The 105,882-nt window shown below is 33.0% G+C and overlaps 5 protein-coding genes across 5 annotated transcripts; 3 read left to right on the forward strand and 2 right to left on the reverse strand.

Moving 5' to 3' along the window:
* Window positions 1-3,074: 3,074 nt before the first annotated feature.
* LOC123717405 (wee1-like protein kinase) lies at window positions 3,075-19,861 on the forward strand. Its single transcript, XM_045673388.1, has 12 exons — window positions 3,075-3,418; window positions 7,069-7,178; window positions 7,799-7,954; window positions 8,171-8,256; window positions 8,527-8,744; window positions 9,259-9,405; window positions 9,685-9,836; window positions 10,710-10,835; window positions 13,032-13,159; window positions 13,374-13,540; window positions 14,501-14,671; window positions 15,081-19,861. The coding sequence occupies exons 1-12, from the start codon at window positions 3,180-3,182 to the stop codon at window positions 15,241-15,243; spliced, it is 1,863 nt and encodes a 620-aa protein (XP_045529344.1). The 5' UTR covers window positions 3,075-3,179; the 3' UTR covers window positions 15,244-19,861.
* A 1,331-nt stretch (window positions 19,862-21,192) lies between these two features.
* On the reverse strand, window positions 21,193-61,768 carry LOC123717404 (scavenger receptor class B member 1-like). The gene is made up of 10 exons (XM_045673387.1): window positions 61,266-61,768; window positions 34,112-34,203; window positions 33,029-33,192; window positions 29,584-29,728; window positions 27,053-27,253; window positions 26,569-26,796; window positions 24,756-24,870; window positions 23,556-23,706; window positions 23,103-23,244; window positions 21,193-22,849 (listed from the first exon to the last, which is right to left on the reverse strand). Exons 1-10 carry the CDS (start codon window positions 61,513-61,515, stop codon window positions 22,277-22,279), a joined length of 2,061 nt encoding a protein of 686 aa, XP_045529343.1. The 5' UTR covers window positions 61,516-61,768; the 3' UTR covers window positions 21,193-22,276.
* LOC123717407 (carcinine transporter-like) lies at window positions 39,164-41,611 on the forward strand. The gene has a single exon (XM_045673389.1). The coding sequence runs from the start codon at window positions 39,229-39,231 to the stop codon at window positions 40,906-40,908; it is 1,680 nt and encodes a 559-aa protein (XP_045529345.1). The 5' UTR covers window positions 39,164-39,228; the 3' UTR covers window positions 40,909-41,611.
* Window positions 61,769-78,084: 16,316 nt separating the features above from the next.
* Window positions 78,085-79,700, forward strand: LOC123717433. The gene is made up of 4 exons (XM_045673420.1): window positions 78,085-78,160; window positions 78,407-78,431; window positions 78,599-78,678; window positions 79,666-79,700. The coding sequence occupies exons 1-4, from the start codon at window positions 78,085-78,087 to the stop codon at window positions 79,698-79,700; spliced, it is 216 nt and encodes a 71-aa protein (XP_045529376.1).
* Window positions 79,701-94,433: 14,733 nt separating this feature from the next.
* On the reverse strand, window positions 94,434-100,480 carry LOC123717313 (trypsin-like). Its single transcript, XM_045673235.1, has 6 exons — window positions 100,219-100,480; window positions 98,694-98,801; window positions 98,063-98,183; window positions 96,535-96,687; window positions 95,685-95,816; window positions 94,434-95,356 (listed from the first exon to the last, which is right to left on the reverse strand). Exons 1-6 carry the CDS (start codon window positions 100,411-100,413, stop codon window positions 95,151-95,153), a joined length of 915 nt encoding a protein of 304 aa, XP_045529191.1. The 5' UTR covers window positions 100,414-100,480; the 3' UTR covers window positions 94,434-95,150.
* Between the last annotated feature and the right edge of the window lie 5,402 nt (window positions 100,481-105,882).

Here is a 105,882-nt window from a genome sequence, read left to right on the forward strand (position 1 = left end):
CGTTATTGTATGCAAAATAAAAAGGGTTGGAAGGACCATAAAAATGCGTTTAGGGGGCGTTTTGGTAGAATGGAAAAATACGAAAAAGGCTAATATGACCTTAGATGCGCAGGATTCCGTTGTTTATGTTTGACCCTACTGATCAGCGCAATCAGGATTCCCGTATGACGGAAATGTATTAGATCTTGACAGCGTGGCCGGGGTAACAAAGTCGTAAAGCACTATTACGACTGTTTTAATGTTTTCTCATTTTTGACTTCCTTGGGTGATGGACTATAACTGTATTTTTATTTAAAAAAAACACAAGTTTTTGGGCACAATGTTGGTAATACAATGAGTATTAGTAGTACCAAATGTTACTTTCCTGAAAAAGATCGCAGCAACCATAAAGAGTTTTAGTTTAGATTGTAATTCCACGAAATAGTTATAAAAGTTAATAAAATTTATATATATATATCTCTGTTTCACCAACGTAATAATTCTACCGCGAAAAGACTAAAGATGATAAATTATTATGTTCTAGACATTTGTTTACCGTCGCGCGATTACTGTGACGCCCGTAATTGTGTTTAAAAGCGAAACGATCGAGAAACACCCTTTGCCCTTCGGTCCAATTAAATTATGTATATTTAGTTATTTTTTAACTATATACACTAAATACATAACAACAGTGTTTAAATGGTCGAATAGGAAAAAAGGATTTCGTTTGATATATACATTTGTATATGTATTGTACCTAGTTGTAATAGTTTTCTTTTATTTTTCCTGTAAAAAGTAGATTTTGCTTTTACGACTTTATTCCCCGGGGCAAGCGATCGATATAAGTGGCAGTTAGTTGGGTAAGATTCAGCAACGGAACTGAGCGCGAACTGACCCCTCTCTTCACTTCCCCTACTCCTGTATGTCAAGATACAATTTGTTCTTAACTTCCAGAAGTCACTAGCCAATAATCGTAAAACACGTTAAGATCTATGAATCTGCGAAATGTCTGTAGTCTATTCTGATAGGGCAAATAATTGTTTCTTTTTTTAAGGGCAGACAGGCCGGAGTTTGAGGTCTGAAGGCCTCGGTCTAACAAATAAATTATATAAGGCCCCAAATTATTTTCCAAATACAAGTATCAGTTGAGTGTTTCAATAAATAGTTAATTTGTTATGAAACCAAGTAAATATTCAAATATTATTTTCGAAGTCGATTGTGTAGGCCCCGGGGCTATAGCCCCGGTTGCTCTCACCTAAATCTGGCCCTGGGGGTAGACACATACCTATCTACTACTATGTGATACACAAAAAAGCATATAAAAAAATTGCAAACAAAAACCGTGACGAAACTAATAGATACCAACCTACCCAAGTTATGAAAATCTGTACGTAGAGATAACGCTATGCACTTTAGAATTTAGGTACCTAATTCCTAGGACACCTAGGTGCCACGTACCTAACCTAACCTAACCTGACCTCAAACTCAAAATAACTATTCAGATAGGTAACCAAGTAGTACTTAAATTAAGTCTAAATTTGTATTTACTACCAGTTCGCAAGTCAAGGTCAAGGAGAGCAGCCAAAAATAAGCAAGAAACTCTTTTTAATTGCTAAATTTGATTCATACAATTTGTCTGAACTGGCGCAAATAAATCGAATAATAGGATCATTTATATAATCGTCAGGGATAATTCTCTAATTTCGCTTGGGAGTTTGTTGTAAAAACGAATACAATTTCCATATAATGAGTGGTTTATCTTATGGAGCCTGTTTGGTCTAGGTATAAGAGAAATAATTATTGGATCAGGTTAGTACGATACGATACGCAGAAATATAACTAGCTGCAACCTAAAAAGTATATGAAAAATAATTTATCATGTGCAATATTTTTTATAAAACATGGTTACATTCAACATAACTTTGCCGTACCCATGCTAGATGCGACACTATTTAATTAGGCGACCACGCTTTGATGCGCGAATGCTATAAACGCGCAAATCGACCCCAGAAGACTCTAAATAAACACAATTTACGGTAAAGTAGCGGAAATTAATTTTAATGTAGTACTTTTAGATACCTACTTATATTTTAGGCAACAATTGTCTATGATATTAATTCTTCACATGTGAAATAGTGTGGTTAGCTTTTAAAACGAATTTATTGTCATCCATTTAAATGGTTTAGTTACCGCATTTTAAACCATAACGCATTTGAATAACAAATTAAAACGAGCATGAAATCCTAAATGACAATTTATTTTCATTTAAGATAAAACGTTTGACAAAAATTAATCTAATCTGCGTATCTAATTATGGAATGAAAGCGCAACGAATTAACAAAAGATGGCGGCACGTGCGGTTCCCGCGTTAATGTGTGTCAACTGTCAACCTCATTCGACCATAGATAATACAATTTATTCTTATTTTATTACGAAAGTGCTGCAAATACTGTTAATTTTTTACATCAAATTATTTAATATAACCTATTTCTAAGATATATTTAAGATTTAATGTCGCATAAGACGTTGCTCCTGGGTTTGAACCCGGATAAAACAATAATAATTGTACGGTCTACCTTTGGTAATCTACAAAGGCCTGTCTACGAGCCTTAAATATTGGAATTACAAACATCAAGCACGCTGTGCTCTGTAAAGAGTCATCTTGTAACGGATAGAATTAAATTTGATTCAAAAAAAAATTCAAGTGACATCTAACGAGGAATAGCAAATGGTGGCATCAACTAATAGATTTAATAAATATTAATAAAAGTGACATCTATGTGTGCAATTTAAAGACGATATAAAACGTGATGTTTACTATTATATATATTTACTAGTATCTATATTTCTATTACAATTTGATTACATATAGTTGTAATCACTTCTTTTAAATAATTAAAGGTTAGATTTTGTTACTATTCATTCACATTACCATAGACAACTATAGGTTATAGAATCAAAGCATGAAAGCTGTTTATTCAAAAAACGACCTGGAGCCAATAGGATTCAAATATTTTTTTTACCGGTCGAATACTTCACTGGTATTGGTCGGCCAATCAAACAGGTGCTATGCGTCATCCGCCATAACGTTTGAGAAAAGAGATTTGTGAATTGTGAAAGTGAGCTTTTGTTTGACTGTGAAAATAACGTAATTTTTATATGATTGTAACTAGAAAAGTGTATTTACCAAGTGTTTAAAAATGAGTGAGAGTTACAGAATGAAGACTGGATATAATCATTCAGAACTATCAGTGGAAACATCTAGTGACATGTCAGATTCTTTCAATATGTTTTCGAGCAATTTAAGTCCTATACCACCAACGTTATTATTGCCTAGGAAATTGGATTTTAACAGTTTGGACGATGATGATTGTGGCAGGAAAGCTTCAACAGCACCAATGTCTTTCAGCCCACCTTATAAGCGAGTTGGTGCCTTGACGTAAGTGGAATATGTCTCGTTTTGTTTTCCTCCTATAGAATACCATATTCCGGGGGACCAATTTCTCTTGTAGATGTGTCTTACATAAAAATCATGAACTTATTACTGCGATCTTGAGCTGGCCGAATATTATTACCTTAATAAATAACTATATCTTAAATCAGTGCTATAGCAATAGGTATATATAGGTATTTAAATCAAGATTGATTGATTTGATTATTGATTATTTGCCATTGTGATTTCACTGGCGTAACTTAAAACTCCTTATTTTGACATAAATATGCCATTTCTTGGTTTGTGAGGTTGATTAGAATATACTATACCTATGTGCCATTCACAATAATCTTGCTAAGTTGTGTAGGTGTTAGGGTTAGCTAGGGTTATATGATAGAAACCTAGATTCCAGAAAATGATTCTTTATTCTTTCATTTCAGACAATAATATAGCATGAATTATTATTTTTTGTTTTTTATTTTTGTCATGTTAAGATATACAATGTTTTTAAAAGTAAGAACTTTCTAGAATTGATATATCAATAGTATAAATCAAATATATGTTCAAACAAAATAGCCCATTAATAGGATTTAAGTAGGTCCTATAATTTTTTCAATGGCAGTTTTGTACAATAAAATCTTACTTAGTAGTACTGTAGTCATTCCAAAGTCTGCAAGGAGTGAGTAGAACTCAAAAATTTCTTATCAAAACATGCTACATTTAATCATGTCAGTGCATGTCCAAAAACCTGATTGATTGTTAACCTCTATTTCTGGCTTTTAAATTTGTTGTCTACTGCTCTATTTATTACTATTGTTCCAGTTTCTTTTAGAATTATTAACATAAAACTAGCAGTCTTCTTTTATAAACATATAAAAGATATTCATTAGCTAGACTCTTAGCTAATGTAATGAATATTTTGTCTAATAGTTTTGTCCTGAACAGAAATTACCATAAAAATACATTCCATAGCTATTGCTGGCCATAAATAATATAATAAATGTGTCACAAATATGCAAATTATATACAAGACTTTCTCTTATTATGTGGTAAGTATCTATAAACTGTATCAGACAGCTAAGCTTATTATTATATTTATTGTAAATTGGGACCTCACATTCTTGTTTACTAGTGATATGTTTTTTCTAGAATGTTCTTAATTTTAAAAACAACATGACAAAAATAACAATAGATAATTCTGATTGCTATTTTTGTCTTAATCATGTAAACAACAGAGAGTTACTTATTATTTTCTTAATTCATGGCACACTGAGTGCACAATGGTTTAAAGCAATCTTTATAACTTGGCAGGATTATGATCTATAGTACTTGTAATGTTATCAACTTTACAAACCTTTATTGAAGAATTTTCTAAAATAAGGAGTTTATGTACTATTAGTTGTTTCTTTGTTTATGCCTATAAAATTATAGATTTCTTTACAATTGGTAAAGCACATATCACAAATTATAACCAAAGCTAACATAAAAATATCTATGACAGTTTTTTTAAATAATACATTTGGTCCAAAATTTATTTGCTGTATTAGATGAGAATTCCCTATAAAGGCTATGTTTAAAATTCTGTAAAAGGTTTGCCAGGATGTTTTTTTTATAATTTGATTGTAATTTTACATATTTACTTTTAAAACTTGTAACTGGACTAAAATATACATCTATGTACATTATGGCTAAGATTCAGTAATTAAACTTAATATTGAGTCTAATTACTGTATATGGATAGGAATTTCACATGCAAGAGCCAAAGATTGCATCTTAATAATTCATTTTAATATTTTTTCTATGATAAGTTATTAATCAGCCTTTTTTGAATGCATCTCTTGAATTTGAGGATCTTATAGGCAGGTAAGCTGCAAAATAAGCTGGATTTAAATGCATTTGTTAGAGTTCATGATTACCACTAGGCTAACACTGGTAAAGAATCACCATCTTAACTATCTGCATAACTCAAGTATTTGACCAGTATGACTAATATAGACCAGTAGGTTTGTATGAGTTCAATCATTCAATAATCAACTAATTTGTTAAGCTAACAGGAAATATGTTGTCATTATCCATGTATGTGAGATACCACCCTATCTAGGCCATACCTACAGTTCCCAAAACCTGGGTGCAAAGACCCCCTTGAAATATTAATATCCCTTATAGTCTTACCAACTTGGTAAGCATTTGCCACCTTTAGTAAATTTTTCTAAGAAAGCATTTACAAAACTTGATTTATTTGTTCTGGCCTTAATTGGCAATTGTCTACAGCTTGTCTCAATTTGTCTGATGGCTTGAAAATGCTTTATAAATGTAAAATATTATCCATTTATATAGAAACACCATTAATCCAAAAATTATTGATGTAAGGATGTGAGACTTTTTTACTTTATTTAGACACCCAGTTTTTGAATCATAGACATAATCCCACGGCTTTGCTCTAGCGATTATGTCTTATAAGAAATAGGATTTGTCCAAATTGATCACAATTATGCAGTTGTTTGAACACCACTATTATATTTATTTCAGTTAAATTAATTTTGAATTGGAAGGATATTGTATAACAAAAACATGACAAATATTATCTACCCCATGCTCTATTGTTAGATTATAATCACATTTTTATTAATGTATGACCTTATCTTTCCCAATATGACCTACTAGGGTAGAAGCATTCCTTTCGTGCAATACAAATCTTCTGGCAATGTTTTGTTTATGGCTGATTGAAATTTGAATTAACTTTCGTCCTAGATGTAAGGAAAATCGTACACGTAAATTTTTCCCACGAACAAAATGTCGTTGGAAATCGGTTAAATAACAGTTATAATGAAACATATGATGAAACAGCTGACATCTGCCCGTACTCCTACGATTTTGGCACAAAAAATACTATATAATGGTAGCACCTTTAAAAAAACCTGTACAGAATCTGCACCTTGACACAAGGTGCATACGATTTCTTTTCGCCTAAATATACAAAAAAATTGAGCGCTATTATTGTTACTACAACGGATTTTATAAATCATTCAAACGAACATATTCTCTATGTGTATCTTTGTATGGACTATTTCTCGTTTTTGTATTATTTTTACCTGTTTAGAACGTTTATTATTGTGATCAGATTTTTTCAACCTCAGGTGTTTCCTAGGTTTAATTTGCATTTTATTACCTAATTTATGATGACTAACAATTTGTTATCGATAAAAAAAATAGAAAACTCGCTTTTTTTAACTTAGATAACTTTCTACCCTATTTCGAATGCTACGCTTAGTTTTAAGGACTGAAGTTACTAAATAAATATTATGTATACTTTAACTTGCATAAGGTAATACTTTTAATACACAGCTTCTCAGAAACCTCTTCAAATGCCAGACAACTGTATAATTGTGATCAATTTGGACAAATCCATTAAAAGAAGAAATTGTTTTTCTCAAAGACTTTTATTACTAGAGCAAAGCCGTAGGGATCTATGTCTACGATTCAGAAACGGTACTGGTCCGTACGTCAATAATTACTGGGTTTTCACATACGCGATTCATTTTTAGTCTCGTTTCTGAACCTCTCCCTGAGGTGGTGCATCCTCAGGGTCGACAACTTCGGCTACTGGATAACAATGGCTACAATAAATACTAAAAGTATATTTTTTAATGTTTCAGTCTATTCGACAGTCCGCGTACACCGAAGACCTTACTTGAGAAATGTTCAACACCATCTATCAATCGCTCTAGGATTCGTTTGTTCCCACCGAAACTTGAGATTCCGGCGGGTAAGTTCTAGAAATTTCGTGTGACGACGTTGTTATTCTCCCTTAATAATAAAAATATATAGTGTATGATTATAAGTATATTCAAAGGCTGTCCAAGCTTTGTATTCATTGGCTCAATAACTATTATGGGAAGCTATGAGTTTATAGTGAGTCAGATCACTGAGTTTTATACAGAAATGCTTCGTATGAATATCTTATATATTCTTATCCAGTGATATCTCGAAAAAGAGTTGCCAACATGCAAAACAATTTTTTTTTTCCTTTGATATATTGCTTATGTTCGAATGCAATTGATGTGTATATGTATGTCTGTTAAATTGAAGAAATATTTTCTTGTATTCTTTAAGCATACACATTGTTTTAGAATGTATATATAAAAAAATGAAAAACCAGACTAGCGCACTTTTAAATCGATTTCCATTGAGATTAAAAAAAATGTTGTTTTATCTTTTCATGTTTGTTACGTTTTCCTATAAGAGCTTGTCACATTAAATACTATATTTTGCTTGTACCAATGTATCAGTGTGCCGAGTGTGGGCAAGGTTTTATACATTAATAAATTAATTACCTTCATTCTGTGATGTACAGTATAAACATTAATCTATGTATTATGTTTGCAGGCATGCCGTCTGGCTCCAGCCATCACCTTCATCCACCATCTAATCAACCAACTATGGATGAAGACAGTGCCTTTATAAGCATAGCCCCTGAGGATATTGAGGAACCGAAGCCTCGGAAACAACCTTTGGTCAACATCAATCCTTTTACACCTGATGGTAAGGATAATTATTAGTGGTATACAAATCTAGTGGTTATGTGAGTGAGTCTGGAGGTTTCATCTAAATCTCTAAAGTTGTCTTATTCAGACCAAAAATTAAATGAATTAAAAAACATATTATTACAGAAATCTGAAAGTATTGCTACTGAATACTATTTACAGAACTTTATTTATAGCTAGGAAACAATAATATGTATGAGATAATTATTTTCAGGTCAAGCTATGAACAAGAAGAAACGAGCCTTGTCTAAAACTCCTAATGCTGATTCAACACCTGAGAATCCAGCGAAAAGACTAAGGGTATGTATTACCAATAATAAGTACACTCAAATCATGTTTTAGGTTCGACATACAAAGATGTGTATGTTTCACTTTTTATTAATTACGCAAATATAAGGAATGGACATTACTACATTTTATAGAGAACAAAATTAGGCCCATTCTATAATATCACCAAACTTTAATCTAATTTCAAGAGCTGTCAACGCATTTTTTCTGTATGAAGTTGACACATTTGACAGTGACAAAGGCGAGATAGTGACCCGTTATTGTTATATACTTGATCCTCAGGAATCGAACATATCCCGCTACAACGTGGAGTTCCAAGAGCTTGGAGTGATCGGATGCGGCTCTTTCGGCCGCGTAACTAAATGCCTGAACAAGCTGGACGGGTGCGTGTACGCACTGAAACGCTCGCTGCGTCCGGTCGCGGGCTCGTACGCCGAGAGGGCGGCCATTACCGAGGTGTATGCGCACGCTGCGCTTGGGAAGCATCCGCACGTTGTCAGGTACATATACTTTATGTTCATGCTGGAGTACTTGTCCAAGTAGTATTAATAAAGTTTATGGAAGAGACTGGCTTGTTAATTTTCTTTTTATTCAATTAATTTTTTTTTTTTTAGAATATTGATAAAATGGACAAAATGTCTCCTGGAAGATGTAAATAGAATAGATAAATATTATAAATAATTCTTACGCATGATGATTGTTTTTATTATTATTATTTTATATAATTATTATATAAAATAATAAATATATGAATATTTGTCTATTGTACTTTGTCAGAGTTATAGGACTGCATCAATGTGTGTTTTCTTTTAATTTTTTTTTTTGTTTTCAACTTTTAAATTAATATTGTTTAGTTTTTTTTTTAAGATTATGTAATATTTTTTTAAAGATAATTTGATAGACTTTAAAAGAGTTGACTTCATGCAAGCCGTCAAGGGCTACAAATAAATTACAATAAAAAATACTTTTGACTTATTTACTATCAATGATATTATATATAATCATTTATTTTAGATATTACTCGGCCTGGGCAGAGGATGATCATATGATCATTCAGAATGAATACTGCGATGGTGGTTCCTTACAACAGAAAATGGAACATGGGCCGCTACCCGAAAGTGAATTGTTGCTACTTTTGGCCCATATCAGTGACGGATTGTCGTAAGTATTATACAGTAATCCGTCTATAACGCGGTGATTTCTCAAGTTATATTTCTGTACTTTTAAATTTATAACGATTGTCAAGTCCATAATTGGTATCAAATGTGTTGTTATGAAATTAAACTAAATTAGTGTTCCGTTAAAAAAAAATGTTTTACGAGAATACTCCTACAACGCGATATCCGTCTCTACCGCTCTAAATTTTCCCAAACAAATAATAATAATAATATATGTTTTATAATATATTTAATATATATATATATATATATATTATTTCAGATATATTCACTCCATGCACCTTGTACACATGGACTTGAAGCCTGGAAATATATTCATTTGTCGAGAGGAAGTGACGTCACACACCGATTCAGATGACGGATATGACGATGATGATGCGCCGAATAGACCAAGCAGACATAAATATAAAATTGGTAAGTATCAAAACTAACTTATATGGAATTATTTAATATGAAAAATTCTCCACAATTGGGTATGTATGAGGAGATATTGTGCATGTCGGCCCAAAATTGAGCTTTCAAAGTATTTAACTAAGACAAATTTATATAATGTATATGTCGCAGCCAACTAGCTTAATTAGCCATTCTATTAACAGCCTAGCCGTTTAACTAGCGGCCTGAAAGGTGTTTAGCCAGTTGATCAAACAGCTAGACAAATGACTTGGATCGATGACGTTTCATTACTTGCCTAGCATGTTAATTTAAATTTTACGCCAATGTCAACCTCGAAACGAAACTCTTTAAACTGTCAATATGGCGTCGGCAAATCACAACTTTGATGGTGTTGTCCAAAGTTTCATGGAAAAACAACAAGTACAATGTAGGGACAATAATAATATGAATTTGTCTTAAGCAATTTAATTTTAAAATATATTTTATTTCATATGTTTCATGTTTTCGATTTTTGCCAAATAATGGCTCTATCGTACGAATGGTCTATTAGCCAGCCAGTTTATTAAATGATGCAACGGCTACGGCTGAATAATGTTGAGGCCGCTAGTTAAACGGCGCCGTTTAGTTAAAAGGCCAGGCTGTTAATTGAACGGCTAATTAAGCTGCGGCTGCGACATATATTGCATGTTAATTCTCTGGACTACAGTTGCCAATTTGCTGTCTCAAAACCATTTTTTCTATACCATACATTTTTAACAGCTCTGGAAGATTCATTATTAAAAAATGTTGAGTCTATTGAGTGTATTGACAAATTTACATTAACTGCCAGTTAAAATCGAGATCAGAGGAACCGATTTTTTTTTGTTACAAAATGTTTAAAAAACCTTTTTCTAGGTGACTTAGGCCATGTGACGTGTATATCATCACCGTCGGTGGAAGAGGGAGATTGCAGATACTTGCCCAAGGAAATACTCCAAGAGAATTTTAATCACCTCACCAAGGCCGATATATTTGCTTTTGGTAAGTTTCTTAGATCCAGCATTGTTACTCGCCAATTGCCTATATCGAACCCTTAAATATAGAGTATACTTAGAAGTTACTGTTCATGCCGCTTATATGGGATTGTGTTGTACAAAAACTCAATTTTGAAGATCGCTATTACAAGTTACAGAATAGCAGCGCAGGAGTGGAATATTGCTAACTAGTGTTTTGTTATTTTTTTTATGTTTTTTGTTCCTCTCATCTAAAGAGGGATCAGTGTAACCATTGACTGGCCCGAAGCTGGCTAAGGTATCTACTATATATCCTTATTGGACGGACTAACTTCGTTAGTGTCAAAGTCAAAAATCATTTATTCATATAGGTAACACAATGTACACTTATGAACGTCAATAAAAAATAAATATATACATTAAATGCTTCTAATTTTACATTTAATGCCAGTTCTCAAATCGAGGGCGTAGAACGGAAGAGAAGAACTGGCAAGAAACTCTCCGCCACTCATTGTAATCGCCAAGTTTTTTTGTGTTTTTTTTTGTATATAAGGTCTATGACCGACCTACTCGTGATTGATTACAAAACACATGATAATCTCTAGTAAGTTCTTAAAGGATTTTTGAACGAGAGAAATGAGATTATCACGTATGGTTATCGTTCAGGTAACATGCCTTAACTGGCCAATTAGAGATATTCAGTAGACCACAGGGAGCAGTTGGGTTGGCACTAGTGCAGACGTTAACTGGGTCACAGATTAAAGGAAGAAACTGCTACACATTTTACCTTCCATAGCGAACATACGGGACCTATTGAGTCTTAGTGGTCGATTGCACCTGTCCGAACCCCACACTCCCTGCGTCAGTTTTATACCAACCATAACACCATGTTCCACATGACATCAGCAGGAGGCTTGGTGAAATAGGAGCACGCACTTACATTCTCGTGGGCACAACACGCAAATACATAGTCAAAAATAACTAACATTAACACACGAATTCAAATACGATCAGTCAGGGTATGACGTCATCGCAGTGAATTGTAAGCGTACATAGTAGATGTCGCTACACATGTAAATCCTTAATCATAAAAAATACATAGATTTTATTATACGTGTTTTACAAGATCTTACTAAACTATTTAAGATGATTTATTAGTGACGATATAAATTATTAAAATTGTTATTTCTAAGGGCTTTACAAATTCATATCAAAAGATGGCGTCCCAATGACGTTCCATATAACAGAGTTTTAAGTTCTTCTACGAGTTAGATTTCACTCTTTAAACATATATGTGTCGGAGAAATATCGTCCCTCCATTGATATGGACATAGCAGGTTTCATGTGGCTGAAGTACGAACACAAAAGACGTGAATAATTATCGTCAAATTTTTCATTTCGATTATTTTCCTTTTAATACTACTTATAACGCTCTAGCATAATCTCAACGAGCAGCGAGTTCAGAACACCGATCTCACTTTTAGTTACAACCTTTTAGATGCAACTCGGTCTAATCAAGTGATTAAGCTTTTAATGAAATTTTTAATATTAAAACATTAAATTGTTTTATAAAGAAACTTAAATAGTAAGTTTGAGAAAGAAATCTCTAGAAAATAGTTAACAAAACACAGTAATAAAATTTTCCGATTCTTAACTTGGAAATCACTGGTCTAGCCTCACATTACAGTATTTCTATACTGAATACTCGATCAGTACTTTTGAATTTTCAGAGAAACTAAGAATTACATTTTATTTAATTCTTTACCGGCTTAATAAGGGAAGTGGCGAGTCAAAAGCCAACACAAGTGTCTCTCACTACTTACGGGGGCTGTCTCAACTCACGTGTTTAATGTAAAATTTGAGACACAATAAACATTTTTGATTTTGACTGTCCTGCATTCCCGGAACGCACTGTCTAACGCCAAGATGGTCGCCTGGCCTCGCATTTGCTCTGCTCTGATTGGTCGTAACAATATTCGTACTTTTAGTCGTTAGGTTATGATTCTTAATAGTAATAGAAGAAAGCTCAATGATTAACCAAAGCCACATTTCTGATAATCCGAGCAAATCCTGATATATATTGTATTAAAATAAAAATTATATTATATATATATATATAATATTATATATTATAATATAATATATATATATATATATATATATTATTATATTATAATAGAACATTTTCAAGGCTAAATATTAAAATGTATTATCTATCGCACAGGTCTAACCCTCTTCGAAGCTGCAGGTGGTGGTCCCTTACCCAAAAATGGTCAAGAATGGCATGATATTAGAGACGGTAAATTACCAGACTTGCCTAAAGTGTCTCGGGAATTCAATGAATTATTGAAGGTAAGTTTTATAGAAATTCTCAAACTCAAAATAGCTTTTCACATAGGTATATATGTACACTTACTACCAGTTCGCAAGTCAAGGGCGTTAAGTTGTTTTACACAATATTTGTAAGGAGCTGCATCCATTACACCATGTTACACATGACATTCATCCAGGGCATCGACAGAATTTGACTGAAAGAGAACTGTATTTACCATTATTTTTTCTTCAGAAAATGGTGGATCCGAACCCCTTAAACCGTCCAACAGCGGCTCGTTTGCGTCGTCACTCTCTTCTCCACTCGTCCAGCAACAAGAGTAAAGAGCAGTTGCGTAGAGAGTTGGCTGAGGCGAAACTCAAGAACGAGCTGCTCAATAGCCAGCTCGAGCAGGCTGCAAGGTAATTTATTCTAGACGGAATTTTGTTATATTAAAGTCGCTTGACACGACATTTTAACGCATTACATAAAATTGGTGTTTGTGGACTCCGATGACTTTCCTTTATGGGCTCGTTGACCGCCTTAACGTATAAAAAGATCTTTGTTAAATTATTAGGTAGAGTTACAATATAAACTAACACTGTCTTTATGGTTGTTGCGATCTATTTCAGGAAAGTAAATTTAGTTTAGCTAAGTATTGTCTTTTGTTAACATAGCTTTTACACATTTAAAGAAAATACTTTTTTACCGGATTGACGCTATGTATAAACACACACGGTGGCTGAAGACAAAAGGTGTTGAATGTCAAAAGTATCACAGCTGTAGAGAAAGTTGTGTTATCTGTATTTATTTCCCCGGAGTTGATATCGACTAAAAGATGACGGGTTTTTGCAGAAATGACTCACGGTGTCTTCTATATTATATTATATAATAATACATAGATTCAATCCGGTAAAAAGTGTTTTCTTTAAATTTAGTTTAGTATTACTAACGTTGGGCACAAAATTATTTCCGTGGAATAAAGACATCCTTGTGTTTATTTATAATAAAATGTTTTGGTAAAATTCTGAAAACAATTATAGTAATCACCCAAGGAAGTCAAATATGAGAAAATATTAAAACATTCGTAATAGTCCTTTACGACTTTGTTCGCCGGCAAGCGATTATACTACATTACTAACGAACCCGACATGTCCTGCCTGCATGATATTTCAAGCGATTAGTATATTAAACAAAGTATGAAAGTACCGACTGCAGCGCCATCTTCCGGGCTGATTGGTGAATCTAAACAATCTAGGGCTCCACCCACACGCATACTAAAAATTCAATCAGGGGCCAGCCGTTTAAGAGTTCAGTGACATACACATGTACAGTAGAATTACATATTTACAGAATAGTAAACATATAGTTATTTATTCCAGATGCATAAAATCTCTAACACCAAACTTGCAAAGTCAAGAATCGGCTAAATTCCGCACGCGAGCCTCTAAACGCTTACACACACGTGCCGAGAATATTGATGAGGTTATCCGGTCTGTGACGTCACCGTTTCTCAACCGGATTTTACCCGCTAAGAATACCCGGGAAACAAGGTAACTATTTGTTTGTTGTACACAAAAATGAAAAAAAAAAAAAAACAAAGGAACAATGGGTCACAAAACAACAAATCAAGAAATAAAATTAATTTAACAATTAACACACTAATCTATAGTTTTTGGTAAGTCATAGATCACGCACGCACGTTTATTACATACTTGATTTAACAAATTAGGATATAGCTAAGTTTCCTGGAAATTTGTCGACAAACATATGCAGAAATTCAATAAATAAGTCTAATCAAATAAGTATTCCGATTTATTTTAAGTTATTTTTCAACATATTCTTTTTCTTTACGTTGCTAACAACTTCTTTTTTTAAAGTTTTAAAGTTGGTAACACTTCCTTTGTTTAACTTTGTAAATTTCTTTATTAGTATGTTAACAATAGAAATGTCTCCTTTCAGATGTATAAAATCGTTAACACCCAGCCAAGACACGAACTTCCGCACTCGTGCCTCCAAACGCTTGCAACCCCGAGGGGCTGACATCGAAGATATTCGGACAGTGACGTCACCAAGACGGTTATGTGGTACCGTAGCGGCCAGGAAGCAGGGTAAAAGGATTTAACATCCAGAATATTGTTTTAAAGTATATTTCAAGATGTATAAATGTTTAGTATATAAGGACTATTTCAAGTATCAAAATTAGTATTGTAAATGACGTCACATATGGGTGGTGGTTTTAGTTCGTATCTCAAGTCGCAATCTTGTCTTGAGTCCTGTCTTACAGAATTTATGCGTCGACAGCTCTTGAAACTAGATGTAAGTTTAATAGAATACTGGCCATAGATACAAAAAAGTTAATAATCAAAATTCCTGTTTTTTATGACATCTGAGATGATATGAACAAAGATTAAAAACGATGTAAATTTAATGCTCTGTGCATTAGCAGAACGTTTAAGAATCATATCTTTTAATTACAAAATATTACCCAAAGTATCAAAACTTGTTGTGTTACCTTAATGTGACGTCCCAAGGAATTCGATAAATAGCAGGTGATTTTAATTAATAGCAATTTTCACTGCTATATATATGGACATATAAAACTTTGGCTTACATTTAAAATAGATGGCAATACATGGATTTTGCCGTAATAAATGGTGCGTAAATAATATACAGAGTGGACAAGGACATTAGCCTTAAGGCGTTACAACCCCTGGCTTCATATTCCTGTATCTGTTATTGGGGAGACATGCCGGTTTAATCAAAATTGTAGCCTGGGTTCAAACGCACAGCTTAGGGTTGAGTCTGCTACAATAGTGACAAAATTAACAAAAAATAAATATTATTTTTTAAAATTTTGTATTGGAAAAGCGGCTGCCCATTGCGTCTGAGTAATTGTTTTGTGATTAATATATATATTCACACTACATATTTACATTTGTCTTTATTTTTTTTAACTCCCTGACGGATAGGGATGCAGCCCAATGAGAATGTCAGATTCCTCGGGCTGACTCACTTTGAATTACAATATGAAGTATTTAAGGCTATGAACCGCTAGGAGAAATGGTTATTTTTTTTATTTAGGTTTAACTACTTACCGTAGTTATTTTGCAATGTGATAAATAAAGGCATGGATCTTCATGGTCGTTAAAATATAGCGGATTTTGTCTCTCTATAATCTATGCAAAATGATTTTAATAGCGAATAATGGAGCCCAAAAAAATAAATTTTGCCTAAAATATGGTTTGTGTTTCGATATTGTTAACACATTAGTCCATGTAAGGTTTTGTTTGTTCTTGAAATTTTAGTTTTTATCGACATTTAAATATAATATAATAATTAATGTCTTTTATCGTGCTTGTCCACTCTGTATATAAAATACTGGTTCGAGAAACGAAATGATTAACTTAATATTAAAATAATTAGTTAGATCACGCAATTCCAAGTTTGCACCATAACTTGTGCTTAGATGAACATCGATACCGGTTTTCAGAGTAGCCCTACTGTTAGTAGTATCGAAAAAAACCGGTTATTTCGTAACCGATATCGGGTTATATATCGTATTTACATATAATATCCGTCTGGTTACGTCAATTTATAATATAGTAATATAAAATCGTGAATAATTAAGCTTTTTAAAAAAATAAAAAAGATGGGAAGTTTTTTAACATTGAATAAGACGGATTTTAATAAGATGTTTAATGATGCCCGTTACGTTTTGAACACTGTCACAATTCATATTGGACATTGTTAGACAGATATTGATTGTAGATTTTAGATTGGCCTAAAAACGGTAATTCAGTATAATTATCGTTTTCAGAAAGTATTAACGGTATGACCCATAAATATCTTAACAGACAATTAAATCCAGAAGGGGTTGATTTTATTAGACTAAGGGTCTGTCTCAGAATGTAATGATAAGTTCTTCATAAGTTCCAAATAGGCTATTTATTACTTATTGGTAGAAATAACACTATTTTTGCGTTTCAAGACAGATAGCGCTATTCGTCACAAAGTCCATAATAAGTTATGAGTCCTATGAAACGCGAAGTTTCTTATTCGGAACTTTTAACTTCCAAATAATTTGTGTGTTGCATAGCTATTTGGTACTTTATCCATACATTGTGAAACAGACCCTAAACACGGCAAATGTGACGCTAACACAAAGCCCTAAGATTCATAATTCTGAAAGCATTTTATTTATAGCTGTTGGCGAAATCTTCATTACATTTGGTCGAATTATGGCCAATCACAAGCAAACGAAACACCATCGTTTTACCGTTTTTTACTTATGTATTTTTACGTACAATGAAATGTATCATATACGCTAAAATAAACTAACTCGAATATAACAACTGTTCTAGCCTTGCAACTCACGAGTTGTTTTATTTATCATTTAGTAAAGGTAGAATTAATCGGGCAATAATATCTCGTTCGTTAATATCTAATTATTTTACTATAGCTTAAAGGAAGAATCCAAACCTCAATAACCCCACCATGTTTAACCCACCTTTTAATTTACCGGTAATTACCGATAGGGTAAATAAATACCGGAACCGGTTATTTACGAATATAATAAATCTATCATTCTTATTGAAACAAAGTCGGTACAAATTGCAAGTTTTTTAATTTACTTTAAAGCTCAGCTGTCTCTTCACAACACAACGTAAATCCAATCAAACGGAAAGAGACGGAAGGGTTGTTAAAATACTGCAATTAAATCGATTTTGTTTTTATAAATGTTTATTTAAAAAATAATATTTTATAAGTACAGTAAACCCTACGCCCCTATAACGCGGTAGACCTCGACCGGTTTAAAGCAAATCGCGTTGTAGGTCTATCGTCGTAAAACATTTTTATTTGCATAATTCAATAACTCTTAACAGAAATTTAATAAAGTTTTGTTTAAATTTATAACAACAAAATTGAAATGGACTTTTGACATATGATTATAAATTTAACACAGATATATAACTTGAGAAATCTCCGCGTTATAGAGGTATTACTGTATATTTTCGCACAAGGTCGAACGAAGCCATTAACAAGTTTATATTGAATATTAATTAATATAGTTCGTTATTACGTATCTACAGTAAGTGTGTCTTAATTAATTTAAGATATTAAATACGTCTGCAAATATAATTTTTGAAATCGTAATGTTAAAATAAGTGGCTGTTACGCGTTACAATTAGAATTAATTGAAAAATCGGTGCTTTTCACATTAGTTGCCCGTCTGAATGAATTAAAATGCCACTGAATTGTCTTACCAAGGAAGGCGTAAATGTCCCAAATGATCAAATACCCGCACAACAATTAAGCTACCAAGATCTTGTGATAGTTCCTTACGAATCAAAGTCTCCGACATAATCTTCCATTTCAACATTTTTGTGATAAATTTTATATAAGTTAGCTAAGATATCTTTTGTCCCGAAAGCTTTGGATATCGTATACAATTAACAATATTACGATTACATAAACAGAATGTATATAAAGGGAAAATTCAGAAGCAGCTGATTTTACTTTTATGAATTTTCCACATATTTCACTGCATTGTGTGGTATGTTGCATAGTTGGCGTCCTAATAATACATTTTTTTAAATATATAATTTATGTATACTCTCGACCCATTAACTAAATCAGTATTTTAGTTCAAACAGTAACTGAAACATTAACTTATTTAGTTACAAAAGGCAGTGTAACTGAAATGTCCAAATTAGGCCGGTTAATATATTTTTAGTCTCTTATAGCGACGGCAAAGTATTCTTTTACTAATTAAGGTTTATAATAGGTTTATTTTAAAGTGGAATATTGTCGTTAAATGCTTTTCTTTAAAACTTTAGATCCGCGGTTTTAGGTCGTTTGTTAGTTGTTTGTCTTAACAGCTGACGGGACATTTTTTCAAAATGTTATATAAAATAAGTGCCTGGAGTGATTTTTATTTAGATTCTAGATATAAAAATACTTTTAAATTGTAAAAAAAATATCCAGTATGTACTCATTACATAAAGTTAGACATAGGCAGCTTAAATATGTATTTATGTACAAGTGTAAATCATTGTAAACTTAGTCGGTAGTTTTATAGATTAAGATACAGTGCCTTTTAATCATATTTTAGGTACACAAGTTGTCACTTAGGGCTCTCCGTTAGTGGATGAAGTATTTTTAATTTTTTTTTTAATAACCCTTATTAATCTGTGGTGTTTTGACATTTATCAATTCAGATGGGTCAATTTAGACTAAGAAAACCTCAAATTTATTAACTATGTAACTGGTTTTCATTTCTGTATATATAATTGATGTATGTATATAATTTGCTGATAAACTGGCAACTGTCGAATGTTTTTGTTGATGGTCTAAATTGAACCACCCGTATTTAATCTATTTATGACTACTCCACTTGGTGGGGCGTCAATAGTTAGTCGACCATGGTACAATAATGTAGGGTGTATATCGCTGAATTATTGTACCATGAGGATACCGATCTCAAGAATTCTCTCTTCACATGGTGTGTCGTGGTCAAATCTGTGTGTTTGTTAAAAAATTTATAAACATTGTCATTGGTATAGATATTTTGTAAGGCGTTTTAATGTTTTTAATAAATAAAATTGTAATTTGATTAGAAATTTAAGTTCCGTAATATGTGTAAATCATATCCGACCAAAAATTGTTGATTTGTCATTTTTTGTTTGTAGATTTGACCAAAGTTTGAATGGGAGCTGTGAATTATGTTGTATATTGGCCTTAATTATTAATGTATCAATAAATGCTTGTTTCATTATTTATTTATTTCACTTATATTCCCTCACGGCGGAGATCCGTGCTTAATAAACTGGAAAGTTAAAAACAACATAACATTGATTTACCTTAAGCTTTCCCAGACTAAGATAAAAAACTTTATCCATGGCAGAAATATGGTTGTGACAAAATTTAATTTATAGGGACCAGGGAGCCTCTATAATTGGATTACAATCATTAAGTGGTAATGGTGCATGTTTAAAACAATTTAAGAAAAAGTGCTGAAGAACCTCCTACCAAAATTTTTATTCATTTATTCCTCATCATTATTCTATCTTAACTACTTATTCGATAGAACGTCAAAATAATACAGTAAAAAATATATTTATATACGTAAATTTATAACAAACAATATAGCAACTCTTGTGAACCAGTGTACAAACAAATAGGTCTACCTCAATAGAAATTTTGTTAATTATTTGTATCGCTCGCGTGAGTGGCGCGTCGCTAACCATGTTGGAATGTGCGCGCGGTACATACAAAACTATAGACGGAAGCCTCAAGTTTCTGCTTGGTACCCGTAGACCCAGTCTCTATTATATCTAGGTTATTAACCCGACCCGTAAGTATCTTTAATAAATATACTGACAGAGCTAGCTTTCTTCTGAGGCGTAGTTGGTCGTAATATAACCAAACATACCCAGAACAAACAGGGTACATAAGTGGATAAGAGGGATACACTCCATAGTCGCACGTTTCTGGTGAATTTATTAGCCTCATGAGCCACGCACCATTGCGTTGTTACTCCAAGTGACTTCTAACTAACGCATTGTATAAAATATTAATTGCACTTATACTCGTGAAGCCACAAGCTATTCGTAATATGACCTTCAGGTTTCTGTAAGCCTATTTACATGTCTTATCTACATGGTGCGCAAAACCAAGATTCGCAATAAAATATACTCCCCGATCTTTGACATCTGACACTAGCCAACGTTAGCCCACTAATGGTATAATTGTATCGAGTGAGCAACCGTGGCATCGAGAATGATATGACTTTGCATTTCATTCATTCATTTCATTTTTGTCATTACTATATCACAAACATTCTTACGCAATAGTAAAACATTTGATAGATCTTTTACAATTCTGACATAAGGATCAAAACGGTGACATTAAGTGTAAGACACAATACCACCAAATTACTTTTAAACGCCCAAAATCGTCGTTCTTTTAAACAACTTGTTGTGGGATTAAAAAAATAAACACAGATAATATTTAACCATTTAATTTCAAACCTTAAATTTATATTTACAATTAATTTACTTATATTCTCAGGTAGATCGGTTATTTAATATTTAATTTAAATATCACATATTACCTACCTTATACATTTACGGCAAGCTTAGTAAATCCATAGAAAAATAAAAGTATAGTATGCCTAATTTTAATTACATTTAATTGTTAAAAATAGGCATAGACCTTTTTGTTGTTACATGAACTTAACAGCACATTACAGTAAAATAAAAATACCTAATCAATGATAAAATATTCGCCAGTGTCTCACTTTAAAATAAGAATGGTATTCTTACACCAGTCTTAAATCTTATTATAAACGGTTCAGCTATTTTGCCGTCTTACTTCTCCTAATTACCTTATTTATTATTAGTGAGCAAACATTGAGCGCGAACTACCAAAATAGCTGAAACAAAATCATAATTCTTAAGTAGGCTTTAGAAAAACAACGTCATGATTTTTTCTTACATCAATCATTGATGCAGTCGACAAATACCATCATACTAAGCGTTTTTAATGTAAAAAGCGGGTAACACAAAAAAATCTTAGAACCAAATATGTCATTATACTACGAAACTTTGAACTGAGAGGTCGTTTTTTCGTAAGATTTTATAGAAACAATAAAAATCATTGGTAATCTCGCTGGCGTAGTTAATTTTTTTCAACACCTAAGTATTAGGTTAGATTAAAATCGTTATCAACCATATAAATACATTTCGTCCACAAAAAATATTAGGATAGATAAATAACTTTTAATTTCTTATAAAGCAAACAGCTGTTATTGTAGACCAACTCTTAGAGGATTTTTTTTACATTTGTGTGAAATAAGTTAAAATTTGCATATTATAAAGAAATATATATCTATCTATCCTATATTTCTAATAATACTAGACATATGTCATTCATAGAGGGTAATTTTGAGTCGGCCCTTGACCGGCAAGGTTTCTTTCAATATTTGTGACATAAGAATTTGTTAATTTAGATGTATATTAAATTGACTGAGAGGAATATTATCTTCATTATATATCTGCCATCACAGCGTAAACACAATTTGGCAGAAAGAGACAAAATAGTTCAGTTAAAACGCAATTAGATTTAGTAACTAACATCAATGATTGACAACGATTTCACTTATCCAACTCTCGCAATGTATTCGCTCGGTCACTCTCAGTACAAACATAATCAAAATCACTTCCATCATCAATTATTTCTAGATATTTACAAGTGCCATCACCTCTTATGTTATCATCACTTTCTCGCCTATCATCATCACTTTCTCTACCATCACTCTCACTCCTATACGCATCATTGACTTCGGAACACTCAGGAACAATGAGGGAACTTTTACGTTCGGAATCAAAAATTCTCGTTCCCACTTTATCGCTGATTTTATGTCCTAATTCTTTTAACCTATCCGAGGGTATTTTAATAAAAGACTTTGACTCTTTTTCGTTATCATCTGAATCTAGAGGGACTTCACAGGGCAAGTAGATATCCTTCATTTTGTCTTTATTAGACCAATGTTTTTTGTGTTTGTATGACTTGAACATGATTTTAAATGTCAGAATGTAGACGGTTACGAATATCAAAATCGTACCAGTGATGAAACTTAGGTACATTATTGATTTTTCGACAATAGGAAGTATGTTTAGGTACATTTTGAAGCGCATCTCCATTGACGATGGAAGGCGGAACATTCTCTGTAAAGAAATGATTCATAAGTAGAAACATATGCAAGACAAAACGTAAAAACAAATATCAAGTATAAATTTTAAGTAAAGTTAAAAATAATAGTGTCTAAAATTATTTAATCTATATAAATCACATAAAAAGTCTACTTTATCGAAAAAATAATGTTTATTCTGCAAATATAAACACACGAAAGTTAAAAAAGAATTTGAAACGATTAGGAACTAGACATTTACCAAAAGTTAATAATATACTAAAACTTACAATATCAAACCAGAGAAGCGGCAAGTAGATGTTGGAGAACCTGCCTGTGTTTCTGATGTTGCTAAGATCTTCCAAGGGCATATTGATCTGGAACTTGGCACTCACGTCGAGGGGAAGACCGGAGTCGGGTTGAATCCAGAACCTGGTTCAAAATTGGTCACTTAAGGAGCCAGTACAACAAAATTTACAAGAAATCAAAACACAATTTTCGAAGGACGAAGTTGAAAAGCAATCTGGATAGTTGAGATATCGTATCGAGACTATCTGGTATACCTAGCAAACGGATTCAAAGGTAAATAGGTAAAAGGTTGATGGGTTCAATGGATATTAAAAAAACCATTTTCGAAATAAAATGAATTATTATACAATTTGAAACATTTTCACTCATCAATTTTAAAAAGAGATTGGTTTTTCGACTATAAGACAATTTTTTGAACGGAACAACAATTATACCTTGTTTCATGCACTTCTTTATCCGGCTTCAAACCCTCGATCTTCGTGAACAAAACATCATCACCCTTATAAAAGTGAGGGTAGGACAAAGCTATGGGAAACCCGTAGTAACAGTCGGATACATCCAATAAACCTTCTGGTAGACATTTACCTGAAAAAAAATCCTTTACTTGTATTGTGCTTGCTACTCCTAGTGAACCCCTCCGTACTCAACGTTACGCCACATTTATAGCATCGCTACGGATCAAAATAATCGAACTACTTATCCATAGGTTCATATATTCGGTACAGTGCGTTACAAGTACCTAAAATTGTAAGTGTATTTTTTCTATTGAGAAGATAGTTTGCGTTGAACAGTTGAATTCAAGATATAAACTAGGCTACGAAAATGCTGGCTTATTTTAAGTTTTACAGTAGCAGCTCAAACGTCTGTAAAACATTTCATATAACTCGAAGTTTCGAGTGTATTATGACCAGTGAGCATATGTTGTTTACATTGTAATAAATTCGTAATTATATTCTTTAAAGAAGTAATTATTTAATAAATGGTATCATTCATGGTGTGATATCAGTGTAAAACGTATCTTCGATTTCATCCGGTATCAAAAATAAACAGGCATTTGGTTTGTTATTTAAAGATTCGTCATAATTAACATATAATGTTCGTTACGGTGTTCACCTTAAACGAGCTCCAAAAAATTGTATGATGAGATGAGGAATATAGTTGTTATCATTTCTAATTAAATTTTCACTTATTTTGACTGCCTATAGAGCCCACACGACTTTGTTTGAATCCTAGAATCAAATTATTATATCTTAAAACTTTTATTGAAACAAATAAACTACTACTTAATCGTAGAAAATTGAACAATGTAACAGACAACGGTAACATAGTCGGGACTTCGATCTGTCGTTTATAAAATCCAATAACAATAAGCAAAAAAAATGTTAGTAAAATCTAAAATTAGAAAAGATAACTTGTAATATTGTATAACATGTGATGAACTTAAATTGATTAAATAAATTTTTTAACATAATAGATTACTTAAGTAATCTTACCCTAAAGATGACATTCAAAACTTGACTCAAAGTATGACTTCCGTATGTCAAAATACAATCTCGGACCTACGTTATTCAGACTTAGCGCTAAGCATCGTTTCTATGATATGTCTATGTTATTGGTACGTCACGAGAACTTACCGTGTCGACAAAAACACTTATTTTTCTCATTATGTAGTCCATTGTCCATCATGTGATTGGGAAATGTGTACATAACACCTTTCAAACCGTTCTTCTCGCCTTCTTTCACTGGGATCTAGAATTATTTTTACGTCTTTAATTGCTATTCCGAGTACCATCACTTGTAAATTCAACAAACACATAATACTTATGAATCCATAATTAGATGGGATCGGCAAAACCTCTTCATCTGTATTTAACTGGCTAAATATATTTGTTTTATTGTATATCGTTTGCCCCAGGGAATAAAGTCGTAAAGCACTACTACGACTGTTTTGTTTTTTTTAATTTTTGACTTACTTCCTTGGGTGATAAATTTATAGTTATATATAGCCTATAGCCTCAAAAAAGCCTTTAATACGTAGACTGTTGAAACGGCAATAAAAAGAAAATATGAAAAAATGTGTGTGTGTGTGTCAGCTACGACGCACGATTGGAGTTTACTCCTTACGAACGATAATTATGATATATATCGAATAGAAAAAAAGGGTAAATGAACGCATCTGCTAAAATGATAAGAGAAACAAACATATATCTGTAATTATTCGGATTATTTATATTACTTCAATAAAGCGTATTACATAAAGTCTGTTACAAAACAATATAAATAATAACAATAATAATTGTGTTCAATTTATACAAATCCAATTTTAGAGAGAGAATGAGTTCAATCCTACAGAGATATATGTTTGTCTCTTTCTACGTAACGCCTCAACTTTTCGTGTTACACTTGATTTTACTCCTCATAAAATTTCCGTACCGGGCCTTATAACTCAAACCGTTTCTGAAGGAGTAAACTCCAAAAACTGTGATGTTTTCGCATTGTATATGAATCAAGTGCAGGCGCAGTTTTGTCAGTTATATGCCATCGGGATTAGAATGAAATATTCTTGGTATTTAGCACAGACTAACGAGGCATGGACCACACATTATTTTCACACCGAGAGCAGCTATCGGCTTATAATACAATATTTATCACCCAAGGAAGTAAGTCAAAAATTTGAATCAAAACTATAACTGTATTTTTTTCAGAATTGCAAAACTTTTTATCATAAAAAACACGAAGTTTTTGTACACAATGTTAGTAATACTTGTTCAAGTAAATTTTCTTTCCTAAAATAGATCGCAACAACCATAAAGATAGTTTTAATTACTTTAACTCTACGAAATAATCATAAAAGTTAATGCAACTGTTTAAAAACAAATAAAGAGCGGTATATATCTCTGTTTCACCAGATTGTACTGTACTAAGTTTTCTGCGAAAAAATTGATAAGTTATTACGTTCTAAATATTCGTGTGCCGTCGTAATGTGTGGTCTGTGACGCCCGTAATTATGTTTAAACAGTGAAACAATCGTAAAACGTCTTTGCTTTTATTTTATATATAGTAGTATCCTAGTCATAGATAAATAAATTTTAGTATCACCTTTTTCCTTTTAAGATTTTACTTTTACGACTTTGTTATCCGGGGCAAGCGATATTGAAATAATTTAAATCTTATTAAGAAAACACTTTTTAAACGGATTGAAGCTATGTATTATTATTAAAAACTTATAATTTTTTACATAATTTTAAATTTTTGGTCACCGTGACCACGCACGCTGCAAAGCACGCGAAACGTCTTAAAATTAAACGTTTTAAAATTATGTAAATAATAATAAGTTTTTAATAATAATACATAGCTTCAATCCGTTTAACAAGTGTTTTCTTAATGTGTAAAAGCTATGTTAACAAAAGACAATTTAAATCATTTTGCTAAGAAAAACAAACTCACCAATGGCGCAGCCCGACAAAGACTCTTTCTATAAAACAAGAGAGAATCATTTTTCGCAATTGAACTCTTGAACTTCGTGCCATCTGAAGCATATTGCACGTTAGAGCAGTGTTTCTCAGGCCATTGCGGCAAGTCTGTAGAGCCTCGGTAGGTGTCAATCAGACCTGAATGTGTTAGCTCTGTTTCCCCAGTGAATATAGTTTCAAAATCGCCATTAAAGTCGTACATCTAAAAAAATATCGCTTTTAGAAATTGAGCAATCATTCAACAGCATCAGTGCCAACCCGAAACTACTGATTTTTGCTAACAGGTTGGCTGAAGAGTAGGCTAACATAGGAAATAACTTGTTTTTTTTATAGAATTTGATTTGAATTTTCGAAGAGCCTTTTATTAATGATTCAAAGAGCTCATTATAGGGTTCATACAACTTATCGATACCATTTTCCAAAATAAACCATTCTTGGACAAAGATGTCTGTACTTACCCGATCAATTAGGCCGAGTTTATCAAAATAGATCCATCCCGGCATAAATGTATTGCCCAAAGTCATGATCTCAGACTTGTAACCCATCATAAACTCTTTAGCTGTCATCTTGGCGAGTGGTTGGCTATTAGTGAGTCCAATGAGATTATTCAAACCAAAACGCGTCACGAAACTTTGGCTGGAGACCACGTTTGCTATACTCTGAAAACACATATAGAGAGTTACTTCTGTTATATGATATCACACTGAAATGCTGCTGGCTAATAATAAAAATAAATCAGTAGCGATGCAACCTTTTTAGGTCTCATCATATATTTGTACCTATTTCATGATAATTTGTTAATCTAATAGGCAAGTAGGTGATCAGCCTTCTGTGCCTGACACGCCGTCGACGTTCGGTCTAAGGCAAGCCGGTTTCCTCACGATGTTATTTATCCTTTACCGTTCGAGCGAATGTTAAATGCGCACGTAGAAAGAAAGTCCATTGGTGCACAGCCGGAGATCGAACCTACGACTTCAGGGATGAGAGTCGCACGCTGAAGCCACTAGGCCAACACTGCTCATTATTCATCATCATTGTCAGCAATTAGTTTTAGAAATATTTTATTACATTATCAGTTTTACAAGAAGTTAATATCATTAATTAATAATTGAACTCGGCTTTTCCTAATGCTATTTTAATCATCCTTATATCCGGGTATATTTAATGTCTGTAATTATAGGCATAAGATCTGTTAACTGCAGGTAATATTTTATTATAAAATATCCAAGGTAAATAATAATTGTATATCATAATTATTTGTTGAAAATATTTTTTTTCCTAGAACATAGTTCACAATGGAGAGTACGATTTTACATGAAAACAATATAGCCTGTACAATAATTATGGCTAATAAGTAATATTATGTTGACTTAATTTTCTACAACACTAAGGTAATGTTCATTAACAGTCGTAGTGTTCTACAATGTTTTGACACTATGTTCGTGTGTCCGAGATACCGCACTTGCAGAGTTGTTTGGATGTAATGTGATTAATTGCGTAGTTTTATTTTAAACTGTTGCGCGAAGGTATCAAGCATTTTTAGTATGTAGTAATAAATTGTTACTTTTGATAATTATTTATACTTTAAATGTAATAAATCGCATTGAGCACTGAGCTGTATTTTTATTTTAAAGTTTAAAGGCCCATAAAGGGTACAAGGAAGTGTTTATACAATTCATAATTATAAAAACGAGGAATAGCAGAAATCAAAAGCTCGGTCATCCATAGATTCGGCCAAACAGATAAAAGACCTGTATAAAAGCCAAAGGTGGCCACTTCGAATAGAATATTTTTTTATTGCTGAGACTTTAATAAATATGTAGGTAATTTTTTTTTATAATATGACATTATTTCATTTTAAAAAATACATTTTTATTTGTACGAGAACTTATGGCTGGACTAGGTAGGTTCAAATATTCTAAAATTGATTGTATGAATCTATAATTTTAACTGACTTCTAACCTATAGTGATTGCAAATTGACATTTCGATATCTTAAGCAAGATGTCATCGACCTTTAGTAAGTTGCAATATTCGTGATTCCAAGGAGAATTTAGAAAATATCAATATGTACAACATAATTCACCAGTACAGTTATAATAATAATGCGTTCAGTTTGGGGCTTGGACTTGGAATTTTTGGCTTAATTTATAAATTTTCACCACTGCTACAGTGACCCAAAAAGATTATATAAATATAATTAAATATGTAATTTTGATCATAGTGTCTTTTTAAACTTAAACCGTAACAAAATAAAAATATTTTTTTTTTAAATAGAAAAGTAGGTGATCAGCATTCTGTACCCGACACAATCCGTGGATTAATCGGGTCTATGACAGGTCTCATCCCGACGTTTTCCTTTACCAGCGACCGTTTATTTACACATAGAAAATTCTGATGATACACAGCCGGGAAACATATATAACCTCAGTTGAAGCCAAGGTCTATAACTCTCTAAGATCAAACTTTATAATACAAGTAAGTATTGTCTTTGGTTAATATAGCTTTTTAGGAGCAGTGTTGGCCTAGTGGCTTCAGCGTGCGACTCTCATCCCTGAGGTCGTAGGTACGATCCCCAGCACCAATGGATTTTCTTTCTATGTTTTTAACATTAGCTCGAACGGTGAAGGAAAACATTGCAAGGAAACCGGTTTGGCTTGAGACCCAAAGAGTCGACGGAGTGCGTCAGCAGACAGACGATCATGAAACTGATGTAGAAATCTGAGGCCAGACCTATAAAGGTTGTAGCGCCATTGATATTTTTTTAACAAAGTGAAAGAAAACTATTTTTAACCGGATTAAAGCTATTTGCATTATTATAAACTTATAATTAGCATTAGCTGTGATGCTTTTCACAATCAACACCTTTTGCCTTCAGTCACCGTGACCACGCACCCTGTAAAGCACGCGAAACGTAAACGTAAAATTATGTAAATAATTATAAGCTTTAATCATGTTAAAAATTGTTTTCTTTCAACAAGTATACTTACAAACAAAGCGATATGCGGTAGGTATAATATGTCATCCTCCTTGTTCCCCTCGGACAGTTCCTCTACCCAGGTCAACGGGTGTTTCGGTGTTGTAGATAACGTCCCGTTATTGTTAAACTTAATTTCGCTGTGCTCGAGATGTTCCCTACAAAAACAAATACATCAAGTTAGTCTCTTTTCTGTGTTCCTCTTAGGGAAAGATTCAGACTGAAAACAAAAACATGCATCAGGCATCAGGAGTCATTGTTCGCGTTTATTGACTCTCAATGTGATATAACTATCTTTTAGCACAAGTTTCCTGGTACGCAAAGTGTAAATAAATAATTTGGCACAGCTTATCAGTTCGACCTGTTTGAATTTATTGTTGTATGATGATTTATAACAAGAATGTAGACTATATTGCGTAAGTTTGTGTAATTGGTATGTTTATTTATAAAGTAGTTGTAGTTTCCAAAGTGATGTTCAGTAGTTTTGCGTTAATTTGTGTTGAAGTTCAAAATCTTCTTCAGGTGCCACTTTATTACGTTGGCTATAAGGGAATATTGGGCAGTCGTTATCCGTTGCCTACTGCAACAAATATTTTAGGAATAATTTCCTCCCTGGGCCGTTGAAGCCCCCTTGTTGCCAAATAAGGAGTGTGGTTATACCGTCTTTACTTAATTTTGTCATAAAACGAATGAATAAAAAACTTTAGCCTTTTAAAGGCGAGATGACTATTATGCGAAAGTTTTTAGACCATATTTTTTTACAACAATTATAAACATCTTAACTGTTATTATGACATTATGATTATTAATATGACATTTGTATTACTATTTTTAGGTGGCTGATTGCGACTTTTATAATATTCAATATGAATGTAGCTTTCTTTGCGCAAATAAACGATTTTTTTATTATTAAGGCTTCGGAAGCAAAAACTAGTTTAAATATTATATCCATAAGTTCATACAGACTGTCAATATAGTGTTAAAGTTGTTTTGTAATAACCTGTAATTCATTTAATAATCATGTAATTAAAGATCACAGGAAACCGATGTATAATTAATTATAATATTGACTACGCATGACCATAATATAGAATAATTACGTCAAGTTATATGAAAAAAAATAGCTTTAGTATGAATATTGAATACATTATGTAACCAAATTCACAACATACACAACAAATCGCTAAATTATATGATCGCTTGGCTAAAATATTAATTAGGTATGATCTACAACGCTACCTGTGCTTGGTTTACAGACCCTTGCGTCGGGGCAACTTATAAAACTGACGCAGGGAGTGTGGGGTTCGGACAGGTGCAATCGACCACTAAGACTCAATAGGTCCCGTATGTTCGCTATGGAAGGTAAAATGTGTAGCAGTTTCTTCCTTTAATCTGTGACCCAGTTAACGTCTGCACTAGTGCCAACCCAACTGCTCCCTGTGGTCTACTGAATATCTCTAATTGGCCAGTTAAGGCATGTTACCTGAACGATAACCATACGTGATAATCTCATTTCTCTCGTTCAAGAATCCTTTAAGAACTTACTAGAGATTATCATGTGTTTTGTAATCAATCACGAGTAGGTCGGCCATTAACCTAATATACAAAAAAGAAAAAACTTGGCGATTACAATGAGTGGCGGAGAGTTTATTGCCAGTTCTTCTCTTTCGTTCTACGCTCTTTATTTGAGAACTGGCAGTGAATGTAAAATAAGAAGCATTTACTGTATATTTATTTTTTTGACGTTCATAAGTGTATGTCGTGTTACCTATATGAATAAATGATTTTTGACTTTTGATATGCAAACCCGCGAGTCGACGCTAACAGTGACAGTACACAGAACTAATATTTAGATCTTAATAAAGTATTGCAATTAATACAAGGATTGCGACGGGGTTATAAGTCAGGCAGTAGAGTTAGCAAAATAGGTTACCATTTTAATTAGGTATGAATGTCATGCTTCAAGAGGAATTGGGATGAATGTCTTCGTAATATAAATGTTCGCGCATATTTAAATATAACTTATATACAGTGCTGCAACTTTTTTAGGTCTGGGCCTCAGATTTCTATATCTGCTTCGCAATAATTAGCTAATAGGTAAGAATCGATTACGATTGGTCGAATTTTTGGGCTAAGACAAGCCTCTCTATGTTTTCTTTCACGATATTTTAAGAAATTAAAAATGTTGATTAACTAATCTTGGGAGAAAACATGTTCAACTATATAAAATCTATTATGTATTAAAAATATATATACTGTATATTAATGGGAATATACTACTACAATTAAATGTTTAATAATTCATTAATACTTTATCCTATTTAAATGTACTAATTTGCGGACCGTACGCACGGAAGTGTTAAATGTAATTGCGAGTTAAATTAGCATGTTTGTTCAAATCAAGGTGAGCATTGATGACTCAAAAGGTTCCTGATCGCATTCCGAAATTCATTCACTTACGTATTCCGGATAAAACCAACTATTACATTTTTAAAGACAAGGTGCCTTCATAGCGTGGGAGTATTTATATAAGTTTTAACAACAATTATTAATAACTATTCTTATATTATGACATTATGATAATTAATATGACATTTGTATTCCTACTTTTATATGGCTGATTATACTTTTTTTTTATAATTAATCAATCTGAATGTATGTGATTCTTTGCAAATAAACGATTTATTGTTATTATTAAAACTTAGTTTTTTCATCTTAGAAAGAAATTAGAGCCACACATGGCCATTTCTAATACTTTTTTAGAATCCCAAACTTGTAACACAGCGTCACTTTTTGATAAAGTATTTTTTTTAACAGTCTGAAGTAAACAAGAAGTTTTGATTTGAGAAATTTTCATTTCGTAATAATTTTATCTTCAATACACCCAATAAACAATACTAATAGTATGTCTAACGCGAGGTGTCATCAGTACCAATTTTTTCGAATCTTAATAAGAACTAGTAAAAAAAGTCAATTTTCTTATAAAATCGCAAAATAAATTATAACTCTGCACGGGTCGAGTTTAAGGACCGCCTGTAGAACATTTTTTTTGCAGCTGATGTCCCTATCTAACCCCTAGTTGCGTTTTAATCCACTTTTTGGCCACCCTGTATAACACTTACAATTTTATAATTAAACATCTGTTGCAATTAAACAATAAGTGTTTTTCTGTATCAACATAAAATACGTTGATAAGATTCAAAAATAAGTAAACAAATTTACGACATCAGAGGGCAGCCTTTCTACTTGACTGTATTCTTTATTGGATATATAGAAAATAATGTACATTCGATCAAACAAGGGCTTATGGTAAATAAAAAACAAATCTTAAAGTAGTGAAGGTGCCGCCACTTTAACACCAAGTTATACTTGACAGTCTGTATGGATGGTTTGAATTGCTTTCTGCAGCTACAATACCCGTCATATGGGACATTGGAGGTACCTTAAAAAACTCTTACCGATATACAAATGGTCCAACTTCTTTGAGCCTCAGCTTTACGTCAGTACCGGCCATGAACTCTTCAGCATTGGTGACATTGAACAAGTAAACACGGGTGTAAAGCTCGACCTCTGGCTTCCTCCACATATCGAAAATCTCGCCACCCTCTTGGAATTTGATTTTCTGTGAAATAAGGGTTGTTAAAACCGTTTTTTCCCCAAAGCATTTGCAGCTAAGCTTAAAATAAATAAAACAGTGGTACTACAACCCTGAGATTCTCCACCTGTTTCCCATTTCCCTCTCCATTACTGGAGGTTGGTCAGTCAACTGGAAATCAACATAGAGCCACTCTCTCTTTATAGTTTACGAAACCAGAATAATTAGAAAACTTAAATAATAAGGTCGGTAATGGGAACTCTTCCACTAAGGAATTTAAGAAAAAGCAAACCAGTGTCGCTAGCTTTTTAGTACTGGGCTTCAGATTTCTGTGCCTATTGATCACTTGTCAATCTAATAGGCTAGTAGGTGATCAACCTACTGTGCCTGACATACGCCGTCAATTTTTTGGGTCTAAGGCAAGGCAGTTTGTTCACGATGTTTACGCGAGCGAATGTCAAATGTGCACATAGAAAGCTGATGCACAGCCGGGATCAAACCTACGACCTCAGGGTTGAGAGTCACACCCTGAACAACACTGCACTATGCTTTACGTTAGCAACCTAACCATACAATTAATACATGAATGTATGTCCTATTTTTATTATAATTTCGGACTGAATAAAATATTTCATACGTTAAGAGAAACAATTTTCAGTCGTAAACTAACTATGAATTGTATTTCGTTTGCTTGTATAGTTCACAAAAACCATCAAAAACAGGTATAATTAATTATATTTTTTATAATAATAATATGATCTTTGAACTTGTTTATAGAACAGAGATCCGTTTTCAACAGTTCAAGGTTTTATTTTTAACCGATCACCACTAATCCAAAATACGAGTTTTGATTGTCTATAAAATAGTTGTTAATTTCCTAATTATTAAGCAATTTATATACTTTGTTAATGAGGATTTTGAATACCAGAGTGAGATAAACACTTACCCATCTGAATAGTATATCGTAGGGCTGTACCAGAGCAATAAATAATCCAGTTCCAAGACAGAAGAAACCTAACATCAACAACACGAACAAACCTGGAACAAAAAATTCATAATGAAGGTTTGTTTATGTAAAATTCTCACGTGGACTTTTCGTCTATGCGTAAATCACGCGATTAAGGCCATTTAAAATTAGCATTTAAAGATTGCGAGCTTATTTGTTTACGGACTTTATTCAATGTTTTTTGGCATCTCTGTATCTGGAAGACCACCATGGTGGTACGCCACCACCACTTTAAAATATAGAGACGACACCTCGCTCATAACTCCCGGGTGTAATTCAGTTTCTAAGTACCATAAAAGGGAGACTATTAGGTACTTATGTAAAATTGTTGATTGGCCTGGTTAGAATGTCTTCAGCGAAGTCTGAGGTCCCTAAAAGAGTGAGTTTATGAGCTGTAAACTGAGATTTTGTTACGAAGGCAACAGATCAATGTTATCATGTTTGCTTCGCAGGTAACTTAAGATAACAATGTAAATAACCTTTTAAAATTTAAAAACAATAATCAGTTATATTCATGTCTTCAGAATTGGCGCGATGTCCAAAAGCATTAGAAAACCTTCAAATACTGGAGTCTGAAGGTGTATTTCCAGAAAAGCAAAGCAATTTAGACATTAAATAACCAGAAACCGTATTTTTTTATGGTAGTGACTTTGAAATTCATTCCAAGGTTTTGTCCTTTCCGAGGAAAACCGCGGGCGGCAGCTAATAATTATAATATATATTTAAATCCGCGGTCATATAACTATAAATGGATGCCGGAATTAAATTGGAGCAATGTCTTTTCAGAATTCACGGTCGAACTGATCTTTAGACAAGCCTACCTAAATCCTTGCCAGAGCTTGCTAACGCTCGGCACATTGATACATTGGTAAAAAAAACACAATATAAAATGTTAAATGTGAAAAATACTTATAGGCAAACATGACATACACGAAGATATACAAATATTATACAAAACAGTTATTAAACATTAATTAATACAAGATAACTTACGTCTTTAATGCCATTTATTGCTTAATTTGTATTTAAAGAAATATCAAATACATTGAATATATGAAAAATATTGCGAGTCCAAATCGAATCGAATCAAAATATTAATGTTATCCAATTAAATGAAAGCGCTAAACTAACTAGCGTGGCCTCGTTGTTTTATACTTTAAAGTCGCAAAAATTAATTAAGATATCATACCCCATGACCGTGAAAACTGCATAATTGATGACTGATAATAAAACTCATTAAAAGCTTTACGTGAAAGGTTCTTATCAGTTGCCTTGTAAAGGTCAATTCACCGAATCCGATTTACCTTGAAAAAACTCACATGACAGCCGTATTACATAATTTATGTTATACAATATATAGCAAAAACATTGTGAATATTTAGGAGGTCGTAATAGCAATTACTTAAAAGAATTCGAGCAGGGTTTATTACATTATGTGCTTCGTCTGTCGTTTGTTAAAACAACGAAACAAACAACGCATTGGCAGCACGCTGGAGTTTCACCTCTTTGTTGTTGACATCCCCATGTGTCGCACTACACGATTTGATACGTCGTTTCTTATAAAAAACAGCAAAGGAATGGAAATCCTTATCGTTCCGTCTTCCCTAGTCAGTATATTATGAGTTCAAGCGTGCCCACTAATTGGCAACACCTAACTGAATAGTATTAGAATTCTAAGTCTCGTTTAGCGTAAGCGAGAGAATTAATGATTAACAATCGTTGCTAAGACATGTATTAACGCGGGACCCTTAACTAAAATATCTCTAATCTTAACTGCTATATATGGTGTAGTAAACAGTTAAGTGTTATTAATTGCATACAATTTAAAAGAACGTAAGTGTTTACTAAATTCGCAAACAAGGTTAGTATACATAAATAAATTAAAAGTTAAGCCGACTCTATATATACACACAAAAACCTTCAGACTTCAGTATTTTGAAGGTTTTCTAATGCTTTTGGACATCGCGCCAATTCTGAAGTCAACAATCTTTGTTGTTTTTAAATTTTAAAAGGTTATTTACATTGTTATCAGTTACCTGCGAAGCAAACATGATAACATTGATCTGTTGCCTTCGTAACAAAATCTCGGTTAACAGCTCTTAAATTACGCTCATAAAACTGATTGCCCCAGAAAGGGGGCTTTTATTTACGTCACGATTACGATTACGTCATTCTAATGCCACCAAGCCATATATGGTCTTATAGATAAGATGAATATAACTGTATATGTATTGCAAACCATATACATTATAAAGATAATAGAGCCAAAGAAATGGCAAAACCTTAGCAAATATCATCCACTTAAAACAGAACTTAATTTGTGGAATTCCCAATGAGGTGGTATACCGATACGAATAGTAGCTACAAGTATTAATAAAGTCTGTAGTCATTCAACAATTAGATGCCTATAGACATCACCATTCTCCAAAAACAGGCCACCACACCTCATTACCAACAATGTGCATGGGTTGTTTGCCATAGTAATTTTGAATGATGATTTGCTATTTTAAAAGAGTATCGCCGTAGAGGTTTTTACGCCGGCTTATTCTCTCGGCCTACACCCTCTGTCTTTTTTGCCGATGAGTAGGGATTCAAATTTAATGACGTTCAATAAGTGATACCTGTAACTATAATTCCATAATAAACAAATTTCATTTTTTTAATTAATACACTACATAATAAACTACATGAAATATAAAATAAATGGGAGCATTGGGGGGTACTGAAGATTCTCCGGATAACGCCGTGCAGATTTTAATGGACTTTTCTAAAGAGCTAGAAGACGTAAGGCTCACTTACAGCTGAGAGATTTGAGACAGAGAGAGACAGAACTTTGCTACAAGGAACGTGGCTCAAGCCACGACGACGACCCATAGACGGGGACTAGGGGTTATTAAGCCAAGTTAATTAAGTGAAACGGCAAAAACATTCATGACAAACCTAAAGTACAAGAAAATGTAAACGATACTGTCCATTTTACAGGCGTAGAGGTTACACGGAAGCTAAAATTGTCATCTTCCACATGAATCTTTAAAGAATGAAAAAATTATTTAGTAATCACTATTGTACATAGTAACTTTGAGTCATAATATCTTTATAATCGTTATTTACATACATTTTACCCAAATCTTTTAATTGTTTAGCATGACGTAGTATCTGACGACATGATTTCGAAAGAAGACTACAATCGAGGGTTAATGGTACCAGTGTGGAAACGTAGCTAAATATTATGTCTCCGACATGTCACATTCAATAGGTTTTTGACATATAAGAGTCACACTTTAAAGTGTGAAATTCAGAAACGAGAATTCAGAACACGAACTACAAAATCCAATGCATGGCGTACTGGAGTCTGATATTGCGTTAAATCTATGAATGTAACCTAAGATCTTTAATGCATTTGTTAAGTATTTGTGATATATTAATTTCTATATAGAAAGTGATACATATCAATTGACTTTTTTCATACTTTAAACATGTAATTCTCTTTCTTAAATTAATTTTTTATCGTAAATTAAATTTATTATAACGATTGAAATAATATTTTTTGTACGTAAAAATATTTCACACTGATTGGCTCAAACCGGATGTAACCTTACAGTTAAGGCTGCCAGGTCGGCCTTTGCGAAAATACAAGATTCAATGACCCTTCATTTAATTCATAACAAAGACGTGTTATAATTTAAAAGTAACTGTTACGAGTATCTATATTCTATACTTGTATGTATTTATTTATTTCATAATATGTAATCTAAAATAAATTATATAAAACAGTTATAATAAATATTTAAACATAGACGGAATACATATTTACAAAAATGTTCAAGCATTTACGAAAGGAAAAACCGATAAAAAATATTATTTACCAAGCTATACTTAATTCGTGAGGGTGTGTATTTGGGGTGTGCTCATAATACAGGTGATTTGTCGCTATGGATATTCTTAATACATCTTAAACCAGATTGGTCGTTGTATGTCCTGTGTTATATCGGAGTTTTTTAGTATAATAATTATCTCCAAGACTCATACTGTAGCTACTTCCATGAGAATTTTCCCGAAGATCTGGGATTGATATCGGGTGATACCAATGTTAAATTTTTTTCGATGTTATTATTATTGAAATAAATGTATAGAGTTCCAGAAAAGAAAGGGATCAAAACGTGTTTTTAATTATTTTAATGAAATATACTACGGTATTATTATATACCGTAGTGTATATATATAATAGATGTTATAGTCCCCTAACTCTATGTATTACAATAAATGATTCAATAAGTATTTATTACCTATATATGATTTATTCTTTGTCTAATAAGTACTGACGTCACTAAGAATGAAATGTTAAACGCTTTATGCGTACGCATACAAGGCTTACTTGAAAATTTTAATTCTATTATAATCGGTTATTACTAACAGGACATGATTTGCCCTTACATAAGGAAAAGTACAGAAAATAACTTAGGTCTATAGAATCAGAAATATTGAAAGAAAATGTTTAGCGAAGTTTCGCTTCTTCAAAAGAAACACATCTTCATGTGTTTTTATAGAAATTAAATTGTAATGAATGTCAATGCTTCCTTGGACGGAGAAATTGTGACCACATAAAAATAAATAGTCTAGCTCATTATGACATATTTAAATAGATCCTAAGATCGGGGCATAACTCCGTGACCGCAAAACGAAAATAAACATTAAGTTTGGTGGTACAAATTATTCACTGCCGATTGTAATTTTTTGCTGATTGTTGTTGCTACTAATAAAAAAAATCTGTGTCATTTATGTCCTTCCTATAAACCAGCACGCGATTAATTTTTCCTGTAATACAACAATAAAATATGACCAAACATTCGACATTAATTATTAAACAAAATTATAAAATTAATTGCCGCAATTACATTATTGTCTCAATAATTAACTAGCTTTACCGATTGTAAAGATAGCGGCTATAAAAAGAAATCTCGCAACAAGGTAACGCGATTCTAAAAACAATTCCTTATGGATCTATGTCGGTTTAGATTTAGCTACCGAACGCTTAAGAGAAAAATAAAAAAATAAAAATGGAGGGAAAACCAGAAAGGGTCGTAGACTATGATGAGTTACTCTCATCAGCCGGAAAATTCGGAAAATATCAGCTATATTTGTTCTTTATTATGGGTCCGTTTTATATATTCGACGTGTTTGCATACTTCTCACAGTTGTTCATGACCGAAGTGTCACCTAACCACTGGTGTTGGATACCAGAGCTTGAGAACTTGACAGCGGTAGAAAGAAGAACTCTTGCTATACCCTCGGATCCCAATAGCCGCTTCGGCTACTCACAATGTTCCACATACAACGCCAATTGGACAGAGGTCCTAAGCACTGGACAGTACCCTAATACATCGTGGGGTGTACAACAATGTCAATATGGATGGGAGTTTAATAAAACGGAAATTCCATACCCAACAATTTCCAGTGAATTAGGCTGGGTATGTGATAAAAATAGCTACCAGGCAACGGCCCAGTCTATCTTCTTTTTGGGATCAATTGTTGGAGGGTTCATAATTGGATGGATTTCTGATAAATACGGAAGGTTACCAGCTGCTACCATAAGTAATATGATAGGATGTGTTGCTGGGGTGATCAGTATCTTCGCTAACAACATTATACAGTTTTCTGTCTGTAGATTTATAATGGGTATGTCCTACGACACTTGTATGATGATGACATATCTCTTAGTACTAGAATACGTGGCGCCTAAATATAGAACAATTATCTCTAATTTACCATTTGCGATATTCTTTACATTCGGAGCAATGATCCTACCCTGGATAGCATTAGCGTGTAATGACTGGAAGATCTTAAGTTTAGCAACAAGTGTACCTATGGCATTGGCTTTGTTAGCGCCATTCATCATCCCAGAGAGTCCTAGGTGGTTGCTGTCTAAGAATAGAGTAGATGAAGCCGTCCAGAAAGTTGTTAATATAGGCAAAGTTAACGGCGTACCAGTTTCAGCGAAATTGATAGAAGAATTTAAAGAATCATTCAATAATCAAAAGATCGAAGAAAGCACGAGTTCAATAGAGATTTTCCGACGACCATTGACAAGAAAGGTGTTCATTTGTGTGTGTTTAGAATATATGTGTTGTGTTATTGTCTTTGATGCTTTATTACGGAGTATTGGTGCCTTGGGTTTTGACTTTTTTCAATCGTTTACTTTAATATCATTTACCGAATTCCCATCTCTGATTTTAATTACATTAACTTTAGATATAATAGGTCGTAAATGGATGTCTATTTCATCTTTAGCTATATGCGCTGTTTTTTGTATTTTAACTGCGTTTGTTGGGGAGGGTCTACCTTCCGTTATATGTGCGATTATAGCGCGATTTACGGTTAATATTTCAGTTAGTGTAGGAATGCAGTGGTGTGCAGAGGTAGTACCAACCTCTGTGAGAGGCTCCGCTGCATCAATAGTTCATATTTGTGGTTATGTAGCGACGTGCATATCTCCTTACATAGTATATTTAGGTAATTTTATTATATGGTTACCGCTGGTAATCGTTGGCCTGTTAAGCATTATTGGGGCCTTGTGCGCATGCGTTATACCTGAAACTGGAGGCAAGGAAATGCCACAAACCTTTGCGGATGCAGAGGATATGATTTTAAACCAGAAGTTCTTTGATATACCATTCTTAGAAAAGAAGAAGGTAAAACACGTGACAGGTGAACATAATAATTCATTTGAATTAAATTAAATATATAATTTATGCGAGATTTAAATTATGTGTGTTTATGAGTATTTCAAAGTGTGTTTACAAATTAATTATAGCCGTTTAAGATTATATTTTATAATGAAGAACAATTTATGAATAAGTATTGCTTATTTATGTACAACTGGTGATTTGAAAATATTATATTGTCAGTAATTAGTTTGACCAGAGATTTGTTTTCAACTGTTTTTGTTTAACAAATAATAACTTAATAATTTTTTTGCTTTTATAATTATTTTAGTAACATTTTCCTTTACTGTTTTCTTTTATGCTACTTTTAAATAATGACCAACTAAGCTGAACAATTAAAGAAAATTACTATTTGTTTTGGATTTAAAACTTCATCAGATCACTGATTGTCAGTGGTTCACCACTGACCATTGGGTAGGTGTTGATTCGGGTCAAATATTTTCATTATAATTTTTTTTTGATAATAGAAAAATTGATTTAGTTCTTATAAATAAGGGGTATTTATAAGAACTAAATCAGTCTAAATATAATTGTACTCATCTCTTTCCATCACAGCGTAGATACCATCCGATAGAAAGAGATAATTAATAACAATACTCTAGAATAATATAGGTTAACGGGGCTAAAAAGCTAGGATGACTCTATCAAAATATAGATTCAAACGATTTTCTTTACTATGAGTGTTGGTAATTTAATTATGTGTATATTAATAAAAAAATATCTTTCTACATAATGAATGTCTTAATAAAACCAAAACAAATACTACGGCAAATAAATAAATATTTGTATATTTATATGTACATACCAACATTTTAATACAATAAATATTTCATTGATAATCGAACAAGTGTAGGTTTTATGAATAAAGCAATTCAAATTCCTCTTAAAGAGGTGAATGACCACAAATTGGAGCCCTGAAAATGTGTACACTGTAATTGTATTCTGGGAGTCGCATGGTTGATTCTCAAACCTGTTTAACAGCTAAATTTTATGGCATTTTATGGGTGTCTTATTAATTAACTACCTTAAAAATGTTCCAGTTGGAAGTTCACTTATGTTCACTCTATGATTTAGAGTCAACAACCTATATCGTAGCTATTGCTCATCAACATGAACATTGACAGAAGGCTCGCAAGTGCGTTACCGGCCTTTAGGAAACTAAGTCGAATTAAAAATACTTCAGTGGGCAGCTAATTCCACGTAGCGGTGTGCAGTAAAAACAGCCTTAAACGCTCAGCTCGGAGGACCTCAAGTTGATATAGACTGTTCATAAGGATTCTTTCAATAACGATTTTAGTTTTTTTACCATAGAACCAAATGGTAGCTAATAGGTTTTAATGTCCTCTAATGAAGCATAGAAGTGCTTTCTTATAACACTAAAGTTAGTTACATTAGTGTTTCTTATAGCACTTCGTCCACTAATGTCCAGTCTCATCCACGGCTTATAACATTAATTAGAAAACAATATATTTTAATAATGCGATATTTTATCACTATAAATAATATAAGAATTTACTATAATATATAATAATCATAATGTATGTAAAATTTCTTTTAAGACAGATTTGCACGCCATTGTGTGGCTGAATATGCGAACTTTTTGTACTATATTCTTGCAAATCAATAATTATTAGTTTATGATATCTTGCATATTTATAGATATTGATGTTTTGTATAAAATGGTAGTACATAACATTGTCATTAGTCTCCTCAGAGCACGGAATTTAGTCAATATAACTGGTATTTTTTTACACCTTGGGCGTTTTTTTACGGTCCAATAGTTATGGATGCAAACAAACAACTAAATATTTTCTTAGCTGTTTCATAAATATACATTACGCTATCATTATAGATAATGAACGATCATGTTATAAAGAACAATGTTTGTGTTTTTGCACTTCTATCAAAGATGTGTCAGCCTTTTATTTACATATAGGGCAAGGTTGTGTAATCTTTCATGCTTATAAATGTGTGGGTGGCCAAAATGCTATGCCGTTGAGCCTAAGAGAATGCGCGACAATTGAATGTTCCCAAGCAGGTTTTATACACTGATCAGTAGTCAAGTGGACTCCCTGAGAGACGTTGCCTGGTATTAACTTAGTCCGGTCGGTATAGAATTTAGAAGACCAAAAACTTTCTGACCTCTTGAATATAAAAAAAGAAGATACAGCTGAACCTCCTTAACTGAGAGATCCATTCAATAGACTACAGAACAAATAACCCTAAATTTCCTTTGAAGCTAATTAATTTTTACGTTTGTTTTGATCGTAGTAAAGCTAAACTAAACCCGTAATTAACAAGTATTAAACTAATGTCCTTAGGCTTATTAATCCTTATCATAGATTAATTTAATCTGAGTATAAACTTGTTGATTCCTACATTACTGTTTTTTTGTATTGTCGAATAACAAATAAATACTAAACACTGTAACTGTACATTAATGACAGTTTTAAATACAAAATTATTATCTGAGATTTAACTTGCTTTAATAATCTCTAGTGCAGTGTTTGCCTAGTGGCTTCAGCGTACTCTCATCCCTGAGGTCGTAGGTTCGATCCCCGGCTATGCACCAATGGACTTTCTTCCTATGTGCGATTTAACATGCGCTCGAACGGTGAAGGAAAACATCGTGAAATGCCATGCAATGCAATGACCAAAAAAGGTTAAATATTTAAAAAAATACTGTTTTCAATATCTGACAGCCAGAGCTTAATTGCTTCAGAATTCAATTTGTGCATTGTAAAACCAATAAGGACAATGCAACAGTCTTGATTAAACGCCAAGAAAAGTTTGATTATCGTTATGATTCGGGTACAACAATTTGGAGTAAAATTTGATTTTAATTATGTGTTTTATTGACTCAAGATTTGTTTTTGTTTGGTATTCAAAGGGAAAACGGTCAGTAGTGGCATAAAGTGATTCTAATTCTGAATCAATTTAATTAGGAACACAATTCAATATGAATTAATTGAAGAAGATATTTTGTTTAATCCATTTATTTTCCTCAAAAATAACAAAAGAGTGGAGCCAATAGGATTTACGAACTCGTAGACGGTAACAGTGAACACATTCTGAATTTGCTAGACATCCAAGAGAGATCTACCTCGTAGAATTCGGCATCATCTGTAGTTTTTAAGCATGAGGAAGGATTTTGATCTCTTCCTCCAAACAAAAAGATTCATCAGTCTAACCACTGACCGGCACGAAGTTCCCAGTGGCTAAAATCGAGAAGTTTGATATATCCTTGTTAACGATAGTAATAACTTTGTAAGCGAGTTAAGGGTGAGAGCTCATCGTAATGTAGCCGAAGGTGCGAATTTTGGTTATTAATTTTAACAATAAACAATGACTTGGTGCTTTGACCAAACCATTGTGTTAGGTGTTTCAACCGCGGCCAGGTCTCCACATGTCATTGTATGACTAGTTGAAGGAGTTCGTATTTTTGATGTTTCGTAAAACGCGTCCGAAGTACTTAAGTTTTCTTGTCTTAACCCTCATAAGCACTTCTTTGTGCATCTGCACTCTGTCCGGCACTGTTTCCTTTCAATCTGTTTAAGCATTCGTCGATAAACCAAGATCACAAATGCTGCACATAGTCTCTGTCCAAGATTCTACGCCGTAGAGCAGTACAGAGAACACGTGTTTTGCGAGTTCTAAGTTGTAAATTTAAGCGCTACTATGTAGTATGTGATAATTAACCCCCAAATTGTTTATATGCAAACACTTGCTCGTATAGTAAAATATATAATGGAGAGCAGCCTTAAGCCAAAAATATGCGACACAGTAAAGACACTATTGACGTTATATTAAAATTAAAATTGTAAGCAGTTATTATTATTATTATATACCTACCTGTGGTTATCTGTATTTTATTACCCAGAACTAGATCCTTTAATTACAAATAACAACATATTGTATTCAACAAAATCTATAATTAGGCAGCAAAAAAATATTACAAGAAATTCATTCGCAATTCAGTAAAGTTATGGATACAGTTAGATCAACATATATTTTTACAAAAAAGTTTACAAATACTGTAGTTTTGTCTCTGTACGAATTTATTTAAGTTTCTCGTATCTTGAAGATACATTTACCAATACTTAAAAGGCCGGCAACACACTCGTGAGCGCTGTGGCATTGAGTGTGCTAACAGACGGCGGTATCAATTGTTGTATATAAAAATGAGTATTTTCATTTACGACTTTTTAGGAAAATTAGTTGTAGAAATACATTTGCATTTACATATATGTATTAATATATTTTAATAATGTTATAACTGACTATCACGATTTATAATGTAAGGCAGATTTGCATGCCATTACGTGTGACAAGATTGTACCTATTTTTGCAAACATTATTATTACAAGCGTAAGTGAGGAACTGTACCCATAGTACCACTAACTTAAAGATTATTGTGTATTACATTACTTGTATTATTCCACTGGGGAATTCCAAGTTGTTTTGTATTTAACCGACAGTTAACAATAATAAGATTACTGTTTTTTATTACAATAAGATTCAGAACTTTTACAGTTTTGAGGAAGCATCTTAACTCTGTTATTTCGTTCAATTTATGATCATATTATGGGATGTTATATCCACACAATCAGCCATACAAAAATAGACATGCAAATGTCATACTAATCATCGTGATGTCATAACAATACGTAGTTATTAAGAATTTTTGTCAAACTTACGGTCTAAATACTTTCATGATTAAGAAAAACACTTGTTGAACGGATCAAAGCTATGTATTATTATTAAAAACTTATAATTATTTACATAATTCTATTTTTAAAAAAATTAAAATTTTGTAAATGTGTAAAAGCTATTTTAACAAAGGACAATACTCTCATGATATAAAGGTCTAATGTCTAATGTCATGTCTAAAAACTTAATTAATAATTAAAAAAAAATAAAATTATTTTGATGTATACTTTTAGGCTAACTCTTCATAGACAAAAGCTATTGGACCTAGTATTTTGGGTATATACTTAACTATTAACACGTTTTAAAGTTTTAATTCTTACAATTCACGTTTTACTGAAATTTACTCAAGGAGTAGTCTAGTATGTACATTTTTAAGCAAAGAAACCCTTAGTACTACTAATAACTTATTTATTATATTTTTAATGGGTAAAATAATATTTTTGATACAATTTGCCTACTCAGCCTACTGATAATTCCTCTGCAACGAATTGATAACCTCCTTCAATTTGTCCAGGCCTACGCCTCTTGACGCAGAGACTGCTAGGCCTAGACTGAAAGCCTTTGCTGAAATACCTCGGGATTCGCCGAGCCTTTGCCTAAGGATAGCAATAACTATTAACATTATATCAACAGACTATAAGATTTGTTACTTTTCGTTGTATGTTCTATGTTAAAACAATACTCGGTATTAAAAAAGTGTTTAGTGAAAGGCGCCTTGTAATATTGAATTCTAAAGGATTTCAACCCATGCGGTAAAGTTGAGATTAAAACTGTAAAATGACCGCAAATGTTACAATTAAGTTTGTTCGAAAGGTCAACGACGCGGGATTGAATATTTTTCTTATAAACAAGAATTTAGAAAAAGTTCCATGCAGACTTTAGAACTTTTAATGTTTTAGTCTTAATTTGTGTGAATTTTAACTGACTACAAGGTATACAATTTGACGTTCCAAACCACTCCTTAAATAGGTTTTTAGTACGTTTGAATAACAATAGGTTTGCTTGAGAAGAAACTATGAAATTCAGCGGGGTTTTATTTGACCACGACATTATATTTTTAACAAATTGGTCACATTTTTAGTCTTTGTAGTCGATCGAGCAAAAAATACTATGTTTTAATTTAAGTAATAAAGATAATATTTTTGATGTTAAAAAAAAGAACGAAAATGACTGACTAAGATACGAAAATGCACGCAAACAAATCCTAAACGCGTCTTATTTATATTATATTAAAGTACCTTCTTCTCACACATTACGAATTACATTATCTGTACAAATAAATTTTCTCTGCATATTTCAAATCAAAAAAATTCTATAACTAGTTTTGAAGACCCTCAAAATATTTAACCTTGAAAGAGCCTATTTTTACGCTTTAATATTTTCTTTTAAATCCGTCTCCATTACAGTGTTCCGTGATTTGTAGAAATTCGTATTGTTTTATTGAGAAAAAAACCTTGAGTTCTTTTCTTTTGGAGCATGGGGCAGTTTACTGATGATATTTTAAAATTCCCAGAATTTTTAATAGCCACAAAGACTTAGCTCCAGGCTATATGTCTGGGAGAAGCAGCAGAGAGCAGCTTTTTTTTTGTTTGAGCCGTGTTTGCCTCTCCCTTCTAAACCATGTCGCATATTTCCAACGAGATGTCACTCCATATCTTTCGGGAGCTGGTACTACTGTGCTACGAATACTCCATACAAGTATCCTTTCCAAGTATCCTAGATTCTGCAGTTTAGAAGCCGTAGACGATGCCAATTAATATAACGTACAAATCCGCGGCTTGAGTGGATTATACTTAACGGAACCCTGAAAACACAATTATGTACCGTTTCGGAGTCTAGTTCGTGATGCGAATGTTTTAATGAGCGTTTATGAGTGATGAGTTCGATTGCCTTGTTACGAATCGGGGAGATTAATTTCATAAATGACTTCGTTAAACCGTGTAGACATCAGATCAAGCGACGCAAGTAAAAAATAATAGATTTCACTCCGAAGAGATTCCAAATACAAGCAGGCGCACTATGAGGAAAAGGCAGCGAAAAGACTTGAAGCGAGCTGAAATACGTGGCTTAAACCGAACGCGATGGAGACTCACTGTGGACGCCCTGCTCCACCAGGGGTCATACTTAATAATCGAAGATCACTTAGATGAAGAAAATTCTTGGTAATTGAAAAGTCCGTGATGTGTACCTAACACACTTTTCCGATTTTTCGATTCGATATCCTGTTTCTGGTTGGTACAGTATTATTCGTAAGGATAATGTATGACACTAATCAACAAACACATTAGTGTGCAAAAAATAAGCATAAGTTTTTCATATTTTAATTCTAATACAAACTTAAAATTTATTTTATAAGAAGGCAACCTTGTGCGCGAATTGATGAATATTCATACACAGCATGACCACGAAAACAGCGAGGTGGTTAGGCGCTCTTAGGATCTCCGGCTCAGTAAATTCGTTATCAATGAGAGATTTTTTTTTAAATATTTTACGTATTTTGGCACTAATCTCAAGAATTGAACCACCTCGCCAGGATACCGAGAAGTTCTATGTAGAAGAAACGATAAACAAAAAGCTTTATTACCAGTCTTAGTTATATAAAGGACATACTCTTTGGATGGAGTACTACTAACTAGAGAACGAAAGAGCTGGGGCCTATGTAACTTCCATTATTGACAGTAATCTCGACGTTTTTGTATGCAATTTCGAAATTTGAAATACACATATTCCATAGCCCTGATGAAGCCACCTTTAGATTGCGTGAAACAATGCTTATTATTAAAATCGGTCGATGTCGGTACCACCCTGGAAGTTACAGAGTATGGGCCCAGGTAGACGGTTGTATGTACTCCGAAGCAAGGTAGTGTTTATATATATAGTGACCTATATATAATAACACCTAAAAATAATAAAAAAACTTTATGAATGCCAGAAATATGTTGTGACAAAATGTAACTCTCGCTAGTCCCCACACTCGGGAGTCCCTGTGTGGGTAACTAGACAACAATTAGTCAGTGGTACATCATTAAAACAGTTTTCTGAGAAAAAATAGGTACAAGTAATCAAACACAAGTCTGATAAGATATTAACTATGTGTGAGTGTGTGAATGGGTGAGTATAGTTAAGAGATTGGCAAATTTTATTATAAAGGAACGGACTCCTAAATGCTAAGAAGCGTTGGCCAAACACAGTTTTGTCGTCAGGAATACAGAACATCTGTTCTTAGATATCTTAAACAGATCAGATATGCAAATGTCGGTGTACAAAACAAAAAATAAACACATTTTTGAGGACCTTCCGCGTATATGTCACCTGCCAAATTGAAATGACATTCAGCGTGGACGAATAGTAATCTGGTCGGATGAGGACTGGACTACTTGTGATAAAAACGCTCACTTATTTAAATTAATTAATAGATACTAATGGATTTGTAATTAATTGCTACAATATTAATAATGAATATCAACTATAGTGCTATAATTTTTCTTACTGCGGTCAAAATCTTTATGCAGGATAAGCTTGCTGTATGTGAACTACATATTTAGTTCGCACTTGCTCACGTGACAATTTCCATTTCAAAACATTTAGTTTCCGTCTGACTGATTAAAACAATCGATAGAGGCTTAGTGGTTAACAGAAGGCAATTGTTTGCCATAAAACTTCACTTACTTCACACACACAAAGTGCACTTCATACTTATATCTCAATAACAAAAAAACAGTTACGTTTAAAAAAAAAATCCGGGATAAATTTGTTGTTTACCTGAAGGTCGTATCAAGGATTTCTTGTGTAATGACAATTAATCACAGCAATTAATGACAACATTATATTTTTATCCACGATTTTTATCCTCGTGAAACAGTGCTTATTTTAAATTATAGTGAATAAATAGCCAAGTGCAAGATCCTGATCATAGCAGACAGAAAATATTAAACGATTATACATGAGTATTTCCTCCAGTTTTGATTTGGTGCTTTGGAGTAGATACGGGGCCGTAGGGCAAAGATTTAAGTTAGCATCTAGGTAGACAATATCGGTCAGTCCAGATCTTGGTATTTAATTATTGTACCTACCAATAAATAAATATTGAAATCAAGGACATCCCTAGCTATTGGCAAGATTGCAGGGGCCAATAGAAGTAGGTGCAGAGTATGAGAAAAGCGATATTTATATAAAACAAGCTTTTTATACAACACACCCGATCGAAGGCTTTCCCTATATCCAAACTGTTTTCCAAAAGCCAATAACTTATATATCTAAGAAGATCGCCAGCTCAACAACCACGACGAAAGCTGTATTCACAATTGCTAATCAGGTGGTAACCTACCTAGGCAGCTCGTGGCAACTACTTATCAAACGAGTTTCAATGACATGCAAATTATTTTAAACGAAAACCAAACCAACATCAAATATTACTTTTTAATGTACGCAAATATAATAAAATTAATATATGCGCCCACGCAGGACCAATGACTGTACAACGTGACTTAACAAATCTTTAATAATTATGTAATATTTAATAGAAAAATCTTTCGAATTACGATAATACCACAGAGGTAGATGAACAAATATAATTAAAAATGCTACAAAAATCGATTTGGTCGTAGTTTCGATCCCCGGCTGTGTACAAATGGACTTTCTGTCTATGAGCACATTTAGCATTAGCTCGAACCCTGAAAGAAAATATAGAGGAAACCGGTCTGCCTTACACCCAAAAAGTCGAAGATGTTTTTCAGGAACAGGAGCTGATGACCTACTTGCCTATTAGATTGACAAATTATCATGAAACTGACCTAAAAAGGTTGTAGCGCTACTAGTTTTTTTATTATAATCGATAGAATAAATTAATATTTATTGTATAAAATGCTATATATCTGAATGTTTTAATGACAAAAATATGGCGCCTGCCATTAATGCGGCTTTAGATCGCAAATTTCACAATAATATTTCTTTATTGCTAATAGTATTGGAAGGTATTTCAAGAGCAGCTGGGAGGCAGCCAGTTAATTATGATAATTACAACGTGAGTCGTCAAATTAAGCTAAGATTTGTTGGAACCGGATTATTAAATCTTTAGTTAACGTTTTATTTGTCGATCGTCATTTGTTATCGAACATAATGTGATGGGTTTCAGTCTACGATTACATATCCATGCCAAACAAATTGTGTCACGTATCTGGTACCAAGTTTAGGGAACGTAAATTAAACAAATTATTCATAGGAAGGCAGGATCACCAACTTATCACAGTCATTCACATCGTTTCAACTATGTAAACCATTAGTTTCAGTTTTCTATTTGTCTTTATATTTTGCTAATGATTGTTAAGTTACAATTTCATTAGACCGTTGGACAGGCCCGGTTGGCCCAGACCAGGGTTGTGTTGTACTCTAGACCCAGGGGCTGAAATATCTGCTAAAACAATGTAACTTTGAATTGTAACATATATTGTGAGCCTCAAAACATTTGGAACCTACGTAGACTAGAGATTCAAACGCAAGCAAGGCTTCTGCAAGGGTCAAGTCTGGGTAACTGTAGTCTCGTAATATCTCAAATTTATATTATATTTTTACATAGTAGCTTCTGCATAAAGCTATCTAAATCAGTTATTTTATAGTAGTACACTAAAATGTACATACAAAAATAGTTAATACTGTCTCGTTTATAAAAATTTAAACGTGTGTGTGAATAGTTCTAGTTAAATATTGAAAACACGCAATTTGTAAAAAAAATATACTAACTTTATGAATACTTTATACTTAGGAATTTTATGTTCAAAATAATTCAATCAAAAAACTTGTTCAATTAATTACAGGTTTCAAATCTTATCCATATGTTAGTATAGGTTAGTTAAAACAAAGCTTCGTTAGAAAAATAATACACAGATAATATTCAAGGCTTTCTACTAGTAATTATGCTGTTTAAGAAGTCTACTGCCGGGTTAATTTAAATACAGGTTGTTTTAAGTGATCCAAAGGGTCCATAAAAAAATATTATTTCGTTATGTTTTTTTTGTTTAGTACTCTTCTACTATAACTATATTAACATTAAGACTGTCGTCCCTTACTCAAGGTCTATAAACAAAAACAGCAAAAATATCCAAATTCAGTTTGTAAACCAGCCTAGGAGTTCAGGCACCTCTTTCGAATTCTTCTCGATTATAACGGATTAAACGGTACTTATTTGGATATACTGATGGGCTGAACAATTTTAAAGAATGCATTGTTAAGTACCTATTGTTGTAATGTTTGTAGGCCTTTTTTCTTAACAACCATTTCTGGTATTTTTATTGTATCTTTTTTATTTATATTTAATTATTATTAATCTTAGAGCTAACTTACATATTATATTTTGTATACTAAGACAATACAGAAAGCCAAAACAGATTATATAGATTAACAATATATATGTAACAGAAAACATGTACTTAAGTATGGACAAAATATATTTAAAAACAATTTTAAACTAAAGAACATTTAACATTTGAAACAATAAATAATATTTCAAATAACTGCTTAAACAAAATCAAAGTCTTCCCGCCTCTTCAAAAACTTCCTCACGTCTTGATACTTTAATTGTATTTTTAATTTTTTTTGTAAAACTTATATTTACCTAAACTGTATATTTAAATAAAAACGTTTGTAACATATACGTATGTAACATATCGTGGTAAATTTGACTAACTTATGTCTTGTCAGACCTTGTCATGTTTTAAAATAATGATTTGTGAGGACTCTGCAGTAGGATGACAGCGAATTACGTCATAACCATAAATCTCCAACTGTTACAGAAACAACTGTTACTCCTAGTAATTTTTTGTCTCTAAAAAATTATTTCGAAAGGTTAAAAAATAAGACCTAAAAGATTTTAAATAGACATTTTCATATCAATTCCAATAAGAACAGAAAATGAATTTGACAAATAATTATTCGCACTGTAGTAGGTAACGTTTAAATTTTTTTAATTAGTTTTAAAACTAGTTTAAACACGTGATTAGCAACGTTTCGTTGATAATTAAATTAAATTTATTCAAAATGTTGTAGAAAACGTGACTTTAGACGTAGACGGTTCCGCAAAAAATATTTCCATTGGACGAACAACATTTTAGTTTTACTGGTTACATAGCTTGGTACATATAGAGTATGGACAAGTAGTTAATGTGACAGCGGATCATGATGGTTTATTGAGAAAAATGATGTCTGAAACCTAACGTACACGTAATTCCAATGAGGCATTAGCACTAAGAGCTGTTTGTTGTAATTATGCTAAGTGTCTATTGGATTTTTTTTTATATTTATACTGAGAAGTTTTATGAGTCGCTGTCGCGTCAGTCTCTCGCTGACCCCGAATTATATGATTCGAAAAATCCAGTAAATGTGCATTTATAATCGCTAAAATATTGAGCCGAACTAAGAAGGTTTTTAATTCGAAGTTTTTTTTTGTATTTTGTTGCATAGCTCTAATCGTGGACGGATTTGTATGATTCGGGGATTACTTAGGTTTAAAGAAGTTTATTCACATCAAAAACATACATGTGTCTTACATTTTTTTAACACGTGTGTCTTACTAAGACATCGTGGAAAATTACCTTTAAATTAATTTACTAATACGCATATTTATCATAAGAAAGTTTCTAGTAATACTACTGACAGTCACTAAGAAATGGAAGACACTCTGTTATTGTGTACTATTTTCATGAGAATTAAAATTAAAACATATCAAACCACTGTCGTACGTTATTAAGTAAACTTGGCAGGTGTATTTGAAATTGGTATACTGCTACTATACCCTGTTTTATTGCGACCGTATTGTTATGCCTACTACTTGGGATTCAAGTTAAAAAAAAATCTTCCGAACTACAACTTTTTGACTTCCAAAAACAATCCGTATTGTTAGCTTCTAATATTCATTTAATTAAATTCTAAACATTTTTATGAAACATATTCTTAAGAATATTTCTACAAGTGCGCATGTGCAATAGTTATTCATTTGACTCGTTCGGTTGTTTAAGAGTTGTTACGAATTGACTCGACCATCTTCCCGAAGTGGAATGGTCGAGTCGGAGGAGGGAGTTGTGATTATAAAAGAGGTTGTGACACATGCGCACAGGCCTTTTCTTTGCACAAGTTTGAAGTTATACAGTTCACGTAAAATCAGTGAAGTAAATTATAGTGAATTAAGTCATCATTGAAGTGTTTAATTTCCTACCCTAAGAACTAAATCAACCGCTAACAGTATATACCAAACATAAATGAATTATCGTTGCATTTAAAATGAATAGATGTAAAAAATATATTGTCGTTTATTACTTTTTAGTGGTCTTTCCTATAAAACTATAAACGAAAGAATCAAATTTCATTTTTAGATACGATTACATCCTTGATAAACTGATTAATCAAATAGTTCAACGCAAAAAATATATTTAAATCATTAATTTTAAAAGATTGAATTTGAAAAATTTCCGACGTTTTTATTAATTCTCAATCACGTTATATTTTTAATATATTATCACGATTCGGCGAAATGCACGTTTTTATTTAATGGTAATTTTTATTAATTTTCAAATACACTTAAATATATCAATTTAAGTATGATTTTAAAGTATATTTTGTGGAAAGTAACAAAAATACGATTTTTGAAGTTAGTCTTTTGGCGCGTTAGGGCAAAATTATGAGAGTAAATTTTTACGATGCGCGAGCATACCGTCACGAAAAACCGACACCCTAAAGTTAGCATAGTCAACGTTTTAAAATAAAAAATGTCCATTTTTGTGATATTTATAGAGAAAATAGAAAGAAGATATTTTATACCTTCGATGGTTAGTGTCGTTTTTTCTACAAACGTACAATTGCGTGAAAGATAAAAAAAATAAAAGATTTTTATCTTGTTACGCCAAAGAAGTATAACTTACTACGCCTGTACATAAATACACACTAGTTTTTTCTAGTCTATGCAGTCTGACATGCTAAAGATGGCCAGCAATCGGTAAGTAAAAAAATACTCCTGTAGCACTACAACCTCTTTAGGTTTTAGACCTCAGGTTTCTGTATCTGTTTCATCGGTGAAGTAGGTGATCAGCCTCCTGTCCCTGACACACGCCGTCAACTTTTTTTGGGTCTAAGGCAAGCAATGTTAAATGCGCAAATAGAAAGCAAATCCATTAGCGCACAGCCGGGGATCAAACCTACGACCTCAGGGATGAGAGTCGCACGTAGACTAGGCCATCTCTGACATAAGTAGATACTAAGTAGCATATAATCGTTTTGCGTTCTAGTGACTATATACTGTAACTGGAATAGTACATGCATATTCAATAAATAATCACTGTTATTGATTCATTGAAGTAATACCAAGGGAATTACGCGTTTGAAACATCTGTTTATACCTCACGTAAATCTTCTTAATGGAAAGAACATATTGTAAATGCACTTTAGTTAACAAAACCTTCTAAATGATAACTAAAGCATACAATATTATAGTTTACACTCTTTTACATTCAAATTTACAATTATTAATGTAATACTTACAAACATAGAATCCGAACCGGATTTTTTAGAATTTATTTGAAATTTTTTGTTGTAAATAAAAATAGATTTCATTTATTGGAAGCTAATTAGCAACTGAGCGTTTTTTAAGGCAGTTTTTTCCGCGCACCTACACTATGTGGTACCAACTACCTACTAAAGTATTTCCGAGTTAGGGTCCTACAAGAAAGGAGCGGACCAAATCTTGAAAGGCCAGCAACGCACTTGCAAGCCTTCAGCCCAAGCCATGGGCGGTGGTATCGGTTAAGAAAAGTATAATATACTTACACCTAAAAGTTTTACAAGGTCTGCATGAAGTTACGCTAACTCCTAACATTTATCGTTAGAATAGTATTCTAGATACAGATAAATACGTTCGATATGTCAAAAAGTGTCATAAAGTAAAGAATAAAGTGCCTGCTAAAGTCTTGTTCGGTTTTAAATGGCTCGCGGAAAGTCGACAATATGACGTGTGAATAAATAAATAATTTACTAGGTTTAATGCGGTGTATACTAATAAACTATTCTTAGTAATTTGAATAAATAATTAAACAATTAAGTGCGGTGATCCCACGAATTGTAACTTTTCTAAGAAATTGTTTATTGCGTAGAATAAAGATACCTCCTGACGATTTCTTTAGATCAATCGTAAGATTTTTTTCTTAAATCAATACATACATAGTACTACCACGAAAACCTTCCCAAAACTTACTTGTATATAAAAAAACATTGTGACTGTATGGGGATTAAACATACACGCCTTTTATGATATTAACTGATTTGAGTTTACCCGAAATATAGTATTTGGGTACCACAGTTTGTTTCGTCAAATTATATATTATAACGCTTTATTTACATCACAATAACTCAAAATACGTTTGAAATTACGTTATGATTATGTTTTGATTAATACCACTATTGGTATGGACGAAGTATTTTTGCATTTACGTATATAAACTTGATAAAGTTTGGTATTTGTTTCTGGATCTTTTTAATCACATAAAAAAGTCCTTATAGACTAATCTACAGGATAGAAATCTTCGAGAAACATGATATATTATTTTTCTATATATTGTATAATTTAAAAATAGTTAAACTTAAAATAGGAAATAAACCTAATACCGGTTTAGCGACCTCCAAATTAAATCACATTAAACAATAATAGTGGCTAGAACGTTCTATTTTTAGCTATTTTATGGTCAAGTCATTTAGACATAAGACCTAATTATAATTAATCAGCTCGTTATAAGTATTGTAATGAATGTTACAGAGTGCCGATTTGTCAATCATTAAAAACGGTAACATAATAGCTTGTGTCTTTTTCGTTTAAGCTTAACAGTTTAATTTACAGTTGTTTGAATAATGAAATGCTTATGACGCTTCAATCAACTGTAAATTGATATAACTATTGTCCAATTTACACATTTATTGATTATTATAAAGCGTTAGAAAGCGCCTTTCATTATGCGTAAAACCGACAATTGAAGCTAAAAGTATAGAATGTTTATTTCTATTTGATAATATTATTATTATAATGAAGAAATTGTTTAAATTAAAAACAACTAAGATGTAACAAGAAACGACGTGACTCTCATCCTTGAGGTTTAAATTTCAACCCCGGCTGTGGACCAATTGTCTTTCTACCTATTTGTACCGTAAATGAAAACATCGTGAGCAAAACTGGCATAGATCCATAATGTGTGTTGTGTATGAAGCCAATGCATAGGCAAAGGCAAAATTAGTCTGATCATTGTGCCCATTAACAAAAATGATGACGAAAGAGATACAGTATTCTGAGGCCCAGATCTTAAAGATTGTGCCACCACTGGTTATTTTTATTAAAAAATCTAATTCCACCATCAACATCCAACCTTACTGTATCTAATAGACACCAGCTGTCAAATCTCTGCACTATCAAGTGACGTAGACCTAAGTAACGTTCAGAAATGAGGCTAACCGCTGAGTCTGACTCCCGGACATCAAAAAGTAATTGGATTTTGTCATACGGGAACAGAGTTCACGCTGTCTTGTTTCTGACTCTCGCCCATATATCCTACACTATCGGGACATTGCTATATGTAAATTATATTTAATATAAGTTACTTATTTTAAATACTTTATAATCTTTGTTAAGAACAAAGATTTTAATAACATTAATTGTTCTCGCGCAGTGACAAATTATATAAAATTACCACAGATTAGTAAGTAACGACCTTAACCGCTAAGAATATTCTAGAAGATACGTTGCGAAACTGCACGCTAAAGAACTGACCCTGAGTGGTTTAATTTATGCATATCTTTATTTAGTTGAAAAAAACCAACAAACTATTACAACAACGATATATTTTTTATCAAGTATTCGTATACGATGATGTCAGAAGCTTTAGTTTAGTTATACGTAAAATCGAATGGTTAAAAGAACTTAATACATTGTATCGACAACTAAAGAAGTGAATTGAAAACCCGTACGAACTGACAAGTTAACGTGAATACGTAGAGACTATAGTAAAATACCGAATAGTCTCGACAAGCCCAGCTTGAGTGGAGTAGGAGTGGAGAAATCGGCATCGCCTACCCTAAAGAAAGCTTTGGAGACAGACAGACAGCTTTCTTCTAGACAGGTACGACCTCCAGTAATAAAGACTACGAAGAAAAAGAAAACTAAGGGTATATCAGCAAGATTGTTGCAATATTACGTGAAATTGAGTTTTTATTGTGTTACAGTTTAATAAATTATATCCACTGCCAAATAAACACTGATCATGGTAATAGTTTGAATTTTTTAGAGGGCAAAACCTGCATTTTGTTTTTTTCAAAGTCTTGAGTAATATTGTATCAGTCATGCTTAGTAATTGATTACAAATCATTAAAGGACAATATATAAATAAAAACCAAATTTAGTTTGCAAAATTGCATATCACTGTTTTTTGCTAAAACTTATGTTGATTATGGGTTCAATTTTCGGTACAAAAAGTTTCAGTTTGGATGATGATGATTTTGACATACGTGAAAATTATTTTAATGTTGAGGCGAGCAGAGGGGAACGCCAGACAGAGTCACAGTGTCATAAATTACTGCTTTTAGACTTTTAGTCAGACTGAATTATTCTCACGAGGATAAATGTCACTGAGAGACTTAGGTAGGTAAGGATTCAGGGTTGAGACTTGGCGCTAAGTGTGACCACCGTTCGTCAAAAACGTTAGGTTAAGATCAAAATTTTTAAAATTTCTGTAAATTGAGCGTCTCTTAAGGCAATTTGCCGCGCAGTACTACAATGTGGAAAGCTGCCCACTGAAGTATTTCCGAACCAATTCTACTTAGGGTCCTTCAAAGAAGAACAGGTGAAGGCTCACCTGTTCTTCTGTCTGTTCTCCTGTCCGTTTGCCTCCTATTAAATAAAAAAAGTTAAAATGGCAAATATGATTTAGTTTTAGTAATTCTATGATAGATCGTGCTAGTATATATTATATTTCTTAACATCCAAACAAATTGCTTATGTCGAGTCAAATATTGCATAAAGTTAATTAACCCATAAGTTATTGGCCCAAATTGGGGTATTTGACCGTTAAGTTTTGGCCTTAACCGTCGAACAATCTAGATGGTTTCGTATTGGCTCGTGATAGTATGCTGAGAGGAATTTTGCAACCGCATGGCATAATAATTTAGGGTGTGCATTAGGTTTTCTATCAATTATTCTCTGGTTACATTTAAACACACATAGTTAAACAGGTGTATTAGAAATAGCGGGGAAAAACAAGACAAAGAGAAATAGAAAAATATTGAGGAGGCTTTTACTCTTAACAGGTATAATACTTCTCCTAACACTAATATCTATACTAAGTATTGTAAACTAATTCAATAAAGCGTTAATAATAATATCTGATTTTACAAAACATTGTCTATGACCGATGTTTTCTATATTTCCTTTCTTAGGATCTGTGTAGTATCGTTATCCGTATCCACTGCAGTACACGGCTGACTAGAGACAAGTATCCATTTTATACGCCTGTATCACGTTTGTACTCATCGTCATCATCAAATCAAAAATGTCTCGGTGGACATTTTCAGCAACTCCATGACGACCTTTTGCTGAGTCTTTTTAGAAACCCTTTCTGTGTTAATTATGTTATATTATTTTCTTTATTCCTACATATATACATTGTATATTTGCGGATGCTTGGTAAACCCTTGCGACTTCTTCAATACAAAGACTCCCCTCGGGAGTTGTGACTGCGATATTGCGGACTACTCGATTGTGGGGAAGTTGCATAGGTCTGGTTATCTAAGTTAAGTTTTCATGTCATTTTCTCAAGTGTATATCCTTTATATAACATATAAGTATCTGATTGCTCTCAACTATATAGTAACTTTATTTTTTATAAATCAGTGATCAGCGTTCTGTGCCTGACCCACACCGTCGACTTTTTGGGTCTAAGGCAAGCCGGTTTCCTCTATATTTTCTTTCAAGGTTCGAGCTAATGTTAAATGCGCACATAGAAAGAAAATCCATTGGCGCCGGGCATCGAACCTACGACCTCAGGGATGAGAGTCGCACGCTTAACCCACTAGGCCAACACTGCTCAATTCAATGCATTAACGCAATATTAGTTCTAAATAAAATTGAACAGATAAATAACTTTAAAAACAAAATTTAAATATATGTAAAAAAATTAAAAGATTAATAAACTTGTCAGATGAATTTAAATTCCCTAAACCCATAATTAATTAAACTATAATGTATAAGGAAACAACATTATCTTATTCGTAAACAGTTTAGATCCGGAAGACATACCTGCATGTTAAAACAGCTATGTTGATTTGTATTACCCATGATTCATTAAAAATATCGAAAGTCGAGATGAAGTTCAAAAAACATAGTTTGTACTTAAGTATTCCTGTACGTTTTTGATGGCTCGAACGTACCAAACTTTGGTATAAAGTTTTAAACTCAACTGACTACTAAGGAACTGTAGGTCAGTACCACCATGCTGCATTACAAAAGCAGCTCTGGCAAGTAAACTATTTAAGCAACAACTCCATGGCCAGATCTAAAGGTTTTAGAGGCAGGAACAACTTATTTTCGAAATGAATCTACAAAATAATTCATTCGAGTTTTAAATCAATACTATACTGTACCAAGTACATTATTTTAGTAATTAAATAACGTATAAAAATATAAATACAGATCAATGATTTATGTTAATGTTTTAATTTTTTTCTATGGGCCCCCATAAAGCTCTTTTGAGCTTGAGGTGCTTAATGATATGCCTATCATTTTACATTGCTTACACCTAAATGTTCCTAGCTAGAATTTGATATCGAAATTACTTCAGTTATGAATCTGCACAACGCTATAGGTATTATATTAAACCAAGGAATTATCCTTGCGTCTAAAAAAAACGGTGCTAATCTTGCGAACTTTCGTCATGACAACTTGTATGTAGCTTAAGATGTCCAAAACGAATTTTCCGTACCCTGATCAGGAATAACTTGGACTCAAACAAAAGTACTCTTTCGTCTCTTTCTGTCAAATTATGTTTATGGTGTGTGAGAGACTGTTGAGTACTTCACGGTCCAATTAAACTGATTTTTAATTAAGAGAAAAAGACATCGCAACGATATTGAGTAAATGCCCGTAAGACTAGAGCGAGTGAATATGAGGTCAGCCTTGTATGACTAAGGCGAAATTCGCCGGGAATCGAACGCAAAATCTCCGGATGCCTTACTAAGCTACGGTGCTTGTCTATCTATAATTATTTGTCAAACCGTTTCGATATTTTTTTTTTATAAACATAGATTATAAATTTGAATTATTATGACATTAACAACTTTTGTATAAAAAATATTTTGTAACTGTTGCCTCATCTATAATGCTTAGATTTATATTCTACGACTTGTCTGCGAATATTTACGACTGATTTTCTTTGTTGGGATCGTGAGACAAATACAATAAGCGTATTAACCAAAATTACACAATTCTGATGTTTAAAATAAAAACTATTGTTTTCGCTACTCACGTTCAACGGTAGCCAATAATCTACCGTCATACCGAGAAGCAATTGTAAATCTATTGACTAGAAACAAAATCAATAAATTAAATTTTAATCTACCTATCTAAATTAATTATTATAATAACTTACGTTTCGGCTGTCGCGCAATATGTCCTTTCTTCCGCCTCTCGAACAGTCTGTTAATTATGGCATCCTTCCGTTCATTAAAGTCCAACTCATCGTATTTATTCAAATCCTCACACTCCGAAAAATTTGCTTCAAAATTCGCTGACTCGATATTTTTCAATCTATTATTTGTAAAATCCCTTAATTCCCGCTCATTATTCACTGAATACGGCCTTCCCGTGACACGGCCCCAAAGTTGAACAATATCCTTCATTTTACGCACTAAGCATAACGCGGACGGATTTTTCCAATACACTAATGTCTTTTTCAATTAATATAATAGCATATGATTCCGTAATATTCGTAATAACACGGTTTCGAGCGTTTGTCACGATTACACTAAACTCGTAAATCACAAAATAAGAATCACGATAATTTATTAGCTGTGAAATAAATGTCACATTCTTTTCCCGCGCAATCGCATGCCACAGATAACGCACGTTTTTTATTCGCGTTGACTGCACTGGTCAACGGTCAGCATGTAATGAAACCTTCGTTCGTGATATGTTCCGTTTATATATTTCGCACCAGGAGGCTTTGCGTGGATGACGTATGAGAACTGGTTTTTTTTTTAATTTATACACAACAATAGATTAGTGTTTTAAATAGAAAGAAATTGTTTGGAGGATCACGGTCAAGTTTTTGGGCTACCCGGATGCGAGTTGACCTAAGAAACAAGGTGGATTTACCTAATTATTCATGTGAAATTTCCTTTTGTAAAACTGAATAAACATTTTCGTATATAAACCTCTTATGTAAATTTGATATAATGAAAAAAAAATTATATAGTAAAAAAACTTAACATTTTTTTATTTCAATTTATTCTTCAATCGAAGTTTCTAGAACAATCCTATTACTTTTACCAAACATTACTCGGGTCTATAGTCATGCTGACTAGTTATAGCTAACAGTTTTATTATAAACTGATGCGCAAATTCACGGATTTAATTTATTACCATCAACAGTTTTTATAGCAATTTTTGCAATAAATAACCCGCACGGAACACGCAAAGGTTCATAAAAACTATGAAAATCTACGGACAATTATGTTTTTTTAATTATGTACTTCGCAGGTTTTATTGTTATAGGCTGAACGAATCTGTAACATTACAATAAATTTTATGACACACTGGAATTGCCCTTAATACGGAATCTACTCAAAACTTATTGAAAATAAACAAAAGTAAATTTTTTTTATATTCTAGAAATATACTCGTAAAGTACTGTAAGGAAATAAAAAGCTGTGTTCGCCTAGTGACTTCAGTATGCCAGTCTTAAACCTGAGGTCGTAGGTTCGATCCGGCTATGCCCGATGCTATGATCCGGCTATACCAATGGATTTTCTTTCTATATGCCCATTTAACATCCATTCAAATGGGGAAAGGAAGCATCGTGAGGAAACCCCCTTGCCTTAGCCCCAAATAGTCGACGGCGTGTGTCAGGCACAGCAGGCTCCCACTTTCCTATTAGAATGACAATTTCTATGGTAATGGTTTATTAATATACCGAATCCGAAGACAATATTATGAGATATAGTGAGATCAATTCTTATTAAATTTAATTGCGTTTATTTTACATTCAAAGATTTATTTCTAATGATTGATTAATTGACGTCATTAGAAGTTGTTATAACCGGTTCTTTTTCGATAGTAAAAATTAATTTAATGCACTTTAAGTGATGCATATGTCCCTTTATCACAGAATATGAATAAATATAGTGGCCTGCAGGCGAATCTCGTCCCTGAGGTTTGTCTATGTGCGCATTCAACACTCGGTCGTACGGTGAAGGAAAACATTATGAGGAAACCAGCCTGCCTAGGTCACAAAGGGCTGGCGGACTTGTCTATTAGAAAAAAACAAATGATCACAAAACAGATACTGCTCAGATCCAGACTTATAAGACGCCACTAGTTTTTTTTTTAAACATAAGTAAATTGTCTTTACAGACACTTGTCTATTATAAGTGACTTTAAAATCTATTTCTAACCTTGCCAACAAAATGGCGTAAAGAAACACTACGTAAAAACCGGTTCAAACATTCATTCTTAACTAAATTTTCTCTTTGGTATTGACATTAATTAATAATCCAGTAACCGGGTTAAACACCGTATTGAACTATACGTATTTATCGATTTTCTCGAAAGTGTTCAATCTATTAGATTTATTAATGTTCGAACTTCGTTTTGCCTTAATATGTTTTTTTTACTTAGCCTACCTTTTAAGTAGCTACAAGATATGGAACATTTTGCTATGCCCCATGGAAACAGTTCTCTTTTCCAGAATAAAAATCTAAATACTCAATTTTCAATTTCAAAAAAACTTCCTCAGAGATCATAGAATAAATATTAAAAAAAATACTCGATTGCTCCAACCGTCTTTGAGTTACGTATATCTGCGTTTAGCAACATATTTTGCTATTAATTTTTGTTTATATAGATTCACCTGTATAATTTATATAAAAACTCAATTGTGATACTAAAACAAATGAAGGTGACATTGCGTTAGATATACAAGAGATCGAATAATATACTATTTTTGTTTTATGTTATTCTGAAATATTTTACACAGAACACAATATGATTTATAACACAATACTTCTCACAATATTCTTAAACTACAAAGTAAAATTGATAAATATACTAGGTTAGATGTAATATTTTGTAATAGATTTTCAATGAGGTCTTAAACAATTTTTATTTCATAACAGTACCTACTTAACTTCAAAGCACTTCACTGAAAAACACTAATTAAAATTAGGTTTAAAATAAAATTTCATCGTATTTGAGAGGTCAAAATCGTTTTTGCCATAAGTTTTATTTTAATTAATGGAACATTTAATTTAATTAAAAAAGTTTAACAAGTAATTGAATTTGACATACGGAAAATTAAAAGAACAGAAAAGGAAAATTGAAAATGAAGAAAGTGCTGTTTCCTCGATAATCACAAATCAATTCCATTATTTTCCAAATTTGGCCCTCAGCGACTTTTTCCTCTTCTCAGACCTCAAGACAATGCTGGGATAGAATTTTTTTGCAGATGAATCGCTGAACCTGCCTATTTCGAGGCTAGTCTGAGCCTAGTACTGTATCATACATGTATAAGCGTACCATATAAATGGTATCGAAATATTGTATGACCGCTATAATATGTATCGCTCTCGAAGGCGCTATTGAATAATCCAATAAAATTCTATAAAAAAAACCTTCGACTTTAAACCATAAAAACTCGTGTGTGTTTAGATTTAACCATAGAAACAAACGCGGACTAAAGACTAAAATCTTCTTGGACTAAAGAATATTATCGTATATAATATTTGTTTATGGACTACGGTACTTAATGCTATATAAGCCAAATGTTATTAAATTATTTATTTGACGTTAGCCGCCCCTTTGCAGATTTCATTAGTATACTACACCTTGTAGATGTGGATGGAAGCTCTTATTAAAAAAAAATTATATATACCCTAACGTATATATAATTTACGCTTACACAACACAGCCCAATTAGGCGCAATTATTGCATACCGTAAATACATTTTATATTTTTGTTCATTGTTTTTCCTTTTGTAAACCTTTTTGTATATATTATGTATTCCATCTTAAGTATAATTGTTTTTTTTTATAAACACAACAACACAAAACAGGAAATAAAAATAATATGTCTGTCTGGCAGTTTCTTCTAATCGAAGAATACCAACAAACATTTGAAATCATTAATTTATATACAGCACATAAAACTGCAAAAAAACCAGTCGTCATGTCATAGAATCATGTTTCATATTAATTTTCTTAAAAGGTGATCAGCCTTCTGTGACTAACACACATGCATGTTTTTCCTTCACCAAACCAGCCAGAATTCAACGCGCTTGTAGACAGAAAAATCCTGTGATGCACTGACGGCATTCGAACACACGACCATCTTCCTAGGCTAATGAGGTTGATTATTTGACTTAACATATACATAGATTATAAAACACAAAGATTTATTGGTTTCTGTGTGGCTTAAGTGGATTTTCAACTGTGAGGTAATGCGTGTAAGTCTCCGTGCATTTCATACATTATATATGCTTGAAAGGAATTGTGAAATCCCTTAAACCCTACAGTCTTAACAAAAGTATTGAAATAAATGCAAGTTGAGGCCATGACCATAATAGAAAGAAGGTTAATTTTTTTTATACGATTGAGATGTGTAAGTCTTGTTCTTTTATAGAACAGATGACCAATCGGCCGGCCACCTATGCACAGTCACACTCGCAAGTTATCGGCCTATTAAGAATTGATACGCTCTCCCCTTAAACGAAGGGTTCTTCCTTGAAAGGCGAATTGGATCGGAAATACTTTAATCGGAATCGGTATTACATAAGGAATTACATAAGGAAAGTTATTATTTTTAACACATCCATTTATTGTCATCATAGACTTTGATGCAACCGGTTTACGTAAGATTTTTTGTCTCCTTTTTATTTTTGAAAAAAAGTTGCAGTTTTAAAACTTTCCGCGAACCAATAATTGCAATAATAATAAAACCTGTAATTCAAAGAACTATAAAAATAAGACTGTAACCGCTTGCCGTCACTGGGTATTTCCGATTTTCGATTGAACCGAGCAAACCTTAGGAACTTTCCACTTATCCAGAGAAACCTGATAAATTTATTCTCGTGTTTACGATATTTATGTCGAAAATTGACTTTTTTGTGACTAACAAGTTTTAGACAGGCAGCAACAGCAAGCACGGTGTGATGAAGTTAAACATTTGTGAACAATTTTTATCATACATTAAGATTATCTATTTTGTATGTGAGTTTTTTTTACCATCTTAATTATGTGTTATTCAGATCCAGACGCACAATGGTAGGTCCATTGAGAGTCTAAGTGCGGAAACTGAGTCCACATACATACAGATCCATTTTAGATAGTAAGTACAACCGAAAGACCATTAACCACCCTCTTAAAAACTAGATTTTTACTGATTCTAATACCATCTCAACCTATACTATGCTGAAACGGAAAGTATTCTTCTTGTGTGTTCTAAAATTGTAAGTGATATATAGAAATTATTACGTTCAGTACCGTCCGAAAAGACTAACTGCCAAACCAAAGGGAATCCTAGTGTGGGCTAGGCGCTTTCTTTTTAACTAAACATCCTTTTTATATATAATATAGTATTTTGTTTTCTTTCTGTCTAGCTTTTGGTACCGCTGCGCCAAAAACAACACCAGGCTATACAATACTAAGCTTTCGAAGGCTAATTTACTCATTCAAATTGCAATTAAATAAATAACTCAGTGGCCCTACAATCTCAGGTCTGGGCCTCAGATTTCTCTGTCTTTGTAATAGGCAAGTAGGTGTTCAGCCTTCTGTGTCTAACATATGCCGTCTACTTTTTGGGTCTAAGGCAAGCCGGTGCCCTCACAATGCGTTCTGCGTTCGAGCAAATGTTAAATGCGCATATAGACAGATAGTCCATTGGAGCACAGCCGAATATTGAACCTACGAACTCAGAGAGTCACATACTGTAAAACAAAATGTAGTTTAATCCAAGTTATCACATAAAAGTCATGGCTGTGAGAATATACCACCTACATATAAAGAACATGTTTACTTATGTTTGTTTTTGTAACTTATGAATGTAAATGGTAAGTTTTTTATTAACATATAGAGGTGGGAATACCGTACTGTTAACCGGGAAACACGCGTTTACCCAAGGGTTCCATTCGCATCGTATGTTAATAACGTGGTCTCAGTTTGCTGTAAGTGCTAGTTTTTTTTTTAATAGAACATCGAGGATTAAGATTAAAGACAATGCTAGAGGGCGCTGCCGGCCTATTTTGAATTGGTAAGCTCTTTTTTGAAGGACACTAAGTGGCGTTCGATAATTGAAAATTGTTGCATGTTGGTATATACAAATAGACAGGACTGAAAATCTATAATCTTAGAGACACTCAGTGACTGCCCTTAAGGGGAAAAAGCGAGACAGATAGGTTTTTTGTATAGAACAAATGGATCAAATGGCCAGGAGGCTCATCAGATATTTAGTGATACCGCCCCCATTGATACTCTCAACGCCAAAGGTTCGCTTTTTGAAAATAACAGAATCAAATGTTTAAAATTATTGCTTTTGGGTGATTTTTTTAAATTAAAGCAAAATTATGTAAGTCACGGTCAAGTGACGATCTCAATAACATCCGCGTAAATTTCGTGCAGTATATGTTTTTACGACCCCAACAATAACGGTCATATTTCAGTCGATTTAAATAAAACCGCAATGAATCATACACTTAAACCTTACCCAGCAATTAAACTATATATTGTTAAATTTGTACGAAAATAATATTTGTAGTTATTGATATTATAGCGTTCATACACCGGAAGCCGGATTCGTCTAATGCCGGACGGACCGCATGTTGCAGCCGAGACCGACTACTCCAGAAGCGCAGGCGCACGGCGATCTGCAGTGTCCATACTAAATTCATATCCGCAATACACGGACCGCTCGAGCAGTTCCTGAGCGGTCACAGCAGTCGCTCTGCGGTCGAGTTTCACCGTGTGGTCTTAGAGCTGCCGGACCCACCATACACGGACAGCTACAAGCAGTTGCTGCCGACCCCGGGCCACTCCCTCCCCGCTCTCCGCTGAGTACCAATGTAAAGTAGTTGAAAAAATGTTTAGTGTCTTGTCTTAGCTGGGGCTACAAATGAGTAAAGATAAAAGAATATATAAATATTCCATATTGATTGTATTATTGGACGCACCCATATACAACAGTGTCTTCTACACCTACGCGTGCATGACACAAGAAGCAATGCGACCGCTCTACAGCACTCGGTCTCGACTGCAACAGCTTAATGTTGGCCATAGACAGTCACCGCACGGCAATCTGCAGTTTCCATACTAAATTCATATCCGCAATACAGGGACCGCTCGACCAGTTTTAGCGGTCGGAGCAGTCCCTCTGGGGTCGAGTTTCTCCGTGCGGTCCACTGCTTAGACCTGCCGGATCCACCATACACGGACCGCTCCAAGCGTTTGCTGCCGATATACCATAGGCATGCAAAGGCTTGGCCTCAGCTAAAAGTAGAATTAGGACACAGTACCGATAATTTCATAACAATTTCCATCATGTGATTGTCCTTATTATATGGTCCAAATAAATTTAAAAAAAAATGACATTTGCATGCCTATTTTTATGGCTGATTGTGCGGATTTTTATAATTGATCGATATAAATGTAATACTTTCTTGCAAATGTTTTATTATTATTAAAAGGTAAGTATATATCTTCTTATAACTAATTATTGACATTGTCATAACATAATAATTGCCTTTTTATTGTTATTGATTTATTGATTCGTTCATAATTATATCTTGAAGAAAAAACACATTAAATATTCCGTAGTTATATTCCATGTAATAATTGCATTAAAATTGGTGTTTACATATTTTTTACATTAAGCAACGATATTCATGTTAACAACCATTAACTATAAAAATTACTTTATAGAACGCATAAGGACGGATTCAGTATTCGCGTTACATAGACAAAGTTAATATAAATAAGATCGTATACCTAAGTTTTGTTCAAATAATAATTTTATTTATCCACATCCTTCATTGAAAAATTAACTATAAGATTCGGCGGGAAGTTTTAAGTGGAAGCTTATCTTTGAGGATTTCTTGAAGCTTTAAAACTTCTTCTAAGATGTAGTGATGCTGCGCTCCAGTACTTTGTCTTGCCATTGTTTCATAAATGAAACTTGTTTACTAAGATAATAATAGTTGTTCAAATATTATTTAAAAATATTACTGAACTATTTACTCTTTAGCAGTTCCAGTGCGGAAATCTTGAATACTTGGACTAAGACTTACACAATAAAAACGTTTTTGTAAATAAATTATTAATTTTTAATTATTATTATTACTAAGATAAGAATATTGTAAATACTGTATATTTGTATGTTGGAAATATATAAATTTGTTTAGTACATTAGTTATATTCTAACTCAGATGGAACTGATGCAATAAAATAGTTAAGAGTGACAGAGATTTTCTTGCCAGTCCTAATCCTCCGTTATTCCCTTGTTTCCAGAACTGGCAAGTTAATTGATAGGTTTATTGATGTTCAATTAGATTGCATACATTTGTTATAAAATCGATGAAGGATATAACAATACATTTTGGTAACTTGATAAGTGTACTGGCTACGTGGGCATTTATTATTTCTATGTGCGCACTTCAATACTTGCAATCATTGTGAGGAAATCGACAAGAAAACCCAAAAGTTTAAACAGGAATATATAAATGCTCTAAAGGCTGACTGACTTGACACGTGAGACAATCAACAAATAGATCATAATTATATCAAATGTATGGAAAGTTTATGCATTCGTTATGACATTGACATTTATACCACCGATGCGTAATTGACGACTATCGCTAAGGATACGCTTGCAAATCAAAAGCTTGCACAATGAAGGCCAAGACCACGTGTGTGTATATAAACTAATTTACGAAAAGATATAATTGACGTAATTATTTTGTTTTAATGTTTTATTTATTTATTTTAAATTATTATTTTTCTATAGGTTAAGAGTACTGTATATTTGTGTATTGGAAATAAATTCTATTTATCACTTAAATCGTTATTGAACCTTTTTGGTCTTTGCAAGTATAGGTGGGTAATTCTGAAAACATTCACGCGCCTACCCTCCTTTTTCTTGCCGGCTACATTAGTATAAAAAAGCTGAGGAGTTTGTTTGATTGGTAACCTCATGGTTAATGCCATTTACAAAAAGTGGTCCTGGAATGGACTCTAATTACCAGTTTACAAAGCGTTGGATGGCCTCCTAGTGGGCTTCTAGGTGGACAGAAGACCTGGATAAGGTGGACGAAAGGCGTTGGATACAGAGCGTGGGGGACCGGTCGTACTGGTAATTTAGGGGAGAGACTATGTCCAGCAGTAAACTTCAACAGGGTGAAACGTAAAGCGATTACGTTTCCACTACGGTTTCGACAAATTCCTTCTAATTCGAACTAACGCGGCTAACCAAAGAAATATCAAATTTTCGGTGTTGGTGAAAATCCTCTGAAATGGCTTGACCGAATTACCGTATTCGGCAGGTCTGAACAGTGTTGGCTCATTCCTGAGGTCGTAGGTTCGATCATCAGCTCTGCACCAATGGACACTCTTTTTATCCGCGCATTCGGCACAGGCACAGGCTCTAATGATAAATAATGAAACAGATACAGAAACCTGAGGCCCTGATTTATTTTTTATTGAATTTATACTATGGGAAAAGCGCAATATCGGGGTGAATTATTATAATATGGTGCAGTTAATTTAGTGAAAATGTTGCTTTCTAAGACAATTATATGTAATAAGACGGTATTGGCGTGTGGCCTCGAAACCCATATCTTTATAGTTGGCTAACCACTTTCATAGTTTTAATTTGACGATTCTATCTTTATTTTGTAACATATAATTAAAACAATAATAATTTATTATTTCTAAACAGTTAATCTTATATTTTAGATCAAATTTGACACCGTTCTGTCAACGAATAACGTTCTGTGTCTGCAACTTGCTCGCCAAAACATCAGGGAATCAAAAAGATTTTCAGAAGAGTTTATTTGTTTTAGTTTACTTTTAATTATTTTTATTATTACTATGTAGGTCGAGAAAATTGTGCATACCGTATATTTGAATGTTATTATTACTAATAAACAATGTAACGAATTAATAGTTTCAGAAGAGTGAGAAAAATTTCCTCATAACGTAATTAAAAACCCATTGAAAGGTGTTAGTATATAGCTTTCAGTCCCATGAAACATACAACTCCCGCCGCTGCAAGTCGCTCATAGCAATCAATAAATTACTTACAAAATTTGCTTTTTTATTTATATATTATATTATTACTATTACATAGTATCTATGTATGGTGGGAACAGTTTTGTTGTCCGCCAGGACGATCGATCTTCACAACTTACTTACCAATGATAATATGTTTACAAAAAAAGACAAAAAGACACTATCATAGCAGAAGGCTCGCAAGTTGACGGACTTTTAAGAATTGGTACGAGGTCGTGTACGAACTTTCTGTCTGCAAAAACCAACCTAAGAGTTCGAGACCTCTCAAATATGCCTTTGGATAAGTACATCCAGAGCTTGACATATTTGGTTGTAATGATCAATTTGAAATAAAGCATTGTTAAGTGCCTATATAACACATAATCCGCATTTACATTTACTATAACTGTGATGTTATAGTAAGAAGAGGTAACTTGTGACATATAACTATAAGAAATAAATAAAACAAATAAACGAAGATATATCTTGAACACGACAATTGTTTTAATCGCTTTATTATAAATTTATAATCTTAGTTGACGTCAAAATCAAAGAAATGCAAACGTCATCAAACGCCGTCATTCCTTTCTAGTTAAAGTCAAGGCGAGCGGTCGCGTAGGGAAAATGTTATTATGGCGGAAATTGTGTTATGGCATGACTCACGCGCAGCGACATATCTCGCAATAGTTATTGGCATGAATTACCTTGCGATAAAATTGTATCAGATGGAAATCTTTTTGGGTTTGAGGTAAATTATTTCTTTAAAATTTGGTCCAGTAATACAATTTAAAAAAAATTAAATCAATTTAGATTTAATTTTCTATTGCATGATCATTTGTCAATCGAATAGGCAAGTACGTTATCAGTGCCGTGTGCCAGTTAAATCACGATGGTTTTCTTCAAAGAATGTTAAATGCACACTCAGAAACAAAGTCAATTGGTGGACGGGGATTTTTTCAGTGGACCTATGACCCAAGGATAAGCGTCGCACTCCGAAGTCAGTAGGCCTTATGCCCAGTGCTTATACAATTAATGTAATTTAAAAAAACGAGGGCAACTGGGCTTATCGCTTCCGAGCGATCTCTTCCAAGCAAACGGTAACCGCAAGAAGTACAAAACTACACTATATAAAATTACTTAGACAAAACAAATGGAACAAAAGATAAGCAATTAAAACATACGTAAACACCGAAACGGCCTTATTGTCTTTACATTATATATATGATGAACATATAAATTAATCAAACCAAGAATCTTATTTAGTCTTATTCTGTAAACACGGTGACAAATTAATGTCGCCAATGAACAACTTGTTGGTATTTTTAATCGTTTCAAGAGGCTTTGGTCATGTAAATTTACGAAAATGTTGTTTTTCAATGTTTAAATTATTTTCTCTTTGTCATCGTAATGGTTTCCCTTAAATGTTGTGCACACTTGTTATTGATGCACATGCATGTATCGTGTTGTTATATGTCGTGTGTTTTATGTAAGTGTTTGTTTGTGTTTCGTTAGTGTGCCTTTTAACATAAAGAAATAAAATATAATAATTATTTCTTGATCCAATCATGCATAAGATATGGTTTTTATTTAGTTAGTGACAATATTGTTTTAATTATTATATGTGTAGCTTTTTATATATATATATATATATATATTTATATATATACCAGCTGTTGCTGTATAAATAAATAACTTAGATACCGACTGCAGCGCCATCTGCCAGGGTGATTTGTATCTAAACCATCCAGGGCGTCACCCAAACGGATACAAAAAATTCATTCAAATTGGTCCCGCTGTTTAAGAGGAGTTCAGTGACTTAACACGAACAGTAGGATTATATAATAGTATAAAAAATCCATTAATTCAGACTATTATAAGTCCATATATTGTTAGTAGTGTAATACTTCTATTACAGTAAAATTAAAATTAGCAAAATTATTAAAACATTTAAGCATTTAATTCAAAAATCTCTGTTGTTTTGAGGCACCAGGTACATGGGCATGTAAATGAACCCAGTGTGACAAAACAGCACATTCGGGCTTATAAAGATAATGTCCTTACAAATTTTACTACATATAAACAATAAAATCGGTAAATTATAAGTCAATCAGTCGCTGTCGCTGCCCGTGTGTAATGCCTTTACAAAAACAAGTCCTACATCATTTGAACCTGCGTATAAAACTCAATCAACATATTTTATTATTAAAAATAAAATTTTATTTTTTAATGGGGAAGTATTCAACAAGTTGTTGTCGCAATATTATTTCAACACAATTTCATACTGTAAGGAGTTAACCATTTAGGTCTGACATTTGGATGACTTTTGTTATAGTTTGCCACTTGCGTTTGCAATTTTGTACTGTTTTATTTATAATTATAAACTGTTAGACCTGAGATTTGGATAACTTGTGTAGTTTGCCAGTCCATCAACTTATTTATAAATATGGCAAGGACAGTTCGAACTTCATGTTCTGAAAAGGTACATTACTTTAGTTAACGAATTAGATAGGTTAACTGACCTTTTGTATTGTCCGTTGAGTTAACTGACAAAAGTAATATTATTTGTTTTTATATCGTGTAATTTTGCTTTCGTTAATATTTTCATGTTTGTTTTTATCGTGTGTGAATTTTTTATTGGCTATGTATTCTTCTCGATTTAGGGTCACGTGTTAGAACAGGACTTTTGTTTTAAATAACTAAAATATATGTTAGAGAAATATAGTTATATATGCAGTCCATTAGCGTAAAGGAATTATATCAAAATATTTTTATAGTTTTTTTTTAATAATACGCTCATGGTAATGTTTATGATGTTTTCATACGCGTGTTAAATTGAGTTCAAAGAAAAAAGATTAGTTACTTCTGCAAAAACGAGATTCGAACACACAAGCTCTGGGTTGAGAGACGTCTAGTATATAATTTTTAATTGAACATACGATTAATTCTATTACTAATTACGCTAAGTCATCGCTGATAAACTTTCATATTAAGAAAACGCACTTATAAATGTATTTTTAATTGTTTATTTTTAAAACACGTCAATAGAGGAAAATAATTAAAATAAGATTAATTTTTGAACCGGACTCTCTTCAATTCTCAAGTCACAAAGTTAATTTAAAATTACATTTGACACAAATCTTTATATATATAATTCTGTACGGGGGTCATTGAACTCCTCTTAAACGGCTGGACCGATTTGACAGAATTTTGTGGTTTCGATTCACAAATCAGCCGGGAAGATGGCGCTGCAGTCGGTAACTAAGTTACTTATCTATACAGCAAATAAACAGCTGGTATGCATATAAATCTTCTAAGCATGTGTTTGTTATTAATAAATGATAATGATAAAAAATGTAATCCTAAAAAGTAGTTTTCAGGAACTTTGTGGATAAACGAAATATGGAAACGTGCTGTTTTCTATTCGAATCGAAAAGAAGTAGATGTGAAACCTTCAACAATTTTGGTTTCAAGATAATGAGGCGAATGTAATTTTAATCATTATGTTTAATTTTAATAAAAACTACAATTATTAAAATAGTTTTTATAATTAACAATATGTAAATTAGACTGCTTTTCACTATTCAAATGTAGTATTAGACTTTTCTTTGAATTATTTTATTATTTCAATTTTGATAAAGACTAAATTAATTAAAGTTTGAAAGTCGATGAAACGCGACTGTAAAAAGAGACAGACACATAAATTCATAAGATTTAACGTAGGAGAAAATGAGATAGGAAACATAATATACGTACAGTGTATACATTAAATTAATATTTGAGTTTTTTTCACATCTATATTTTTTAATTCAGAAAATTATTAAATACACATACAAACTAGAACCAGACAAAACTGATTAATTATAAAACCGAAACGGTCACAAAGAAAGTTGTACTAGGAAGTATTTATTAAGGAAAAGGAAGGAATCTTATTTAATGACGCGAAATGTACTTCCGTGTCTATTGATGGGACTAAAGCACAACCGGAAGCATAGGGCCAAGATTTTGAAGGCTTTATTAATCTTATATTTGGAGTGTTTAATAGTATTCTAGCATCTGAAAGCGCCAAAATGGCAATAAAACGAATGACAAATCTTCTTGATTTGACAACTGACAGTTTTTGTAAATTTAAAATCGTTTTTTATTGACATTTTATTTGCCGGCCTTGTACCATACAAAATCGGGCGAGAAACTACATGCATGTACATTAAGTCAGCTATCTTACTAACTGGTAACCATACCATTGTGAAGCTTCTTGTATACTTGATATATGCATTAAGCTATTTTTTGGAAATAAAAAAAATTAAATCATTTGAAATTTTTATTTCCGGTTTTGGAGATCTTTTTTTTTATTTTTTATACTTTATGTTCTAATCAATATTCCCTAATAGAAAAAATTATACGAATAGCTAAGCGTGTATTAGAAAATCTACTCCAAAAAATCGGAATTTCTATAAGTATTATTTTATAAAAGCCCATAACTTGAAAAATAAACATCCAAAAAAATTTACGTATTGCGTACTTCTTTTTCACTGTTCGCTTCACGGTAAATACCCCAAAATATTTAAAAAAATTGAAATAGCTTAGAAGAGGCTTTATTGAGGGGAGTCCATATAATTTTAAATAAGGCATTATATTTACTTACTGTTAAAGTCTTGTGTCGTATATGTGTTTGTAATTTTATAGAACAAAAGAAAAGCTATAAACATACAAATTAACGTGAATGAAAGTTTGGTTTTATATCCCTCAATGTCCCTCATGTTTTACAGCAACTACGAAGAACAATGGCGATAGTCGGGGCACATGATGACACAACTCATGACAAATGAACTGGCCCGAGATGGGAACAAAAAAGAGGTGCACAAGTCAGGCGATGGTGGTACGATCTTCAAACCACGGTGGGCCTGTGTGAATTAGAAGAGGCATAGAGAACTAGTGACCAAATGTTTTATTGTGTTGTATTATTGTATGGACGTAAATAAAAAAAGGCTTAATAAATGATACTTTTTAAAATATACATTGCAGACATCTGTTATGATGCCAATTACTTGCTGTTAAGGAAAATATATTGATTAATCGTGTAATAATTTCCAGAATTCATCTTGATATCCCATAACTTTTTGTATATATACTTTTGGCCTCTTTAACATCCTTTATGATCCTTAATACTTCCTATGAATGTTAAAGCCGGCGAACTAAACCGTTTTTGGAAAGGTTAAAATAATTATCTGTCTGTCGTCGAAAACAGATGCACTCAAATGACGTTAAAAAAAGATGAATAACCCATACATCAACCCTTTCAAGCCTCAGATTTCTGCTGAATGATCAATTGTCAATCTAATAGACAAGAGAATAGATGTTTTTATACCATTCGAATGCCTGGCTCACGGTAAAGAAAAACATCGCTAGATAATTGTTTTAACAACTACTGTATCGATTTTAGAACTTGATTTTCTTATTAAGAAATTAAATCTAGAAAAATACGAAATATGTAAACGTGCTTCATCATTATCAAATTTAAACAATATCTCAAATATTTTCGTCAAACATCCATTCAAGGGGAAGGGGATTTAATTTTTAAAGTCCAGGTGTCTTTATAGGGAGAATATTCAGACCAAAAGTTTTGACAACAATTATAAATATCTTAACTGTTCTTATTGTTATGATTATTATTATTGTCATAATAATAAATAAGACATTTGCATGCTTATTTTTATTTGGCTGATTAATTATAATAAATCAATATCAATGTACCACTTTCTTTGGAAATAAACGATTTATAATCTATTTATTTGAAAAAAAAACCTTGCAGCTGTTAAACAAAAATACAAAATACTAGTTAAAATATATTCTTTATCGTGATTTTTAATAACAGTTAACTGGTTTCTATAATTTTGTGATCGTTAAAGAACCAGAATTTGAACGTATTCGACAAACTACGCATCTTAAATCTATAATTAAAATATTATTTATAGCCAATTTATATACAGTTTTCTTTAAACGTATGATGTTTCAGGGGCATTCTAACTAAATATTTTGAAGTATTACTTTTCTGCTGCGTAGCCTTCATTGATGAAGGTTCTACCTGTCTTGAAAAACCCTAACCGATACGTCGATTTGCTTGACCCAGGGCCGGGTCTTAGGTCATAGGGCTGAGGCCGGCTCTGGAGGCATCGGGCCAACAAAGGAGTGGAGGCACCAAATTATTTTACAAATAAATTGAAAAAAAAAATTCTGTCAAATTTTTTAATCGATAATTTATTGTGAAACCAAGAAGATTCTTTTACTATTTAACAAACATTACAATGCTAGTAATGCGCCGCGGTTTTACCACGCGGATCTCGTGCCAAAGTGTGAAAAGTCTCGTGTAGAAAGTCTACTAAGTCGGTTTATAAAGATATTTTTATATTTTCATTCGGTAATATTCTAATTATGAAATGAAACTCAGACTTTTATTGGCATATTATATTTACACACTTCTTTAAGAAAACACAATAATGCTTTAAAATATATTTTTAAATTATTAAAGTACAATGTGTCCCGACCAAGGAGGTTTTAATTTAATTTAAGAACACATTATCTGTGGTGAGCGCGCTGGTTCCGAGTCAATAGACCAATAAAACACTTTCCATTTTGGCGCTATTTCGTACATACGAATTTGAGTAATATTTTGTTGGATAAAAGTTTTAGTAGCAAAAAAGTCTAGCAACACCGACGATACTGATGAAAATATAACTCCACCTGACATTCTAGAAACAGCTACGAAACTGACGAATAGTATATTGCCAGAAAAATCAAGAAAAGCCTACCACAAATGCTACCAAGACTTGATGACTAGGAAAATGAACAAAAAGGCGAACTCATTTTCCGAAAACGTTTTGTTAGCTTACTTTCAAGAGTTATCGAATAACTTTAAGTGTTCGTCCTTATGGTCTAAATATTCTATGATTAAAAGTACAGTGAGTATTTACAACGAAATTGATATTATCACATATTCAAAACTTGTATTGTTTCTGAAATGTAAATCACAAGTATATAAACTGAAGAAAGCCAAGACATCTTCAGCTGAACACTTAAATCAATTTTAAATGAAGCGCGCGATAAATTATATCTTTCAACGAAGGTAAGAAGTATTTATTTATTAGATAAATAATTAAAAGTTAAATAGGATATATTAGTTACTAAACGCCATCTCACTAAGTAATGGCTTTATACAAAGATATTTACTGGCTTCATATTACTTAAGTACTTATAATATTGTTACAGATTGCACTAATATTTGGAATAATGGGTGCCTGCCGAAGACAGAAATTATACATAAGTTTTCGAATGATCAATTTTTGTAAAAAATTTGAACACAAAAAACACCAAATATTAAAACAAAAACATAAAAAACACAAACGCCAAATATTACCAATTATGTAAACAATACATAAAACTGCGACTAAATTCATGTAGCAATCCATCCTTCTTTTTGAATTACATTTCTGGGAAATGCACCCAACAAAGAGTTGGTTTTAACAAATTTGGAATGTTGGGTAAAACGATAGGCAATTCCAAACTCAGATTCGTACACGGGACATTGCTTCCGCAGAACTTCTGCGACCCTACTAATCGATGCTGGCGGAGACATAACAGCACTAAAGCGTCACGGAGGGTGGAATTCAACAACAGCTGCCGAAGGCTACGTAGACGATTCTAGAACTAACAAAATCCTAATATCCAATTCGATACTCAATTCCAAAGAAAATAATAAAAATGAAATTAATATAAACTACGACGACTAGCTCTTACAGCGCCTCCCAGCCTGTTATTCAGGTTCAGTTTCATAATTGCAATATTCAAATTGTGAATAATAATAATTATAATAACTAATTTGTTTCTTTTATATTGCATTTTATTTAATGTAGCTACCTATAGCCATGAGATTAAATAATTTAGTGTATACAACTGCATATAATTAGGTATTAAAACATCGTGTAATCTTATTTTGACTACACGTCGGCTTATACTACACTCATACCCTCTATTACGTCATAGTTGCATAAACTAGTGTAATATAATTAATTCGGTTCAACTCTTTAAACTGTTATGAAGAAAAATCGTATAAAAAAACATGCTGTATAAAAAATACTTACGATTAAATGAAATCATCATCGCCGATCACTGATAAAACTTAATCTTTTGGGTTAACTCACAAATGTAATAATTAATGAAAAAATTAATGTTTTTACGCTATAAGTCGCACTGGGGCCCATGTACCTGTAATAAAAAACAACTTTATTCGTTTTTTTTTCAATGTTCAATTGTTATTATTACTATTTATTTATTTACACTTTGTTACACTACAATATAAAAATAAAAAAATTAACATAATTAATCAAAAGGCCCTCCCAACTGGTGGCTATTTAAACTTTAAACATATTGAAAACAGCGTATATCTGTTTGTTGTTAATAAAGAATATCTACATGTTTTCATTATATTATTTGGTAATATATAGCGGGTTAAGTAATTCTTTAAACAGCTAAGAAACAGCAGGAATTCCATCCCTTAAAGTAAACGAATTTTATTCTGGCAATTGACACCAAATAATGCTGATAATTACGGTTAGATTTCGTGATCTTTTGATGTGAATGACCCCTAGTTTTATTTAGTTAATTAATGTTGATATAATGCTTTAAAAATACATATTACAAAGTATTTTAGTATCTGTAACGTTGCGTATGGACGCAACAACTACTGGGCAGAAATCAATAATTCTTTATAATAATCAACAGTTCTTTCAACATGGATGTTTATTATTATGCTATATTTTAAACAATATTAAAAAATGTAAGCTGTGGTGGTGTCTTTATGATACACACGCCAACTGACTATGTTTTAAAAGAGCCCAAAATAATGATATTTTCTTTTAACATTTTGGTATTAAATATATTTTATTTAAAAAACTTCAACAGCCTAAAGAGGCTCCAAAGGGGATAAAATCAATTGGCGCAAAGACTGTATTTTTTTTTTGTTTATATAATGGCAATAGTGTCAAGTAGTTGTTGTAGTTAAAGAACCTTTCAAATTGCACAATTATAACTAAAACATCTGTCTCCTTTTGTGATGTAAATGTAATTTGACAGAAAGAGACGAAAGTGTACTTTAAAAGACTGCAATTGATTTTAATAAAGGAAAATATCTTTAAAATAAATTTTATCTGAATTATAGACGCCGCCACAGACTAAATAATGTTATTACAAAATATTGCGTTTTGGGTCAACTTATCGTGTAACATGTAATGATAAAAATATTTATATATTTTTATCTGACCGTAATAAATTGCCTAAGACACGTGAGAAACGTGATTGACCCAAGTAAAGGACACAATAAAATCTGCTCCAGGTATGTTGTCAGCTGTAGAGTTCTCAGATTGAAAAATAAGTTTTCATAAATTTCGTACTAAGATTTTAACAAGAGAGCAAACAAACTGTTACTACGGCCAAAGCTAAATTACAAGGAAATTTAATAAAAACTGTTTTTTTAATAATTAAAGATTATATAGTGTAATTTAAAATTTGTTTCAGTAAACTAATAAGTTATGTCGGCGGAAAGATATTGGATTTGACATACAGTATGTCAATAACGTATAATTCGTGCTTAGACTTTACTCTGGATATTACCGTACACAATCGAGTGACACAGAATGACACGTTTCATAACTTCAATTATACGTATATATTATAGCAAAAAATCAATTATACTAAGGATATAGCCAAATAGATTTACAAAAAGGTTTACGAATAAAAAATAATAAAAATACATAAATTCGGTAAATCCTAATTCGGGTGTGTTGTGTGTTGATGTGAGAGTCAGGGTGTGAGAGTATGTTCATGAGAGTGTGAGGTGTGAGAGTATGTTCATGACTGTATGATGTGTGCTCGTGATGAAGGTCATTCAGCGCTATGGATATTCTTTAATCATTCTAAGCATATTCTGCGATCAACAACAAAAATATATAAATATAAAATAGATAAATAGTGGGCGTTATGCCCGTCCTTGATACATACAAACATAATTTTTGGGTAGTTGTTTGTGTGAGGAATGTGAAACAAAGCAACTTATATATAATTTTCATCAATAATATAATATAAAAATATAATATTCAGTATACTTGATGCATTTCGTTACTGATAAGAAATGTTATTAAAACAAAAGACGATATGTTTTACATTTAACAATCATATTTTGACAAACCAATTAAATATTATTGAAGGATTTGTGTGTAGCGTTTATTAAAATTTAACTTAATTAAGCTATTTATTATAATTTAATATAAAATTATTCTTTTGAAGGCAAAGTGCCTTCATAGCGTCGGCGAGTATTTGGACCATAGATTTGACACCCATTGTAAAAATTTATATGACATTTGCATGGCTATTTATATATGGCTGATTGTGCGGATATTTGTAATTGATCGATCTAACTACTGTACCAATATCTTGGCAAATAAACGATCATTGTTATTATTATAAAATTTCCCAATTTATGGATACCAAAATAGTGAAACTAATAATTAATTAATTAATAAATAATTCACGAAAATATACAGGCTTTATTATGTATTTGTCCATGAGTCTGAAGTTCCAAAAATTAACACAGTCTGGCTGAGAGGCATACACACGAATTGATGCATACTTAAGGTCTTTTGTTTAATTAGTTGGAACACTAAGACTACATTTTAATTTTTTTTTTAATTTGTACATCAGTACCACGGAATAATTGCTATCTAGTTACCCACAAAAGAGGGACTCGCTAGTGTGGGGACTAGCGATAGATGAATTTTGTCACGACCTTCTGTCATTCAGCCCCTTAGCAGCGCTAAGCTTGCCTTTGCGTTGTAAACTACTCTTGTGTCTCTTTTTATGTGTTTAAAAAAGAATGAGACGCTAATTATTGCGCGGATGGCGGGTACTAAAACAAATAAACCTTTTTGTGGATTCCTAAAGTTTCAAATATAAAAGTCAGAGGTGAGGCCAAAAATAGCCACGCTTATAACGATTTTTGTTTTTTTTTCCCTTACAAAATTACCACATTGTTCTTTAGTACTTAGTATCAAACGAGTCTAGTACGTTTATAATAAATTAGAGTAAACTGGCACCAGATGTTAAGTGATACAGACCCCCAAGGACACGCTCAATGCTTGAGGGATCGAGTGCGGTGCCGGCCTTTTAATAATTGGTAAGCTCTTAATGAAAACAAAATGCTTGAAATGTTATCATTATCCCCGATTAATATAGGATATGTAATACAAAAAACATACTTTTTTTGTATGTCATACAAAAAAGTGGAAATGGGCTGGTGGAAGGCCCAGTTCACAGATGGGGCCCTTACTTGAAATGGCCCAGTGGAAGGAAAAAAAGGACGCCCTCCAGAAAAATGTGGCGAGGATGAGAGACAAGTGGTAAAATTTGGAGGAGTGAGGTCGGAACTTTAGTACTAGTGTAAAACAAAAATACATGGACTTAATGTAATCAAATGTCATACTTGAATAAAGGTTATTTTTATTGTATTTTTCATAACAGGATATATTTCGAAAATTAAAAGAAAATATCCAGCACTAGCTGGGGCAGGCTGCAGACCGCTATGCAGTATTACGATAACTTTTCACATTACTAAACTTTACTGAGATAATTTTCAATAAGTAATTTATAATATTTGCCACTGACCACTTATGAACGGAACTCTGTACAAGGATAACTAAACCCACTGAAAACATTTCACATTCAAAAACTATCACTCTAAACGGTATTATCAAACTGAAAATGGACGAACGAACGAAATATAATTTTACAGTTCTCAATCTCTCATTCACTCTCGTCTTTTCTATTTAAATATCGAAGCCTAAAATTAAAAACCAAAAACTTACATAGACAATCCAACCGTCGCCAAGCACATGACACTTGCACAGACACAAACGCACAGTTGACCGCATCAATAATAAATGGTTACAACATGATAATTAGCTATTATCTAAATAATTTAACGGCCGGTCTCAATAGCGTAATATTTTAGATTTAAGTACTGAATATAACTTACACGAATTTGTTCGTTAATTAGTTGTGTTGTTGTGTAGGAAAATTAACATATTTGTCCACGCAGGGTTTAATTAATCTAAGAGGACACTAAAAATGTTAATGGTAAACTTGTATAATACAATATGTAATTATTGTTGTAGGATTCAAAATGATAGGATTATGCCCTAACGATTTTTGGAAACGAAACCTTTTCGATTTCGAAGCAAACCTTTGGGGCATCATTTTTTTTCTTCACTAAACCCTAAGCGGCTTTAAGCAAGAAAGTCTCAGTTTCAAACACCTCCTTGCTAGAAGCAAGTTATCAGAAATTAACCTAAAACTTTACATGATGTTCATCTTCCTGTCCAGCTCCCAGATGTATCGTGACTCCCCCAGATTCCCCATTACTTGCTAACAAACAAATTCACACACAAGTATTTTCTGTGTATCTATACTAATATTATAAAGAGGAAACATTTGTGTTTTTGTATGAATGTTTGTAATGTTCTCCCAATTATCCATAGACAATCTGTGATCGCGTGCGCTGTGAAAACTATTGATGATAGAACAAAAAAATGTTCTACAGTATTAGAGAATGTTTGTATTTTGGGAAGTTCTAAGATTGTAGAAGAAAGTTTTGGATTTTGAATTTTTATTTTTATTTTACGATAATCAAACCACAAATTCCTGGCCTAATAAAAAAAAATTTCAAGAATTTTTCAATACCTGTAGACTATTTTTAAATTTATTAAAATCAGATATTCTACGTAAATGATGTTACGAACTTATAAATGTATCAGAGATATATTCGTGGTAAAGTAAAATGTCTGTATTGATTAGGTTATGAATGTAAGTGTGTATCTAATAATCTTAAAGTAATTATAAACTATGCAAACTAGTAAAATGAAACATAGACATCAACAACATAGTATCTACGCGCGTGAAACCGCGGAGTACTGCTAGTAACAGATAACTCCGCCAAGATTTAGTTCAATCGATAATATGTGATAAATACGGTAAATTATAATAGACACAACTAATAATTGATTAAAGATAACTTGGATATAATTTCCAAAGATTATTCAAAATTTGTAACTGAGTGTGAGAAAACACACATTTGTTATATTTTTCTCCTTAATATTAGATGAATCACCAAGATTTAGTCCAACTGATAATTTTTAATACGAGAAATAGGTGGTGTTCCTCGTTCTTTTTCTTTCTATTAATGCGCTAATACATTGAAAGTTAGAGATGGACTGAAATGTTCGACCAGAGACTTAGTCTCTTAATGCTAATGCTGAATATTTAGAACTCAAGCCGGGTAAGACATTCTCTGCTACTCAAAGAGCTGGGTGGACAATACCCAAAAATCCTATAATGCATCTTACCTAATAAAGCTATATTAATTAACATTATATTAAATATGCTTAGGTACTTCAAGATGGAGAGCATGAAACAAAGCGATCAACAAGATTGACTGACGGTTGCCAGTACTTCTCGTCAGTATTCGAGGGAAAACCAAAATAATGGATGCTGAGCAACATGCCCTACAACTCAAGTGGAGATAGGCCCTTCATGCAGGTGGCAGATGGTGAAATGGACTGGCCCAAAAGAGTGATAAACGACATGGAAACGATAGCTTGCAAAAATTGTATGATGACGGCAAAAAATAAAGTAGAATGAAAAGTTGGAGATCTACGCTTTGATTTGAGAACTGCCTGTAAATTTAGAAGAAAAAAATTGTTCCCCCTAAAAAGTAGTTTATAAATATATATTTATCAAACTCTTTTACTGACATCAGGTTCTGAATTCATTCTCGAAGATTCACGGATTCTTACTCAAAGACGCGTATCGCGCTTGCTTTAAAATACAAAGGTATTGACAGGTATTTATTTTTGTGATTAGTACAATTAACTAAAAGCAATTTTATGATTTGTTTACACAACATTTATTGAGGTTGACTTAATGACGTCAAATTATATTTAAAATACATTAGTGTATAAAATAAAATTTCCATAAACACGTGAGAAACACGTTTTGATTTAATGAAATTATACATCTCAGAATCACATTTTAAATACTGGATATAAATCAGATTATATGTACCTATCGGCGATGTTAGCCTAGTGGCTTCAGGTGATGGTCATTCCTGATGTTTTCGATGGACTTTAATTCAAATTGCTTGGGAAATACTTCTAGGCTGATTCCACACTTCATAAAAAAGGTAGTAAAAAGTACCTTCATGTTGTGGAATGACGGACATCGAGGTATTTAGTTGAAAAAGACATAATCATAGTCTATAATTCAAAGCATACCTGTTCCAGAAGGGTACCATTCGGTACCCTTTTCTAGGTTTTGCGGACTACCTATCTGCAGTGGAGTTTTATACTCGGATGTAAGGCAGAATACAAAATACCACCCGTGTACTCAGTTTCCGCACTCGGTCCGCTGTGCGTAAAATAATACCATCCGTATCACCTCGAAGTATGTCGTTCCACAACTGAGCGTTTTTTACGACAGTTAGGCCGCGCACCACCTCTATGTGGAACCAGCTGCCTTCTTTATTTCCGAATGAATTCGACTTAGGGTCCTTCAAGATAAGAGCGTACCAATTCTTAAAGGGCTGGCAACATGCGAGCCTTCTAGCAGTGTGAGTGCCCGTGGGTGATCTCATATAACATCAGGCGAGCCTCCTGTCCGTTTGCCTCCCATTACTAGTGTATCATCCTAAGGAATTATTTATTATTAAGGACAGAAAACAGCCAGGTACCATGATTTATAGATAGTTAATAGTTGTAGATATACTCGAAATAGAAAGCCTTTGCCTGTGGGAACTCAGCACAGAATAATTTATATAATATAAAACGAAATTGATATTTTCGTTGAGGTCCAGTTGTATAATTCAAAGCTGTATCACACTGCGGGGCTGTACTCCTTGTAATACAATATTTAGTTTATATAAATAAATTTTTCTTTATTTTATTATTATGAAACCAGTTGGGTGACCTTTTGATAATAACTAATAACTTATTTATGTTTAAATGGCATACAAATCTTTGAATACTTACCGTGAACAAGCCTAACTTAACGGAATCTCAGTTCAGCCCACGCAAGAATGAAAGTTACAAATTCGAAATTATATTTTTTTAAATCTTATTTTTTCTTTTTTATAATATTTACTTATGTACTATAAGTCCCTAATACGAATGATACTTTATTATCAACTATTTTTAGTATTTACTTTGATTGCTAGGACAAATATTCATACATACATATGTGTATTACATGCATTCTGAGAGATACGACCTCCAACTATTCAAAGTTAGACTGTACCTTTCCCTCAAAGGCTGGCAACGCATCCACTACAAAAGGAGGTCCATGGGCTGCGATGAATGCTCTTTTGGGCGCCCTGTAGCCTACGTTTCCTTCGTTTTTATATAAAAAAATAGTTTTTTAAACCTACATTTGCCCACGAAATCAAGCTATTATTTGTCTCTTTTCAAATACACACAAAAATGAAACACATACACATTCAAATGATCTCTGACATCCAGATGTTATTAATAGATGCACGATAATACTTATCTATCAATTGGTACTTTCTATGGCAGTTATAACGTGTTACGATAAAATCTATTGTATAATTATTTCCTAGCAACTCCGCTGTGAAACAGTGCTGAAACACTTGAAATTTGGTACAATTTGTAATACTTAAGCAACGCTCCGTGAGTGTATTTAGAACTAAACGGAAGCAAACCCTTCTACAAAGGAACATAATGTCAAAACATTATAGATCACAAAGCCGTTTAATAAACATTACCGTAGTTTAAGCTATTCAATAGTATTGGAAAAGTAGTCAAAATAATATTAGTTTTAATTATTGTATAGGATGTCTTACTAAGTTGGAAGACAATATGATTTGGAGGCTATACAGCAGGAATATTTCGCATAAAACAGTATTATTTAAGCAGTTCCTCTTCTTAGTTGGTATTTTTCCATACTACGGTTGCCTGGAAGACATCGTTTGTTAGCGATAAGGCCGCCTGTTGCCTAATAACTTATGTAACCTGGATTATACGTATATTAGGTCCTTACATATGAAATTGGCGTATTTCGTACTGGCCACTTTAATCACGATGTTATCCTCTTTGGTAAGGAATTCCAAATTCAAATTTCTACAGCTATTTACTCATGTATTTGTGCTTCGATGACCGTCATTCGAATGCTCTTACTTCGTAAATAATCAAATTTCACATTTATACACAAGCTTATTACAGTTTCTTGATTAAATATTTATGTTAAACACGTGTTTAAAAACGTGGCATTTATAGTACAATGACCTACTTCAAAATGTAAGATAACTCGCGAATTGTGTATCTCTTCCAAATATTTTATTATCTCATGTTACCGCACGACGTTACCGTTCGACGAACTTTGCTTAAAAAGTCAGCGGAAGTTTGGAGTATTAACAGAATTTATATTTCTTAGAGTGTCGGTGCCGTGTAGTTCAAGTAGGCGTAGTAGTAGTATTCAAAGTAGTTAGTAGTTGACCTGGGAGCCCAGAGCTGAAAGGTTCACTGCCACCCTTTTTAGTTTTTGGAAAGCATAATAAAAAAAAGTTGTACAAATCACTGACAGAATTCGTCTGCTGCTAGAATTAAATGATGACATTATTATTGTAACGTTGTTAGCTTTATAAAACAGAAATGTTTTTTTGTTGAGAATGGTTTATTTATGAAATTAAATTGTATAAAGATCGTCCATTGTTATTATTACTATAAATATGTTTAGATAGATATGAGATGTCAAATGTGTTTTACTAAATTGACCCTACTTTAACCAGTGTTCTATTGTTGACAGTAAATATAACGCTTTGTTAAGTAATATAACATTTTTACCTAATAAATTTGTATTATGTTTCCTAGGACGTAAGAGTGCATATCGACTTCTGTAGATCTAAAGAAGTCCAACCCAGCTTCTTCAAAAAGGTATGAGAACCTGGGTGTTCAGAATTGTTCTGTCCTGGTGGACCAGAAAGTAATCATCCGAGAAAACTATCAACCGTATGTCCTGACAGCGTAATAGTTCGGCTGTTCAATTTGTCACCGACGTAAACATTTCCAGAGCTATGTCCAACCCAAAAGGTAGACATGTCATTTGAAGGAGTCTTTCCTCGTAACTGATACGTATTGAGATTGAGGGATATCGGAACATGATAATAGGCTGAGATCCACCTCCACTATCCAATCGCCTTTTTGTAGGAAATTTGGCATTTGGTGGTGATGATATATGAAACGGTTATAGTTTCATGAACTGATTTAAGTTCAAAACAAAAACAAAAAAGTCACAACTTCGATAATCATGAACATAAGAAAAAGCAGGGCGCAAATATGATAAAGCAAATAAATACAAGCACAAGTGACTCGATGAGCTTTTCGGACGGTTGTTTAATCACAAAAATTGGGCGACATTAGAATCTCCTTCCTCCATTCTAAAAATAATAACCTCCGCTTGAATACCTTTCAATCGAAAATCGCCATTAGTACTACCGACGTGGGAAATCCTAGAAAGGTTGCAAACGCCTGCTTCAACTTCGGTGTCGTTGGAAATTCATACCACGATTAGATACCATATACTCGAGCCAGCACCGCTGACTCCGGAGTTCATATCTCCACTTTTTTATAATAACAGAGAACAACGGAAAAAATCGAGTCATTTTCAACCTCTAATCCTTAATTATACTAACACAGCAGTGATATTATAGTTACATTGCTTTTAGTTAATAAATTAATTAATATTTAATTACCTACGAATTAAATTTATTAGTAATTAAATACACAACATAAAATAAATAACTCTTATGCGTTTCTGTGATTTTAATTGCGCATTAAAAAATATACTAATAAATTATCTTCTCTTTAAATTTAAGGCATATGCCCAAAATTTGTCAATGTGACACATACAAAAGGCTGAAGAATAAAGGGACTCTATAGAACATGTAAGATTCTGGATGGCTCGAAGGACCAAAATGTAAGGTTCCTGGGTCACCGGAGAGCTTTAAATAATAATATAACAATAAGTTTCTTGCTTTACTCTATATTAACCCCTTGCGTCTTCCAATAGAATATGAGCGAAATAATTAAATGTTAATTGATATGTATAGAATACATGCAATTTAACAGTCAAAAAGAGTGCCTACGTCTGGCTATACTTTGGAGCGTAACTCCCATGATTTAGTTAATTGCTATCAAACGAATGACTGTAATGTAGAACTGATTGCCTGCGTGTGGCTATACTTTCGGGTACGCCCCGACGTATAGACTCCGAGGATTAAGGAGATCGTCACGCTTATAAGTGATCAAAATGTACAGCCATGGCGCGTACATAGGAAATCATCGCGCTTATAAAACTAAGAAAGCCTGAGTGAGCAAAATATACAGCCTTGGCTCGTACAGAACATTTTAGCCCTACTGGATAATTATTGTATAAAAAGATAAACATTATCATTAACAAATAAAAACATTTGAATTGAATTCCTTTTTATTTCTAATTAAGTAATATATTAAGCGAATTAATACGTTGCTTGACCTATTAGTGTATCTATGTGAGTTATAAATTAATTGTTATAACATCGTTTTGGGATTAACCACTGAACAGTCAACATGTCGCAACGTTAAATTATCTTAGATCAGGTCGAGTGTTACTAGAACATTGATAAACAACAAATAAACATTTTCGTCATTTAATTATTTGATACCTTGGCCTATTGAAATTTATTATCCTTCGATTGGAAAATTTATCGTTTTCAAATTTTCCACTGTATTTGGGAAACTTCCTGCATATAAGCTAATTGACATGAGTATCATCTATAGCGGCTAGCGAGACATCTATTTATACTAAAGAAATCTTATATAAATTTGTAGCAACAGTATCTGTGCGTATTGTACCACATTTACCACGGAGACTTGTTCAGAAACTGGAGCTGAGTTTCATCATCGGACGTCGAGGCAGAATACGAAATTACCTGTAATACCTCGTCGTCCGTCGTTCTACAACTAAGCGTTTTTACTATGTGGAACCAGTTGCCAACTGAAGTATTTACGAAGCAATTCGACTAAGGGTTCTTTGGGAAACACTTAACAGGTGAGCGTCCTGCCCGTTTGCCCCTAATACATAAAAAAACTGTTTTAATCATAAATAAATGTACTACAATTTATTGAAAAAATATGGCCCTTACAGGATTTCCTCACTAAAGGAAAGCACCAGATCTGGCGCCACCAGTACTATCTCCAGATGCCAGCTGAAATCTTTAATTAGTGCCTGTAGACAAAGGAGACTCCAAAGACAGAGTTGAAGGACACTATCATTCAAATAATATTTTTTAAGGTATAACAAATAAACTCTGTCCTTTTATCATTCACTACACCTTATTCATAATTTAATATTGACATTGTCACCAGACTTTATTTGACTTAGCATAATTAATCGATAGTCCTCATTACTTAATTATAGGCACGTGCGTTTGCGCACGTAATAATATATCTAGTATGTGTTTGGATACTTCTATTTATAGTTTATCAGCAAATTATTGTTATAAATTCTCATGGTTGTTTATACTGCCATTAACCGAATCAAAAATGAGGTTTTTTGACCTGTATTTCTCATACCTGTTCCGACGTAGGTTAATAGTTCCATCAAAATCAGTACCTACTGTATTTTATGTATAAAATATATTATATTTAAAAAGTTTGTTCCCTGTGGCAGAGACCTTTAATATTGGCATTTTAAACTTTGACTCAAAATAACTTTATTCATATAGGTAACCAAGTGCACTTATGAAAATTTACAGAAAATGTGTCAAATTGATTCTAAATTTACATTTACTACCAGTTCCCAAGTCAAAGGCGTTGAGCGGGCAAGAAGAACTGGCAAGAAACTCTCCGCTACTCTTTTTAATCGCCAAGTTTTGAGTCATACAAATTGTTTGAACTGGAGAAAATCAATCCCAAGGATTGTGATAATTTATATAATCGTCAAATTTAGAAATAGCTTTATTGATTAATCAGCGATTAAGGAGGGTTTTAAATGTATACAGTGATAATTCTCTCTTGGGAGTTTGTTTTAAAAACGAATACAATTTCGATATAAGAAGTAGTTTATCTTCTGGACCCTGGTTAGTCGTACGCTTAAATTAGTTCTGTTTCGAGTATTATACTGGTGAAAGTCACCATTTGTTTTATAATCGTTTAAATTATTTTGTACATACCACAATGCTCCAAGAATATATTGACAAGATATTTAAATCCTTAAACTTATTCCGTTCATTTCCTCGCTGTACTGTGATAATTCTTTGTTGAGCGAGAAAATTATCAGCTCTGGTACTACCAGGCGCCAACTTAAATCTTTAATTTTCTAGTATTAATCACAATATTTAATTAAAATATTATCAGCGTCAGCAGATAACTGGTTTGATGCGTCCAGAAACCTGTAGATTTACATTTATAAAATTCCATTATAAGCTTTTAGTTCAAAACGGGCAGCTTTTTTAGACAATTGTCAAACAATAAAACAAAAAAGAATCAATTCATATTTAAAATATTTATATGTTTAAATAATAATATTGCAATGTTTTTTCCTTTTACCCTGTCAAACGTTATATTCTGTAATAACTTGTCAAATCAATATGATTATACACAGCATGGAGATTTTATTAATATTGCAAGTCCGTAGACCGTAAATCGTTTGGCAAAAAAAAATCTGATTTTCGGCGGTATGGCGTCCATATGGAACTGTCCGTAAAGTATGGCATGGTGATATTAGTAAATGGCTGCACTGCACTGCACGTTGCGACGGTTAACGGTGCAAAAATTAGCCTGGTACAAATGGTTAATTTTTTTTTATGACGCATTCGCGACTGTATGGCGGGCTGTAAGTCACACCGGAGAAGTATGGCAGGACACTACCGCCTCTTATTTTTTATGGACTATCGGAAAATACTTCAATCTTTTTTTGTGGAACAAATCGTTTGACACTCGTAATTAATCAGACGAGTTCGACTAACTCCCACGTGACTGAGTCGCCGGTACCTATGATTCTTTTTTCATTGCGTAATAAGACCCCTGAAGAACCACCACACTGGCGGTACAATAGATCCAATATTTTCTGTCACTATCTCATGGTCTACAAGTCTTAGGCAGTGTTTCCCAACGTAAGGGCCTACGTCCCATACGGAGCCAATTATTCGGAATTGGAATTTCACTTTTTCAGTATGTTTTGAAAATTAACTTCCTGTGTTTCGTTAACAATTTCCTTGTAATTTCTTCCTTAAAACTATCGTTTAAGTTTTTGAGCAAACAATTAATTTTTTTATTACTAAAGAATATGTATGTTACATAGGGGGGCAACAGGTGTTGGTACTATGTACAATTATAATTGAAACCGTATGGAATACAAAAAAAAACCCTCTCTACACTCAATATAGATATAAAAGGCTAAGCATTTTCTAAAGTTTCCTATATTTTTGTGCTCGTATGACACGGAACCTGATGCAAATTTAACCGCAGCGCGACCTCATGGGTTGATCAGTAAAGCATATATTAGTATGAATCATTTAATAATATAAACAAATGTAAACAAAGTACTTCAGAACTTATAATAGCAAGTAGACTTTTAATATCGGTATTATTTTTGAAGTGCAACTTCTTCATCGGCGTTGTAATAAAAATTACCGTCAAATTTTTCGGCTACACGTCACATTATTCCGTTACGCGCCATCTTTTTCTTGCCCCTACCACGGTTGTTTAGTTATAATATCGATAACAATGACAGTAATAATTCTATTACAAATTAATGAAATTCTGAAAAATGATAATAAAAGCCTTTTTTAAAACTTTTTCTAATATAACCAATTTCTGTAAAGTTGCATATAGTATATCATTTTTCTAAAAATAAGGTCATAAAGATGTTTCACTTCTTACGTGTGTACACGCACACATTTTTTGTCACAGGAGGATCATCTGATGTTCAGTGATAGCCCATGGAAACTCACACTGCCAGAAGGCCTGCAAGCGTACTGCGTAAAGTATTTCCAAACCAATTCGACGTACAGTCGCTGGTTTGGAAATACTTTAGTGGGCAACTGGTTTCACATAGTGATGGGTTCCACTAATTATCAGACACAGAACAACTGACGTCGAGGTGATACGGATCGTACAAAGTCAAAGTCAAAAATCATTTATACATTTACGTAACACAATGTACACTTATGAACGGCAAAAAATGAAATATACATTAAATGCTTATAATTTTAAATTTACTGCCAGTTCTCAAATCAAGGGCGTAGAATGGAAGAGAAGAACTACTAAGAAACTCCGCTACTCATTTTAATCGCCAAGTTTTTTGTTTTACACAATGTTTGTAAGGCAACCATTACAGCATGTTCCACATGACATGGAAAGTACATGTATTTTGTATTTTGCCTGGACGTCCGATGATGAAACTCCTCCTCTGAACACTCTCCATGGTAAATGCAGTAATAACAATATATACCACATGTAGCATAATTATTCTTATACATAATTAACCAATTTTATTCATCGATTTATGTCAGAAATGTACGGATATTTTCGTATTTTATATTCGCTATGCTGTCTACAACAAAAAAACCGGAAGTGAACTAAAACCGGTAATATTAAAGTGAAGTTTTAAAAAGATCTCTTCATTAAAAGTACTTCCTGGCGTAATAAATAAAAATGTATTATTATTTATATTTTTTTCATATATATTGTAAAAATATATAATTTATTGGTGATAAACCCTGCATCAAAATGATTGGCTGACGGGTCTGTAAATTAATAAAAATAACATATTTATAAGAAGCATTTATTGACTTTATTACTAATTGTAATTACAAATTCAATCTTTGGCATTGTCCTTAACTATTTACTAATAAATTAACTTAGACTAATTACACTAGATATACCTACTCGCTAGAGGAAGAAAATAATATTTAAAAGGAATCATTATTTCGTGTATAGATAAAAAATAGGAATTTGACTGATGACAATGTACAACAGATTATAATTGTATTATACTCTTGTACATTTTAAGCGCCTGTGACAAAACAAACCAGTGGCGCTACAACCTTTTAGATCTGGAACTCAGTTTTCTGTATCTGTTGTATGATCATTTGTCAATCAAAGGCAAGTGGGTGATCAGCATTCGGTGCCTGACACACGCTGTAGACTTTTAGGTCTAAGGCAAGCCGGTTTCCTCACAATGTTTTCAATCACCGAATTGAATGTTTAATGAGCACATAGACCGAAAGTCCATTGATGCACAGCCGTGGATGGAAGCTACGACCCTAGGGATACGATTCGCACACTGTATCTCATACATTTATATTATTATAGACAATTTTCGGGTCTTAAAAATGCTGATATCCCTATAACTGTGTGTTATCAACATAACACACGTGGTTGACGCCTGATACAAAAGCAATAGCAATTATGTCTACGTGAATATTTCATATACGACCAACTATTACAATTTCTCTAATATTTTTTTAAAAATTAAATTAGACTTCTCTATCCTGCTTTAAGCAAAAAAGGAATTTGTTTCCTGTTTTTGACTCTATTAAAAGGTATCCAAGTTGAAATGTCAAGTCGTATTTAGGTTATGTACCGGGGGCTATATTCTCGATCTGTGTGACTCCTGCGCTGTGAGTGATATCTCTCCAGACCAGAGAGAATCGTGACTTGGTCACACCAGCAGGTTGGCGTTTAGTCCTTTTGCCTAATTATTTGGTTCGCGTTCGCTATGACCATATATAAAACGTAAAGATTTGAACGGAATACAGATAACATTTCTATTATATTAAAATGAAGGTACTTTCACGAGATTTTGGAATACCCTCATTTTTCTTAAAAAAATCTTATACTACGATTCTTAGTTATAACTTATGTCCTAAGCTCATAGCTGTACGTCTAATCCAGCTGACATATGACACAACTCGCGTATAGACCCCAGGTCGGGCTCTACGAGCACAACCAGAACCCCATGACACGACCCCGTGAATCTGCCATCTGTCCCCAGACATACAGGCGAGTGGGCCCCCGGAATCCCCACGACAAGCGTCTACTCCACCTGATAGGACCCCTGAAATGTTTTAAGCTGGATAACTTGGTCCATGTACTTCAAAGCCAACCAGTCTGTTTTATATTTAAATCATATCTAAAACAACGGAATTTGACGTTGCCGCGTTCCAATATTTTTTTTATTATTAATCGGTTTTGATAAGCGCAATAAATTCATTTTAAATAATTTAAAACACGTGCGTGCTAAGACTTTTTTTAATAATCTTTTACGACATGGCATTAAATCTAAACTAACATACAACAGAAAAGAGTCTTAAATATATAAAACCCACACTAGAAGAGAAACCCATCAACACTTGAAGAGGTATATTCAATGAACTGTTACTTACCAGCACATAGCATAGAGTCCAATATGGTCTGCTGCCGTCCACCTAGAACCTGTTCCTTTCTGCAAGTGGCCAAATCGAGGATTGGCACAGCAGCAGCTCTTAATATAGGAGCAAATTTTTGCTCTGTTCCCTCTGAAAACGGATTTCCAGAATTTTTTACTCCTTTAAAGTAACAGCTAGATTTAAGATTTGCATTACGTTCGTTGGGAATCTTCGTAACGATATAGGTCAATTAATCATTTGATAGAATACTTTGTAACACATCAGGTAAGAGGTGATGTTATTGGCTCTTTATTTATCTATTAAAGTTCACTACATCGTATATAATGCTATATCTGCAGTATATATACAAGCTATCTTTTCTAAAATACACGACAATAATCGTAAACGTAAATGTTATAAGAAAATAAAAATATTATACTTCCAATTTTAGATTTTACTAGTTATCACTAGCAAAACAGCGATTAAGGTAACAGATAGACACTTAACAATGCTTTTTTTAATTGATCACCGATGTCAAGTTCTGGATAAGTAGTGTTTATTAGTGTTATATCCGCGAAGAATTCGAATGAGAAGCTGCCTGAACTCCTATGTTGGTTGTTGGAGACGGAATTTGGAATGTTTCTGCTGATTCAGCAAATTGAAATGAAAATGATATGAAAGTTCGATTTTTAAATTTTCCGATGCAAACCTTAATTATTTACTTAAACCAATTATTATGAAGAACAAATTTACATCAATTTTAAATTTAAGTTACTAAGTAAAGTCATAATTCTAGCTTTATTCGGATTTGGTGAGGTTACAGAATATCTTATTATTAAATCGGGAAAATGTTTACTTTATTACTTACCTTCCTGGTACCCCCATCCACTGACAGCACACCATCGGCCAGCCGTATCCAATGTATCGGGGAGACAAATGGGTCTAACATGTGAGTTGAACTGCACTCCAGACCCTGAACGAGCCACTAGGACCAGGGCTATGTCGTTCGAGTGAGGACCGTCTGAAAGAGAGATGCTTTTTATGACATCTTCAGTATTTGAAAGGATTACAAGGATTATCTAGTTCATGCTTTTTAATGTAAAAATTATTTAACGCAATATTTTACGTCACACTTCGATTTCTATGAAAAAAAACCAGTGACGCCTTTTAAGGTCTGGGTCTCATTTTTCTGAATCTATTTCATGATCATTTGTCAATAGGCAAGTAGGTGATCAGCCTCCTGCGCCTGACACATGCCGTCGGACTAAGGGAGCATTCAAGTATTTCGTATTGAGGGGGGGGGGGTCCTCTTGTAAAACGTTACGATGCGGGGCGGGGATTGAATTACGCGTTATTGATAATATTATTTTCAACTTTCCAGTACTTTACACCACATAATGGTAAGTTTTAGGTACAAAGAGTCACTGGGGGTAGTCAATAACGTTTTACTATTGGATACAGAAAACGTTACGGTGCGTTTTATGGGGGGGGGGGGGGGGCAAGAATCACCAAACATTGCGTGACGTTATACTTGAAGCAAGCCGGTTTTCTCATATTGTTTTTCTTTTGCCGAGCGAGCGAGTATTAAATGGGCACATATACAGAAAGTCCCCACAAAGGCAACACAGCCGGGGCTCGAACCTACGACGAGACTGGCACGCTGAAGCCACTAGGCTAATAATGCTCTCGACTCCTTTAATTGTCAACTCAATCCTTTACTCACACAATAATTAAAACCATCGCAAGTAAAACGTGGTTTCAGATGATGTTAATTGAAAGCCTACTTAATCTAGTTGGCTGTGACATATCCAATGCATTAAAATATAATTATTTTTAATGATTAAAAAAATATGATTGATATATATCTATAATACTAATAGAGTAATAACTAAAATAAAAATTTCGTCTCAGTTATGAAAAAACATCTACTTACCCAACAAAAATCTCACGAAATATAGTTTTTAATCAGCCCAAAAATATTTATATATCTTCTTAACGATTTTTTTTAAAGTTTATTTTTTTCTTAATTACTTACACTGCTCACATGTACGACTATTATTATTTGTTTCTACTGATTTATTACATTAGATTCTTATTATTTTTAGCAACTGAGGCGCTAACTAACTGCTGTGGTCTCTGACAGAATGACTAGCGCTATGGAACAACTCTGCTCCTCAGCATAATGCTGAGCTAGGGCCAACTTCAGCCACAGCACATCATTATATATTTAAACATTTTTCTTTAAAAAAATATTATCTCTCATTATTTGTTATTTATTTTTTATTATTGTTATTTTATACATGATACAAGATAAGTCTGGTTACAATGGACAATTACAATATGAGGTGACTGTGTGTATGCTCCGAAAATAAACTCAATTCTACAGGCGTACTTACTCTTTCTAAAGTCGGGATGTGGAACCACCTTCTCCGCCAGGAATCTGTTCTCGTGCCTGTCCTGAATCTTGAGTCGGTGTTCGCCAACCACCAGGCGCAAATGCTCCAGTTCTAGCGGTTGCTGAAATTGCCACAATCTTTGAATACCTTCTGTTCGTATCTGTTGGTCTTACTGGGACGCATATGGATGCCATAAATAAATAAAAAGGCCGGTTTATTTCTTGCAAAAGAACAATGTTTAATCCTATTATTTTTTCCTATTGAATTTATTTTCCGAATGATTTTGCAAGAACCCTTCCGCAGGTGAAGGCCATCAAAGGTCTCCAGGCATCTCGGTCTTAAGTACGTTGCTTCCAAATTGTTTAAACTGGAGTAAATCAATTTCAAACATTAGAATAATTTCAATAATCGTCAAATTTATAAAAAGCTTTATTGATTAATTTACGTTTAACGATAGTTTTGTTATTTATACAGTGATTCCATATAAGGAGTGGTTTATCTTTCTGGAGCCTGGTTGTTCATAGTGTGCCTTTTTAAAACAAATAAGTTATTTCTACTATGAACTCTCGTGTATTGTATTTTGTAATATTTATTTTACCTCTAATATACCTGTATCATTGATAAATAATACCTTGTCAAAACAATGGGCGGCTGATAACACCAAACGCTCTGCGATAACAGCGCCCCCACAGTGGTGCTCAAACGCCAACTTATTCGGATCTAACATCTGAATCTCCACCTGAAATATATTAAATTAAGTCTGAAATCCTTAAATCAAAAACATTACTAACTCTTAAACAGCTTTATAAATTTATATATAAATTCTTGACTTGTCGAGTAGAGCGACGCATACCAGAATCTCTTCCAGAATTTTTAGACAGGGAAGACTCCATTCTACCGGGATTTCAACGGCATGTTACACTTAAAAACCTCCAGGGTAGTAGACTACACAGAAGGTACGAGATAGGCTTATCTAGTCTCCTAACCCTAGGATTTCGTCCTAAAGCGCTCGTTCTCTCGTTCTGTTCTGTGTTCTGTGTCTCTTTCTGTAGAATTACTTGCTCACAGAAGAATATCACTGCAATCCATACCTCGTCATTGCCGACCAGTTTTTGGACAACACAAGGCAAAGGAAAAAGCTAAATATTTATGTATTTAAATATTACCCTGTTTGCGACGACGGTGTTTGGCGTATTCCCTACAATAAAATACGTGCACCCGTGATTTAGTAGTAGTTTTACAAATTTACAAAAAAAAACTGTGTAATGTAGTCAAAGAAATATATTTAATTCCGGTGTCTGTATTATCTGTTACATTTTCTTATTGTTTATAAAAAACCGATACATAAAATAGGTTAAGAGGTCAAGTATTATCTGTTAAGTCATTATTGTTGATAACAAATAAGCAAGCTAAAGTAGTGAAAGTTTAAACTTGAAGAATATCCATCGTTTTATTGCAACATGGCAGCCATCTGTCAAAAGCTATGTGGCGCGCTTTGTTAATTTTCGCGCGTTTTTTTACGTCAACCCGTAAGGAGGTTACATTGCGTAACTTCTTAACGAACAGAGTTGAACGTGTGAACTTTTGCAAAAAATAAAAGAGGAAAAGTAAAGCCTGGTAGACCCCGTTGGGACATCACTGATAAGTTTTATACATAAACCGATTTGTCAGCATCGCACCTAGGAAATACGGGTTACGTCTTGCGAATTAAGATACACTGAAATATTGTTAATTAAGTTATATGTAAAGCTATTATAAAATAGTCAATGGTAAACGTTCCTATTTCATTATAGGAAAACACCAGTGTCATCAGAATGAATTTCAGAATTTTATTAAAGTTTCGACTCAAATAAGTTTAATACCCTGTCTTTGACAACCAAACCCAACCTCGGCATTTACTTTCATATCTTGGAATACCAGAAAAGGGTGAAAACTATGCAACTGATAAGGAAATTAATAACGTTTTGGAAAAGTCTGAAAGTTTTTAAGTTCCACCCAATCGACCACCAGCCCCTATCCATGGATAACGCATACCTTGAAGACTTAACCTATCTTGAATACCGATAAATTGGACACAAAAATAAATTTCTAAAGCCTATGGGATTAATGGATATCAATTCCCTTATGTCATTATGAATTGTCAAAAATAAACATACCTGCCATGGAAATGCGCCATAGGGGGCTTCGGATCCCCCCACAATTTTTCCTCTCCTTAGAGTGAAGTCCACAGTTCTGGTACCACACTGCACTTTTTCCCTCACAGGTTTTGGTAAGAGATTCTGGTTAAAATAACTCGTGGAAAAACTATTAAACGCCTTGGTTGGCCGTGTTTTGTTTCGATAATATTCCATGTGGTTAACATGGTTTAAAAAAATATTTCCCAGAACTAATTCTGATGATATTGTTAAGAAAAGTAATTTAAACATTTTATGTATATTATATAAATGAACACTTTCGTTTTTAATTGATTATATTTTGTCGCTAACACTTTCATTAAATAGTTTTGTACCCAGATTCTGAATTTCTTTAATTAACGAAAATATTGTTCATTTATTTTCCAACACTGATTTCGCGCCAAAACAATGAAAGCTTAAAGCCACAGATATTTTTTAAAGATATAGATAAACCTAACGTTTTAACAGTTTGAGTGCTAAAAAGGTAATGATTCATCTTACTAAAGTTTATTTTTTAAATTGTAACGCAGGCTGTGCCGATGTACAAGTATGTAGGTCAGGCGACAGATCCGAAGATGCATCTATTGTTCAATTTGTCATGTGGTTTTACTTTCTACTAACTGTTATGATTTATGATAGGGCAAAGGTCTCATTAATTTTATTATTATTTATTACTTAAGATGTCATGTGGAACATGGTGTAATGGTTGCAGCTCTCTTCCATTCTACGGCCTTGATTTGAGAACTGGCAATAAATGTTAAATTAGAAGCATTTAATGTATATTTCTTTTTTATTGACGTTCAATAGTGTACATTGTGTTGCCTATATGAATAAATAGTTTTTGACTTTGACTTGTTTTTAAATAGTTAAGGACAAGTTTTGAAATATAAAATGAGCTATAATTATTTTATTGTTAATGTCCATTTTCGTCCATAGGTAGAAATAAGATCTATTGGCTTCTATTATTCCTGTATGCAATTAAATAAGGAATAAATGAAAGAAAATATATATAAACAACGATGCAACTGAGCAAAATTATTATTAGCTAACAATTTATTTAAGATTCTTCCTTTTTTATATTAAGATATTAAAATCCAAATAGTAACCCTTAATTTTAATTTAAGTACTTCGTCAACTCAATTCAAGTTTATAGTCTATTATTTAACAAAAATCTTCTAAACAAATATCATGTGCGACCAACCAATGTCAGACGGCCTTATCTTAATAGAAATTATATGCATAGATTTTTCCTGTAAATTATGACATATACATGCGCAACTGAAATAGTTTGTGTTAAGGTGAAGCTGTTCTATTGCAAAAAGTAAATACTATACCATCCCAGGGCCGGTGCTTACCTCGTTAAACGGATATGACGCGACGTTAAATAATTAAAACATTAAAAATAAGTCAGTAGTACGCTCGCATATAGATTGCGAATGTGAGTGTCTGTCGGGTTTGACGTGCCTGATGTGATATTTGTAGGTACAGTCCACTCAAGTGGGTCGAATCTCCATATATCCAAAAACTCTTACATCAATAAAACCCGGAGATTTTCGTTAAATCATTTAATTAGGATATACAGGTAAGGCGTAGAAAGTACACCTGTAATATGTATGTATAATAAGTAGGAGGGTTATCTGTTTCGTTTCCACTATTAATACAGCACTTAACACCCACTGAAATTAAAGAGAGTATTTGTGCAAGAAATCTAAAATTTAAATAAATAAATACTGTGTAGGAAATTATAGAAACGTCAGTAAAACTACCGTATCCTTTTAATAATTAAAACTTTATTTATGTCAAAAGGGTTGTAATAAAACTGTCAAAATTCATATGTCGCTAGTCGCCACACTAGGGAGTCCGTGTTAAGTTATATCATTGCTACGCATATAGAGAGAACCAAAGTTATCAGTGACATTTTGAAATTAAACAATCCATTAATGGTGATTATTCAGAACTGAATGTCTAAACTTGATTATGTCTGTGCAGCATTCTGACTGCTCATGAAAGCTATTAAAACCCGTGCGTTTTTGTGCGTTAAGATTACCTTTACCAACTTTAATGGATATATAAATAAACGCATTGCTACTTTTGTACCGACAAATTATGATTATATCAAAAATATGGACCTTAACCAGTAATGACAGCTGAAAACTGCTTCAAACCGGTTCAAACCAACTAGCTCCGCCTTAACTAGCGCTCCATTTACACGTAAAATTATCATATTATCTGTAGTGTAACTTTGACCCAATATTAATATGTGCAAAGGCCGATGCGTAGAGGTGTGTTAGGTAATAAAGGCAGAATTGACGTTTGATCTGTTTTGAACAGTTCGCACTTCCTGCAACGTGCCTGCTGGTTTAGTAGTGTAGGAAGATGACCTTTCTACTTGGTGACATACATTAGAAAAATTACGTATAATATGTTGCGAGCACGGTCTTATGTTGCCGCTTTCCTGGCTTAGTAGTGGTCTGGAAGTCCTGATATCTCTGGTCTGGGAGAAAACTTAAATCGTATATTAATCTTTTTTAGTTTGTCTTAGACCCAAGTTAACGACGTATACCAGGAACAGGAGGCTGGTCACTTGCCTATTAGATTGAAAAATTATCATGAAGCAGATACAGACATCTGAGGCCCATTCCTTGAGGTTGTAGCGACAGTTATATAATGCTACATTAGTTAACTTTAACCTTACATGTAATTGTACCCAGCTTCAAAGAAAAGAGTTTCATTTACCATACAATTTAAAATCCCTTTTATACTTGCCACCGAATTTAACTCGCCACTTATTTTTTTGAAACTTCTTTATCTGTAAAAAAATTACCGTCTCATTTTTCGGTTAAGCGTCACATTTTCCCGTTACGCGTCACATTTTTCTGTTACACGCCATATTTTTCTTGTCCCTACCACAGTGGATTCGAAGAGATTCGAAGCCATTAATATGACAATTACAATTAATGAAATACTGTAATAATCTTAGTAGTAATAAGGTAAAATGAAATAGTTGTATTATTTGTATTCATGTCTATGATAATAAAAGCCTGTTGTTAAACTTTATCTAATTTAACTTTATTTAACCAATTTCTGTAAAGTTATATATAGCAAATAATTTTTATAAAAATAAGGTTATAAAGAAGTTTAACTTCTTACGTTCGTGTACTAGTGTACAGACGTAGTACACGAACACATTTTTTTAATCATAATTTGCTATCCGTACCCACGTGGATTTCAGTCGTGTGCAATTGTATTGCGTCTTGCGTCAGGCACTCATAGTTATTAGCATTTTTTAATTAGTAAACATATTTCTATGAACTTTTAGATAGTGGTGACAATTGCGACTTAAATTTTTTCCGTAGGTTGTATTTTGAGAGGAAGTCGTTATTTACTACAAAACAACCTTATTGAATTATTTGAAAAATAAAACGAATTCTCAGACCTTCTCATTACTTGCATTAAAATGCTAGCTAGAAACTAGCAACTGCAACTAGCTACTCCCGTGAGCTACAGTAGCGGATCCATGTGACATCTTCAATATATGGAGTCCCGTCGTGACTTCTGTGCTGTGACAATGCGGGGTACTCGATTGTGAGGAAGTTGCATGGATCTGGTAGTATCTGATTGACCTCATTTTATCATCTGTGCTATTTGAGTGCAAAAATAAAATAAATACCAACAAATAACAATTTGATATTCGACCTCATACTATTCGCTTTTTCGTAATATTCTGTGCTACTATTTTGTTCTATATTTTTCATCTTTTCTCACCGTAAAAACCTTCCTCAGAGTTCAAGGATTTAAAAAAAAATACTTGAATTGGTTCTCTGTCTTCGAGTTTTGCGAGTATTACTCGTGATTCCATTACGAACCGAAAGGAATTTCGTTACATAAAAAATAAAAGAAAAACGTATTCATGTGTCACATTCGGCTGCCAGACTTGGGCATTATCACACAAACATCGTTTAAAGTAGAGAACATGCTAAAGAGGAATGGAAAGAAGGATGGTGGGTGCAACACTGAGACATCGCAAACGAGCAGACAAGATAAGATTATTGACCAAATTAAAGGACATTATAAAGAAAATAGGGCAAGTTAAATGGCGCTTAAACGGGCACATGACGACAGATAGCAGGTTGTAATGGACAAAGTATTACAGAATGGCAATAACGAGATGGAAAAGGAACAGAGGAAGACAGCAAGAGATGGGTAGACGATATAAAGAGACTAGCAAAGCACAACTTCGTCAAGAAGAGTTAACATTAGAAAATGTATCACAGGACACGCTGGTCACCCAAACCGGCACATTTTATGTATTAGATTTACATAGGTTATGTAACTAAAATAAATATATATTATAATGGGTGTCAGCAATAAAGGCTTAATAATAATATAAAAAAGTACGAGATCAGTATTGGCCTAGTAGCGTTTGCGCGCTACTCTCAATCTTCACTAATGGAGTTTCCATTTTACAAGCGATATCAACATTTGCTCCTACAGTGAAGACAAACATAGGTAACTGGAATGACTTAAAACCAGAAACTCTACATGAGTCGAACAAAAAAGGCTTTTCGCCTACTTGTGTACAAAAAACAAATTAATAAACGGATGCAATGGACCTTTATATTTTTTGATTATATATATTTTCTCTCAAAAGTTTTGGCGAAAGTAAGACTGATTCAAGGGATTAGGGAAGTAAGAATTAGTAATGGGAACATTGCATTTATTACGGTACAAAACACAATCGGACTCAAATAAATGTCAGTAGGTCAAAACATATTGTTCGACAATATGTGGGCGGCATATAATTTGGAGCACGCATTGTGTATTACTAGATGACTGTTCAATCAATATACCGTAAAATAAATTGGCATTATTTTCAAAATAACAACCTAACTCTCTTATTAAAGTATTTGATTTACAATCGTACATAACCTAAAAGTAGACTAGACTTTGTCTCAGTTTTCTGTGTCAGTCTCCTTAACAACAACCAAAAACAAACAAATTGAGGGATTCAGTCAAAACAAAGTATCGGAGCCTTTTCGTTTCTTTTTATTATAGACCGGGGGAAAATGGGCGGAAGACTCAATGCCAGAGGGGTCGCGCGTGAAATGTCGGCCTTTTAAAAATTGGTACGCTTTTGAAGGACCTTACGTCGAATTGGTTCGGAAACACTTCAGTGTTCGCGCTAATCCCCCCATTTCAGTGTACCCCATTCGCCTACTACATTTATTCAAAGGTTTTCGGGAATTATCGACACTTCTTATACTTTTTTGATTTAACTTGATTATTACACTTTCGCTTTAGAGCTCTCGAAAAATATTATACGCATAACCTTAGGAACACATAGTATTTACCCAAATATAAGCATGCACGGAGGAGGATGAGCTAAGGACCTAGAATGATCATGTGTTAGTATTGTCTAATGGTGGAGCGTATTCAAAATAAATTTACGAGATACATTTACATGATTTCTATGGAGTGTACCCACTTTACCCAGTAATGTATCTTAGTAACTTCTCTCTCAGTCTCTCGTCTCAGTAACTTTGTTTGTCTTGTGGGATACAACGAGTTAGAGGTAAGGAGGGACCTTACTATCACATTATATTTTTTTAAGGTCCTTAGAGGTAAATATATAATTCGGAAATGTTG

The sequence above is a fragment of the Pieris brassicae genome, chromosome 12 (assembly GCF_905147105.1).
Source record: "Pieris brassicae chromosome 12, ilPieBrab1.1, whole genome shotgun sequence".
NCBI classification, from domain to species: Eukaryota; Metazoa; Arthropoda; class Insecta; order Lepidoptera; family Pieridae; genus Pieris; species Pieris brassicae.

What these genes read in the sequence shown, in the direction of transcription:
- LOC123717405 (XM_045673388.1), top strand. Translation starts at nt 3,180, where the DNA reads ATGAGTGAGAGTTACAGAATGAAGACTGGATATAATCATTCAGAACTA. An exon ending in CAATCCTTTTACACCTGATG is followed by an intron (nt 7,955 to 8,170) that starts GTAAGGATAATT and finishes AATTATTTTCAG; the next exon opens with GTCAAGCTATGAACAAGAAG. An exon ending in CAGACATAAATATAAAATTG is followed by an intron (nt 9,837 to 10,709) that starts GTAAGTATCAAA and finishes ACCTTTTTCTAG; the next exon opens with GTGACTTAGGCCATGTGACG.
- LOC123717313 (XM_045673235.1), bottom strand. Translation starts at nt 100,413, where the DNA reads ATGGAATATTATCGAAACAAAACACGGCCAACCAAGGCGTTTAATAGT. An exon ending in ATGGCGCATTTCCATGGCAG is followed by an intron (nt 98,802 to 100,218) that starts GTATGTTTATTT and finishes AATATATTTCAG; the next exon opens with GTGGAGATTCAGATGTTAGA. An exon ending in TGGATGGGGGTACCAGGAAG is followed by an intron (nt 95,817 to 96,534) that starts GTAAGTAATAAA and finishes ATCCGTTTTCAG; the next exon opens with AGGGAACAGAGCAAAAATTT.
- LOC123717433 (XM_045673420.1), top strand. Translation starts at nt 78,085, where the DNA reads ATGATTAAAAGTACAGTGAGTATTTACAACGAAATTGATATTATCACA. An exon ending in ACTAATATTTGGAATAATGG is followed by an intron (nt 78,432 to 78,598) that starts GTGCCTGCCGAA and finishes AAATTCATGTAG; the next exon opens with CAATCCATCCTTCTTTTTGA. An exon ending in TAACAAATTTGGAATGTTGG is followed by an intron (nt 78,679 to 79,665) that starts GTAAAACGATAG and finishes TTCTTTAAACAG; the next exon opens with CTAAGAAACAGCAGGAATTC.
- LOC123717407 (XM_045673389.1), top strand. Translation starts at nt 39,229, where the DNA reads ATGGAGGGAAAACCAGAAAGGGTCGTAGACTATGATGAGTTACTCTCA.
- LOC123717404 (XM_045673387.1), bottom strand. Translation starts at nt 61,515, where the DNA reads ATGAAGGATATTGTTCAACTTTGGGGCCGTGTCACGGGAAGGCCGTAT. An exon ending in AACTCGGCCTAATTGATCGG is followed by an intron (nt 26,797 to 27,052) that starts GTAAGTACAGAC and finishes ATATTTTTTTAG; the next exon opens with ATGTACGACTTTAATGGCGA. An exon ending in TAAGTGTTTTTGTCGACACG is followed by an intron (nt 23,707 to 24,755) that starts GTAAGTTCTCGT and finishes ATTTTTTTTCAG; the next exon opens with GTAAATGTCTACCAGAAGGT.